We start from the raw sequence: 144,179 nt of genomic DNA, 5'->3' as shown, positions 1-144,179 counted from the left end.
ACAAGAGGAACTGACGACCCTACCTGCTGATTTACAAAACATTCAGGGTAGCACACAAGCAGGCAGCATTCAAACATAATGAAAAACCTGAGGCCATTTTTGTGAAGCAACACTCAAGAAATCAAGGCATGGAAATCAATGAAAAGACCACTAAGTTTCATGGGGATTTTCATGTACACGAATGAAATGGCATTAAATTCCTACAGCTTTATTCTCCTTACATCTCTATCAGCAAAAATTCCTTGTGTTAAGAATACTGATGATAGGATGGCAAAACATGTGTCTGTACAGTTACATACAATGCTAGCAAAGTAAATTATCTAACAAGTCCATAAATCAATGTTCAAACATTTCAGATAATCAGGTAGTGTGGCTTATGGAAATAAGCATTGTTTTAACATGTCCCAGATATTTAATTTAAAAAAAAAAAAAAAAAAATCAAACCTGCCTTTTTCCCATTTTATTTGTGTAGAATTAAATTTCCAGAATTTTTTTTCCAAACCAATAGTTATTGCAGAAAAATATAAAGCAAATGTGCCGTCACTGACAGCAACCACCTACTGATTTTACAGCATGGAAAAGTTTCAGATTACAGTTACTTAAGAACTCCATGGGTGGGTATGTTTGTTTAGGTGTGAGAGCAAGCTTAATTAATCAGCTAAAAGTTTATCAGCAAACACACCTAGCGCTATTAAATTCTGCTACAAATTTAAAATTGTAGTAAAGGCAGGAAGATTTCCCTTTCATCAGTTCCACCTATTTCAGTTATTATAGTACAATAATGGTCAGAAATCAAATTTTAAAGTATAACTGTGACACATTAAATCAATGCCTTGTGTCCCAGGTGGTTCCACAGCTCAGAAGGTGGGAAATGGAAGTAGACCTAGTGTCATCTTTTATTTATTAGATCTATATCCTTCTCTTGTCATCTTGTACAGTAAGAAGTATTTCTTCTAAATGGAAAATAAACAACTTTGTTTTCAAATTATGAAATAGGATTTTTAAAAAGGAAAAGGACTTAACTGAAGTGAGCACAATAATGTACTTTTTAGAATAAATCTAAGCTGATTCAGCAAAACATAATAAAATTTACTGTCTTTCGGCCTTTCACATCTGAAACGACTACATGAATAATTCTTTAAGACAGCCCAGCTTGTGCACCTTAGCAAGGGAGTAACGTGAACGAAGAAACTCCATTTCTTTCCAACGCTTTTCAACTGATCACAATGTCTACCCGTTTTCTAAACTGTTGGTCAGGAATAAAGAAAATACACACCAAAGGGTGTGCTTGAAGAAAGCATCAACCACTAACGCTGCCAGAAGAAACCGCTGCGCATATCCCCTACCCCAGCCGCATCTTGCCACGCAAATATCTTCTGCCTAGCACAGATGCTCTCGAGCTACAAGGTGAAGCAGAATGGGAAACGATTCAAGCGAAACCTAAGGTGTGCCGGGCTAGCAGAGCCTCTCGCCCCCGTAAAAACGCGACCACACAAGCGCTTGGCGTCCCCCTAAGAGCGGGCAGGGGGGCCAGGCCGCCTCCTTCAGCAACAGTAAGGCTCGTAGGTCTGCAGAAGCACAGCGTTACTGGGCTGGAAGCAGAGCCAACGGAAAGCACCCTCCTCCGGGGCACGAGAGGAGCCAGGCTTGCTCCTCACGGGGACGCAACGGGCTGAGCGGAAAAGATATCAAAGCTGCCCCTGAGCCAGCACGGCTCGGCGCCCAGCGGCAATTCCCATGTGGACGAACGAGCTGTGCATCGCCAGCCTCCTCGCTGCTGCGCCTTGGCTCTGGCTCTCTAGGCTCAGAAGCAGACAATCCCGACACGACAGAAACAATCAATCCTCTTGTCTCTTCATAGACCCTTGGATAGATTTATTGGTCTTGGTAACATACTTCCAAGAAGTCAAATAGTGTCAGTGGTTTCGTACCGGTGGGATATTCTCAAAAAAGAAAGCAACACCCACCCCACCCAAACAAAGAAATAAAGCCCTAATGGAGTGAAATGGTCCAGGAACTGTTTTGGAATTAAACCAGTGAAGGTATTGGGCAAAATAATACAGGCTGCCCATACAGAAATAAAAACTGATGGAACAGTAAAACGCCATCTCAGAAAGTATATCTAAAACGTTCATCTAGTCTCTCTCTCTCAAGAAGCCCGATTCTAAGCTGGTGTAACTTGTCATAGCTCCGCGGCAATTCTGTATTAGCTCAAAATTCAGTTCTTGAATCCTAGAAATTCACATCTAAGAAGAGATAAGAGAATGGAATTCAATACATGCCTGAGAACACCGGCATTTTGGCTAGTAACAGACCTGGTTTCTAATGCTGCATTTCATTAGTAAAGCTAAGGGAAAAAATAAAAACCAATGACTGGCCCATGAAAAATTAGGAGAGAAGTATTTTATAAACCTTTGTTAGTTTAGCTGTTATGAGGCTATTGCATAAGTACCCCATACTAATTTTATTGGCTCATAGCACATATAATTTGAAAGTATTATGTTACCTGCATAAACCATACATATGGTTCAGAATGTCAGCGTAATCTGTCTGTGGGAACGGTAACGTATGGTTCTGGAATCGAGATGGGGTACATAAATTATGCAAGATATTTTCTAATCCCCACAATATTTCAAGGAATGGGACAGCCGTTATGTAACAAGAAATGTCTCCTACACCTTTCTGACAGATGGGGGACAAACATTATTGCTTTTCCCTGTTCCTTCAGGGCAGGTCACTCTCTCAGTTCACTACAGTAATGTGCCACTAATTCTAAAGGCTTCATCATTCATTCAGATTTCAGCATTTCATTGTGGTGGAAAAGCTACCATTTTCCATTTGCTTCATATGAATTTAATTACTTTTTACCATAGCAGTGCTAAAGGAATAAGAAAGTCACCTAGATGAAGCTTACAACAGTGCATGTGATGAACAATTTTTTTGGCAATATCAAATGGCTATTTGCTTTTTCTTAAAAGTTACCTTAGAACTGCTGTAACATTCAAAACATCTTAGTCTCATAATTAAACAAGGACGGATTTGCGACAAGACACGGCAATATAAATAGGTGCATCAAGTGGCCAACTGCCACAAACTCCCTGTATCACTCTGTACAAGTCATTTGATTTCTCTACTTCAAGTTCTCCCTTCACTTGACAGACTGACAACGCCGTTATTTACTTTCTTTAGAACTTAATTCAATTAAAAGATGTAGCATTTAGTTGATAACTTTAAAGTAAGTGTATTTGACATTTAAAGTATTAATTTCACAATCCAGAAAGATGATTCAGCAGTAAAAATACTTACACTGTTATTTCTCCTTAAAAAAAATTGGTATGTCCAGATGTACAGGCAGGCCTATAGATGGAGATTTTTAAAAAAAAAGTATTCAAAATAAGTATATTAAACAGCATGGCAATTCATATAAGAATATGAAAATCCTATTTTTACCATTACATTTCAAGAACTCTCTTCTTAAGACCAGTTGCTTTAGTCGGACCAAACCATTTTAGTTATGCTGTACTACTGCATACAGCAGGCTCAAAAGGGGAGACTAAAAGAACCAACATTTCCAACCTTTGCAGTGACAATTCACACTACAAAATATGAAGCTAAATACGGAGAGAAATGAAAACCAAAGGTCTCTTCTAATCTTGTTGGAAAAAAGTTCCCTCCAGAGCTTAATCAGTAGCTGAACTTTTTACCTCAAGTACATGTGCAACATTCACCAAACACTGAAGTCACGATCTTCAGCATAAAGAGCAAAATGCCACTGTGCCTGAAGTTTTTGTACTGACAAGGATTCATCAGGTGTGTTACGATTGTGTGTCACAGCTGCCAAGATGATGAAATACCTTCGCATTTTAGAGGCTCTGTATTTTAGGTTTATGTGGATACGCCTTCATGAAGACTGAAGGAGGAAAAAAACCAACATCTGGGTTATTTTCCTGTAACTAGAAGACAGCAAAAATCTTCCTCTAACCTTTTGTGGTTTTTATCTATTATTTTTGATTGCCATTGGAAGAAAATGGAAAGAATAACATAAGGACATCATCCTCATCAACACACACTAATTCTAATTAGCTTCTTAGGATCAGGATACTTTTAAAGCTGCCTCTTTTGCTAACCGTACACTGTTTTAAAATAATGATTTCTGGTTCAGCTAACCCATTTCGTGGGCCAACTGCATGGGATATAGGTTTTTTGTCCTCACTTCAGATATGTTCTAAAGGGAGTAATAATTTTTTGACCTCTGCTCATCATACTTGAACAGCGACAGAGAGATAATACTCATGCTGTCATTTCTTCCAATTTATAATGCAAAAGGCAAAATATGCATTCTATAAATCACTGTCTTGATTTGCCATTGCTTATAATTTGTTGAGTCTTCTCAATCACTGCAAACTAGCAATAACCATGGTAATGTACTTATGCCGTGTATTTCTGGTATCACACCTTTGCAAAGCAAATGTAAAAAAGCACTGAACAAAGCATATGGCAAAAGGTGATTGGATTCTATGAGCTCAAAGAGTTTAGAAGATCATCATATCAGTTAAATCGTGGTAGAACAAAACCACATGCAAGTGTTTAGACACTGTGCTCTAATACAATGCACACATACCCAGAGAAGAGGTCCAGTTCACTGAAGCATTACAAATCAAAATGCAATCACTTTCTTGTGCTTAAAGTGCCCTATAAGGAACTGAAAGGTTAATGAGCAAGGCGGCTTTAATTGCTTTTTTTTTTTTTCTAAATACCTGGCCTATAAACTAAACAGAACTGCCTCTAAAAGCTCCATATTCCAAAATTTCTATAGTAAACGTTCTTCTGTTGGAATTTTCTATTCATGGAACTGGACTATAAATAGGGATATAATATCTTTAATAGGTTGCAGACACCATACTCTTTTCAAATATCCTGACTTTGCTAGAGGCTATAATGACAACAGCGAAATAGCTTAGACACCACTGGGAGCAATTTGTCAGTGCAGTGCACAGGGTCCAGTGTTTTCCTGTTGTAATTAGTGGCTAGTGCATGCTCACTATTACCTGAAGTTACTGTAGTAATTCCAGATTCGACCATATGTCCACTGACTAGTGGAGTATGCACGTGCCTATGTTTGGATAACGCACCTTCTGCAAATTGTTCCTGTTAGTCCTTTGCAATTTATTTCACGTTTCCAACAATTCTTGAACTGGCAGTGTCAGCAACACATGTTTTTGACATTACTGAGAACACAGACAAGAATGATTTATGCCATTTTTCCCCTTCTCAGATTGAACAGGTATAACAATTGTTGTATGTAGAAAGTCATAGGACAAAGAGAAAGTTTTAGAAAACTTGACTTAGATGGAAGGTGCAAAGATGAGAGTTTTATGTTACCAGAGTTAACACCTTAGGAATCATTCCTCAGTTACTTAAAAGAAACAATTATTGTTTCACATTATAAATTCCTTACATAGGAACTCCTACGCTACACGTTTGTCCGATCTTCCAAATACAAGTACAACATTTCTTCCTGCTTCGGTGGCGATATTGTCCGTTGCATTTCACACCAAAATTCATGCTCTATCTTCCTCAATTACAGTCAGTGACAAAAATCCAATTACATTCAAAAGGAAGCAGTATTAAGCTTGATCCAGATAAAACGTATTTTCTCACTTTTACTGGATAGACTCCAATAGTCTTCAACAATGACTGCTTCAAAATGTTACAAGTGCAGCTTTCATCATTGAGCCACGTGCTCTACCCTGTGCTCACCACTTACAGAAGATCGGGGTCATGAGGTGTGACAAACAGCAAAACGCAGAATTTCACAGTGCGAAAGGGCATACACTGGCACAATGCCTGACCACTATTTGGGTGAAATGTTCTGCTGTGCAGATAAAGCAGGTTTTTTGTCAAATCAGAAATAGCAAAAGTGGGACAACAGTGGGAGAAGGCAAGATGATAGCAGCTCGCACTCAATGGTACTGTCGCAGCACTATGAACTCAATGCAAAACTCGCACAGTGACTTCATACTTGGCAAGCCAGTATCCCCTCCCAGCCCATGCTTGCTACCCCACACCTCAACATTTCCATTGACTCTGAAACAAAGAACAATATGTTGGCTCTAGCAATAGTGGCAGAAGTCTTCTAGCAGTATAAACCATTTCTCTAGCTGTATCTGTCTCCTTGGGCCTTAAATTATATCCATGCATTTGCAGTAAATATGATTTGCAAGATGAATGATGACACATGCCCAGTTTAATACTGGCCCACTGTGCCACCTCTGGAGCTCACAGGCCTGCTACCAGTAACAGTGCCCGGTGCTTTGGCTCACACAGCAAGAACTTGTACCTAAAAAACACAAACAATACCTGCCACAACGCTATCAGTACTAACAGCAGGATTGTATTCCTGCTTGTCTTGCAGGTCTGCACTGCATCATGGTCTCGTGCTCCATCCAGGGTGTTGTATGCATCACCCAGGAACACGTGGCCTTGAAAACAGCCACACATCTTTGCAAACCTTACATCAGGAAGATCCAGAGTCCCCGGATTTGTACCAACAACCAATGTATTAAATTGTTGCTTCTTTGCTTATTTTTCTTTTTTTTTTTTTTTTTTTTTTAATCCTCACTTTTCCCTCTAAAAGGCCATAGGATTTCACTTGCTTGGTCCTACTTTTAGCTGAGAAACTTTTGCTCGAAATAAAAAAAATGCATATTTGGGGAAGACACCTAGTCTCTGCAAAGGATTGCAAGGAAGCAATGAAAATCACAAAAAGTGTTGATAAATTATTCCGTTAAGTTGATAATCTTACCATTACAGAAAAGTGAATCTTTCTTTTAACTGTTTCAAGCTTTCACTTCCTGCTGCTGGATCTTATCTGTGCTTTTTAGGCTAACTGACAGTTTGGCATACCATTTGAAGGTGAGGGGTTTTTTGCTGCCTTGTTGACTTTTGACTCATGCAGTAACTTGTTAAAAAAATCCATTTAAAAATAGCGGAAAGTATTTCCTTGACTACTCCAGTAGTAGTAAGAAATTCTAGTTTCATATGACAGAAATTATTTTCTGCACTATGGTCATCGTGGCGTTCCCTTAACATATATTATCTTTCAACTTCAACAGGGTTTTGTGCACATTTATGAGGAATAAAAAGGAAGGTGCTTGTTGGATTTGGGGGAAAGCAAACCTGTAAACAAAAAAGCAAAAGACTTGGGCAAACTGGAGGTGAATTCAGTGCTGAAACAAACTTGAAGCATATAAACAGACAATGGGTCAGATTATTTCACTGGTAGAATCCAGCAAAAAGCATCTTCTTACCCAAGAGTGAGTAAAAAAAAAAGATCTAGACATAAACTGAATTATGATATTTTCTTGCTTATCATTTCCAATGCCTGAAGATCCCAGCATAGCTGTCAAGAGCCCTAGTTTCAGATAGGAAGTGTTCCTCTAACCCAACAAAAACTTCCAACTAGGAAGAATGCTAAGCATGTCCTCACAAGCACCATCAACCCTTCTAGGATACAAACAGAACTGCTTTGGTAGGACACAAACCCTGGTGGTGTTCCTGTAGGCAGGAAGAGAACCCCATGTGTTTTCCTAAACTTTTGGGCCAGACCAAGCAGCTGACTGTCACTCTTAGTATACTGTTAAATTTAGCTTTCCTTACACCTTACGTAAAAGAAATTTAAGCTTGAAAAGAGATACCGTTTACAAGGCAAATTATAAAACACCTGAACTCAGCAACTTTCACCTCAGCATTAACGTATAGGCTGTGAGAGACGACAGTACACCATTTTCTGTCAATAGCATAATGATTTAAAAGCCTTTTCCCCAGGGCATGGCATCCTTTCCTAGCTGAAAGGGCAAGCTTAGATATTGCAACATTAAGCAGCTGATGAATGACCTTGTTGTCACACTTGTTTTAGGGATTGATCATGTCCAATTAATTCCTAGAAGAAATCAATTGTTCTTACCTAGCTCATTTACATTAATAAGAAAATATTAATGACTTCACTGTCCGTAAGTATTGGAAATAGAGGTTGCATTTACATTTCGGCTTGATGGTGTTTCAAGAGGATTCATTATCTCCTCCTACGAGGGGAAAACAAATAAACCCACACAATTTTCCCCAGCTAATCAGGATTAAAATCAAGCATTTCTGTATGCATTTAACTGACAATTGGATCATATAACAATTAGTCTTGTATTGCTGGCTTATTTTTATGGGAGTAATTTTTATCATACACAATAGAAAGCACGTAATCATTTTCTTCCATTGCTAACTTTACGTTGAGAGAAGCACTACGTACAGAAACTCAAGACCACAATTACCATTTCCTGTTCAGATAGTCATAAAGTCTAACACACCATAGGAGGAAGAGGGATACAAGTGTGCAGGTAAAGTAGTTCATATCATTTCATTCCTGGAAGCGATCCTTAGGAAAACATGCATACTGGATCTTTGTGGTGGGATTTAAAACTCACGACGACTGCCAAAAACTTAAATAAAGCTTTATCAGATGCTGGGATTAGCCTCTTTGTGAGCTACACACTATGAATAGCCCATGTCCAAGCATTCATCCTGGACTTTCTTCCCAGAGGGAGAAATATAATAGGAAGGTGCATTTCAAGACAAAATTCAGAATTTGATTGCTATATTCTCTGTTCAGTGCATACTGCTATCATTTCTGGTAAAATGTCCTAGTTAAGGGTTACAGTAAATTGATCACCTAATACTACAGGAATTTATCATGTAATAGAAAAGGAATTTAAGAGCCGAATACCTAATATTATTAATAAAACAGGTCTGTGGATAGAGAGAGTTAGGGGATACAGTTTATATTATTACCTGATCCTACATTAAATTAAAGAGCCGGTAAAATCAGAATTGCAAGGACAAAATAGACCCTCAATGGGATTTTTCAGTTGGAAACTTCTAAGTGGGTAGCACAACAGTGGGTATTTACCCCCTGCATCTCTTCTGCCTCTAGAAACCGCCCATGAGCTTGGATTCTCCCCTTGGATCAGAAGCCCAAGCCCATCTGTGCAGAGAGACTCTGCTGCCACCCTCTGTGGTATCTGAGATGATTCAAACACTAACTGTAAATAAAATGCCAACCACTCTAATTAAACGTTTAGGGACAAAGATCTCTAGTGGTGAAAGAACTGACACAATGAATAACTATTAGGATATAAATACATATGGAAAGTAACATCAGTAAGTCTAAGGTATTGGCACACAAGGAATTAAAGTGGTGTTGGTACATGAATGACTTCGATATTGAAATAGTAGCTATGTTAAGCGGCTTAACATCTTCTGGGGCTACATTTGAAAAATGATAAAAGAGAATGCATCTTAACTATGTGTTTATCTCTCCTCTAGTTCATTGCTATGGACATCTTTTTCTCTGAGACATTTAAAAAAGTATATAGGTAAGGGAGAACAAACGTGTAATTGTTTCCAGGTTGTCTATCGTCTCTTAATCCAAAACTCAGTACAGGCACATAACTGATTAATACAGAATGATGTGTTTGGTCAAAATAACATTTAATCCCTCATGAGACAGATACAATACCGAGAGCAAACAGCTTGTGAGAAGGATTTATGTTAATTATTAACAGATAAAAGGCTATTTTTCCTGACCGTACTTGTGATTGTTCAAGTCTATTTTATACCAGGGCAGACAGGATATTGTTCTTTTGCTCTCATCTCTGCAAGAGCCACATCTACTTAAATAAGCAGAGTTTCCTACTCTGCACACACAGCTACATTTCTCATTCACTACCTTAATATTCTCACATGTTAAACCATTGATCCAAGCGGTCATTAGGGAACAGAGAGGCTGAGTGCTTTAGCAGAGCAGCCAAGATCAAATCCAAAGTCTCTTGGTTTTATTTTTTTTTTAATCGCAACATTCATAGATCCAATGCTGACCCCAGCAATAGCAAAGGCACTCAGTTTTGGTGAAGGGGAACTGTAGCCATTCTCCAGGGCCATCAGAAGAGAGCAGTTGTCTCCCTTTTCTCCTCACCATCTCCACTTGCATTTATTTATTTTTCTGTACTCTGCCCATCAAACTGAACAAGCTTCTCAAGCAGATGATCCCTGCACCACTGCTCTTTGCTGTAGTCTGCGTAGCAATGGTGTGGGGCCTTCACTAGCAGTCTGCAACAGGTCATTCATCTAAACTGTTCACAACAAATAAAATTTAGCTTTAAATCTTTCATTTTTCAGAAACAGCAGAACTAGAATTAGCCATACAACTTTAACTTAGCTTTCTAGTTAAACACTACCTGAAACTACTACTGCCATATGATCAAAATATTAGTCTGTCTTCATGACCTAAAAAAAGATTCTCTTACACACAAAGGGGAAAAAAAAACCCCTACTACTGCCATATGATCAAAATATTAGTCTGTCTTCATGACCTAAAAAAAGATTCTCTTACACACAAAGGGGAAGGAAAAAAAAAAAAAAAAAAAAAAAAATCACTCATCATTGTCACTGTAGAGCAAGAACATTAGATCCTTATTCACCTGAGGGGTGGGGGAAAGAAACCTTGCATGCAAAACAAGAATTCATTTTAATGGATTGTTGGACTTGAAATTCAGAATGTGCAGTTGAAATGTAACACGTGTTCTTTCCGTCACAATCAGGCTCATATATTCATTTGGATGGTACCAATCTGCTTGTATTTTTTTCCTAAATGAACAATTTATTCTACACCATTTGTCCTTGTGCTAGTATCTGGATACATACCACAAATTACTAGAATACAATTTGTTTTCTTCTAGATTTTGCTTAGTACAGTTATTACAAGGTAACAGACACGTCACAAGAAAAATAAGAAAAGCAACTTAATATCCAGACATCTCCTACTATGTCACTTGTGGAGAGTTACAGTACTGTTTGATAAAAAGCAAAATGTTTTCCCTTTACTAAAAAAACAAACAAACAAAAATATCAGTGGTAGCAAAAGCTATCCATCTTAGCTATTTAATGGGCAAGTAAAATCCTGATTCACTTCACAATCCTTACCAATCTTCTGAAACAGGAATATATCAGTTTTTTCAATTATCATTTTAATAGAGAACACAGCAGAGATCTGTTTCTCTTCATCAGTAAAAAAAGGGAAGAAGTTGGTAAGGGAAGAGGCTGTAGTCTGTCATTTCTAATATCTTACACCTCCCATGACAGTTGAGATCGTTTAGGTCAAGAGTTTGCAAATTTGGGCTGCAAACCTCAGCATACAATACGAGCTCCAAATACATAGAGGGAGGAGGTTACAGACATCACACTTGTTCCTTTCCTGTTTACACTTTTATTAAAAAACGAGTTCCAAAAAATTTTAATCAAGTGACATTTGCACGGCTACCTGGCAAACTCAATGAGCATGCTGAAATAATAGGGGATGTGGACTGGTGCATTTATTTCAATAAATGCCATATGGATTTTGGAATTCCGTAATCATGGATCTGGCACTTCTTTATAACGTATTTGGGACAGATTAGAACATTTTTGCAAAATTGCTATAACCAGGTGCTTCTGCCTCACTGAGGCTAAACCACCTTTTACTATTCAGGTTTGCTATAAAGAGGACAGAATTGGAAATCAAGTACATATGGTCTACACTGGCACATCTCTTGCCTGTCCCTTCCCGATTATTACTTTACGTTCTTAATAAAGTCACACTGAAGGGCCTATTACTTCCTAGCTACTCCAGTAGAAGATTCTGTAGCTGCACTTTGCTAGTAAAAGACGTAATGATACATTACTTGGAAAGAAGACATCTGTCTTTGTGAAGTGAATTTTATAAGAGAAAGCTTAAGTTTATCAAAAAGCAAGACTTGAAATAGTGCAAGTACCAACTCCCTACAAGCATCAGATTTATTCTAGAAATAGTTAAAAACTGCTAAGAGACTTAACTCATGGTCAAGATGCTGAGTACATTAGGAAACACATCCACCCTGACAAGCAAAACCAAGACTTAACCCTCATTGAAATTTGTCACAGACACTCAGGTACCTGGGAATAGTAAGTTTTTAAATAGTTGAGATCAATTATCCCTCACTAAGAAAGGGAATGCCAGCAGCTTCTACCAAACTTTTCCCATTAGATCTCCATGCAGAAGAAGGAGCACTGATAAGGATTGTTTTGTTACTATAACATTTGTAACATTACTGCAACATTTGATATTTACCCTCAACATAGAGCCAGGGAGAAAAGAATGACTTCGACTAGTATCTTTGGGTATATCATTCATCAAGAACCTCTGATAGCAAAAAGTATTCTAACAGACAAAAAACTTTATGCCTGTTAAAAGCGTTAAGAGCAAGTTCAAGTGCAGAGTTTCCATACCAAATGCCAAAACTACATAACACAAGGAACTGTGGCTAGACAACATAAGTTCAAACTTCATGCTTTATACTTCTAGCAGCTTTAAACGCTTATAGACAGTGTTCATATTTCTTTCAATACCACAGAAATACTGACTCAGTCCTGAGGTCCACTGACATGGTGCAGTCTTTTAAGACTAACCACTACCACAAGTTCCATGGTGGAGGGGGGGGAACGGGACAGGACACACAACCTCTTTTAAGAAAGAGCAAGACAACTGCCACAGCTGTAGCTTTTAGAATATGTTAATCTGCAGATCTCCGTAACTTCATCACCTCACTGACATGATGTAGCAAGAAATCCAAAGAAAACAGTCATATCTTTGGTAGGAGATTAGCAGCATGTCCTTCTAACTACTTAAAGCATGCTGCCCTCGAGTATCTCTCTTGTTTTAAAAGAGGGGGAAGAACACAAACTTACGTATGTCTACAATTATTTCCATGCAAGTTAAAATAGGCATTATTTCTTTTCCCCCTTGTACTTGCCCCAATGAAATTGTTTCCATTTCAAAATCACAGGATCCTTCCCACTCTAGTTTTGTGGTACAGAAATATCTACCACAGGTGTATCACTATTTTATGTTGTAATACAGACTATTATTCTAATTAGCTTCAACCCAGTTTACACTTTTTTTAAGATCATTTGCTTTTTTAAGCTTATAAGCAGAAGCAAAGCACCTTCTAACCCTTCCTAAAGGGACTTCAGCAACAGAAGAGAGAGACAGACATGTCTCAACTGATCTTGAAACTGTAAGACTATGGGGCTATAGAAACTCCTTGACAGGTACTCCACACAAAAGATTAATGACGACCTCTTTTTGTGGTATTCACATACATTTCCCCCATCTTTCTCAACTACTGAGTTTATCATACTGCTCGTTTTTGCTAATACGAGCTTACAGAGCTAAATACACATGAACATGTTAGCTCTGCATTACAATACTCATTTTAAATGACAGTGTTAAGGCAAGATAGAAACCACCCTGATCAAGTTTTGTTCATGTAAACCGATTAAACATACAATGAAGAAAAAAACCCTGACATTTAATAAAAAAGTTTGTTGTCCACTCACTTTTCTGTTCCACAAAACAAAAATAAAAATCATGTAACAGACTATGGAAAAGGGAAGAAAACCACATAGAACACCCTACATTTTACTGCTGTTTTCTTAGGAAATACTTGCATATTATCATATAATACAGCAACTAATTAAGCCTTCCAATTCTAGAACTTTTCAATAAGCTTTCCAGTTGGCTTTCTCTCACCTTCGCTTGGACCTAGGGGCTAAGTGGTATGCAAGCGCTATAGAAGCATGCAAGCGGCCACCAGAACAGACACCCCAATGGAGACAACCACTACTAAATGAACCCTGAATTTGGGGGGTTTGTGTTTGAAACTCCACCTTCCCTTTGAGCTTTTGGTCAGCCTCCAGCAGTTAGAGACACAACTACCATGACCATATCCAAACTGTAACATTTTCTAAACAGAACACTACTCTATATTTGAAACAGAAAGCATTTTCTTAATTTTATTAGGTGAGCAGCAAGTACTGAAAAGAGAGACATCTCCTGCAGTGACCAGAATTGACAGCGCAATTACAAGAAGGCACCAGGCCTCCCTAAAAGACTTCACATGCAGTCAGAAACAGTGTGATCTGCAGTCACAACAATGCTTGGGTTTCAATCTCAAGCGAGATATGGTTTTCTTGCCTTTCATATCAAATAGATTTAAACAGATTTGCTGGATTTCAGAAGTTTTCATGTTGCTTTTGGGTTCATGCAGTGGCGCTTTGCTTCTTTCCTCAGATATTCCTCTACTTCCATCAGTAAGTCAGTCCACACACTCAGGCCACAGACTGTAAAGTCTCCATCCCGTGCCTTCAGGAGTTTCAGAGCAGCTTGGGTCTGTCCCCTGAGCAGTGCAGATCCCTGACAGAGGCAGGTAAAGCGCTCCCTCAGCTCCTCCCAGGACAGTTCAGCTTTGTCAAGACAACTTTTAACCCACCGTCCCTGCAAGGGGTCATAGAGCAAGTGGCTTCCCCAGCCAGTTAAGAGGTCCAAATAAGGTCTGCTGAACTGGGAATAGTGACCAGCTAGGGAGGCAAGAAGGGAGCCTGGGAGAAAAAGGCAGAAGGCAGAAAACCGCTCCAAATTCCCCACCAGCCAGGAAAGCAGGAGCCCGGCAACGCCTTCATCTCCCGTTTCACTCGCCTGGTTTCCGTCTAGGCTCTTCCCATCCCGACCCCCGTCTCCGGCCTGCTCAGCATCACTCCCCGGCCTCAGCAGCAGCAGCAGCAGAGCCGCCGCCACCACCTCGAAGGCCCGGGGCTGGGGGAGCTCCTCCAGGACACCGGACAGCCAGCGCAGCCGCCCCGCGGCCTCCCCCGCCGGCTCGGCCTCCCGCACCTCCTCCCGGAGCCGGCTCAGCAGCAGCTGCGCCTCCGTTCGCGGCTGCGGCCCCATCTCCTCCGGGGCCCGCGGCGGGCCGCCGGGCAGCGCCAGCAGGCGGGAGGCGGCCTTCCGACGGGCGAGGAGCGCCAGGCTGCAGGGCTCGGGGCCGGCCTCCGCGCCGGCGGGCTGCAGCAGGCTGTGGATGAGGCGGCGGCAGGCGGCGGGAGGCAGAGCGCGGTTCTCCAGCAGCGCCAGGCCCAGCAGCTGCGGGCAGCGTCCCAGGTGGGGGAAGCCGAGCAGAGGGCTCGGCTGACCCCGCCGCAGCCGCCGCCCGAGGGCCTCCCGGAGCCGAGGCCGGGTGCGGAAGCGATCGTGGAGGTGCTGGAAGTACCGGCCCCACTCTAGCGCCCTGTCCAGGGTGAGGGCGTCCCAGTCCCGCACCAGCGCGGAGCGGGAGACGGCCAGGAGCGCGGGCAGCTGCTCCACCTGCTCCAGCACGGCCTCCATGGCGGGCCGCCCCGGCCTTGGCGCCACCGGTTTGAGAAGAAGTCCCGCCTCCCGCCGGGAACGGGAGCCAATCCGAACCGGGGAGGGAGGGGATTTGTAACTCTACTGGCTGACTCTGACGTCAATCCGATGGCGGATTGATTTGTCGTTAAAGGAGACTTGAACCGCATTCCCGCCTCAGTCGTTTGTGTCTAATCCCTCAGCGAAGGGCGGGGGGAAATTGAGCCGAATTAACGTGTTTAAAAACCGAGAAGGATTAAGAAGTTAAAGAAACCCAACCCAAAACCCACACAAACCCTAAGAGGCTTAGAATACGCCTCAGAATAATGTTCCTAAATACCCCTTAAAAAATTGAAACTCTTCAGCAGCGAACATCCCCTGCCCCGAATTTGGGGGTATTTTCCGATTTCTGGGGTACGCCCCGTCCCTGGAGGGTGGCTATGGCCGAGCCTTAGAATACGCCTTAGAATAATGTTCCTAAATACCACTTAAAAAAATGAAACTCTTCAGCAGCGAACATCCCCTTAGAATACGCCTTAGAATAATGTTCCTAAATACCACTTAAAAAAATGAAACTCTTCAGCAGCGAACATCCCCTTAGAATACGCCTTAGAATAATGTTCCTAAATACCACTTAAAAAAATGAAACTCTTCAGCAGCGAACATCCCCTGCCCCGAATTTGGGGGTATTTCCCGATTTCTGGGGTACGCCCCGTCCCTGGAGGGCGGCCATGGCCGAGCTCAGCACCTTGCTAGGGCCGAACCCTGCTCTGCCCACACGGCTGGGCTCCCCCTACTGACCCACTGATTAATGGCTTCGTAGCTCATTAGCAGTTCCCCAGGGTACGTGGCTTTCCCCGGGTACCCACGCCAGGCCTCTGGCTGCCTGCAGAGGTAACGGCTTACGCCTACCTTGGCCTTCTGGGCGCTGCCACAGCCAGGGTTTCCCACACGGACCAACCGCCCAGACAGCATGGTGGAAATGTGCTGTAATCGCTCCTCTCTGTAGCGAGGAGAGGCGACCCCTTCTCCCTTTCCCGCCTCGGCCAGCTGAAGGACAGTTTTAGATGGCAGGCTGAGGCTCTTGGGCGTCGCTTGCAGGATGGAGCCTGCCTGCTGGTTGCGACTGTTCCCGGCTGCTTCCCTCACGCCCGCTGCCTCAAGCGCTCCGCTGGGAGATGGGTCTTTTCCCTCCATCCTCATCCCCATGACAGACCTGTCACGCTCAGCGTTCCCTCGGGTTGGGGAAGGCAGCAGGCCGACCCGGATTCTGGCAGCTTGCGCAGGTGCCCCCTGCGCCTGAGGGGGTGAAGCAGTGTCGGGATGGCGGCAGGGCGCCGGAGCTGGTAGGTTTGGGAACTTCTGGGTTCTCTGCTTCTCAGGGAGTTCGCGAGCCCCGTGGCATGATCCTGGCCACTGAGCCGGCACGGAGGCAGCGGGGAGTCCTGGCGAGAGCCCGGTGCCGTCGGCTGGGCCCGTGAGGAGGCCTTCCCTCCTCACCCACGCCTGGCAGGACGTGGCCCCACGGCCCACCCCCTGGGTGACAGGAGTGAGGGGCCACACAAATCCCGCTGCCAGCCTGCCCGAGCAGCTACTTTGGTAGGGGATTTCTGAAAGGCAAGAGCAACACCGGGCAGAGTAAATGGGGTTTGACTGGAATTTATTGCAGGAACCGGCAACAGAAACCAAACCGTAATGCTGTCAGCTACAATACTGTACGGCAAACCGCAATGCTCTTCCTCTTATGCGGAACTCGTGTTTTCTTCCATACATCTAAGTGCTGGAAATGGTTTCCCCCGGGTTTGTTATCTAAATGGATTGCATTTTGGGGTGATGGGGTAAGCGTGCATAGACTCTCGACAGCAAATATTCTTTAGCTCAAATAGTAAGGGGGACAACTGTTATAGCCACTGAGTTACACCAGACTTCAAATTAATGTGGGTGAAAGACAAGGAAGAGGCCCACAACTTGCTTCTACTGCTTTTTCTTTTCCACTGAGGAAAACTGCAGAGGGTGAACAGGGCCACTGAATGCATTAGAGTCCCGTGCCTCGCTAGGAACGTGCTCAGACCTTGTCCCCTGACCACAGACCCGTGCCCTAAAGGTAACTGCTAGCTGTTGGTGACTGGCTTCTCTAAGTCACATCATACTTCCAAAATAAAACAAAAGAGAAAATAAGGAAATTCTAAGTGAGGGTTTAGATACTAGTGTCCCCTCTTCAAACGCTCTCCTGGATTGCCCTGGATGGTTGTTTAGGAAAGATCTTTCTCAAGTACTCTCAAGAAAACAGAGCTGTCATCTGAGATCTGACTCTATTTTCATATTTCAGTCACCTATGTAAAAGAACATGGAGTTATAGACTTGATGGTCTAGGTCACCTGTAGGTTAAGGGCCTAATACAGGAATTAGAGTGAAATTCTATGATCCTTCTGGTTGAAGGAGCTCATAACAATCCCTCAATACCTATGAATATACTGTATTCTAAGGTATCATTCTAAAATAGCTTTCTGTTAACTGTTTCTGGAGTAATAAACATAAAATTGGATACAGGTGGCTAGAGATTTGTTGCATCGTTAACAATGAAATTGCTTTTGTTATTAATAAATTCATACTTATCTATCATCTGCCATGCGTATATACTCCAAAGCATATTATAAACTAATGTACATTAAAGAGAAGATGGAACGTGCAAACTTTGCAGGTACATACAATTGAGTGCAACACTTTGGGAGATTTTACTTAATGCTTTTCTTAAATGGAAAAGTGATAGAAACCTGAAGTGGTTGGAGTATGATTACATGTTATGTACTTTGGCCTCTCAGTTGGGTTTAATAGAGCATCTCTTGAATTAAGTGCTGCAGCATACGGGAAGAAAACAGTTTCAGTGAGTTCCAGACCCACGTTCTATTTTAGTGAGGTGTGTATGCTCCATGTCATGAAGAAGAGATATTTCCCTTTACGTCAGAAAACTTTTCACGAGAAATCTTTCACATTATTGTTCTTTTTTGGATAACATATAGGGGTTTATATCCTGTGAATGTCTCTGTATGTTTCAGTTGAAAGAAATCAAATAATCACATTTGCAGCACCAGGAAACTAACAAAAACAGGTTGTGAAAATCTAACCAGACTGGAAAAAACACTGAGTAATATGGTAACTGGAACACTCTTGCATGTGAAGAGAGATGGCCTGTGTGTTCTAATGAGTCTCTGTAGAGCTGACTGAAAAATGGAATTTCCGTTTTACAAAAAACTCTGAATATTTCAGCACTTGGTTTTGTCTCAAATTAGGATGAAAAGTCTAAATATCAGCATTTTTCATCGAGGGGATACAGTCTGACAACTCTGTAATGAAATGCTTCATGAAAAAAAGATATTTATGTATTTCTAGGTATTGCAGCTGCATTTGGAGTCTCCAGTCATTACGGGGCACAGTTGATGCATGTAATGAAAAATAGAGCCCGATCCGAAGAACTAGTGGATTGGTACATAAGATAGCATTAGAAGATGAATTCAAGGAACAAACGAAAGAAACAAGGTAACACTGAGACAGTTATGATTCATGTAATAATTTATTACACTACAATAGCCCTTAAAAATAGTAATTCTTTTTCCACACTCACCATTGAAGGAACTCCTTTCTACTCCAAGTTTTGTGTTGTTATTTGAGAGCCTGGACACTCTCAAAATGTGTTTTGGGATCTTCCACTGTAAGACTTGAATCTATTTATCTGTTGATTGATCTGCTGATGCTGGTGCCACATAGTAATCAAATGAAATTGAACAGGTGTGGTTCTTTCTCACAGGCAAATTGTTTTCTTATAACTTTTAAGTGCTAGCGCTGTCTCTTCTATGATCAGTCTTAGTTCTAGCTTGAGTAGCTCTAGGGTTTCTCCTACCAACAGCAAAATTACTGAACATGAAGGTTTGCATTTTGTAGTTACTGCCTATCAACTTATGCTAAGTCTGTTGCTACCTGATAGTATTACTGAATCATGCAGACATTGTTTAAAAGTATCTGTCTGCACAGTGCTGAGTTATTTTTCTACCTGGGGAACATCTATGGGATAGTGGGGAGATACTAAGAAGGTAAGCACTGCAAGACTGAGGAGGTGAGGTAGAGAGTTAACGTTGGGGAAGGGGATGGAAAGGGGATGGGAAAGGTCGGGTCAGGATGTCAGGAGATGTGGTAAGAACACACCTATGGAGGGGGATAGAATGGTGAATGGATTTTCAGATTGCTCTGGGTGTGTGGGGGGCAGTGCTTTCCTACTTAGCTTGCTTACTTTTTAAGAAAAAACCTAAAAGTCCACTTCTGGGCCTCACACTTGTCTTTGGTTGTTTAATATCAGTCTTCTTCCCCTATTAATGGCTCTTGTAGTAGTCTCTCATACCGTTTTAGGCTGTGTTTGAATGTGTATTTCATGCCATGTAAACTATGCAGTCTCTTTATTTTTTCCTGACAACAAATGGAACCCACAAAGATATCTTAAAGAAAATCATGCGGACGATATGTATGAGTGCATGAGGCTTCCTCCTATGGAGGATGGGGAAATATGTTAAAGTAGCATTTTTCAACTATTTAAAAGAATTATTACTGCATTACACAGTCTGAAAACTAACCTCTTTGTTTTGTCTGATTTAAAAGCAAAGAGGAAAATAGGCAGAAGAGAGAACAGACCATATTTTGTATGATAGGCTAGAGCACAGATTTACAATTGCAACATATCGGATTGTTTCAGCTCTCTCCTATATGCTTCTTGCCAGTAGCTATGATACTGTTAACAGGGATAGCCGGTGTTTGTTGGGGTTTTTTCCCCCCCAATAAAGTCTATCTTTTATTTTTACCTCTAAAATGAGCATTAAAATAAGAAAAGGGTCTTTGAGAGTATTCATCTACTGTTGTGTTAAGCTGTTTAAATGTTTCTCCATTACAGCTTTTGATTGATAAGATACATGGCAAAGGAAGTTGTTGAGCAAGGAAGTCATTTCCACAGCTCCCTGAAAACAAGCCCACTTTTCAGTGAAGCACTGCAAAACAGTTTCACAAGCCCTGCATTCTGTGTGAGTTACTGTACTGTTTTATCTAAGCTGGGAACTCAAGTAAAAGATTCATATGAAGTTTTATGAAACTAGTGGGTTTCTTCATGCTGGTTATGGAGCCAGTAAAATTTGCCCTGGCAGGGAATATCACTTCTGAAGCAAAATTCGTCAAAGTAGTGAGAAGTCTGGATTCCATTGTCGTATTTTCCTTCCTCTCAGAAGTCATATTGGCTGTAACATGGTTATACTATTTGTCCTGAATAGAAATTTAGGACACTGTTTACTCAGTATACCTAGCATTACAAAACTCCAAAATGGTCTTCCCTTAGGTAAGAGGTGTTATTTCAAATTTCAAAAATTAATACATTGAGAGAGATGTATGATCCTCTTCTATATTTCTGGCACTAATATTAACTTTTTAACTGTGAGGAGGTTTGTTTAGCTGCCTCAGATTGCATGCTAGGCGTAAGGTTGCTACACTCATTAAATAGTGACTTACATGTATTGAAGACCTGAACTTGTGGACAATCCTTGTAGAATTTCTTCCAATTTCTGCAACAAACTTTGTGGAAAACGGAGGCTGTTAGTCAAGCCAGTACCTGGCAGACTATGTCACCCCTTCCGTAACTTCTGGCTAGGTCCTTAGAATTTTTTTGTCAATGTAATCTCTTGTATCTCAAAAACTAGCAAGGCTGTGGTGAGCTTTTGAAATGAGAACAGATCAAATTGCGTAATAAAGGTATAGAACCTATGAATTTGTACATCAGCGTGAGCCTCAGACCTCTTGGTGCTGTGCTTCAGTTAGGATAGCATGGTAAGTCCTGCAGTTGCTGATTGTAGTGCATTAGTGGACAGCAATGTCCATCTATGATAAGTTAGACCTGTGATTTCAGTAACTGATGTCAATGACCAAGCAGCAGTTTTGTAATGCACTAGAGTGAAAATTGATTGAAAATCAGTGTGTTGAAAGAGTGCTATATGTAACATGTCATTACTGAGATAACTGAAAAAACACTTAATTAGGAATTTTGCCTACGTCTGGCTTACCAAAACCAAATTTTTAGGAAATTGATATAAACAGACAGACTTTGCTGCCTAGCCCCATTTCTAATTTTGATACTATGAGTCAGGACTGTACTAGCAAAGCTACTAAGCCAGGGTATAGCTCTTCAGTATTACAGACATAAACATAAGTAAAACTGAGTGGCAAATCATGCCACCTTTTTCTAACTGAATAGTCAATTAGAAGTGGTGAAGTTACACACTTAAAAAGCTCCCTCTCACTACATGAGCCACGTTAAATGATCATTTGGAGTGTGCACTCCAAAACCGGTTGCGGTTTTTAAGTGTGTAGTACCTACAAGTAGTTTTGCCTTAAGGTTGTTTGAGCTAATGCATTTTAGCTTACATTTGCTGTGGGACAAGAGCATGCATGCGGACAGTTAATGTTGCTCAGCTGATGAATGGCAAGGTATTAAGCTGTGTGCTTTGATCACTTTCCATTGTTTGTGATACCTTTTAGAGAGGTTTCATGTGCTGTCTGTTGTGGTGGTGGGTTTGATAGATCACAGCATGTACTGATTGGAGTATATGTCTACATGCCTTTTTCCAGGCTTCTTTTCCTTCAAGCCAAGAAAACTCTTAGTTACTTATGTTAAATACTTTTATTATAGGATCAGGTGCACAAATTCAGCCTTCTGAGGCAGTTTGAAACCCACCCCCACCCCCCTTTTTAGGGTACCTGTTAAGAAGTGTCTTAAAGAGCTATCCGTTTCAGAGACCATCTTATCGGAATTCTCTGAAAATAAGATTCCATAAAGCTTGAGTCATAAAACACTGGCTATGGCTAAAGGTATGTAATTGAGAATTGTGATATATAATGTTGTAGTACTTGTATAAAGTCAAGCATCCTAGGACTAAGCTTAGTCTAGCATCACGGGGTTAGTATTTAACATTGAAGTGTCTTTAAGAGTATTGAGGGAAAAAAAAATCTGTAATTTAAGAATAGCATCTAAAAATTCTTTCCTACTCATAGATTCTCTGTGTTTCCATGACAGTTAAATTGCTATCATTCACAAGAGTACAGGGAGATCTTATAAACACACTTTCATGTTGGAATTGGTTATATTTTTCACTTACATAAAAAGATATATAAAACTCAATGCAAGACAACTATGTATAGAGCTATTTATACGTATGTCTGGGTTCTAATAACATAAGTCACTTGGATTTTTCACTTTCATTGCCCTAATATCCTGAGAACATCTTAAATTATCAGACACACTAATATTGCTCCTTCATAGCTCTGTACAGTGTCTTTATGAATAATACATGTCTGTGTATACAGAGATAGCTACATGAAAACACACACATGCACATGCCAGATAGACATTTCTTTTTTTGAGCAATAAGGCTTTTAAGTATCTGTTGTTTCCATTTTCATGTCTCCAAAGCTTTTATGTGAATTCTTCCAGCACATTTCTCATCATTCTCTCAACCTTTCCTCTGCTGAATGGCTGGGGCTTCTAGACATATAACCTGAAATGTCCTGGGAGAATTTACATAAAAACAATAAAGCCAAGGAAATGGAAACCACAGAATATATACATAAATTTTTTTCAGTCTTTGCTAAGAAGCTCATTGGTTAATATTTACAAAGGAATTCAATTTTCCATATTAACATCCTTTTTACTGTGAAGCAAATGTGGGAGAGTGGGATGGTAAGAATCATTACTTAAGTGAATGGAGGGGGTTATATGTTAATCTCATTAATGATTAAAAGATTTTACTTTCTTCATCCTAGTATATCAAGAAGAACATCCCATGGAAAAAAAAAAGTCATATAAATGTCTGAATCAAGCAAATGTTAATGCAAAACTTTGAAGGGATTTTTCTTCCTCTTTAAGAAAATTTTAAGTGGTTTTTTTGTTTGTCTACTTATCTAAATACATATAAAGCAATACTGGTTTCTGTTATCTATACCAATAGCATCCTCTGAAAGCAAATCATTAAAACTGATACAGCTGCTTATAGGATCAATAGCACAGTAAAACAATTTCAGCCTCTATTGAGGGCTGCTTGTTAATAATGAGGTGTGTACCTGTTTCTGGGAAATGCCTCTGGCAGGTTTTGTCAAGACCTTCCTGATGGTAAGCTGCTCATATCACAGAAACCACTACTATAACTGTCATATTGTCTTGATATTGATATTTTCTGAAGAAAGGGCAGGCCAAATAACCACAGACTTAGACTTTTTTCCTAGCTGCAGAGTTTTTAACTTAATGGTGTTCTTTAACAAGAAGTTTTTTCCCCACATTTTACAGAAAACAAAGGCATTTAATTAGTAAAAAGGCCCAGAAACCAAAATATTTTGATCTGGTGTTACAGTTTTCCACAGCAGTTAGGATTTGTGTATTTCATATTAATTCCATATTAATTCCATATTATTTTGGTTGTCTGACTTGGTCCCTGGTCCAGTCCTGAACACACTTAAGGATTTGTATGACGGTGAAGGTTGGAGCCTTTCTGTATATCCAAAAAGCATCATAATACAGGTAGTACGTGTGTTAGAATATACTAGTTCATAGCTGAACCTGAGACGTTGCCATTAACTTTCTCAACAAGACAGGAAATTAGCGGTGGTAAAACAATGAATTGTACTTGCAGAAAAGAATAACAATGAGTTTAAAAAAAAAAAAAAAAAAAAAAAAAAAAAGGCACCAGAGATGAGATGTTAGCGCATAGGATATTTGCATAAACCTAAAAGCCAGCAGAAAAAAATTGATGCGTAGTTCATACCCGTGGATGGGATGAAGGTGATGGGTGAAGATGAATTCCGAGAATTAAGGGAAAAGTCTAAAAGAGAGGTCTGCTTTATTAAAGGTCCCATATTTTTGGTAAGAAAAAGGTAGCAATCACCCAGCATTAAACATGAAAATAATAAAATTCATATTAATTCAATTTGTTCTAATGAAAACAGCAAAACCACTATTCTTAGTTGAAACTACTGCTGCAAGTGTCCTCGTATTTCTTGAGATTACAATAGCTTCCCTTAGTTTGAGAGAAATACGTTTGTAGCTGCATCAAGGAATAATCTCTAATGAATGTATTGGAGTTTTATACTCTGTGTGGAGAAAATAACACTCATGAAACAATGAAAAATGATTGATTATGTCTGTTTTTCTTTCTGTAAAATGCTGATGCTCATCAGCATTAGAAAGAGTGTGAAGTTCTGTTAACTGATAACTTACGATCCTTGATGTCTGGAATTGGTTCCCTTGCTTTTTGTGAGAAGAGTTGGATCTAATAGTTCTTAGAAAAGGGACAATATGGATCAAGTCTTCCAGACAAAGCTTGCCTATGACTGACTGTTCAAAAACACCTAAGGGAGTTAGGCATCTTGCCACAATAGCAAGTCAATGGGAACCAGATGCTTAAGGGTCTTAAGAGCTCTTGAAAATTTGTGTATTAAGAGATGCTTGTGTCCAAGTTAGGGATCCTCATTCATCTAGTGAAAGCATCCTGTGCATCTGGCAATAGTCATGATTGAAGCTTTACGCAGGAAACTTAACAGTTTATAATCTGGGTGTAACTCGCCTAAGTACTGCAGTCCTAGTCGATAGATGCTACTAACTATAGTATAGTAATGATTTATCCAAGAGAATAGTCCAAAGCATTTCCATGGAAATAACCTGAGTAATTATTTAATCTCAAAATTAAATTTGCTTGTCTTTTCTTTGGTGGTCTTTGCTATCAAACAGTGATTTCACTATGAATGAGTGGTTAGAATTTTCTACTGAATGAGGTCATCAAATAAAATGACTTGGGATAAATAAAAATGTTAGTTTAGATAAAATCAGTATGTTTTATTTAATATTTTTGACTTAACTTTTAAATGAACATTTTAAAATGGAATTATTTTAAGGATTTAAAAAAGAAAACATTTGTTCAAAAAGATTTTCGAAAAGTATTCTAATTCTGTAGTAAAATTGAGGAAGAAGGGTTACTTTTACCTCGACAACTTGTTACGCTTAGCAGAGAATTTGTTTGAGAGGTTTGACTTCAAGTAAGGCACTTTCCAGCCTTCCACTGAAATATTTTGAACCTCCTCTTGTTAGTTTGAATTGATGTTCACCGGTTTGAACTGCTTTTCCCTGACTCGATCTATTCAAAGGACTTGGAAAAGAAGAAGGGGTCTTGTCAGTCCCTGTCCTGTTGACAAGATCGAGATACGTGGCCTGGTTCAAAATTACCCTTTCTCTTGCTGGTGTGGGAAGAACTGCAGAAGACAAAGAATTGGAAATGTACAGACTGCCTGGTAGGATGCAGTGGTTCCTCAGACAGTAGGCTTAGCATGGGTCAATATCCAAATGGAAAATGTTTGCTTCTCCTTTTGCTTATCTTACATTGTTTTGCTGGTTTTTTCTCTGAATATATAACTGTTTCTAATAGCAGTTTGTTCTTCCTGGTCCTTTTCTTTTACAGGCTTCATACTAAACATGTAAGGTTCAAGTTATACCCAGCACATTGCTTCTAGGTAATTTGTCCTGCAAATAGACACCTTCTGCATAGCTTGCTACTACGGCTAATACATCGCTATATCAAGTACTTTGAATTAGCTAGATCGCTGGGAAGTACTGACAAAAATATTGGTCAAAAATAACAATATGGATGCTATTTCAATTTTTTTTTTTTTACATGTTGTTTTAATTAGTAAATTGCAAACAGTTACTTCAGTCCTGTTCCAAGTATTCCTCCAGTTATAATATTAATGGACATAAACAGAAGTTTAATCCATCTGATTTGGTCATGGATTTCCCATTAAATTTGTGCCCAAAGTGATTCAGCATCCCAGTTCTTAACAGCTCACTGAACATACCTAGTCAGTTGTAACTGGTCTGTATACAAATTACTGCCATGTTCAGCAAAATCCGTGGAATGGTTCCGAATCCCTGGGGAGCGTTTTGTTGAACTTTGCAAAACTGGTAGTCTTTGTTAGATTTTGTTTTCTTTTTCAGTGTCTTTTCAAGGAGAGATGTTCCAGAGTCTTTTTTTTCTAAAATTTACACATTGTGGGCCTGGCATTCTTTCTACTCGCTCCGCTTTCACAGTAGTGTAAACCTCTTGGCTTCATTAGCATTTCTCCTGATTTCTGTCTTTTATAGCATTTCATGAAGAAGCGGCCAGTAAACTCAGTTTATTTGTAGGATATGAAATATGATTATCTGTTCTACTTAGGCTACCATATTTATTATTAGGTTCATAATCTAGTTTTTATTATTAGAGCAATAAAAATTAATGTTACCCTAAGAAAGTTACAATTTTTATCTATGTCCAGTAAGACTTAATATATGTTACAGTAGAAGATGTGGATCGCCAGTTATGCCTTGGTAGATCGCTGCATATTTTTGTTTACTTTTTTTTTTTTTTTTTTTAATACAGATCAAAATTTCACATGCATAACTACTGGGATGGAAATGAAGAGGTCCTTATGATGGATTTAGACCCTAGCACTTGCATATATTAAGACTGAATGATTTTAAATTACTGCCTTTCCCATCTTGTTTTTTGTTGAATGAAGCCTGAGGACCACAGATACCCAGTACAGTATTTGGTTGCAAATTCCATATGGAATTACTAGCATCCAAGTATCTCATGCTATCATATCATTCAGATAACCGATCTGAATATTCGGTCTTATTTGGTCAGTCTGCTTTGTTCCTGATTCTTCTCACTTATCAGGCCTACAATATTTTGCACAAGTGTTTTTTCACATTTGTTGAATTATTTCGTGATTTAATTATTTTGTGGGCACTTTGCCTGGAATTGTGACAGATGAAGAAAAAGCAACATACTAAATTAAAAGATCACATAGAATGGTTTTTAATACTGGAATTCTGACCCTGGTCTTATTTGCAAGCATGGCTATAATGTTCACAAGGTAAAAAAACTAGCTGTCTATCTATAGCTTTCTCTCCTCGTTATTGGTTTTGGGCATCTGGTTTCAAGGTTGGTCTGAAATTTGATCTTACTCAAATTCTCTCAATGTGTTTCAGTAACATATGTCATTAATGAAGGGAGCTGGGCAACCGGTCTCACCATTGTTTGTAATTCAGCCTATGACAGGCAGCAGGAAAGCAGAACGGTTTTGGCCAGCCCCAATTAGGAAAACATGCCCAAGGCAGGGGCTATAGTCAGGCTCCTCCCTAGAAGAAAACCAAAAGTGTGTACTTGGCAATGATGCTTTGCTTTTATTCTGAACAAGAAACCTGCCGAACAAAACAAGCTCCTTATTTTGACATTGGTATGGTTAACGGGAAGGACAAAGACACACTCCCAGTGAAGAGAAAGATAAACTGGAAAAGGACGATCTGTGGATTGCAGGTGCTGAAGTAACATTTATGCAAAATAATAACCTCCTAAATTAAAAATGTACAGAATTACAAAAGCATATTTGTCTCTAAAAGAAACACACTAAAATGATAAATGCTAGTCTTTTGGCAGCAATTAGATATTCCCTTATCACGTTTCAGATCGTAATGCTGTGAACTGGGAAGATTCTTCTGAAGGAAACTGCCATTCCACAACATGCCCTTACATGAAGAATAATGTCACAGAGACAGTTCTGGAATTGAGCAAATTCTTCATAGCAAGAAGAATGCTTGCAAGAGGTAATACATTAAAAAAGTAATAGTTATCATTTCTGTTGAATCCTCAGTATGTGACATCAAAATGTTTAACAGGTGTCTCTTACCTTACAACCCTCATGAGATATACTTAATAATCATCTTATAGATTGGAAGTCTGAAGCATCTGGAAGATTAAGTAACTTTCCCAAGATCACACACAGATTTCTTGTTTTGTTATGACAGCAAGTGATAACCAGAGCCAAGATTATTCCCAAACCACCTTACTTCCCTTCTCTAATAGCATATTACCAGATACATGGTTTGCAGGATAAGGAAGAAGGAAAGACAGAGAAGGGAAATATGTGCAGGACTCTCCTGTAAATTGAATTAATAAATCAAGCCCATCTTTTTATAATTCTCGCTGTCCACTAACGTCAGATTACTTTACAAGAGAAAGTTTTTATGAATATGCCGATTTGGCAGATGGGAAAACTGAAATAAAAAGTGATTTGACGAAACTCATACAACAGATAAATTTGCAGGGCTGGGAAAAGGAACTGAGTCTCCCAACCCCCACGAGACAGGAATAACTTATACTCATTAAATGACCTGGCATTCGCCCTGTTTCATTTGGCAATGTAATACAGTGCAGAGGGAATGGTGTTCTTTCCATTAGGAATGCTTCGATGATGCCACTTTAATAGAAGAATGAAAAGGAATGCTGGACTTGAAGCATTGCCTAAGGTATAAGATTGGCTGTTTGAACTGAGCAGTTGGACAAAAAAACCTGGAAAAGAATAGCAATAGAAGTAGTATTTGAACAATAGCTTCTGAGGAAAATTAATTGGAAATGTTGATGGAGAAAGTGTAGAGTTGAGGGACAAATGCTGAAAAACGGTGTCAGAAACACCAGGGCAAAGGCTAGGAGAACTATGAAGATAGTGCGGAAAGGAAATCAAACTTACAGAAACATAAGCGAGCACCTAATTTTTGGCTGTAAGGACCAGCTTGTCTCTCTTCCTTTACCTTGCTGGCCAGGCAATAAAACTGTTGAATTTTGTTGTTACAAAGGCAGGTTTATTACAAATTACATATTTTGTGAGCGTGCATCACTTCAAATGGGGTAGAATTAATTATCTGCCATTTTTTTACTTCACGGACAGAACAATGTGAGAAAAGCAGAACTGAACCTGTGAGATAGCCAAAGAATCTGCTGCTTTATGGGGTTTTCATATAGAAACAGGATCCTAAATTGGGCTGCAGAAGTTGTTCCAGTGACTAGGCTAGAGTAGCTCTATGAAACTGTTGTATTTTCACTAGGTAGCCAGTAGGGAAGGAATACATATTTGTCTCACGTAGGCCTGTACAGAGATACCTCTGTATGCCGCATATTTGCTTCTAGGTTGAGCTTAGCATATTCATTTAGAGGTATCAGATCACTAGCTACCTATTGAAATACATTTTTCCCCATTCAGTAAAATATTATAGTGTGTCTAAGAAGTATGGACTGGAGTGCTGTGGGAAAGTATCAATGAGGATTTGATGAAGTTACGAAGACTTTGAGATGAGTCTGCTAGAAGAGATTTAAAGCTATATCTGTAGTTATCTACAGTTCTCTCAGATTTAGAATAACTGCTGATAATTTAGTTCTTATAAACTAGTTACAAAAAAAGCCTCATCTGATTTCATTAACGTTAAAGGGAGTTTCACCATGGGTGACATTAGGATCAGAATTGGGCCCTGGTTTAAATAGAAACTCAACAAAATATTTTCATACAAAGTCCAATAATGAAGGGAATAAGTTAATGGGCAGGGAAATTGAAGCAAAGAATATTAATGATTTTAAAGGAAACCTAGGTGTTTGTCAGGAGAAGGAAGACATTGAAAAGGAAAGAGAAAAAGGGGGAAGGCAGGATTTTGACCAGCCAAGTGGGGAGCAGGTGGACAGAGGTTACTACTTTGTTAGAACATTTTCTGTTTGAAAGAATTTTTTAGTTCTTGAATAACGCATTAGTCTTCTGGTATTCTTGGTCTGGAAAATCTGTTACTTTCAAGAAACTGTGACGTGTGCGTCTGGACTGTTTGTAAATGGCCTCCCAAAGCACAGCATCTCTTTGTTAACTCCTATGAAAATTAGTTTGTGTATTTTGAGTCAGCTACTCTACAAGAAGCAGCTGGTAAAATGATTCCAGAACACTTCTGAGACAAGAAGACGATGTTGCTGTGGTAGCTGTTGGCATTCTTAGATCCATTTTTTCTCATTGCTGTTCTTGTGGTGTTGGTAGTTAGTCTAATGCTTCTATGTGACCCTAGATAGCATCTTATTTTAATGACTTGTCCATCCGAATTAGAAACCAACCACAAAATCTGGGGCTCTTGTAAAATATAATGAACAGGAACAGAGATCATATATGCATTTTCCCATGACTTCATTTACATTTGGGCTAGTTCTGACAGGTATTTGAGTTAGTTGCAGTTGCTATATTGTCTCCTGAGTCACTTTCAATTGCTACATTGGCGGAGAAGGCAGTGCCCTATGAGGTATACTTAGACAACTTTCAGTTCTGTATGTGAGTATCATCCATTTCACTTCAAGAAGGACATAAGGTGTCATGAGGCCTATCTAATCTACCTAGGCATTTAAATGATCTTTATCAATGTAATATCTGAGAGCCTCATATTTAGGAAAAAAACCACCCAAACAATCATCTGCCTTGTTAATGTTCAAGGCACTGGTTTGTTTAGAGACAGATCATTGCCCTTCAGTTGTCAAACAGAACATAGACTTTGGCTTGCTAATCATTGTGTCAACCCCAGTGTTTTTCTTGGCATGTCAACTGAATGCTCCATATTAATGAATAAACTATTATGACACTTGGCCAAAAAATAGCTTTCTGTATAAAACAGAGTTGTGAGCACTTCATGCCAGTGGTGCATATACCATAATGTATGTCACAGTGATGCACGTACTATACAGCTGTAGCTTCTGAGCGGTCTATATATGCTGATGCACAGTACATCAGTTCAAGCATGTGTACTCCATGATGACAGAAAACTGTTCTTGGGTCAAATTTCATCCAGGTGTCTTCCCTGACACGGATGAAGATTACTGCAAAAGATTAGAAGTTGCTATGTTTTAGTAAATAAGATGCAGAGGAAACAGTTAACTTGTATTTAGGCTTACAATGATGAAAACTTGTTTTTCTCGGATTACCGCAGTCAGTTTCACATTTAAGATTTAAACCAAAAAAGTTTCATGAAAATTGTAGTTATTGTAAGTCACGTATAATTATATGAATAGAAAGTACATTTCTTGCACGGTAAGTTTACAAGATGGAAGGACAAAACATACTACTTTCACGGTGAAGGAATTGTTTGCAGTTTATTCGTAGACCTTTAAAATGGGTATTTCACCGCAGGTTTGATAAAGGTTCAGTTTGATTACAAAGTTGATTACAGTGTCATTGTGTGCGTTGAACTGAATTATCAGATGATAGACTGAGCTTACAGCATGCCTTATTTTCATGATAATTCAAATGGAAAATCATGCATAATTGAATTAATTTTAAGTTTTACCCATTCATGGTTTTCCCACATATTCTTCAACTTGCCAAACACAGGACACATTAGGATGTATACATTATATTCCAACTGTTTTTGAAAAAAACGTAAAATTAAGAGGTATCTGGCACCAGTTAGTGCAATATATTTCAGTGAGTTCCACAATGATATACTTGTTGATCACAGGCCTGCAAGGCTACTGACTACTCTGCCTTTTTGGAAAGTCGAGGAAGACATGGAAATTTTTTTGCAAACTGATTACTATAATATTGGGACAATGCTAGGTCATTTATGAAACATGTTCTGCTCTCATTGTGGCTGCTCATATTCTAGCAAGCTGACTCAAGTATCAGCAGTTTTTATTCACCTCTGACTCCACATGTTTTGAATTTTAACTTCTATGGCATATTCTGAAAGAAAGAAGACAACAGAGTAAATGTCTTTCTGCATTCTGGACTTGTTTAATTTTCAGTTAAATAGTTTAATTGTATAGTCCCTGTAGTGGCAAAAAGCCAGAAAACCAACAAGTATGACATTCTTTACTCAATATACACTTTATTCATCTTTTCTGCTACTCACCTCTGTTGCTCTCCCATCTTGGTTCTCCTAGCTGACCAAGATATGTCCTGTTTAATGGCTGTATGTGCTTTAAGAGTAGATATAGAATTGGGATGCTAGTCATAAATTACATTGTATCCATTCTATTTGACTGATATTATACTGGTCAGTTGTGACACTTGTTACATACTGAAAAAGGAGTATTTGGGAAATTTGGAAAATCGCCAGGAAAGTGTGATGTAGAGATGTGCCAAACCAGATGCTTGTGTCTCTTCTCTGCCTGCTGAGAACTTCAGCCTCCTCTCCACGTTCTCCCTCTCCTGCTCCCTTTTCTTCCTCCCATTTAGCGACTGCTGCTTCAGCTGTATTGATAACCCTGTGATCTAGGTAATTTTCTCTCCCTATTTGTAAGTGACCTGCAAGGTACCTTCTTAAGAAAATCCTGATAATGCCACAGAATGATATAGCATCTGCAGGTCACCAGAGATGGTGATTGTAAGACAGTTTTAGAAAATGGCCGACAGTCTAATGGATTAAAATGGACCACTGTGATCATCCTTGCTGACCTCATGCTCCAGAATTTCATCTCTAATTAGCTATGTATCCAGATTTATAATGTGCAACTAAGAGTAAATCTTTCAGAATCTTTAATCCTGAATTTTTGTCTTAAATCATAGAAAGTTTATGGCCACTTTAGATAGAATTTGTTGCATCCGAGCCAACTACACTCATCTTCTACCTCTTTTGAGAGTTAATATTCCCTTCCTACTGTTAAAACTATCTAAATGACAATGTGTAGAACCATTTTGTCCTAGTCACGGTAATATTATTCAGGCTTTCTGCACGCGCGTATGGCTTCCAAACAAGCTTTACCTTCCTCAATCACTGTAAGTCGTCTCTCTCTCTCAGTTCTCTTTCCTATGTCTGTCTTCAGATCATCATTTATTCATATGCCCAGTCACCCTCTTATCTGTTTGGAAGTTGACCGTGTCAAAAATATTATCAGAACATGTGGACACTGGAAGTTGAAAGTGTGGGGAGCCAAGAATGATAGCATTTCACAAGGGAACTTTTGTGTATTTCCTCTGCAAAGGTTAGCAAGGATGTTACTGAAATAACCTTACGTAGCAAATGTATTTGTGCTGCGGCTCCAAAGTAACTGTGTCAAATCTGAAAACCAAGTTTTAGTGCTTAAGTGTGAAACAGAAAAGTTGTAGTCCTGCTTGAAGTGTAAATCTCAGTGCATTCATAACTGTGGTGTCACTGCTGAAACTGCTATAGCATTTATATAATGTACATTTCAGATGCAGACTTAGCACTGTGTTCCCCTCAGTCTTGCTTGTATAAGATTTGATCTAACCTTCAGTTTTTTGCTTTTCTTACCCATTGTACTGGGTGTTGCATATTACTCGTCTACTATCAATTCTTTATGAAGTGATGGTAAGAAACTAATGACTGAAATAATAAAAGGTAGAAAAAGATCCATAGCTAGTGTATCTATGAATGCATGCTATTTCACTAACACCTGATGTTAGATTATTCTTTGGTACAAACTGACCATATCAAGGAATGCACAACCAAGTTTGGCTTCAAAATCTTACAATTGCTTTTTCAGCCCTTCCCACTGGTACATATGCAAATGCACATACGAGATTTATTGTGTGATGCCTGGAAAAGCCTCAGCTTAACTCCCTGTGTAGAATTGCTCCCAAACTTAGTAGGAATCTTGTACTTCAAGAGCACACGTGAACCTTGCAAAGCGTTTACTGGAGACATAACTGCTGCTTAGGGGAATGTTGCCCAACTTCACTATATAGTGGCAGGACTTCTAAGCATAGAGGACACCTTAAACAGAATTGGCCTTCTCATCTCAAGCTGTTTTTTATTTCAAGGTGACACATAAATTGGATTTAAATTGCTGCTCATTGGTTAAAAAAATTTTTTTAAAACATCTTTCTGAAGGTCAGATAAAACCTCTGTAAGATAATTAAGTGCATACAGGAGTCGGTTCATCAGCTCACCATCCGCTCCACCCCTGTGCATTTTTAGGAAGTCTGAGGGCTTTTTTCTCCCTTTTTTCCTTCTTTCTTTCTTTTTTTTTTTTTTTTTTTTTTTCCTGATCAAGAAATTAGATGAGCCAAAGGAAACCGTCATACCCGGGGCATCTAAATTTTGCTAACCAGAACAAAACTAGGAGTTGATTTAATTCTGTACTGTTACTCACATAGAACATGCCTCCAGCTCATCATAGTTAAATACATCACCATGCTGATGAAATGCTCTCATTTAAGTAGCACTCATCACAGCAGTTAATAGTCCATCAGAACAGCATAATATGAGTATAGGAATACAATAAATAACGAAAGATGTGTGTATTCTGATTGGCTAGAAATGAACATCTGCTACTCAGAGAACAGGAATTTGCTTACAGTGCAATTATTGAGAAATAGCCCAGCATTAATTGTGCAAATCAAGTTTTCCCAGCAGATGAGAGTACGAAGAAATGAATGTAAATAAAAAATAAGGGTCAGCTTGATGTGCTTTTCAGCAATCAGGTTAAACAATTATTTCAGTATAATTGTACATAATGTGCTTTGGCTAGAACAATTTAATTAAGTAGATATACACTGTGAAAGAAAAAAAAAACAAGTGTGCTGTTTGACTGGAGCACTCTTATGGGAAGTGATAACATGATACCATTAGGAAACTCAACAAGACAATCTACATCCATGCATTAAGAGAAGCAGAAGTCTGAACATCTGTTTCCCGCTATTGAATTCACAAAAGGGGCTTCTCTGTGCAGGGAATAAGTGAATAAGCAACAGTTGGAGAAGAGTTGGAGAAGGTTATCTCTGACATTTAACAAAATGTTGAAATGTCATGAGAATGACATAAAGTGAGAATGAAATGGCTGAAATAAAGGTGTGCTAAGAGTTAGCTTGGCAAAGGAAGCACAGACATACAAGAACAAGGAAAACCTCTACCCACCACTCTTCTAAAAGTGTAATAGAATGATTCATCTATGAACAGCATACGTTTTTTGTTCAAAATAGACTACAAGGTGGCACGGAATGTTTTGGAGAAGTATGCGATAAAGCAGAATTCCCCAAGATCTTCCTTTAGCCAAGAGAAAAGAAAGTGGCAATTAAAAGAGGTGCTATTAAGTGTAAAAATATTCCAGAGACAACTAGTCAAATTAAAGAAAAAGAGAGTTTTATCTTGGATGTGAAATTTTCCCTTCTCCCTTTTTTTTTTTTTTTTTTTTCTTTTTCCACAATCAAGAGGCTTGGAAAGGGAGTAATAATAATAATAAAAGTGAAATGGACCCAAGCACCAACTTGCTGCCAAGGGCTGTAATACAATATCTCAGCATTTCAAGGGTAAATCAGTGTGAACTGCCTTTGCCGTCCCTCTGAAAAAAAGTAAGTATTTAACTTCCGTTCAGCCTGTGCGGACTGCTGAAATATAGGAAATCGGTTTCGGAGAGAGGGGGAGAGAGAGGAGGAAAAAAAAAAAAAAAAAAAAAAAAAAAAAAAAAAAGGTTTCCCAAAGAGAGCACCGAGCGGAGCGGACAGAAGTATGAAGAGCAGCAGCGCGGCTGCTGCCGGTCTGCTCAGCTCCGCTCGGGGGGACGGCGGCGGCTGCCGGAGGCGGGGGGCTCAGCGGCGCGCCGGGCGGCCGGGGAGTGCGGCCCCGGGAGCCGAGCCCTGCTTTGCCTGCCTGCCTGCCTGCCTGCCTGCCTGCCTGCCTGCCTGCCTGCCGACCCCACGGCGTGAGCCCGCAGCCCGGGTGCCTTTAAATTGAAGGCGTTTTCGCGTGGCTCGCCGGCTGCCTTCGAGTTTAAAGGGGGCCGGGGAGCGAAGCGGGAAGGTGAGCTTTGCCCCGCGTGTTCGTCGCTGTGGAGTAGGTGCTTTTGTTTCTTTCTCTCCCTCCTCCGTGTCCCCGGGTGGCCGTGGGGGGGTGGGGGGGAAGCGGCAAGGCTCGGTGGCGGGTACCGGGCTGCGGGGCGGGGGCGGCTGCCTGCGGGCTGGGTTTTGTTGGGTCTTTTTTGGTTTGTTTGGGTTTTTTTTTTTTTATTTTTTCTCTCTTTTCTCCCGCGCTCTGGCTCTCCGGAGTTTGAAAGTATCGCGGAGGCGGAATGAGAGCGTGCGTGGGTGTGCGGTGGAGCTGGACGAGCGGTTCCAGCCGGGGCTCGCCGCGGCTTCACCCGGGCATTGCTCCCGAGATGGCCCCCGGGCATCCCGCGGAGGGTCGGGGGCCACGGCGGGGTTTGTTTGGTCCTTGCCCCCCCCCCCCCCCCCCCCCCCCGAGGGGCAGACCTGGGAGCGGTGCTTCCAGCGCTCATGGCAAAGCCATTAGCTCAGCCTTGCTGCGGAGGGGCCCCGAGGAGGACGAACGCATCCCGGGGCAGCGCAGAGCCGGGCTCCGCGGTGGGTGAGAGCGGGGCGGCCGCCGGGTGCTGGGAGCGGTGCGGGCACCGCACGGACGGAGCGGGGGCGGATTCCCCGTGCGGGGCCGTGTGCGCTTTTCCAGCCCGTCTTTCGGGTAGTTCCTACTCGCTGTGCGCTCCCCCGTCCTTCCAGGTTCTTGCTTTCCTCTCCAGGCTCTAGATTGGAAACTGAGGAGGGCAGAGTTTGACTTGAAGAGGGCTCTCTTTCTTCCCTGGTGCTTTACGTGGAAGAAAGGAAGGTTGCCGTCTTCCTTATCTAGGATTGCTGTCAGCATCCTGCTGCAGTGGTGTGTGTCAGCTGAGCCCGCTGGCTGGACGGGCTTTGCGTGCTCCCAAGGGAGAAAGGCTCTCGGGGCGCCCGAAAGGATGCGTTGCAGGCTCCCCGGTGCAGTTCCAGCACGCTTCTGACATTACGTTGAAATGAAAAAGGCACAAAAAAAGTATTCTTTGGTTTCCATCTACATTAAGTTATGAATGGTTTCTTCACCGTGGAGTAGATGCTGTGCCAAGTGTAATGGGTTTATGATGGGTTTGCGATGTGGATTGTGATTTAATAGGAAATTAGCTGACATCCCTAAATTCATATCATATGGTACCATAGGCCATCTGATCAGCATTATACCCTGGCACCCTAGTTGGAACCACAGCCAAATCTAGATGGAGGAGGTGAGGTGAGGAAGAGTCGGTACTATCCTCAAGTTTCTAGCTCTTACTGACTTCAGGCTACTCACTTATTTGGTCGCTTTATTTATTTTACCCACAGTCTTATTTAAATTGGCACACTTACTATCCAAAGTACTTCTTCAACTCCACTTTACACCTCTAAGTTAAGCTTCACGCTAATTTCAAGACAGGATTTAGAAATGGAACTTCATAATTAAAAGCAAAGCTGATGATTGGGAGTCAGCTTGTAATACTGTCTGGATAGTGTCCTTGCAGCAAGAGACACGCTTATACACCTTGTAAGATGCGATAGGTCAGTTTTAATATGTATTTCCTTTTCTAGTTGGTGGCGGTTGAAACTTCTTTTTGTACTAATTTTTAATGGCTCTTTTGCTTAGACAAGCAGAAAAACATACAGTAAGAGCCAGGCAAAGAGAAGTCAACTTGAAAGTTTTTGGGCTGTGTTAGGAATTGGGCTTAGTTTCCAGAAGTTATAATTTTATGAGCAAGTAGATATTGAACATTCCTAAAGTTTTGTTTTGGTCTATGTGAGGAGGACTTTTTGCTTTCCTTTTGGTAGAGGAGACGTTATCAAGGCAACAAAATTGTTTCTCTTAGGCATAGTCCTGAAAGTGTCTAGGCTTCCAATGATTAGCTCAGATTTTTAAGTGCGGTTAACTTGGGTTTGGTCTGGCCTCAGACCAAGGGCCTTGCAGGTCTAAAGTATCGCTAAGCTGTTGTGCCAGGTTCTCTATCCTCCGCTCAAAGTACTGCACACATTTGTAACATGTATATTCATAACGTAAAGGACAAAGGCTTCTTGTGATTAAAGTTTACTTTATCAGTGTAGATCACATTTTGATGTAAGCCCTTAAAAATTCTAATTGATTAATGAGTTTCAGATGGTGGTTCCCCTCCAGTGCCCCTCCCCCAGCTCCTGACATGTACAGTACGCTCCAAGTTAATCTGGGAAAGCTCCAGAAACCTTGGGCTAAATTGGTTGTGGTATAGTTTATAAGGATAATAAAATAACTAGAAAAATTGAATTTCCTTACAAAAATATGCTTGCTGCATTTGTGAGCTTATGTTTTATCTGCTTGTTTATGGTAGTGAGAAAACTAAGATTACAGATACATGTATTTAGGATGATGCAGACAAGAACGACCTGTTGTTTCTTACAGAAGGGAAAGCTCTGCAATAGCTCTTGAAGAGGAGCTATGCAATGTAGTAGCAGAATCACTTTAAAAGTGATTGTGTTTGGCTTTACATATAGAAAAGGGCAAAATGAGAGTGATTAGTGTTCTGGAGTAAACTGGAAATTGCAGGTGGTAAAGATTGACTGAGTAACATCTACCGGTGAGTGACAGGTCTCTCTGGTTTTTCCTACTGCTTCTTTTAATCCATTTTAAGGATTTCAAGTAGGGGAACTTTCACGGTTTCACTTGGGGAAATTATTCCACTGTCTAGCAGATCTCACCATAGGGAACAGTTTCCTGACATTAAAAATATCAGTTACAGAAATTGTTAGTTACCTCTGTGGCTCTCAAAGGAAGACATTCATATATCACCCACCCCCCCCCCCATCCCCCCCATTTCTGCATATATATGTGTGTATACACATATGTATGTATATGGGTGAGGGGGCAGAAAAACAAGAGCAGCCTTTAGTCTGTGGACTCATGATATACTCTCCAAATCTGAAAAATGTGCCAACACTGAGACAGGAAAACTGAAATCGGTTTTCAGATGTGAATGTATTTATGCTTGGATGTGCTATGTGTGTAAAATTGCGTATGTGAAAGTGGTGATTGCAAGTATGGGTCCCAAAGTGTGGGAAGCCTCATTTCTGCTCGCACAAATGTGCGTTTTGTTGCTGCGACTTAATCTGTTTATGAGCATTGAATCTTTTATTTAAGCCTCTTTTGCACCCAACTTGCAGTTACAGCAAGTGAATGCTTCACACTGTCCACTTCAACTCCAGTAAAGTTTCAAAAGTTCTGTTCTTTTCCATCTGCTTGAGGTGATTAGAACTAGCAGGGAGATCCAGCAGAGACCCTTGCCAGATACTCATGAGCTCTGTTCTGGCTTTTGATCCTCTGTCTCCTCTCTTTCCAGGATGGCTGCTTTCCAATAGCATTACCTTCTCTCTGAGACAGCAGGAGATTGTCTGCAGTTATAGCCGATACCCCTCTGTCAAAGCCAATGTGCAGTCTAGTGCTCAAGTTCCAGTTCCTTCACAGAAAACTGTTGCTGCTCTTGTCTAAGTTGCTGTCTGCTCTCTCTACCACTGACAGTAAAACTCTTGCACAGTTGCGTGCATGATGTTTTGTTTCTCCTACAGCTGATAGCTAATGTGTTTCTTCAATCATATTACAAGAGACCTCATTTCACAAGCATAAAGCCTGCTTATTTAATTCTGTGAAGATTCTATGAAATAGAGTCTTTGAACCCAGCGTCCAAGGCAGAGTTACGCCATCTTCCGTTCCAGTTGTTCCAACTTTGTAGAACAGCTAGGCCACTGAATTGGCGTACGCGCACATCTTCAGTCCTGGATAACTCTGGTTTGGCTGCCAACTGAACAGAGCCAGTCAATTAGCTTGCCTGCTAGGCGATAGTACCTGGGGGGCCCAAAACAGATGTCTGTTGCGCGGTGTCACGGTCAAGTTGGTGTGGCGCAAAGGGACATCATGTAGGACCTTTGCATCGGAGAGGATTTGCTTGATCTCTGTATAGAGTTCTGCATTTGCTTTATGACTTATTTTTTTTTCCCTCGAGAGACAAATTTAACATATTTTTATTCTTTTCTAACTGAATACAAATACAAAGAAGAATGCTTGTTTCACTGGATACTTAATGTCTATCCTAATTCTTAAACCAAGTCATAAAGAGCAGGTGACTCGGTACGACTTCTTCATCCCTGACCTGGAAGGATTGTATCTAGGAACAAGTTAAAAGGAGTGGCTCAAGCCTCCTTTTGTTTGAGAACTAATGCACATGTAATTAGGAGCCAGGCTGAAGCGACAATGAAACTCATGTAGCACAGAGAGCGCTGCATAGCCAGCAGCTACTCAGTATAAGCCATTATATGTATATGCTGGAACTGGATGGGTAACCTGGAGTAAGAATCTACTGTTTTGTATGATTAGCTCACAGGGTGGAGCATGTATATTTTCTGTGTATGCATATCTATGCATACATGCACGCTTTTACAGATATATATATATATATATTTACTATATAGAATATTTCTTTCCCTCCAGATTATACTATTATTGCAATTTTACAGGTTATGAAAGTGGTTGGAATAGGAAATGGAATCGAATCTAGGCATCTGCAACTGTGTGCCTAACTGTGCAGCCAGTTTTACTGTTTGGATTAACAGTCTTTGCCTCCTGTGTGTTTTGAGTACAGAGTGTATCATTCTTGAATCCTTCTGTTCTACCAGTTAACCCCAACAAAAGCCAGTGGAATTACAGAAGATTACTTGTTTGATTCTCATTGCTTTCACCTTATGATCATTGACAACAATCAGCAGATAGCGTAAGTTACCCTGCTGGCAAAATACAAGTGGTGAGCTACAATACACAGAAAACTAAATGTACTACTGTAAAGCAAAATAAAAACTTCACTGTTTGGTAGAAGCAAGCAGAGAGAAATATAACCTTTTACTGTGTTGAATCTGTTACATGTCACTGGGTGTACTGTAAACTATCCCACACTGAATTCTTCAGCTAGACAATAAGTCTAAGAATTTGAGATGTCGTCCTCTTATTGAGAGAGGTGGAAAAAAAGGCTGTGCTGCATAAATATGACCTGTAACAAAACAGAATGAAAAGTAGTTAAAGACCTTTCCTTGTCTGCATTCAGAATAGTAGGGGGAAGAAGTTGCTTTTTGAGGAACAAAGCATTTAGAGGTAAGTTTTGAAAATGCTTCTGCATATCACATCAGCCTCAAAAGTTTATAGAGAAGCGTAACATTCTACAAAAATATTTGATGTGTTTGTGTTGGCTAGTTTGAAAGAGCTGCATATATGATGATTTGATGTTGCTGTTAGAAAGTAGTGAGGTTAGGAAAACCAATATTTTTTGGCTACTTTGTTCATACCTCAAGTCTGCCAAAAGGAAAGGATGAAATAGTTGTTGGAGCCAAAGAGGCTTGCCTGAGCTGTGGTGAAGTATCCTTGAACGCTGCTGGCTCCTTCTGTGGCAAGTGAATCCATTTCTTTGACCAAATTTCCTCGCTGCTAAATTGTCAATAAACTTTTCTCCAGCTCACCGGAAAATAAGTATGTTAAGGCACTTTAAGGAGGTGAGTTGATGGTATCTGAGAGAAGAATCAAGACCCTGGCCTTTACTACAGGTAGAATCTTCAGAAGGGTCTTGAAGGAGCTCAGGACCCAGGTGCTGTTACCTTCACCTAACTAACTCAGTTCAGCTTCTTCACAGATCCCAGCTAGTACGTGCTGAAGTCTTCATAGTTTATGTATGGGCTATTACAATTGATGAACTTTAATGAAGCTTAGGTACTTCAGCACTGAAGTGTCGTGGAGGCTTAAGTTAAACTTAGAAGTTCAGCAGCAGTCAGTGTTTGCGTAAAGAATAATTAAGATTTTGATAGCTTCTGATACTTGCATTTTGATAACTGACCCACAATATCACTTACAGAATTTGTGACAGGAGCTACAGGTAAAAAATTGTGCTCTGCTTTTTGAGGACTGATTTTTTTTAAATTTTTTTTTTTAATGTTAAAAATCCAAAGTAGGAATTTTGTTGCTTTGAGCCTGATAAAGTATTTTACTGAAATGTAGGGCAGGTTTTCAGAGAAGTAGCAGGGAAGGGGAAAATGAATTTCTTTCAGAAACAAAAGTAAAGAAAACTTACACAAAGGTAAGGTTGGATTGTATGGGATTCTTCAGGGTTCTTCTCAGTGGAGACTCTTCATCAGTATTAACTTTCTCATTCCACAGTCCTCACTTTGCATGCCCGCTTCACAAATTAACCCATAAATTATTGTTAATTCAGGGCTACTATTTCAAGCAGACCTAGTCCCAGTATAGAGATGCCCGAATCATTTTTAGCTTCTAGAGATTTTTTTGTCACCTGTCTATCTGCCTTTCCTCATCTTTCCCAGTTTCCCATTCTGAGAACCTGTGTCCTGTTGAAACTACCTTAAACTCAGAATACCCTTCTTGTCTCTGGATCTTCTCTCTTCTTACTACCACAGTTAGTATGAAACTGAAGCACCCATGCATCCTCCAAAAGCAGAGCTCTTTGTTCTCCCGCTTTTCTTCCTTCACTGAGTCTCAAAAGTTCCCCGAGACCTTTACTCAGCCTAGTTGCTGAGTTTTGTGAAACAAGGGGTAGGTCAGTATGAAGTATACTTAAAGACAGACCTGTATTTTAGAGACAAACTGAAGTAACATCTCAAATCCCCGAATTCTCTGCTCTGCATCTCCACAGAGATCAGGCTGAAGCATAAACAGCCTGCTGTGCTTGTTTCACAGGCTGATGGGGAAACCCAAACTGCCTCCATGTCGCTGCTCCAGAAGTCTTCCCTCTCTTTTGTCTAGTCTTAAAGAAGTGCAACTTTCAGACCTTAGAATTACTTCAGCCCCACCAGTGGCAGCAGCCTGTATCCTATCTGGCTGGCTGTCAGGCATATTATTATGCTCTTGATTATTAATTAGCTCCAGGTTTCATAGGGCACTTAATAAGCATGGTCTTGGAAGTCACAAGGTAGGTGGACCCCTCCTGAGGTGACGGATGAGGATGTTGTCTCTGTCGTTTTCCTCTGAACGCAACCCAGCTCAGTGTGTGTGCCGTGAGCTGTACTCCGAACAGGGCAGACCCTGCTTAGGGTCCCATGATGAATATTGCTGTGCACATCCTTGAAATATAAAATTACAGAATAATTAAAGTTGGAAGGGACCTCCAGGGGTCATCTAATCTAACCCAGTCCTTAAAGCATGTAAGAACTGTGAAATTATTTCTGGTGAAGAGGTGCAGTGTCTAACTGGTTCCTTTAGTATAATTGTGCTTCTTTTTTCAGGTATATTTTTCCAATCTGTATGTCAAAAGAAGCAAACTGCAGGATCTTGTTTCCTAAACATTTAGATATATAGGTGTTAATAAACTGAAAAATTGATGCCAAAAATGGTGTATTTTTACTTTGCTTTATTTGTGTACTGTATATGAAGTGAACATTCAGGAATGAGACTTTTTTTAATTACTTTTTACCGATATCATTTCAGAAGTGGTTCAAGAGGATAAACTAGTTTCAGTTCTGGTTCTCACCATATCAATGGGATTTATAGACTCCAGAAATCGGTAAAAAAAAAAAAAAAAAAAAAAAAAAAAAAAAATTATATATATATATAAAGGCTTTTTTTCTGGAAGGAAAGTATATGACAAAGGTATTTATACTCGACTTTTCCCATATAGTCTTCGAAGACAAGGGGGTATCAGTTACCCATCTTGCCTCTGCTTCCATCCAAAATGAAGTGGTGATTTGCAGAACTAAATTGCATGGTTCTGAGTGACTTAGAGCAACTTAAAATATACTGTCATTGTAATTCCTTAGCTGTTAGTATCATCTAGTCCAAAGGAATCTATTTTGAGAGTGACATTCCAGACTGATTTTTGCAGAGTTAACAGCCGAATTCTTCTCCCTCCACTCCCTCGCGCCCCGCCCCAAATGAACAGGTATGATTTGGATTTAATCAACCAGGAAACCATAAATCCAAGCTGACGTTTTTACAAAGTCAGTTTTCAGAACAGAGCTGTGCTTAAATTACATCCTTCAGTCTGCCTTAAACTCCTCTGCTTTCAAAGGAACTTTGATACATAAGGATTTTTGTTGTTGTTGTTGTTAGGTAAAAGTAAAATTTACTTATAATTCAGAAATGTGCAAGGGAATAAAGTCTTTTTTTATGTTTATTTTCCCACCTCCCCAACTGAAAAAATTGTCTAATTCCAGTAAGGAGTATATTTGTAGTGAGAGCTACAGTATCTATCTCAAGGGCAAACCAGACTTCAGGATTTGGGGTGAGGTACTCTCAACAAGAGCTTAAGCAGATGTTTTTGCGAACAAGGAGTTTAGTTACTCAGGGTATGGTTAAAATACGCCATCTTGTTTTAATGTAAGCATTAAAATATCCCAAACAGCATTTAATATCTTTGGAAATGTCAGTTACAGCACAATTTTATGGAAAGGCAATTGCTTTTTACATTCAGTAGACATTTTCCTTTTTTTGGCAAAGGAATTGTTTTCAGTATTCTTGTTATTCCAGGCCACAGTGGAATAGTATAACAAATTGTTCTTTCGTGTTGTTGTTTTTAAAGCCACAACTACCTCTTACCTGACTTGAAAGGTATGCAAAGGACAGAAAGGAGCAGTGTTTGCGGACTATCATAAGCTGAAGCCAGTTGGCTCGTGCAACCGCAGTTGGTGTGGATCACCCAGTTGACAATAGGCAAAGAACTGTTCCTTACGGACCTCCCACCTCCAGTTAACGTCTGTCTAGTGCCGCCTGCGTAAGACCCCGTGACTGCTAGTTGGCGTGACTGGGCTTTCAGCAGGCTACAGCCTACCAGGCAAGAAAGTATCTCGGCTCCTTGCTGCGAGCATTAGGGTCCAGGTCTGAGTTTCTTTTCAGAGAGAAAAATAACCTTGTTTCCTTAGCATGCTTCTGCCACAGATGGGGGAATTAGTCCTTCAGGAGCAGAGATATAGGTCCGGTGGGCCTAACGTCTCTGGCTGCTGCAAGACTTGCAACACTTCACTAATATTTAACACATGACGTATGGTCTTACCTGCAACTAAAGTTTCAGCGTGTTGTCACTGAAGCAGAGGAGTATTTGTAGAAAAGGTGGAAGTGGGAAGTGTGGGTGACCAGCACTAGCTGTTGTGCTGCTCTCTGCAGAAATAACACTATTCCGTAAATATATTTGGTGGCGGTTTTTCTCTTTAATTATTCTGAAGCTGTAGAATAGACTGATTCCTTTTGGTAACAGCATTTGTTAATTGTTAGTACGTTTGCTGTAGTAGCGTAACTCAGTTGTTCCTGTGCTTTTCTTGGGCCTGATCCAAAAATCTCTGAAGCTTTCCATTTATTTTGAATGGGTATTGGATCAGGCACCGTAGTGAGTTGTTAGCTTTGTGTAAAATGTTTATTTTGATTTGATTTTAATCATTCCTTGCAGAATATTTGGTTATGTGTTGGCAACATGTGTAGCTTGGTGAGTACAAATGAGGTTGACATTTATCTGTATGATTTAATCACTTGCAATGTGATCCATTAACAAAACAAACCTTCAGTCATTGATGATGTATTGATGTGTTGGATCCACACCTGTTTGTCTGACATCTGATTTCTTAGAATCATAGTTACTATCTTCTACAATTCTAAAAAGAGAACCTGTGAAACTAGATTTGGTATAATGAAGTAATTTTTTTTATTTTTTTTTTTTATGTATATAATAAAACAGGTACAACAAGTGGATAAGCAATGTGCACTGCTCTGAGCCCGAAGGCACGTGGCCCTGGCCTCTCTGATATGCATCAATACAGTCAGTGGCTTGCAAGTAGACATGAGGCCAACTTGTTGCCGATGAAAGAGGATTTGGCCCTGTGGCTCACAAACCTACTGGGTAAGATACAATAAGATGGAATGCAGATACTGGGCGGTAAAAGAACTCTATAAGCTGTTAGCTGGGAATTCGGTCCTTCAGGCTTCTTTGCGTTTCAGAAATAAAGGTGGTTATGATTAGGTAGCTACCGCCACACACAGTGCAACTGTTAGCAAAGTCAGAAAAGCTAATAAGTAATTTGCCTCCACAGTGTTTCTGTGAGTAGCATAATTGAACTTTATTATTCGTTTCATGTTTATTTTTCCTCACATTTTCTTTTAAATGTTCTTTTGCTTGTGTTTTCTGTATTAATACCGTTAAGCTGAATGGTGCTAATTACTGCCATCGCCTATGTTTTCCATTTTTATTGGTAGGCCCCCTAAAGAGTGTGGGTGTACTGTCTTGAATGGAAGGAGCCATTAAATAGTTCTTTGCTGACGAAGCAGTCCAGTGATTGAGAACTGGCACCCAAGGCAATGCACGCTAAGAGTTGTGGAAGCTTGCGCGTAGAGGGCTCCGAGCTAGTGGCTGCAGCTGGCACCTGGGGATTTACTGGTTGCAGCTGTATGTCTCGGTGTGTGGAGCCAAAACGTGTTGTTGAGGCAAGAGGATGCATACCAAAAGCCAAGAGAAAAATCAGGTACCCGTGAAGAGGAGCAAATGAGAGTATGTCCCTGGCAGGAAGGGGAGAGACAGTTCATTGGGGTATACGACTCATTCAAGAAGGTGGAATTTAGAAACTATGAGTCAAGAAATAGTATGTTGTTTGTTGAGAACATTCGGGGAAAATGGCTTTTGTGTGATCTCTGTAAGTCCAAAGGATTCTATCAAAGACGTACATGACTTAGGCAGTACCTCATCCTAAGGGAAACATGTCAGCCGTTCCTCTCATTAAACAAAAAGGAGAAAATATTTCAGAGGAGGTGATGTTTACATGAAACTTTCGTTGATGTTTTTTTGGAGGAAAATTTGGATAAGCGTTTTTACATTTGGTGTGTGTGTGGTTTGGGGGGTTTTGGGGCTTTTTTTCTGGAAGCCTGTTCTGGTGAGACATAGGCAGTGTCTTACCTTGGCAAATGCTGTAGCTGAACCAACTCAGTGATATCACACAATAATAGAGTATAGCTAGTGCCTTTCATCTGCATATTCTAGCTTGCTGTATTTCCTCGCTTTTCAAGACGAAGGGAAGTATCGCTGTGTTATGAGAGGTGTAGTCAATAAGTACAATGTCAGTAGAATGCAAGAACTCAGTATTTTGCAGGTAGACGGTAACCATTTTAGAGTTGGAATAGTTGTGAATCCACAACTGCACAAGTGGCACTTGTTTTAAATTACATCTTTGTGTGGTACTTCCATTTAAATTAATGAGTTTTGAATATAAAATTGTTCAGGCGATGCCAGAACAAAATCCAGAAATCCTGACTTCTCGTTCCAATTACCACGAGATAGCAATCCAAAAGACTGTTTTTTGAATTAGAAGCAGCATATTCCATTAAGGATTTAATATATTGTTTAAATGTTTTAAACAATGAAGTTTTAGTGAGCCACTCTAAAACAAATAGAAGCTTGTTTGCAGTTCATAACAGAGTTCTCACAGTGACAAGTTTAGGAATGAGGTCAGTTTTTTAGCAAGAAAGTAGCAACCAGCAGGAGGTTCTGAAATGCCAACTATAATTAAAAATCTGATTTTTCATATGGACACCAAATTCTGCACTGCAGAACTAAATGGGCGCAACCTTCTTTTAATTAAGCAGGATACACAGTTCACTTGCTTAATGTGTTCCCCCACACCTTCTCACACCAACCTCTTATTTTCTCAGAGTTTGTCCTCAAGAATTGAAATTATAGTGACTTGTTAAACTGCTTTGAATTCCTGTGTAGACATTGTTATTCAAATTAATAATTCAATTAAGTTAAAATTTGCATTCAAAATAAATTAAGTGTAACTGAATTAAAGTAATTAATATTCATATAAATATATTAACTCAGAATTCATATTTGGTTTAATTACTGTGTAATTTAGGTTAAATTTAATGAGAGGAAGGATGCATGAGCATGTTACTGTAAGATAAAATAGGTATGAATTTATAGCATGCTGTTACCTTGTAAAAACCTGTTTGTACTCTCACATTTCAGCATTCAAAAGGGTAAAAGGATATGCAAGACTCTTTTGTTTGTTTTGTTGTGGGTTTTTTTTCCCTTCGTGGGAGAAATAATGTACTTTGCATTAATGGTTAGTAGATTTTCATGTGCATGGATGTGCAGATAACACAGAGCAGATAATACTCTGTGTGTATTCACACCCTAGTTTGCTCTGTGCTGTAACCTGTGTGGCCTCATTGTAAGTGTCTTTGTGCCAGTTTTAATGTAATAGGCTTTCTGAATTTATAAAGAAAATTAATATGCATTTCAATTTTTGCCATGTTGATTCATGTTTTGTTTTATCTCTATTTTGTTCATTTGTACTATGATTCAACAAGGACACGTAATCTTTTCAACTAAATGTAGATTTATAAAAAAAATAGAAAATATTTTAGGCAAGAATAGTTTGATCAACTATTTGATCAACTGATGGTGTTTTTTGGAAATTTTTGTGGAGAGGCAAATATGTCCTACGTACTTGTGTTACTGGAAGTTAAAATGGTGACAGTTTTGCAGCAGCAAAGCCTGGTATGGGTTTGAAGTTACAAACTGGAAAACATTAGAAGGATATTGCACTTCATAATATGAATGAAGGGGTTTGATATTAGATGGAAATTAGGCATAGCTAGAATTTGACCTTACCCAAGTGATAAATAGGAAGACTGACACAGGTGGTGCAGCTGGAGAATGCTGCTGTAAGAAATTTTAACCCTGACACTTTGGACATTTTATTCCAATTTAGCATGGACATTGTTGTGGGGGCTCTTTTAGTAATCACTAGTACTTTTGTACGCATTTTGCTAATTATTTTTGGAACCATGTCAGAGAAACTCAGAGCTTCTGAGAGGACAGTTTGTCATTACAGCTCCATTGCTGAATAGATTTTAGCTGCCTGTATTCTGGGGGCTGGAAAAAGGACATTGCAGATAAAATCGATGTGTCGGATGGGATGAACTCATACAGTATTGTACGTTATAGCATTCTCAAAGTGGGACGTGTCAGCATTGCAGGGCTTGGTGTTTGCACGCTGGAGAGGAAGATTGGAGCTATGGATGTTGTGTCTCTTACCCTCGCTTCCCTCTGCTGAGCTGTGGTGGCTCAGTCCAGAGATCCTTGCAGTAACAAAGTTAAGGAGATGTGCTGACCCAACTGTCTTTCAAATAATGGTCATCTCTCAGCCTTGTTTTTATTATGTATGGAGCCAATGAAGTATTCGACAACGCTTTCACTGCTGACACACTCCAAATTTGGTAGATTATGTATATACTTACTTTAATGGAATGCTCTTGTGGATACTGAAAACTTCTGTTCCACCTCGAGCAAGCTTCGCATGGGAATTGGCACAGTTGGGCCATGGTAATCTTATAGCAGAGGCAAAATAGCAACTTGAAAGCAAATAGGGTTTGCTTGGCTGCTGTACTCTCCAATGCTGTCTGGTTTTCTCTTGTGTGTCTGCAGAAGCAAAAGGGCTGACATCAGGAGGACTGGGCCTCGTCACCAACCTGTAGTTTAGGGCAGGTACAGAGGGATGGCTCCTCTGTTTCCCTTTTGGCTATTGTGTAGAGCTCTGATGTTTTTTTTCCATTCCCAGAGCCCAGTTACCAGCTGCAGAGGGTTATATTGTCGCTTATTCCATCCAGCTTCATTTAGCACGTGGGACCACGGAATAGACCTGTGAGATGTGCCTTGGGCATGTGGCTGGGGTCCAAGGTTTCAGTGCTGAGGCCTCTTCCTAACAGAGGGCTTCAGAAGCTCCTAGATAAGGAGTTGGAGAAGGTAAGGTGGTGAGGAATTGGACACGTAAATGTTGAATGTTGTATGAGGCGTGTAAAAGTGGCTTGGGTGCAGAAGTGAAGTAGGCTTGGAGAAAAGGAACAGAGAGTTGAGGATGTTAGAACAGGCATTGAGTTGAAGACCAGGCTTGGAATTTAAAGGCGTGTTGAAGGAGGTGTAAAATTTGGGGGATGAAGGATAGGAAGTCTTCTACAAGAAAATGGTCTTTCTTTGATTCTGAATTAAAGCAAAACCTGTTTCAGCTCAGTGTTCTGGCTCACCTTGCTGTCTAAGAAGATTCTGTAGCAGTACCTTTATTTTTAACATCGGTGTGTTCAGCTCAAGCCAGTGGGAAACGCAGGTTTTAAATACCTGAATATGAAGACATTCATGATACCGATACTTCTAGTGATTCTGCTGGCACTGATGTCGTTTCTTACTTAGTTGAGTGGCTTTTGAATTTTCTTTAGTATCAACATGCCTTTGGGATTGTCTATAGGTCCCATTTCAAGTAAGTGATAATGTCTCAATGCTATCAAAGCTATTTTTCTTGCTGTTAGCTGTTGTCGGAAACAGAGTAGCCTTGTCAGAAAAGAGCCAGTTTTGCATGTGCATGAAGTCGTTGGCCTTCGTTTTCTTTATTTTTATTGCATTTTGTTATCTTGGGTTTAAATGTCACACAATTTGAGAGGGACAGGAGGAGTTGTTCCACTGGTGCCTCAGTATTGTAGAAGCTCATCCTCCTACTGACATGTTTCGGAGATTCACCCGAGTGAAATGTTTCTATTTGTAAACTAGTAGTTTTGTGTTACCACAGAAGCGTACAATTACAATAGCCGATCAGCTAGTTGTGAGCCTGGAGTTGGTGTCTTGCGTTGTAGTTATTGAACTAAGTGTGGAAGAACTCGGTGCAATAATAGAGGAACCAACTAGATTTTGGTACTTGTTCTAGTCTTTGAGTCCCTCTGCCTTCTTCGGAAGGTTCTGGTTGTCTGAGATGGCCCGTAGGGAATGCTTCATCTTCAACCTCTTGGGCACACACCCTGGGCATGGGCTTTTTTTAGTTATTCTTTCATAGACCTCCCAGTCTGGTTGCATTAGGACTCCCAGGACTGGGTGGCCTCAGAGATAGCAGCCCACAGTTTCCAAGTGGTTGGTGTTCAGGTATAACAGTTTGTCTTTTTAAGGGGCATCTGGTGATTGCGGTAAAAGAGAGGGTAAGCAATGCTTGTGAGGTTTGAGAAAGCCTTCATATTCCTGGTTTGGTGGGTTTTTTTTTTTGTTTTCATACTCTTAGTGTTGGTTTTTTTATTATGCTTAATGTTATTTCCATTCTATAAAAACATTGCAACTGCTTTCTTGTAATTATAGGGGGAGTTATACATTTTTAATAGAGTATAATGTTTTTTCCATACAAATATACAGAGCCATTTTTTTCCTCAGGCTATGAACATTACTCTCATTTGAATCAATACATTTCAACTGTTAAATATGTCAGAGTGTCTGTTTTAGCAAAGAAATGCCACCTTTTGGAGCCATAAAATACAGTGAATTGAAAGCTGACACCTAATATATTTTTCATTGGATACAGATGTTCAATGCAAAACTCATTCTTTCAGCTTTCATAAAAGGGAACAGAACTAAAATACTTCAGTTTAGTGTACAATGTGCAGTGACCAAACTGCTAATGCAGTTCAGCATTTAAAATAATATAAACATATTGTTAAATAGCAGAAGATAGAAGAATTTTTCCATGCCTGTGTGAAGAGAAAATACCTCTAAAGAGGTTCTAGCTTTTTTAATGCTTGGCCAGTGAAGTAATAAATCTAGAAATCACAGGACAGAATAGATATGTAGAATAGGATTTTTCTTCCACCTGTGTGAAAAATTATGCTTTCCAAAATAAAAAAAATAATCTTGAGTAGCTTAAACGTATTTGAAATAATTTTTTAAAAGAAAATAATTCTACTGTAAAATGCAATACTCTATTAAAAATAAAGCAGTTCCTATAACATTGTCATTCTTAAAATTTAGCTCTCTAATGGCTTTACACTTCTTGCAAAAATGCTGATGGGGGCAAATGGGAAATTATGTAGGCTAGAATGGTGATGAAGGCTTCTGAGGTGCTGAGATGTTCAATTTTTGTATCTGTGGGCTATTATAGTTTCAGTCCTGGCTTCAGCTGAGCTGGAGGCACTGCTAAAATGTTGTCCGTTACGCACAAGCTACCACTGAATGTCTGCGGTGCTGCTACTGCTCTTTTGCCTGGAGAAGTCATTTAGGTATACAGGAGCTATAAAGTGGGCTATGTGGCAGAGAGAATTAAGGGGGGGATAAAAAGGGGAAAAAAACCCTTCACATTAAACAGATATTTCTGAAGTAGAAATGTGTTAGAAAAACCAAGTTTAAGTTCAAACAAAAATACAAGTCTGCTGTTGTATCTGAAGATGGTTTGCTGCAAAAATCTTTATCATAGTCATTGATTTTTAACTGATCAAACTGAAGAGATTCACGATTTTTTGCCCAAAGGATGCTTAAGTATCTAACAATTTTCAGGCAAGGGCCTAGAGAAATCAACTTTCCTTTAGCATTTGTGTAATCATATTGCTTTATAATAACTGCTGTCTTCAGTGTTATAGGTGACCTTGACTGTCAGATGACAATGTACCAGCAATATATTACAGAAGTACAATATTAATTTTTTTATTATCTACTTCATTTTTGTTACTTTTGAGTGTTAGTTTCCCGCTCTCTTCTGAGTGAAAAGGTATAAAAAGGCTTTACTTGTTTTTTCTACATCTACTTTTCCTAGTTTTTTTTTTTTTTTTTTGATGAAAAATGTTTTGAACCTGTTCTAAACAGATTAATGTTTTCAGTTTCCAGACATCTCATGGAGAATACAATTCCCCAAACTAACTAGAAAAACAAAACAAAAGAAGTGGTTTAGTCAGGCAGCTGCTTGTTGGTCAAAAATCTGTGGCAAAACCCCCGACCAGCAGTGGGCAGACCTGTACCTGTTGGTCTGCTTGCAAACAAGCTGGTTTTGAGTAGCAGGAGTGAATCTGGATGGGCTGAGGGATCACTCTCACTTCAGTTCTTAATTTTTTTTTTCCCCCCTCTCTTCCCCCCCCCTCCCCCAGGGTAGCCTATAGCTACTGATGATTGCTGTGTAGCAGCCTATAGAGAATGAGTTGATAGCGTTATTCCTGTTTCCAAATTCCCGTATGTAAATATCACCAAAAATAAATAAATCCTGTCTTAATAGGAAGAGCAAGAATTAGTCCTTGATGCTTTCCTGGTATTAGTAGAAGTGAAGAGAGCTGTAAAATAAAGCTGCTGGTCAAAAAAGTGTCCAAAGAGAAAGCAAATTTTCCAGTAGAAATGTGAAATGGAAAACCTTCAATAAGAAATAGGAATATTTTTACCTGGAAATGATGTTAAGATCCTGGAAGATTAGTCTAGGGTGTAAGTGATTCCCTTCTCATCTGACCTGTCCAGCCTGGTCAGAATGCACATCTCATCATGGGACTCGTCATCTCCTCTGCCCGGGGGATGCAATTACTGTGTAATGGAAGGTCGTCTGGTCTGCCGTAGCCAGGGAGGACGATCTCTGGCAGCTGAAGTACAGTGTCATCTAACATGATAAAAATTGGCATGTTTTGAAATGTTTTGAGTATTTTGGCTTTGTTCTTTGGGTGAAAATTTTAATCTGTGGCAGGTAGATACATAACCTGAAATTTCACGCTCTCCCTTTTCTTTTTTTTTTAATGTACCTAACTTTACTTCGAAAAAGCTCTTTCAAAGGACCGTTGTAGTCACTGTACTATCTTGTCAACTTCTCGCAGGATCAAGTCTTAAAGTCTTTTTTAAAAAATACAGTCCGTCCTTTCTTGACATGGTTTTCTACTTCTGTTACAAGCTGCAGTAGTGTTAGCAACTCTTACGCTATAGCTACCCATGCACACTGGTGTAAACCATTTGCCTGCTGTACTCTGTCTTTTAAAACACTATGTAAAAAGCACTGGAATTTCATAAGTAAAATGAGATACGTGAAGTCTGATATGCTAGAATTATTTTTTCAAATAGCACGTGACTTCACAAAGCAAGCATATTATCTTTGAATAATTTGCTGTATGTCTACCAGTAAAGTAGTAGTGAGGTTATTCACTAGGTATTCAAAGTAATGCAAGTTTTTCAGTGAAAGCATATTTCAAATTGTTGTCAAGATTTCTATTGATTTCTCTTTTTACACAGATGCAGTCTATACTATTGCATACTTTCTGCCATGTTAACTTTCTGTTTGCTGTTCAGGTAGAGAAATAACAGCAGAAACCTTTATGGAGAAATTGGATAATGGTGCCTTGCTTTGTCGGTTAGCTGAGACCCTGCAGGAGAAATTTAAAGAAAACAGCTTTGATGCAAACAAGCCTGCCAAAGTAAGTGTCGGTCAATGTTCTAGCATGTATTGTCAGTATCTGAGGTATCTGACTGTTTTGGTACTGAACTTTTTTTGTGCAGTTAAGAGACTTCATTTGTGGAGGCTCTGTAAATGGGCAGGGAGGTAATTGTTCCGTGTAGAAAAATTACAATATAAAATTAGGGGAATTGGTACTACTTGGGTAATTATTAAGGTAACTATGAGAGGCAGTTAATAAAACAATGACTTCTAATATGTGGAGGATAAGACATAGAACATGCAAGGATAAGATCTTGCAGTGTGATGTGGTAGCTAATAGAGAAAATCTGATCCTTGTATTTATTTGCAAGGGGAATATTAAGTAGCTGTGGGAGGTGCCTTTTCCTCCATAAACAGCTCTAGGGAGGCCAATAATAAAATTCTATAGCTAGTTTTGGTGCCTTGAGTTTAAAGGTCCTTTTGGTGTGCTGGAAGGGGTTCAGTAAAGAGTTGCAGGAATGATGTGGAAAATGTGAACCCTTAGAATATACTGAAGAGCTTTGCAAAGATCAGGTTAAGATCTTGCTTGACTGCAACTTCCCTTTAAGTTATTTTCATAGGACGGTCTTATTGGGAGAAATTCAAGAGTGCAGCAAGTTTCTTTCTGGGAGAAGTTAAATTAAGTGGTTGACACATTGATGCGTTTACTGTGAAACTGTTTTTATTTTTTGTATTGAATTCAGATACTTCTTCCTTGAAAGCTGAAACGGGCAAATACACAGTGGGTAAAAAAGAGCCTAAGAGCAGAAATCACATAATGCATCTTCTATTCTTGATGTTTTCATAACTAGTCTATAGCAGAAATTACGGCCCGGCATAAATCTTATCGGCAGTTCTGAGAACTGACAGCCTTGTGTCAGCTGCAGCTGCATAAGTTGTTTTTCTTGGTTTCAAGCTCGTAACTGTTGTTGCAGAAGAAATTGTCTGGACTGAGGCAGGCTTTATGTATTTAATTAATTATTTTTAACCTTCCGTGGGTTGAGGCAGGGCAGGGGCTTATGCAGGGAGGTGGTGTTTTCTTGCTTTGCGTTTTTGTTTGTTTGTTGGGGTTTTTTTTCCTAAAGAAAAAGGAAGAGATAGCTGGGAAGGAAGATAAATAAAGTAGAGAAAGAAGGAATCCTACCTCCACATAGGAGGAAAAGACAGCTGGAACTCATATTTCATATTTCAAATTATAATCGGGGTTTGGTTAGTGGAAGCACTGGATGACTTCTGAGTTCCAGCTTGTCTTCACCTAAGGGGTGGCCTGTTAGTGTCATGGTAGCTCCCAAGTTGAGAAAACACTTACGGCAGTCTTTTTCGATTGAGCCTAGGAACTAGCTAAGCAGAAAGAAGGGTTACTTGTTGTTTTGGGTTTTTTCCCCTTAACAAACAAACAAACAAATCAACAAAAGGTACCGTTATTGACCAAAAAACTACTAAAAGGTTCAGTGAATAACCTCAAGGTAGACTTGGCTACACAGTTCTAAAACATTCCCTTTTCATATCTTGCCTGGCTGGCATACTAGAAAATCAAATCACAAAGTGTAAAAGCATTTTTTTACAGACTGACATCTTAGAAAGCCATGTCTGTTTAATATAAGATTATCAGGAAAAATAATAGTCATAAATTCTACGACAACTTTGTAGTGAATATTCAAAAATTCAAATAATACGTTTTTCTTAGATATCTAACTACTGCTTTGGGGGGGTTTGGTTGGTTTGTTTTGTTGGTTTGGGGTTTTTGTTTTGTTTTGTTTGGGTTTTTTTGTATCGTCAGACTTTTGCCTGATGGCGGCTCATTTGGAGAAAGCTACCGTTTGGAAAGATAACCCAGAAATGTACCAATGTTTGGTGCTTCTGTGCTTTGCCACTGAAAAGAGGAAGACCTCCTTTCTTGTATTGACTTCCTCAGCTGAGAATATGGCCTTCCTTCTTTCAGTTAGCTGATCCCCTTTTTTTGAACCGAAGTTACATTAGAAGCCAATTAGACAGTTGTAATCCCATATGTTGTAATTACTTAGCTTTCTTGGTCTTTTATTTGTCAAACTGGTATAACAGACAATGCAATTAAAGTGAAAAAATTCTGCTTCACTGCTATTTTCTTAATGTATGTTATTTCATACTTGGTATAGTAAGAATCCAAAGAAATGGCAGAGTAATAGATTTGTGTCATTGTAGACTGCTAGGGAGCTATTAATCCTTTCAGATTTTAATTCTCTGTGTAGCAGTCCTAGGCAATAGGACTAGTCTATACGTTGGAAAATCTGAGTTGTGGTTCCAAGGAATTTTATAAGAAGATTATACTGTATGAAATTTAGCATAGTAAGAATTCCACAGTCCTCCCCTGAATCATTATTATGCACTCTGTTAATAATACATGTGGAATTTTGAAGCCACTTGGCCATTTCTCTGTGTGCAGGAAAACAGAAACATTATGGTCTTTCACCCAGGTGCCCTGGTGACTTCACTGGCAGCTGGAAGAAGCTGCCGACTTCTGTAGAGTTCAGCCTCTATCAAAATAGATAACATACTTTTCTATCCATATAAGTAGTTTGTAATTTTTTTGGATAGAAGCAGACTGATATAAAATGAGCGGCGGCCAGAAGGATCAGCTTGCAGGGAGCACCAGGTTGCAGCTGAGCGAGGGAGACAGGATAAGGCTATAGACAATAGGGAGCGTGCGTGTGTGTGTAATCTTACGAAGTCCCTCCACAAGCTTGAAGATTTGGTCTGTTTTCGTAAGTGAAGTTTTACCTTGTATGTGAACTACTTCCTGGATGGCTAAACTCCGTAAAATATTTTGGTCTTAGAGGAAGATGATAATCCTGCTCTGCTTGATATTTACTACTGATCACGAATTGACTCGTACAGCTCTTTGGGGCTGTCTGGCCAGTTTAGCAGCCATAGCAACACATGTGGGAAGACATTAAAAACTAATATTGCATACACTGACTCATCAGTTGTTTGATGTAATTCCTTAAGTTCATATTGCAATACTGTACAGAATGGCAGAGGTTAAATCCTATTGCTTCTGGGTTAACTGCTTCTGCAATATGTTTCTAGTTGCTGTCAGTTTTGCAGTTTGCTTCTTAACAGAACTGTATCATTCCCTTTCTTATTAGGGAGGACTGAACTTTATTCAGCTTTCAAGGACCCCCTAGGTCAACATCAGCCTTTTTGAGTGTGGAATAAATCAGGAAAGCATAAACCAAAGAAATTGTGCATCCCCGAATACCGTGTTTTCCAAATCCGGAAGGAAGACGGTGGTCTTGATAGAAACACTTACTTTTTGTGTCATGTGGAGACACTTGTGGATGCTGGGGACATTTTCAAAAGGTTGAGGAAACTACTGGTAATATGACTTGGGAATACAGCTTTAAGAAACTGAAAAGGAGATTAAAAGGTGTGTGGTGCAAAAGTGAAGTCTTCTTTCCTTGAGAGTCAGAGGAAGGCAATGAAGGAGTATCTTTTTGTGAGTGAAGGAGATGAGTGCAGTAGCTTTTTATGAGTGACTGAGAAGGTTAGGATTCTTCAGCGTTGAAGGACATAGCATGAGGGCACGTGATGGAACCTGCAAAATCAGGAATGGCACAGTAGATGTTAATTCTTTTCTAGACAAAAAACTATGGGATGTCGAATGAAACTAGTAGGAGCCAAACAAAAGGGGGTCCTTGTTTACGAACCGTTTGGAAATTTCTTGCCAATGAGTGTTCAAGTTTACCTGGGTTCAGGAAAACACTGAATAAGGTAATGGAAGAGAAGGCTGAATACACAGGAACCCCATCTAGAATCACAGAATCATTTAGGTTGGAAAAGACCTTCGAGATCATTGAGTCCAACCATCATCCATGCCCGCTAAACCACGTTATGGAGTACCTCGTCTATGCGCTTTTTGAATAGCTCCAGGGATGGTGACTCAACCGCTTCCCTGGGCAGCCCGTTCCAATGTCTGACAACCCTCTCAGTAAAGAAATTTTTCCTAATGTCCAGCCTATCTAGATGTGAAAGTCCCTGTAGCGGAAAGTGGTTGGACCTTGAGAAGGCGTTGGGAGGTGTAACACGTTTGCTGTGGTCTTAGTCTTCCCTAGATACTTACTGGTTAGATGAACCTTTAGCTGACCCAGTAGGGTCACTCTTACATTCTATGCGTTTTTACTTCTTGGGGCTGAATACTTTGCTGGTTGTGCAGGTGGACATGGGCAAATGTATCCTTTCACAAGGGTCAAGCTTCAAAGAAATTGTTTTAAATTAAATTTGTACTTTTTGTTTCTGTATAAAGGTGCCTCTTTAGGATTGAATCCCTGCAGCTAAAAATAGCACCTGAGTCACACTCTGCTTTGGTATCTGTTATCCAGGGGAGTAATGGGTGATTGAGAACACTGGAGTTTGGCAGCCTCTGGCGCCATTTACGCAGTCTCTGCTCATTGCCCTCCTGAGCTTAATGCCATAACAAGCACTTTTGGATATCATAATAGATACTCGGAATGTGTCCTGCACAAGTCTAGCTCCCTAACATTGTGGTGTTTGATTTCTTAATCATTCAGTAATAAGTTATTAAAAGCATTTCAGTTCCTAAAGATGAAGCATTTAACAGTTGTTCATTTGCAAACCCCAGAAGACAGTGTTCTTCAGTGTTAAGCATCTAAACGGTGCTTTAAAATCTGTTGATTCTGAAAACATTGATGTTGTGCCTTATCCTTTGCTTCAGACAGACAAAACGTTGAGTTTAAATGAAAATGGAAATTTTAAACAGGGAGGGCAGTATTAGACTGGTGTGACTGTATGATATATTTTTAAATAAGTAATTTTTTCCCCTTTTTTTGGAGATTTTGCAGTCATAAATAAGTCTAATAATGTACACTTTTGTAAATGACAAGGAGATGACTGATATTGATCTTAATAAATGTTCAAGATTTGTATGGTAGTAAGTTGTTGGAACTACCTGTGCTGCTGCTGCTAATGATCTACTGTCTAGAAACTACAGACTTATTATTATAGCAGGAGTTATTCCGCAAAAGTGATTCATGTCACAGGATGCCATTTTGTAATTTTCTCCCATTGGCTTGGATTTCATCTCCATGCTCTCCTGGCAGTATTTTACTTTTCCTGTCAGATAGTTAATTTGAGAATTTCACAGCTGTACAAACAAATTCAGAGCATCAAGGCGTGTGCAGTATGCCCATAGCCTACATTTGCTTGGGCTTAGTTTAGTAAGCCCATTAATTAAGATTTTAAAATAAACATAAGTAAATTGTGTTAATAGTTATCACCATTTTAATAGGCAGGGCATAGTAATCTGCCCACCATCCTTGAAGCTGCCTATGAACATTCCACTGGAAACAATGTTTTCATGGCAAATGAATGAAAACAGGTCGAAGCTGAATAATCCTTTTTCTCCGAGGTTCTCAGAGGTTAATCAGATAAATCTCAACTCAAATCTCTCCTAGAAATACTTTTGAATAATGAATTGGAATCTAAAATTCAACGTCATTTTCAGGAAGCCAGGATCTAGATTAGATTTGGCCTATAAAAGAAATAGAAGTACAAAATAAATCCAGATGCAAATATTTCTTAAGTCGTAGAATGTTTAATTCAAATATGCATTTAATTTTATTCTTCCAATGGGAGCTGATTTAATAAGACTAAACTGAAGGTGCGCTGAAATAAAGCTGTTGTGTAGAAAACAGCAAGTAAACTTTGTCCTTGGATGTGCACGTGCACTTCCGTTGAAACTGTCCATGAAACAGTAAGTTCTGCACACACGCATTTGTGTATTTCCTAACATTAAGAGATTCCGTCCGTGTCTCACCCATAGTCCTAGTATCTGAAGTGTATTTTGCAGTTGTTCCATCTCCAAAGGTTTCGCTTGCCCCTGGGAAATGTACTTAACGGATCTGATACTTGGTGGGTATAGATCAGTCTGTGACAGCATTGGCTTCTCAGAGTCATGTGGGTTTGTGTAGGGTAAGATTTTTGGCCTAGTGAGAGCCCTATGAGAGTCAGATGCATTTTGAGAGTTACAATTAAGAGATCTAAATTTCTATTTGGGATGGAAGTGTTTTGACCTTAATTACGTTCTAATATTGAAGTTGGATCTCGGAGGCGAAACAATTCAGCAGTTTCACAACTGAAAACTCACAGTTTGTTTCAAATTTCAGGATGTTTATGTTTCTAAAGAGAATTACATATATCTGTGGAAGTAGAGGCAGGATCCTGTAAACTAAAGGACTTGAAAAGCCAGGGAATTGATCTGAATTCTGTCAATATTGAAAGAAGGGGCTGGTGGCAAAAGAACAAGATTATAAACTGGAGGCCAAGTTAATTTCCCATCTCACCTGTAAGCTTATTGTTTGCTTTTGGGACAATACATCTCTCTACTTTCATTTTCTGCATTTGTAACCTGGGAATACTGTTCACTGTACAATAGTGGCTTGATTTGTGAACATTGTAAAGTGCTTTGAGCACTTTGAGTATTGCTGCCCCGTTTGGTGAGCCCCGATTAGTATTAGGTAGTTGCCATTATGAAAACAAGTTGATATTTGACTCTGCTCATTTACAGGAAACGTGGAAACTCGTGGTTCTCTAAATATAGATAGGAGACAGATCTTTGCTTGTGAATCTACTGCTTCATAGAGCTTTGTTTCTGCTCTGCAATGGAGCCGCAAGCAAATGTAGGGAACCTAGTCCCTAGTCCTCCTAAAGTAGAGAATCTGGACCAATGGTTTAGGATTTGACCAGTCTCCTGAACCGGTGAGAGTTGGGGTTAATTAACAGCTCTGGGATTGCTCTAAAAATTTATAAGGAAAAAAAGATATTTTTATGCTTGTTCTATCTTGTCAGTCATTCCTTTGCATAAAGGGAATTATGCGAATGGAGAAATTATCAGAGTCCTGGAGGTTCATGAGGAGTGACAAATGCCTCTTGAGTCTCCAAGGCATGCATCATCGAAGAAAGCAAAATGGCAGCAGTTTAGAAATGAGGAAATTTGTTTTTAGAAAATCTTATGTATCCTCACATTAATATATTATCACGTAGGTTAAATGACAAATTAATATGCTACTGTAACCCTCATTTGTAAGTAATCCAGGAAGATCCATTCAAGTCTTGGACAAGGTGAGACACTTGTACAGATACTGTAACATTAAATTGTTATTTTTGTTTACAGAAGACCATACACATCTGGCGAATTGTAGAAGGCGTAATAGGTCATGTTAGTATATTTTCACTTAAACTGGTCAAATATCAAATCAGGAAGAGAACTAGGAAAATATTTAATAATTTCCCGAGGCAGCTGGCTTGGCTGGTGGACAGGAGGCAGGCTGTGCTTGGCATAATTCAAAGACTCAGTAGTTGGTTTAAGATCTAACTAAACCTGACAACAATAGTAAAGACCACGGTATTTTTGAAGGGCTCTTAAAAATGAGGAGGCTAGTAAAAAATTCTTTGGGCTAGATATTATAGTTTATAAAATCAACACTGAAGCTCTTTGAGCTTCCCGTACTGGAGTTGTCAAAAAGCGGGTGTGCATTAAAATTATTCAGGATATTAAAATGCAAAAATAGGCCAAACCAGATAACTTTATTTTTCTTCTTCAAGTAGGAAAGGTCCCTAAGGTTCCCTAAGGAAATCTTCCCTCAAGCAGAAAAGGCTTCCTAAGGAAATATTCCTCTCGACAAATGATTGAGGTGCTGTGCAATGAAAATCAGTAAATTTATAATTTCCTGTCATTTGGTCTTTCTGAAACATATGATACTTTTTGAACATACTGCATCAAATTATTCTCAATTAAGAATAAGACGAACAGATTCCTCAACAGAATCAGGTATGTGTGATTGCTATGAGAGCATCCATAGGTACAATAGAGAGAATTGCTTCAATGTTTTAAAGTCTGGCAAGGGTATAAATTTTCATGCCTGAAGGTGTAATTCCAGTTCAAATGGAAAAGGCTAAGAATAAATTTTCTCTTTGGACAGTCTCTTCTATTTTTTTTTATCTGCTTTGAAGTATCTTCCTTTGAAGTACGTGGATCTTGCTCTTCTTAGACCCTGGATGGCCAAGCTGAAAGTCAGATCTAATCAACATGGTGCTTTTATTTTTATTGTAGGCTTCAGTTTCTCGAGGTTACCTGTAGATGGGATGGATTCCCAGCAAATACAGTATTCTGTAAGCTTGGTGCCTTGAGCCTGTCTGCCCGGTGTAAAGAATCCTCAGCTGTAGCAGAGCCATGTTCAGGTGGTCCCTGTAAGTTATAAATCTGACTCTCCACTTGAGAAATGCGTGAATGTGGTTAGGCTATGAACAGATTCTTTGTGGTCTGGGGCAGCAATTTGCTTGTCTGCACACTTGTACTTTCTGGAGACTTTTGTTTTGCAGTAAAAGCTTGTGGAGCCAATTTCTAATCATATACAATATAGATATGGCCCTCGGTTACTAGGGAGGAAAAAAAAAAAAGTACAGCATTGTCTTTTTGTGTATTAGTCTTCATAGCGGCAGACTGATGTGGATATGAGAGGAAAAGAATAATCTTGCAGAATGACTCACGAGTGCTAATCCATCTGGAAGGAATCATTTCCACAAGACTGTAAAGCTGTTTGTTAGAGAATTCCTTGTACCTTTCTCAGACATGTCAATAGCTTGCTGAGCTTATGTTCAGCTGGATTGCTACCAGGTTTCTTGCAGATACCGCAAGATTTGCCTGCAACAGGTCATGTGGACAAACCCGATGTGCCTCAGCAGATAACTCTTACAACTACAGCTTTTCTGCTTGCAGGAGGGTTGCACGGTAGGATAGAGTTCTGTTTCCCCCCAGACCATAAAAAGAGATGTCTGAACAAATGTAGGATATTATGCGGATGTCTGCTTGGCACCTTCCACGTGAATACATTGAAGAACGTCTTAGAAGCTTTTAGGTGCACTTTAAGCCATGTGTTGTGTTGTGGGCAGAGCTGCACAATCTTGGAAGGAGCACCGAGGCATCGTGTCGTTCCAGATCATTCTTCCCACTGGTACTTCATGTCCTTGGGAAAGCATGGTTTGTTCCTGTGTTTGGCTGGAGCATGATTAAACTCTGTGTGAGCTGGCCTTGCTCTTGTCAGTGATCCTGAGGTAGGGATTTCCCTGCATATCCCTCGCTCCGCTCCTATTTGACATTGCAGAAAATGAGAATCTGCATATCAAGGTAATTGTCATGGAAAAAGCGGTGCAGATTTAAGCAGTTAACTGCGTGTTAACTTCTGCTTTGGAAAATATCATAATGATTCAGACTGCAAATCAGGTCAAGAGGAGAACCAAACTTTGATTTCTAATGATAGCATTTAACTAGAAGACGTGTCAAGTTTTTTCTAGAGATATTTGATAAACGTTGTTTTTGTATGGAATACTAGTGCATCTAAGTATTCATAAAATTTCATTCACTTCGTAAAATCTGTAGTAAAACTGGAAGTTTTCATAATACTTTTACCATTATTTTGGTCCAGGTATTGCAAATAGGGATGGCGTATTTTCTGAGAGAAATGTATAAACAGCCATATTTAGATTTGCTAGATTTTGCCTCTTATGTGAAATGCATTGTAACATTCCTATTATTTTTTTCGTTAAGTCTTTAAAGAAAACTAAAAATCTTTGTAATAGATCTTTCTATGGGACTTTTGTATGTAGAGTATTAGGAATAGTCTGGAACAGAAACATAAGATTAGGGATTTGAATGGAAATTAGCATATATTTTTAAAAGCTTGAAAAAAATATAATTTAAACCAACTAGCCTCAGCTTCATTGTGCGATTCTTAGGTCAAACTTAGTAGTTTTTAGGGCATGATGAAAAAGGAAGAACTACAGAATTTGGTCCATTTACGAATAGTGAGTCTTGAACCTAAAATAATGAGGCAAAATTTCTGAAGGAGTGGGAATAGCGAATATACAGCCCTAAGTCGATGACTGCAATGCAGAAGGAGAAAACAGAAGTCACTTTGAGGCATAGGCACCGATTTATAGATATCCTAATTATGTCTAATTTGTTTATTTAAATAAAAACGTATTCCCATTTGGACTTGTATATGTAAATTGGCCCCAAATGCTTCAAGTATACAGTAAAGCTTTGTTTGCGACTTTAGAGGCTGATTTAAGTCTGGTTTGGAAATTTGGCTGTATAGATTAACATTCCAACATGTTTTTCAAATCACGGACATTTTTAAATTCTACGCCAGTTTAGAATTCCCAGGGGTCTAGCAGTTTCCTTGTGGTTTCTAATTGGAAAACTCACAGAAAATCAGCTTCTTTATCATGAAGGCAAAGATGCATTTATTTTTTTCTTAAAGATGAATGTACAGGGCTTTGGAGAATCGGATTTACCTGCGGTGATCTACATGTGAAATTCTTTCTGAATGTTTTCGGTATCTGCATAAAAATTGTATCTTTGTTAAGCATCTGGAAATTGAAAAAGCGAACAGATAAAGCATCTGAAAAATTCCGTCTTCCTTTAGACTGCTTAGATCTTTATCACAGTCTTCCTTGACACTTGGCTCGTGTTAGGTAAAGCACCATTTGGAACTAATCTTACAGAAAGGCTTGGGAAGCCCCCACCCCGCCTCGCACATCGAAAGGTCGCAAAGTGTGAGATTGATTATTGAGAGAAAAACAGGAGGAAAAAGAAGAAGAGGCGTGACTGTAATACAGCAGTATACCCAGTTATAATTGTTACATCAAGGAATTTGCATGGCTTCTGACACTTGTTATTCAGACTGCTAGTGAAAGGTTATCCACTATAATTCCATAGATCAAAGAAATATGTTGGTTATTTGAACTGTATTACACCACACTGTAAGTGAAAGTATGGAAACATCTTTCGATATGAAATTTTAGAACCTATAATGTGTTTTGATGGACTTCAGCATTCAGACTGAAATTTTCTAAGCATTGTCCTTAGCTTGGCTTCTTCTGGAATGATTAAGGGGAAAAAGTGATTTTGAAATTTCTGAGACTAAAATGAGTTGGTTTTGCCAAAATTTAATATTTTTCATATTTAACTTCGAGAGAATCATATCCCCTTCAAGAATATTGTGTTTGATAAGACATCATTGTGGGTTAATAAGAAGCTTCTTGAAACGTGACCTATGAAAATCCACTCAGACTTGACCAGTTTATATCTCATGGAAAAATTGCTACTTACGTGTGTAGTTGCCACGTTCATTCACATGTCATGCTGTATGACAATGAAGTAGCCACAGAAAAGCTTACTCAGAAGCAATTCTCCTGTTTCTTTTTTTCTCATTAAATTATAAAATAAATGAGGGAAATTCAGAAACTAGGATTCTTCAGCTTCTTCGAGTAATGCTATGTTAATTCAGCTCTGGCTTCTGTGGTTGTGATGGGGGAAAAGCTCATGATCATGTATCAAAGATAAGGTGTAATTGTCCTCGGAAAGAGGAACTATGAGAATTGCCCTATTCTCTTCTAATCTGATATTATCTAAGAAGCCTATTACGAAAAGCCAATTTAAAAAATCCCCATCTAAAAGTAAGTTCTGAAAACCAGAGGTCTAAAGGCAAACAAAGTACAGAGCATTTATTGAATGGGAATGAACTACTGAATCCCAGGCTTTGCCCCTTGCATTTGTTTTCAGGAACACTGCAAGGAGGTCTTTGCCGTGACTTACCTTAGTGTCTCTGTCTTAATTTATCTGTTTATAAAATTTTAATAAACTACTTTTATTTTTTGTATTTTGATTGCAGTTTCTCTCTTTAATGCTATTTAATGGTAGTCTCTCTCTAATGCTATTATAGCATTAGAAAAGACCCAAGCCACCTTTGATTTTTGCGTTTGGCCCGCTAGTGTTTTCAGATTGTAGATAAGTAGAAGTAATGGATTTTAATTTGTGGTGCATACGTACCTGGAGATGGTCCATTACTTCTACAAGGTCTTTCAAAGGCTATTAATAAAAGTGAACTTGTCAGTAGTCATAGATACGTTAGAGTTTACATCTGGAAGTTTTGAAAGTCAATTTATAGACCTACTCAAGACTTTGGAGGATAGTGACTTAATCCCATCCTCATTTACACAAATTAAGTGGGCAGGAACAAGGTCTGACATCTGTTCAAATGGGCTCTTTGTTACCAGCTTCCATTAGTTGTGCCTCACTTGCTCTCCAATGGAAGGTTCCTGGTCGTTGGTCTCTGTGTTATCCAGCTGCCCAATAGCCAGCCTCTCATAGGTGACCTTCTGATTATGGCAGATGTCATGATTTTGCCACCATACGTTGAAATGGACATATCCCTTGGCTACATTTAAATTAGTTATTAGTCAAATAATCAAATGTGCTTAAGCTGATGAATGAAGCTTCTGCTTTGCCCATTTTTGACATTATTTACTTCTGGGTATCCCAGTTGTCTGGTGCATTATATGTGAGTTGAATCACCTCTTGTATTCCTTGACTTGCTAATACACTGCTAGAAGTAGGAGTTCTAGTGTTTCTGTTAAATTAGTTTTTCATAACTATTTATTAACGCCATCTTTTTGGAAATGATAACCAATATTTTCTTCTTTTGCTGTGTGACCTGTAAGCTGTGTCAGAACGCTTAGAAGAACAAAGCCATGAACAACATCTTAACTTTTAAAACTCTACTGTTCTTAAATTAATCTTATTCTCCACCTGTGCTTACTCTTAAGAGGTTAAAACTAATGCTACGTGGAAGAAGTGGGAGAATGTGTTCTACTTTGATACTAATAGCGTGGCTAAACCATTCACTTAGATCTGTATTTATTTTAACGTTGTAGTCTGTATGTTGATGTAAAGCCTTGATGATGTTAATTATTTTTATTGGCATATCATAAATCCCTTGGGTATTCCAAAGTGATCACAAATGCTTTCTTAGAATCTAGGAAGTTGATAATGAGTGATTTTTGGCTTTTGATGATCTCTTCAGTGAATTACATAGGGTAAAAATCTGGTCAACACATGATCTTCAAACTTGAAATCCAACCTGCTATTCCATTAAAATGACATCTCTCTGCAGTACTTAATATGACAGTGCAAAGACTGTATTTCACCGAAGGACGATGTTGCGCCAGTTGTTAAGTGAATTGCTTAGGGATGCTTTCTTTGTTGTAAGTGCAATGTCATTCTTCATTAATCTGGAAGCTGTTCCTGGTTCCGTGTCTGCTGAAAAGTTGGGCAATTTTTATTGACGTCTCCTAAGCCTTCAAAATTTGCATGTTGATTTTTTTGTTTTGGTTTGGTTTTTAAATTTTCCTGGATTTTAACTTTTATTGAGGCTTTGGGAGGGCTGGGGGGGATTATATTTTATTTTTTTCCTTAGGTTTTATTTTTTGCAGTGGGAAGAGCTTCATTTCAAATTCTACGTATGTATTTCCATAGTTAGAGTTCCTTCTGTCCATTTTGCATATGCATTTAGCACATTCTTTTGATTGTTGGTCCAGTTGTTATATTTGGAAAGTGTTCTCGCCCACAGTAAATGGGGTAGGGTGAAAACAAAACTGGGCCCGCCTTGCCAAGGAGTAGTTATTTTACCTTGTATATATTACAGTTTCATTTATTTAATGTCTAGTTCATACTTGCCTCTACATTATGGCTATTCACTAAACCTGAATTTTGGCACTGCAGAGCAGTCTTAGGTAAACTTAATTTTCCTTTGCTGAAATGAGCGTCTGGGACACCACTTCTGTGATTTATAAATGGAATCTGAAATATTTTAGGTTTGAGCTCCTGAAGAATTAAGAATAGCAACTGAATAAGTGATGGTTGGCTAGGGGTATTGTCACTCTGTGGTAAGGCGAATTGTAACAGCTTAGTAAGAGTAAGTTTTTGTAGCCCTGAGCTTCAGTTCATGTATGTTTAACAAATTGATAAAAGACAAGGAGCGCAGTCATGTTGACAGAGGAGATTGTGGCAGAACTTCTTTTTTGTGTTCCCTATCCTAATGAACAAGTCGAGATTTTATAAGGGGGAGGGAGGCTTTTCTACGAACACCCGAGCAAAGCAAGGGAAGAATTTAAGAAGGAAAGAATAATTTGGTGGCTAGTAGCAAAGTTAAAGGCAAAATTGTAAAAAGTTCTGAAACAGATACGTGTTCTGCCTAGCTGATATACTCACATTCAGTGTGAATTTATGCTTACGTAACACTAAAGAACCACACGAGAAACACTGCTGCAGTCAGATACTGAAGTCTTCACAGTGTAACTTCTCCTCTTATTTTGGTTAATGTAGGTCATCAGGCGATAAAAGCAAATTTTTCCTATGAGTGCCCAGCTGACTGTAATCCTCTTCCATAACAAACAAAATTGCTAATCTTTTTCCTTTTTTTCACGTGCGAGTGACGGTTCAAAAAGTTGTGAAATCACCTATTCAAAGAAGGAAGTACGATTAGGAATCTTCAAAATATGGCTTAAGTCTGCTATTAAAAAAATGGTGGTTTGAACATGTATTTGTGGACCCTCGTTTTGGAAAAAACAGTACGAGAAATACATTTTTCCATGTGATTTCAGAGCATCGGTGTAAGACAGTCCCTTTTGGGTTTAGAAGTGAACCTGACAGCATTTTTCCAGGATTGCATCATATGTTTCACTCACACTTTCACATCCTGCATTAAACCACATGCATGCACATCAACAAGACAAGATTGTAAAAGGAGTGTAACTGGGGAATTGTTTTCATGATATTTGATAGGAGTAATTGCGGCCACTGCTGTTTCAAAGCAACTGCGGTTATACTATACTATGTCAACAAAAGTCACTTTTGCCATATGGAAACCTAATTACTTCAGAATGATCTGTTAGAAAGCACTTTTGAGATAGTCAGGCCATTTATACAAATCAGTAAAAAATATTTGTGTGTGAAACCTTTCTTAAATAAGAGCTTTCATGCGTTTTAGGTTGAACATTACAGTGACAGTTTTGGAAATATTTAAAAAGTAGACTTCTGCTTAAAAGGTGGTAGGGAGATTTATTAGGTGATAAGAAAATAAGAGTATTTCCCTATGACTTCTGTGATAAACCTGATCGTGCTATTGTTGAATGGAGAGGAGATTTTTTTTTGCTGTTCTCTTCAGCAAGACCCTAATATTGTGGGAAATGGGATGAAATATAGAATGCTACTTCTTAGTGAGATCATGCGATGCCAGGGATATTTATCTGCGTAGTATTTGTTCCATAAAATGACGTAAAGCTTTTTTTTCTCTTTTTCCTTCAATAATGTAGGGTTTTTTTCCTTCTGTAGTCCAGGACATGCCTTGTTTTTACATTTGGGTGTTTGTCACTTCTGAGTTGTTTAGGGCACCCATTAATCAGACATCTTTTCTGTCACTATGAAACTAGAAAATATCACAAGTTTGATTAGTTAAGTGGCATAGTTCTATGCCTAGGCTCTTATTGTTTGCCGTTGGTAGCTTTTACTACCAAAATGTACTTCTAAAAGATGCTGTAATCTTTATAATTATAAAATAAATATTGCAAGCTCCATGAATGTCTAAGCTTCGCAGTGAAGCTAGGTTGACTGATGTATTTAAAGGTCTGTCTCAGTTGTCAAGGTATAGAAGCGTAATTTATGGATATTCCGTTACGTACGTGGAGTTTTAGGTGGTTTATTTGCTGACTCTTGACTGCATGGATTTCTGACACATAAATTTCTTGAAAGCAATTCTATATTCAGTCATTACGATCTACCTAAATCAGAAGACATAAAATCTTTAGAACCAGATTTATTCGCGTGTTGTTAGTACTGGGGAGCAGCAGTGACCCAGGCGAAAACTAGAGTTTTCTGCATTCCTGCCAGGCATTGCAATGCCTTCCTGATAGCCCCTTAAAAGAAAGGCAGTGCAGGTTCTTCTGGCTATCTCCTCACTTCTAGCTGCTTTTGTACTGCCGAGGGCATCCGTGCCGAGGGCATCCGTGCCGAGGAGCAGCTTCTGGTCTCCAGGACCAGTGCTGCAGAGTTGCTCCTGCCCCGTGGGCTCAGGGCTGAGTAGAGCAGATTGGTTGTGCCCACACTTGGGCCCAAGTCTCATCTGATTGCCAGATGCCAGCCACCAGCCGTATAGCACAATTTTTTTTTTTTTTTTTTTTTTTTTTTTGTGGTTTCTTCCTCAATTTCCTGAGATAATATGAGGCTTTTATCACAGAATTCCAGAACAGTGTTTAATACCCTTAGCACGACATGAAAGAGTATAGGCTGGTTATCAGGGGAAGCGGCAGGACAAAGTAGTTTAAAGGCACAGAATCCCCCGGGTTGGAATTGGAGAACTGAGTGGAAGGAAACAAACCTAGTATGATTTCACCTGTAATTCCTTTCTGAGCTGTTTGTGGGGTTATAAACAATTTTTTGTCTTGGAGAAGACTTGCTTGTTTTCTGCAAAGGAGAGCCTGAGAGCAAAGTAACGTATAGGCTCTGTGGAAAATCCAGATACGAGAACCGAAGAGTGAACTGGGAGGTGACAAGATTTGACACTGCAGGTCTGCTTTCAGGCGAAAAGTGACTGTAGCTTTGTCTCCTTTCCATGCTCTCTGAAGTAGCTTACGCACAAGTCTGCGAGTGCCAGGAATACTGGAGCTGGCTTCTTGTCCTCTTGTTCCTGTCACAGTGCTGCTAATCCATTATAAGGTCATTCACGATTTGTGCTCTAAATTGGATGCGATCATTCAAAAATTCCAAAGAGTGTAGTTTAGTTGTGTCAGATACAATTTTCTGGTCTCCTTACGTTGACCTGTTAACTCGGTTGGTTCCAACATCCATGTATCACTAGCAGAGGTCTTATGGGAAAAGAATTTCATTCTGTTTGATTTGAATGGTGTTAAACCAATTTGTAGCTGCTGGTAATTTGGTTCTGTGAGAATGTGATCCAGTACGTTGCATGTACAGTGGATGCTTGATGTAATTAGATTAAGATACAGTGTCATGAAATGGCACCTCTCTGAATCTACTGACAAGACAGAGTTGATTATAAACCAGCTATGTATTCCCGAAGGGACTGTTTCCACTGAAACGCTCAAAACCACGGAATAGTTGCTGTCAGGACCTGAGGGAACCAAAATACCGTAACAGTCATGACCAGCCTCACCTGGGACCCCAACCTGCTCTCTCCGCCCATGGCCCAGGAGGTCCCGTTGACCTCAGGTCCGCTTCTTGCCTGAGCCGTGCTGCGGACAGACCATCTCCAGCCTTGCTTCGTGCTGCCTGGGCTTCATGGCTGGAGCCTCAGCTTCTGCCGTAGCCTCGCGTCCAGCCTCGTCTTCTGCTGTTTTCTGACTTGTCTTCCTGGACAGACGCTAGACCTGCCTTATCACCTCATCTTGTCGCAGGCCAGATGGTTCTGTCACCGGCACTGCCTTAGTTGGCTGCTGTGGGATTGCACCGTTGCCAGTGAGAGCTGCCGCTGCCTGTGCGGGGGTCATCCTTGGCTTTTGGCTTATCTTCCCTGATGGAGCAGCCCAATTCTTGCTGCTCCCCGCCTGTTTCCCGTCTCGCTTCATGCTGCCGTTAGCCAGTCGAACATCCCTGCCCACGCTGCTTGTTCCTCTTCTGCACTGGAGGAAGTAAGGTCAGGTTAGACCTTCGCTGTGGAGATTACTTTGAAGAAGAAACCTCTCTAAGGTTTTTGCAATGTTTTGTGTAAGATTTTAGTAGAAAATCATGAAACAAAAGGCTTGTTTTGACAGCTTTTCTCCAAATGCAGACTGGACTAGTTGACCTTCCTCCAGCAGGCTGCCAGAGAATTTTGTGTGACTCCTTTTAACAGAAGTGGGTGCTCTTTTAAGACTATTGGACTTGCCCAATTAAAATCTCCTCAGAAAGGAGTGGGGGGCAGAGATGAACAAATGCTGCATTGCTTCTTTCTTAAGGCTGTAAGTCACAAGGGGAAATTCAACGTGTGAAGCAGTGTGTAGAGTATAATGAGTATTTGCCTCAGGGTACAGATACTCATTGTTTCTTTGAAGAAATCAGTGTGATGTGAAAAGGGTGCTAGTCTAGAAATGTGTCTAGGGCTAACAGCTTTTTTTTCTTTCTTTTTTTTTTTTTTTTTAATTAAAAAAAAAAAAAAGACAAGAAAAAGCAGCCTTGGTCTGTGAGGAACTGAGCACAGCCTGCTCCCCCCTCCCCCAGGCCGATGAATGGAAAGGAATTTAAAATAATGGTTAACAACTTCCTCATGCTCTGATCTGTAAGGTTGTTCCATATCTAGAGCCTCTTGGAAGAATTCAGGTTTCACTGATTTTTATTTATACTGAATTTAGCGAATAGCTGTCCTACTTTCTTCCTCCTTCCTGTCCCTTGTTCAGGATGGTCCAGGAGGTGATGTGGTATCTGTGACACAAGGTTTACTTGGATTTTTCTTTAAAATGTCGTGTAAAACTGGTCAGTGTTTACTGCTAATACAATATAGAAAAGTGAAAATATCTCCTCGTAAATATTTTGAAACGTAAACATAATTTTTGGAAAACAAGGGAATGTGAAATAGTGCAATTGGAATAAGAATCACGGAGGAATGAGAGCTAGATGGTGATCTGAAGAAGAGGTCTAAACATTTATAAGGCACGTGTGTATGTCTAATACAATTTGTAAGCTCCCACTGACGTATTGATGAAATAAGTAGAATGGTGTTTATTCCTGTAGCCGTTCCATTAGCAGTTTATTTGGTTGATCAGGTATATAGATGTGAGTAGTTCTGTGCATGTAGATGTATTCTGCAATTACACTGCTGCTATCACATGTCTAATGTGAGGGTGGCGAGGCGCTGGAACAGGTTGCCCGGAGAAGCTGTGGCTGCCCCATCCCTGGCAGTGTTCGAGGCCAGGCTGGATGGGGCTTGGAGCAACCTGGTCTGGTGGCAGGTGTCCCTGCTCCCGGCTGGGGGTTTGGAGTTGGGTGATGTTTAAGGTCGCTTCCAACCCAAACTGCTCTATGATATAGAAACTCTTTCTAAACTGTCTTTAAATACTGACATTAGTATACTACCGGCAGCTGTTGTAAGGGGAAGCCTACTCCTGTGTCTTTTTTTTTTCCCTCTCCACATTTCCAAGAATTATTTTGGACTGTTAAAATCAGAATTTTGGACATAGATCTAGGAACTAGTAGAGACACCGCTTTCAGTTTTCTACCTCTTAGCTCACGTGCCATTAACTACAGGCTCCAGAACAGAAGCAAATATTTCATAAATCAGCATTAGAAAAGCAGTATGTCCAGACCGACAGGGTGTCTGAATTCCTCCATGGTTTAGATTTCTAAAGGTACATAGCAACAATATTTCATTCTTTCTTCATTTTGCCATAAATGACGGCTACTTTTCATCTGAGGAAAGGAAACCTTAAACGACCACTAAATGCTAAAGTATTCTTTGTACGTGTCTCAGTAAGTGTACCAATACAAGCAAAAAGCTTGCTGTGGTAATTACTTTGTTGGGTTCAGATACTGATACACGGTATCAGTAGCATCTCCTCTGATACCCAAATCGTGTAAATGGAACTACTCTGGTACAATGAGAGCCTGGCTCTGTTAGACCTTGATCTTGTAGCTACTAGATTATACTTCTGTGTTGTGGATAGGGGGTTTCCATGTGTTGTTAAGTGGGAGACAGTGGCCTTTCTCAAGTGTTTATGGTCTTTAGGTCTCAAGACCTATTGCTTTACACTATGATTCCTGCCTAACGTAGATCTGAAACTAATTCACCGTTAATTTGGGGAAAGTTCAGTTCCAAGTTTAAAGTCTCTCTTTACAATTTTTACTTTTTTATTTTATTTTATTTTTTAATTCAGTGAACTGGAACAAACGTTAAATCCCCAAACTCCTAGTTGCTACTATTTCTAAGAAGTTGCTAATACTGATTCAGCTCTGAACTTCCCATTGTGTAGCCTACAGTGATGCTTCTGAAGAGACTTTTCAAAAGTGACAAAGGGTGACAACTTCATGCTGCTAAACTCCCTTCTCATTCTTGTTTGCTTGGAATTCTTCAATGGACAAGGCAATATGTTGGTGGCAGTCACCCATCTATGCAAAACCCGCATATTGATTTCGCAATACTTAGGTATTATGCTAGCATGTATCACTTATTTCAATAGAGAACTTCTGTTTTTCAGACCTTACCAGTACGGAAGATTCCATGCAAAGCCAATGCTCCTTCAGGGTCTTTTTTTGCACGGGACAACACAGCAAATTTCCTATCCTGGTGCAGAGATGTAGGGGTGGATGATACCTGCCTGTTTGAGTCAGAAGGTTTGGGTATGTATTTATTTATATAGTAGTGGGTAATTTTAAATAACTTTTCTCTTGTGTTTTGCCTTGAAAGACAGAATTGCTCTCTTAATAGGTCCTGGCTTCAAATTTGACCGGTGTCTGACTGTCTTAATTCTGCCCCTTATCCGAAGCATGAACAAATAAAGTACACATCTTTTAAAATTAATTTAAGTCATTTTTAAGAGGAGCTTAAATGAGACAAGAATCTTGCTATGATTTCTTGCACACAGATGATTTTTCACCTTACACATGCTTTTTTAATCGTGGAATGCTTTTCCGTAGTTTGATGTATAAGGTGGTGCTTTTCTGTTTTGGGAGAGCAGGATACAAGTGCATGCTCAGTTTTGGCTGCAGACATTTAGCTATTCGTGCAAATGCAATGGTTTGTGCAGGAGGCAAGAGAATAGAAAATTTTTCTCTGTGTCCTATACCGACCTTTTTTTCCAGCTGATTCCATTGTGCAGCTCTAGACAAAAATCATCCAACACTACTGCTTCAGGGTTCTCCACCAAAAGAATTGGACTACTTAGGAAATCACTGTTCTGATACTACATATTCTTCATTATTTTAACTCTTCTCTCTTCAAAGGTAAACTTAGGAATCTTACCTCAAGAGTTTTTGAGCCAAATATCATGAAATGAAGAGAACCAAATGTTTGTTTGTTATCTGAACTCAGATAAAAGTGTAAAGCAGTTGTGATGACAGACAGCTCAGTTTCTCTGGAAGACAAATGAACACACTGTACTGAATCAAGAGGCTTCTTTGTTCTGCTGCTCAAAAGACCTTGACTACCCAGCTGAAGTTCTTATCTGTGTTGCAACTGATCTATTCCCCTTTTACAGCCTTGCTCTTCTAGCACAACTATTTCTGAAGCGAGGTTGTTTTTTTTTTTCATTTGTCTGTTCTGTTATCCTGTGAGATTATTTTTTTTTAAATAAATTGTTTTATATCTCCAGGAGAAAATGTGTGGCAGAGAAGAAATTAGTATCACAAAGGTGAAAAATAGTAAGGCGGATATATGTATTGTCTCTGTTCTATTAATTCAATCTTAAAGACGAATTTTTTAGAGGACGTGGTAAATCACGTGAAAGGTAAATTGCCTGCGACAAAGAAACTTGCAAACGCAAGAAGGAAGGAGGCACAGCCCTCCAATGTCTGAGATAAACAGAAGAACCTGTGGTTAATCCAACACTTAAATGAATTTAGACTTTGTACTGCTATGGTAAGCCCAGCGGTTTACCGTTGTTCCAATAATAGGTTAATTGGATAATAGGTTAATTGGATAATATAAGGAATTTTCTCTTGCATTGTTAAGAAACCAGATCTTGTTTGGAGATGGAATTGGCATAGCCGAAATGCCAACATTCCCTGGATAAGTTAATTTTTACACATATGCAGTGCTTCGCCTGCCACAGTATAACACTGAGTGCAAATGCACTTGGAAAGCTGATGTTCAAGATGACTTTCTCTCTCGGAAAATTGAAGTGAAATATGCCCAAATACACAGTGTGCAAACCTGTGCTGTATTAGATTTGTTTGATTAGTGACTGGTTTTCTTCACTGATGGAAAACTAGGTTCTGTTGTTTTCCTTCTCTGAGTGTTAGTGTTTATAGTATATACTTGGTGCTGGAAATAGGATTAGGAATTGATAATATTTTGACCTATTCTTCTGAACTTGAGAAGGGGATAGTGACCGTGCTCTTTCTAAAAAAGATTAAAATAGAAGCTACTGTTCTCCCTCAGTTTGAGCTAGAACTCTTAAAAGTTTTGATTTCAGTTGAGGTTTTTCTAATGCATTAGAAATAATGATGAATCGTTAAAATATACCAATCTAAAGCTTTTATGTTCCTCTCTCTCCCACAAATCACTTCTCCACTGCACGGGAAATAAAAAAATCAGCAAAGGTGAGTGATATCAAAGGTTCTATTCAAAGAGGTGAGAAACGTATGTGACTGACATCTACGTGTTTGCACTGCATCATGGAATTCTGCTGTATTTTTGATAACAAATAGTTGTGGTGAAATTATGGTTAAAGAGTTTTTTGTGTTTTCTTGTGTTTTTTCCCCCATGGCTAGTGATAAAGCAACTGTTTTCAGTCTATATTGAGGAACCTTACTGTGTTAATGGTCTCAATTGACTTGATTTTTATCCTCCTTTTTAATCTATTCTGCCTGCCTTATGGTATGCAAATACAGTATTATTTAATGACATGCACATAGTGATATTTTCTTCATATAAAACATTCCTGCGGCCTTTTTCTGCCAAATTTGTATTCTAACATTATAAGAGTAATTTTGAAGATTTATTGCACTGAAACGTTTGAATGATGGATTTATGTCATTACTGATTGTTTTTTTTTAAAGTTCCAAGTCTATTCAGAGATCAGCAAACTCAGATATATCCTAGCTAAGAAATTATTAAATGCTATTATTTCTCATGACTTCAAAATATATTTTCATCCTGATGAGTTCTGAAGTCTTTGAAATCATGCAAGTTTAACTGCACACAGACGCATGCAACACTCCCGCTTTCTTAGCACTCAGATTGCAGTCCCATGAAGGTATTCCTCACTGCAATGGAACTGTGTCAAGCAGGCACTGTAGCAGATAGGTGCAGTCCATGCCTGAGGAGCTTGCAGGCAAGTGATGTTAATGGGAATTTTGAGTGTTCCTAGAGGCTTGGTTCTGCGAAGTGTTACCATTCTAGGGTTGAACCAGACAAGCAGGTGAGTAGACCTACTTGTCTCACTTTGCGTCCTTGTCCATCACTTGTGGACCGATTTAGTAATTTATTTAATTATTTACAGTTAACCATGGGTTCAAATGCTTTGTTGGATTTGAGCTATTAAGCCGAGTTAAACAAGGAGACAGAATCCAAGTTTTTCTTTGAAATAAATAGAAGTTAAAAAAAAAAGTGGTGTTTGTTACGCTGGTAGATACGATTATGCCTTCTAATCAGTAGAGTTACTTTATAGATCCTTGAAAGAGAACAGTACAGAGCTCACAGGTTTGAAAACAATGCACTTGCACTACTGACTTGTAGTTAGTAGTCTATAATATGATGTATTTTGTCTTGTATTTTAGACGCTTAAACATAGTTTAAAATACAAATTGGAAATGCAGTTTTCTGTAAAGATTTATAATACAGCCAGGGTTGACAGCTGCTGATCTGTATGTATTTTGCCCTTTGAACTTATCTTAACGCAGAGGCACGGCAGGGAAGTCTCAGAGTTAATGCCTTTGCAAAGAAAAGGTGGATGGTGTACCTGTTGTATGAGCTGCAGGAAAGATGTTAGCGTCTGTAACAAATATAGCAACACAGCGTGTAGGGATAATCTTGAATGCTGCAAAATAGAGGGAGACTCTGCATGCTCCCTGCGCTCATTGACCAATTTAGTGTGCTTTTCATAATTGTTATTTTTATAGTTAGCGTATTTAAGGAAGAAGGAATTAGCTTTGTTGATACCAAAAATTATGATCCAAAGTCCAAACTTTCATCATCTGGGCAAATCTTGAGATATTCTGTCTTTGGATGGGGTTCTTGGATGTATCGGAGATCAAAATTTGCCCCATATCTAGGGCTTGGAACATGATGCACTAATTCTTTGCAGTCTGAGAAGAGTAATACTGTCTGTAACTCCTCTGTTCCCATGATATGTATATTTTCGAAGTTCCTCGCTGTAGGTTTTAGGGCGGCAGATCCACACAGCTGTGGTAATTCAATTTAAGGAAGCATTCTAGATGGAAATATTTGTAATCATGGTGCTCAAGCCTGAAGAGTGTAATACTTGAAGAAAACTCTTCTTGGCCAAATAGTAAGAATGGTAAGATTTTCTACGATTGCTTTAGTTAAGTGAACTTAAAGTATAAGTTATGAACTCTTTGTCGGTAACATAGTGTTGTTGCATGATTATAGGATTTGGAACCAATGAATATTCTGCATCTCTTCTATGATAAAGAGTCTACCCGGCAAGAAAAGGGTTTGCCACCAAGTGTGCCAGCATGCTAATGTGTGTCGTTTGTTTTGGGAGCTGTTGGATGATACTGTTGTATTAATGTTTTGTGCTTGTATATTCTGTAACTGTGCGTACGTACACACAATATATGACACGGACTTCTTCTGATGCAACTTATTGGTTAGGGTTTAATGGACAGGTTCCCTAAATAAAAGCTTTTAGTGTTTTTGTGGAAATAATAGACTTAAACACAAACACCTCTGATCCCTATTCTAATGTTGTTGGTTTTAAGTTGTTTTTAAAAAAAACACTAAAATGTTGATTCCTTCAAAAGTTTTTATGCATAGGGGCAAATGATTTTTTTTTTAAATGAGTACTCCAGTTTTATCTAATTTGATATTACAAGATGGAAGTATTTTGACCATTCTTTCACAGTGACACATTTATAGCTTGTAACAGCATGTTAAATTTTACAAGTAGTTGCATCAGAATAAGACTTTGTCCTGTCTTTCACAACATTTTACTAAACAACTCATAATATTGTTGAATATGTCTCATTTTGAGGACTATAGAAGCATCCTGGACACGTGTGTTTTTACCATTGGATTAGCATCTTAAGTTAATGAATTCCAGTAAATTATTAGTGTTTAGATAATCTGCATATTCATTTTAGATTAATTCTTTACTATCCATATATCTACTGTGTTTGAAACCTTAATTGTTTTCGGACTTCCATAAGTGATAGTGCTGAAATGGGGTGTGGGAAAACACAACTCCTTGATTTGAGTGTGTCATAGTGTAACTCTGACGCAGAAGCAAAGATATGTTTGGGATTAATTGAACAGAGTAAGTGTTGTGAAAGCAATGTGGGAAAAAAAAAAAAGAGTACTTGAGGATCAGAAGAAAAAGTATTAAAGGAGAAAGTGAAAGACAATAAGAAGAAGGATCAAAGGATCAACCTTTTGAAAAACTTTCCTTACACGTGTGAATTCTGATGGCAATTGGAAGCCTATGATAATAAATACTAAATCCCTTTGGAAAATTTCTTTGCTTCTAGTGAGCTAAAAATCCTTTAGAAGCAGGAATCATGTTCAACTTTTTTGATTCAGCTATGCCTGAGATCTTTTTTTTTAAAAAAAAAAAAAAAAAAAAAAAGGATGTTTATAAGAAAAACTGACTCCACTAGAAATGGTTTATAAAAGTGTTTGGAGCCAAGACTTGAAACTTGGCAGGGAGGTGTAAGAAGCTTGTTCCTGTATCACGGTTGGGCATTCTGCTAATTTAAAACAAACAAACAAACAAACAAATAACCCCGCACCACAAACAAAACAAACCCCTCACATTTGTTATTGTGAACACTCTCGGTTTAAATGTGCTCAGCAAACACATGGTCTCCATGTGCAGGGTGTGTTCCGTCTCCTCACAGCCCCAGGTCTGGTCAGCACTGAAACCAGAGGCTGTTCTTCCTCGGCTCTCTCTGCTTCTCCTGGGAGCATCCAGGCACTGGGGAAGGAAGCAGCGAAGGATGCCGACTTGTGACGAACAGCGGGTAGGAAAGAAATGAAGTCTAAGGAAGGAGAACAAGGGGTGAGCGATCAGGAGAGGAGGACCTGTAAAAGGAGCAAGGGGCAGCAACAAGATGGAATCGGCGCGCAGACAGAAGTTATAGCCGGGGAGGAGCAGACATAAAAGCTTGCTAGGTGTTGAAAAGGAAGTATTGTTAAAAAAAAGTGGCTTCAAGTAGCTTGAAAAGATGTAGGCAATGACGACAGCAGATAAGAAGGATTTGACATTAATGAGATGAAAAGCCAAAGGGTCTGTAACTGTCAGGATGCCTAAAATAAGCTGGACTTGTATGTAGTCTTTCTAAATCTTCACACTGCTTTCTTGTCAAGCAGATATCATCAGCGAGATTCTCTGGCAAGGTGGATATTTCCATTCATCTTATGCGGTAGATCTGTGTAGCATATGTCTTCTACATTTACAAATTGCTACTTGCTTATAGTCACCTGCTCGGACGATTCACCTTGCTAATGTTTGATAGGGGAGGACTGGCCAACGATTCTCCAGGAATATCATTTTCTTCCCTATATGAAAGCTTGAAAAATTACAGGAAATTGTATTAATCGTGCAAAGTGAAGTACTTGGGCTATAATTAAGGCTGGCTGTTCTACATTAGTTAAACTATTTAACAGTTACGGTACACCTACTGACTCTTCAGGTGGTCATGGGCTATTTTTTCCTTAAAAGAGCTGTGTTCTCTTTAGGACGGACCTTGCTCTGCCAACGTCTTGGTATGGTAAGGTTCATGACATGAAAGAAACTCTTATCGGTATGTTATTTTCTTCTCACATGCCTCATTTGTTGCAAAAATCTGAAGATGTTTGGAGAATGATGCAAGATGCTGAAGGATAGTGTTTTGATGTTTCTATTGAATGGCGTCAGAAGAAGTGACTGTGGCTCTATCACGTAGCTCCCACATGCAGCGGGAGGATCCGTATCAGACGTTGTAGTGGGATCGCTAGTTGTGTTGGCTTTGATTTCATACAAAATGTAGGATTAGGAAACTCAGCAGTACCCTGGAGATCAGGCAGTAAGTATTTTAGAATAGCACCTCGATAAGTGTGCTTGGTGGTTTTTTTGGTTTTTTTTTTTGTTTGTTTGTTTTGTTTTTGCTTTTTATCTAATACCTATACCTTAATTCCATGTATAAGATAGGGATAATAATAGTACTTACCTCATAGAAGTGTTAGAGAAATCTTCATTTTTGCTTTTTCTTTGAATTCCTCACAGCATACAGTAGCACTGTTGTGGAATTGAATTGTTTACTGTAGACTTTAAATGATGTGCAGCGAATTGAGTATGTGGCTGTAGACAGAATGAAGATGGTATCCCAAAATCATTTTTTTGCTTCCAGTACTTACCGTGTCTAACTGCATATAAATTGCTAGAGTTACAGAAAATGTGTTGCTTTGCAAATGTCTGCTTGCCATATAGGATATCTGGGATTAAGTAATTGGTCAGGTCAAAAAGTTGAGGGGGTGCCTATTACTGAAATGCAACTCAATATATATTTATAGTAATTCAGAAAGTGGTAGATTTAGTTCCCACAGGTACAGCAGAATACCATGGGTACAGGTGTTAAATTTCAACCTGAGCTAGTAACCAGTCGCTTCAAAATGAATTACCTCTAGTCCTCAAATGATATTATTTATTACCAGATATGTGTAAGTATAATTACCTGTTTATAAAACTAGTATTTTGTATGTAATGTAGTTAGCCATGAACTGCAGTACAGTTAGAATTTAAATGGGAATTTAAATTACAGTCCAATGAGAATTTAAACATGAATTATGAGGATTTGTACCAATTTTCTTTTTTAGTGGCACACTTATTTTAAATAATGAAATAAGTGATTTTGATGCTGTGTAATGCCTCTGAAATAGTTCTTGCCATCTCTTCTATCAGATGTCTTGAAGTGCTTCGAAAATGCTGATTACCTCAACTTCTATAAGTAAAAGTAAGAATGGAAGTGTAAGAATTGTTTCTCTTTCTGTTCTCTAGATGGAAAAAAAGTATGAGGGTAGCTGTTTTCAAAAAGCTTAGGAGACAGCCTTTTGAAAGTGACTGTAAATACTGAGTTTTTTCATTTATTGTAGAATCGCACCAGACAAAAAGTATCTCAAAATAAGTACTTTGAAATGAAGGCACTGGAAAGTGCCACTTGTTCCAAAAGACGATGCTCTTATTTGTTTGCCCAAGGTTATACTGAACATTTGGGACCAAGATAGCTGGGGAAACGCAGTCTTGTGTCTCTCTGGCTTTTGCTGTAACTCCTGACCAGTCTCTTGCAAAGGTGGTAGCCCGTGAAACAGCTGTGCTTTTGGAAAAAAATGAAAATTTTGGTTTGAGAATCTAAATTATTTCCAGTGGGTTTTGCAGTATACAAAATAACATTTGTTTGTCTCTGAAGTTCCCAAATACGTATGCTGGTATAGTCCTCAGGAATGCTAACATTTTCTTGCTAGAAATGCTGTGTCACTGTCTTCTGATCAGATGACCAGATGTTTGTTTTTGTGGTTGGTTATTGCCTGCACAGCTCTTCATCCTCTAACAATGATTTCACTGTGTCACGTTGTTTGATGTGAAATGCATGAAATGTATCTAGATTATGTTGAGTCAGATTTGCTAAAGAACATTGAATTTTGTTTGGGTAGAAGAGCTTTAAGTATTGACAGGAAAACTTTTTGCCTTTCTTAATCAAATCCTCTTTCAGTTCTATTTATGGATCATTTTGCAAATAATATTACTTGAGCCTCTCTTTTTCTCCTCCTTTCCAAAGTCATTCAGATGTGCGTATGTGTGAATTGCAATTCAGAAATATTGGACTCCCTTTGACTATTCCAAAACCGGTTTATTCCATTTATATTTTGGGGGAATGCCTTATTTCTTAAAATCAAGTTTTATTTTGGAGCAGTCCCAACTGGTTTCAAACCAAAGCAGCAGAATAGATTTCTAGGGTCATGAATGTAACACTTTAAAAATACTGACTACTAGTAAAGGTAAACGTTTCATCAAATTACTGTGTTGTGGCAAGGAAGAATATTGAGAATAGCTGAATGTCCAAGTCTGCATCTTTCATAATCTTAATAACAGATGGCTGAAGGATAAAAATACTTTTCCTAGTGCAGTGCCATTTAAGTTTTCATGCTCTGCAGTTTTGCTTCTGGAAATCTATTTGGATGAGATTAGAGAGGAAGAATGCATACATCTCGAAGTGCTACATGTACGCTAGTAAAAGATGCTGGGATAAGCATTCAACTCGCTCAACTTACCGTACATTTATTCAAGTCACTGGAGTTGGAAGTTGAAGTTGCAGAAGCTGAAGATCTGCCCCAGGGCGTTAGTTATTTAGAGATGTTTAAGTCTGTGGATTCCCATTCTGGGCCTCATACATACAGTATAGGACAAACTAATGACTTTCAGAGCTTTAACTAGACATTGAAATATCTTTTGCAGGTATGGTATTTTTTTTTCTTCATGCATTTGAGTTAGGTGAGTCTTTAGATAACCAAAATGTTTATACAGCAGATGTTTTGACCTTAACTCACTAAAACCACATCAATTTTGTTGTTGTTTCTTTCCTTCTGATTTATACAAATATTCACACGAATTTGTGTGTGTGTGTGTCAATTCAATCTGACGAATAAGGTATAGATCTTTCGATTATTGTGGAAATTTCTAAAACCTGAATTCTATCCAAAACATGAGGCTTTTACTGCAATAGGTATTTCTGGAGAGAAGATGACAATGTACTCGTAATTCCTTTTTGCTTTTTTCTGCTTTTTTTCCCTTTCTTTGTTTTGGACTTAAAGGGAGTTGATTACGCAAACAGCCATATGAGGCCTTTCCTCATTTATTGTTTTTTGATTTTGCTTATGTATTTTGCTGGACTTCTCTACAGAACATTACCTGTTTGAATTGGGGGGGGGGGGGGGGGGAGGAGGGAAGAATTGTCTTGGATTATGGTGGTATTTCTTAATGACAAGTTCATGCTGTGTTACAGCTGCTTCTGAAAGTTAAAAACTACAGGTCTTGTGTGGAATCCAGGCATGAAAACTTGCATGTATGTGTATATATATATACAGAATGGAAAGGTTTTTGGTTGGTTTTTTTTTTCTATGCTGAGCTCAATTCATAAAGTATTCTAGATTCATATTTGCTTTAAGACTATATGTAAAACAAATTCAGGACCAAATTTATAATGAGACATATATTTGCTAATGCAATTTTGTTATTTGGGGGATTTAAATAGGCTAAGAGAAATAGTGATCTAAAGGTTAGGAATTCTCTTAGTTTGTAGAAAGAAAAGTATCACTTTAATGGTGTTATTTTTGACATTCTACTAATTTTAGTGTTCTGCCAGAGCTCTTGATTATTTTTATGTAGTCATGAACTGCTTGCAGGTTATCAAATAGCCCAAATAATTACTCAGTGATTTAGATTTAGAGTGGTATTTTCAAAAGAACTAAAGGATAACTAAATGGAAACTTGCTAAATCGTCTGCACTTCAAGAACCACTCCTCAATCCCATCCTTTTATTCCAGTAAAACTCCACTGCAAGCCAAAGAAAACCAAGTTTTATCTGAGTCAAGAGTTACAGATGTTGATGATTAGGTTCCATTCATCACTAAGATCTTTAAAATAGCTTTTATTTATAAATGCTTTCCATCTTCATTTTGCTTTTCCAGTTCTCCACAAGCAGCCAAGAGAAGTGTGCCTTTGTTTGCTGGAACTTGGAAGGATTGCAGCAAGGTAGGTGAAAATATTTAAAGAATGAAGAAATATTTACATTCTTGACAGCACTGGCTATTGAGAGGCTGGCTGAATCAGCACATCTCAGGCGAACTTTTATGCTCATTAGGTTGAAGGAGAATGCTTGTCTTGATGTCACTCAAGAATATCTTGTGGGCAGTTGTTAACAAATACAATGAAATCTCTGTACCATCACCTCAATGAAGGTATTTGTTGGCTATCCTCGCATTAGGAGGGGAAAGAGTTGAGAATTTTTTTCTAAAGCTTTGAGCTGTTTTTCTTTCTAACAGTCAGATCTCTCTATAAACAACTGAGATTTCATTAACTTTACTGATAATAAATTGATCTTCACATGACCTAAATCTGATCTGAGCAACACTGACTCCGATTTATTTAAATAGACCTAGCTCTGATTTTCACCAACAGAAGCAATACGAGAATTGAGTTAACAGTCTGTGTTCTCTCTCTCTCAGATGATTCTAGCCAGGCTGGACCTTCAATACATTGTAGCATTATCTTTGATGTCAAGACAACAGTGACTTTTACTAGACAATCAAAATGACAGTAATTAGAATGTGATTTTTCCCTTTTTGCAGATGCAGATTTAACCAGCGTAGCACATAAGATTTGCTACAAAATGCATGAACAGCAATGCTGCTTCCCAGTCTTGCATGTAAATTGTAGTCGCATTCATCCATATGTATCAAATTGGAGTGCCTTGCTATTCAGATAGTTTCATTAATTTCAGAACACTTCTTTGTGGTTACAGTCAATGCGAAGGAGACCCCTGTTTATTCATAGCTTAAGAACTAGTATTTTCATGTTGTAATTGCATTATAGGTATTCCTATTTTGTGAATGCAACTCACTTGGGAAGGTGCTTAACTAGAAATTTGTCTCTTGGTCAAGTTTCAGAAAAGCCCTCGCTGTCAGTGGAATCTCGCATAGGAATAGTGTTGGCCAGAAAAAGAGTTTATTTCCAGTTTGCAGAAATTTTCTTACCTGTAAAACTTGGATTCAGTCCAACATAGTGGAAAAAAAAAAAACCAACCCAACAAAAACCCCAAACTTTCCATGAATAAGAAAGTATTCTGATCTGTAGGTGCTCAATAAAATTGATTTTCAGGGCTCTTAATTTACCTGAGCAAACAAACTGTGGTTTTAAGAACCCCAGCTTGGAGATAGACCTTCTAGCAGCCAAAGACCCTACGCCCAGGGCATAGCTGTCAGAAATGTCTGCCTCGGGTTGATTACTTGATAGTATCCAGCTTCCTCGGAGAATGCAGGTCAGTGGTTAGGCAGCGTTGGATTCTGCTAAAGTTGTTTGAGTTAGATTCATCTCATTTTGCAACAAGATTTGGTTTCTCAACAAATCTACAAGGGCATTAAGATAGAATCTTATCCTTCGTGTTTGTCTTTTGTCCTAAGCTTCCATGTCTCAGACGTTCTCTGTTCCAGGCATGAAAATAAATACTGAACCAATAAAGGAATGATGTATTCATTTATTATGCATATCTATCCCTTTGCCTTTAAAATACTTTTAATTTATTTATATTACATGTATATTACCATATATCATTAATGTATTTTCTATATTATATTTATGTTACTGTGTTTTATTTTTGTTTATAGCTTAGGGGTCAAATAACATATGTCTGTCTACTTGTTCCTGCTCTAATATCTCTTTGAAAACCAACCAAACCCCATTTATAACCTTGTAAGTTTCCAAGGTGCACAAAAAACCGTTGGAGGGGAACATCTGGTTAAAATAATTGAAAAGCAAATAAGTGATGCCACTTTTGCCTGAGCTGTGGTAAAATAGAACTATGTGGAAAAAGGAGAATAGACAGTTGCCTCCATAAAGCATAGGAAAGAGCACATTGAACTGACATTGTTGTTGCGCTGCTTTATATAGGAGGGAAGTCAGATGAACGCTTGCGTTGTAAAGCAAGCTGGGTCTGTTGACAATCTTAGGGGTCTGCTTTCCAGAACAGGAACTGCAGAGACCTTTGAAAAGTTGCCTGATTATGTTTTTAAAAGAATGAAAAGAGTAAGAGACACTGAATAACTTCTTTTTTGCTTCCTTTCCTGTTTTAGAAGGACAAAGATGTGTTCAAAGTAGCTTATTCATCATGAGGACCCAGCTCTTAGCACACTTTGCCCAGCTAGATTACTGTTAGTCTTAGGGTCTATAACTCCTAGAAATCAACCTAGGCCTGCCTTCTTAATGAAAATAGGCTTGGGGTTGAGACACAAGTGAGCAGGAATGGGGATTGTTTGAGGAGGAGATAGAACTGAGCTCTGTTCAGCTGAACTTGAACCCATTCAGCTGATACTCTGTGGATGAGGGGAGATAGATGATGATTTACGTATGCTTTAGCAATGCGTTTAGCGTATTCTCTCATAGTGTCCTTTTACCAAATTAGAGAGAGATGGACTGGATGGATGGACTCACAGTGAGTGGAAAACTGGTGTGACCACTTGGCTCAAAGAGTGGCAGCTCAAAGCCCAGGTACTATTAAAAATAGGATTGCCTGATAAACTACCCTGGGTTTCAGTTTATGAAAACAAAATTCTGAGGTAGTCTGTGAAATTTCAATAGCTAAAATGGGCCATTGTGTGCACCGGCAGATATCACGTGGGTCGAGTGAGAACGTTTACGAGAGGGAAGTGTCCTACAGGATGAAACGGAGCATTGACTATACACAGGGCTATTGCAGTGGGGTGCACAGGTCCAGCATTCTCCCCAGGTATTTTAAAGTGAGAGATTATACAATGGAAACAGCTAAATTATCTTTTCTGTAGAAAGAATGAAGTTCTTGGGTAACTATTAAACTCGGGGGGGCGGGGGGGGGGGTTAAACAAAACCCAGAGGTCTTTGGAAATTACTGTTGAGCAATTTCAAGATCTTTCTGCTATTGTATTCAACTTTTCCTTGGTAAAAATGGGAAGTGGTCTAAGAAGTCTATTGGAGATCATGTTACAGTCCAATGCTGCTTCATTTGTAGTTACGAGAAGGAAGGCTAGAAAAGAGCAGAAGAGGAAATTCTCAGCATACCTTCCAGAAGAGAATTTGTACCTCTACCCCTCCCAGAAAAGATGTGGGTTTTACCATTTCAGCTTTCCAGCAACTTTGCTTCAGGTTGATACAATATGTGGAAAAAATATGAGTGTATGTTTGTTTGTTCGTTGGTTTTATTTTTCAACTCATCACCGGAGGAATTCAGAATACTGGAAGTACAGGGAACTTTAAAAATCTGTCACAATGACAAAAACTGGAGATTATGAAAAGCGGTCGAAGCCAAGAAGCAGCATTGCTTAGAGTGGAAGAGTTTTATTTGATGAGTAAGGCTGCATGCAGGTGTAGGCTTAGAGCCCAGTGGGAATTTAATGATTTACAGCCTGTCGGCATCTGCAGACAGACAGGAAGTAAATGGATTGTATGTAAGTGCTTGCTTCAATGTTGGCTGACTTTTCATTAGGCAGACTGCACCAGTCAAAAGCCAATACAAGCCCAGATTTGGTTCTTTGTTTTCTTCATGTTAATTTACTAGGCAGCAGAGTGACTAAATGAGAAGTTATCAGAAACCCACAAAAGATTGTAGATGCGCTTATGCCCTTTCTCTGTGCACTTTTAACGTTATGACGGTATTTAGCTTAGATGTTCGTAATATATTTATTACTGTTCAATATTTTAGCGTTCAGATCTTTACCTAGGTAAGTCAGCGTAGTTCTGCATTTGGACTATGGACTTTTCTACTACAGAAGAAAATATGTTTTCGTTTCTGCAAGTAGTTTGCCATGAGAAGCCTACCTGGCATGGTAACTTTTCCAAGCTGAAGTCCTTCTCTGAAAAAGGAAATCTTTCTATTTTTCTGGGTTTTGTTCAGTGTTGGCAAAGAAAAAAAAAAACAGAGGGGGATTATTGGTGATTAGGAAAATGGGATGGGCTTTTTGACTTCTGACATGTCTCCAAGCTCTGCTGCTTGCTGTGAGATACTGACTTAATCACTTGCCATAAAGCTTTCAAAAGCAGGCATCATTTTAAAGAGCCTTGCTCTCCAAGTGCTATGTTTGAGATGCTGCATGCCAAAGTTGCATGTATTTTGTTTTAGTTGGAGCTACAAGTGTTTTGCCACTGTAAACAGAAGATCTGCTGTCAAAAATCAGTTAGAAAAAGCTTTAGCCACTTCTGAAAAATATTGGCCGTGTCTCAGTTTGTTTATCTGTAAATTCAGTGCAGTGGTTGAGACCAGGATAACCTTTAATCCCTTTTCATCTGGATTTCTTTGAAAAATACTAACAGAAAATGTAGGTTGGCCTGTAATTTGAAAGGATGTTGTGTGGAGGGAAAAAAAAAAAAAAAAAAAAAAAAAGGAGGAAAAAAAAAAAAGGCAAATGCACTGAGCTTGAATCTGTCTTACATGGTATAGCATTTTTTGAGGCCTAGTGTTGTTCATAAGTTAGTCATTCACCAACATACGTTATCAGACAGAGAAGTTGAAAAAACCTGTATTTCCTGTAAATTTGATCAACTGAGACATTACATCTAAACAAAATTTTTGTATTAATTTGGAATGATGGCATAAATGATTGATATATTTTATACATGTTTGCTAATGTATGTAGCATTCTATTATTGCACAATAGTGCAATACAGAAAGTATGAATTCTTTCCACCGCTTTGTTTTAACATATGTAATGCTTTATAAGGACTAGTAACTTGTTTGCATGTTTCCAAAAGGTTTGGGGTGGAGCCTCCTGGATTAATAAAGTTGGAAAAAGAGATTGAACAAGAGGAGACACTTTCAGCCCCCCTTCCATCTCCTTCACCGTCACCAACAAAGTCTCCTGGGAAAAAGAGCACAGGGAAACTCTTGGATGATGCTGTAAGTTGTGGGAGGAAGCTTCTTCCTATCTGACCCATTCTGGTCTGCACTTGCAAAGCACACAGAAGCCCGAGTTTAACATCTCGCTGTATTTTAAAGATTAGCAGACTGATAGAGTTAGTTTATTTTTGACCACAGTTATTTATGCCTGAAGTTTGGAAAAAATGTCACACTGTGTAGGAGATCTGCAGTTTAGTCTAGCTTTGTGCTTAGGGCCAAGTTCCCTTCTTATTACTCCGATTTCTTTTTCTGTTCACTTCTTATTCATCAACTCCCACTTGGTGTGTTGTCTGAGAAAGGACTGAGTCAGGACTAGGAGAATTGGCCCATAATGACTTGTACAGAATGTTAACGAACGCTTCTAAGTTATCTTGGCCTAATTTTTATGCTGCTGTTCTGCATGTTTCTCACGTGGTTAAAAAAAAAAAAAAAAGGGCATTTTTTTCCTCATTGTTAGAAAGAAAGTATCTTTCCTTGAATTTTATTAAACTCTTTGCACTACACTGTAGTGTTTGTTTCTCTGTTGCAAACCCCAGAGGGGTTCATTTGAAACAGCTGGAATCAGATTAAAAGGACGCATTCTGAGACCATGAAGAGGTTAAACTTGAAAAGTACAAATATATTCTATAAAAAGAAGCAGTTGCTATAGTAACTGCTGTATTACAAGGTAGATGTGCCACCTGGGAGTTACAAAGCACTTCTTGAAAAATCCATGTGCCACTTTTTTGTTACACAGAGCAGATGGAATATAATATTCGTTCATTTTATTGAAATACTTTGTTCTATTTGATGCAAATAATTACATTTAACATTTTTCACATTTTGTATTTCTTCCTTAACTTTGCAAAAGCACTCGCTTAAGTTTCAACAGAATTGAGGAAGAACAGTTGTGTATAGAAGGAGGGTGGTGACTGCGTATCTTGTAGGAACAGAACAGAGAGTATGAAGGTTGTCTCCGACCACCTCCTTTAATTTAGAAAGCAGTAGGGATAGAAACAGAATGGAATTCATCCAGCTAGATTCCTGACCCGCACTGCCCCAGACACTCACACCATAAAATAGCAGCAGTGCTCATATAGTCCAGACACAAAATAAAATAGGATATAATTCTTCCCTCTGCTTCCTTATTTGATTTCCAAATTCCACTCAATAATACTTCTGTGTCCTTTGGGATAGTAAGGTAATGGAGGCCTCAACAGCAGGATCAGCAGTGAAGGTCTCATTATCCTCTGCTTTGCACCAGTGTAAATCTGTTGGCTTTCATTCTCCACAGGCCAAAGATGGCTCTGTTTTGCTTACACAGTTCAAAACAACCTTGAACCCGTGGCTACTCTGGGTTTCTGCTTGATTAGATGAACCCCGGTAGACGCAGCTATTAAGGCATTGTTCACGCTATCCGTTGTCAGCTTCGAATTTCACGAGTGTCTCCAGAGGTGATGAATGCCATAGGGTATTATGTCAGAAATCGCTGATTATCGGGCAGCTTTCAGAGTGCCGTTGCCAAATAGTCCTCTAAGCACAATTCCAGTCTAGGTACCACATTGCAAGAGATACGGGAATGCACTTTTTGCATCCTCAGCAACCTGAACTTGGATTTAAGTCGTCAACCACTGACTGCATATAAGTTATTCCTATTGTACACTGACTTTTCAGAAATGGAGGCTAATGCTCACCCATGTTGATAAAAATCACTGGAATAATTAATCTTAAAATAATTCAGTGATAGTACATTCAAACTGAGGACAACTCATCTGATACCCGAGAAGCACTCTGTGTGTGTAAAATACAAGTAGATTTCCTCTGCCAAGTGTTATTTTAAAATGAAATTTTTCACAAAGATGTCATGCCCTGATTAAAAAAAAAAAAGAAAAAAGAGCTAAGCTAACAATAATTATAAAAAAAAAAAAATTCCACAAAGTAATAAAGTTACTCGGGCAACAACATTGAACAATTTCAGAAATAATTGGAAAGCCTTTAAATAGGTCAACAGGGCTACTTTCAAAAGCATTTTTTCTCCCTACTCTAATGTAGAAACAATAATTCATTAACTTTTAATTTCCTTCTGGTTTATTTAACATACCATAACTTTATTCTAAAAGCACATCTGAAGAGCATTTGTTGTACTTCAGAAGCCTTTCCTGTTCATTTATGCAAGATAACCACAACACCTATGAAAGTGCCATAGCTTTGCCCTGATTTTTTTTTTTTTCTGAAACAGTTTAAGACTTTAATTTGTTAGCTATTCTAAAAATATCCTTTCCCAGACCTCAGACCTTTTTTACAGGCCTTGGTTTACTAACTGTAGTTGAAAAGGTCTTTGGAATATTATTTGAAGTGGACAAAACCTCTAGGAAGTTTCCCTGGCATCTTGTATTGTTTGACACTGACATACTATGTCAGCATTCATCCCAGAAAACCGCAGTATATGAAAATGCTGCACTTGTCATTGCTGTTCCCGTGCAGCAGTGTGATTTGAATGTCAAATAAGAGTTTTGCAACCAGATTTGCTCTTTTGGCATTGTTACTTTCAGATCACTGAAGAGTACAAAATATACTTTTACTAAGCATTAATGCCTTTGGTAGCACATGCAAGGCCAAGTTTTCACAAGAGGCTGAAGTCAAGCTGATGCAGCTGATAAAAAGCAGGAAAGTAGTTTTCATCTGTATTTTCTCAGCCTTTGGTGTTAGAGTAGAGTACTCTTGAGGCCACTTTCAATTCCTGTTGATTGCACTAATGCCCTCGGATGGAGATCATCAAAGGGTAGTTAGCAATACTGGGAAGCATCTTGGCATGGATTTGTGATTATGTCACAGTATTCTCTGTACACTTTTCTTAAGACGTTAGTGCACTATTTGAAAGTGTCAAGTAAAGGTATTGGGCAGGGCCTTTCATCGATAAGCAAGATGCTTCTGGATTTATTATATTTGTTTAGAAGGGAAAATACATCGTTATGACATCTTCATTTTGCCCGTCAGCTATATTTGCACTTTGACAGTTGTGCTGATTCACCATAAAATAACCGAGAAGACATCTACCAAAGTCTGATGCTAAACTCAAATTAACAAACTGTTTCACTTCAGTTAAACAGTGCAAATTTTATGCTGAACTGTGTGACACTTGTCTCTATTGTTACCTCATCACAGCTGTAAAATCGTTCTTGATATTGGAAGCACCATAGTCTGGGACTACAGAAATATTAAGAAAATTAAGAAAAACTAAGAAAATACCATCAATGAAGATTAGGTTAGGGATATCACGTTATGGCAAATGTCGCCTTGAATGTTTTGCTACACATGCCATTTTAAACAGTTTCTATTAATAACTTCTGTGTTTTTCAGGTTAAACACATTTCTGAAGATCCTCCTTGTAAATGCCCTAATAAGTTCTGTGTGGAGCGTCTTTCACAAGGAAGATACAGAGTTGGAGAGAAGATCCTCTTTATTAGGGTAAAGATTTTGGTTTTTATTTTGTAGTGAATTGTTAGTATCTGCTACCTTCCACTTTGCAAATGATATCACTGATTAACAGGAGAAAATATTTTCTTATTAATCAGCACGGACTCATTTTTGTGACGTTGTCAGGGAATAAATAAACTACAGTGGGTTAACTGACCCAAGGAATTGTTAGTGTGTGGTAGATCCTTCTAAATTTGGGCCATTGAATTTTCTCTGTCTTTGATCAATGGCAACCAAAAGTCTTCACAAATGGAGATGCTGACTGCCTCTCAGTTTGGTCTGAAAGAACATTCACTGCATTAAAGCAGCCTTTCTCCCGCTTTGTTTTGACTGATACTATTTGACGGGTCAGGAAACAGATGGAAGACCTCATGGTCGTTGAATTGCCAAGTCATGACTAAGACATATTGCTTAAGTAGGGTGAGTAAAGCATTAATGTACATAGTACTTCATTTGATTAACAGATATTTCCAAACCCGGTGTTCTATTTCAGACTTTGTATGTAGTATATTAACTCCCATAGCACAAAGTTAATTGTTAATATAAATATTTGCTAGCATTAGTATCTGGCTGAATTTAGCACCAATATACTATCCAAACTTAATTTTGATCCTCTTAATCTTCTCTATATATGCTTATGGTAATAATAATGAAAATACACTAATCGTGTTATTCTGTAGCAGTAGGTTAAGAATCTGATTCACGCTGTGCTTCTTTCCATTTTCCATTTTCCTCTCCACATGTATTATCCTTGAGTAATGACTTGACAAAATGATAGCTCTTGCTCTCAGATAACTGTTATCCATATTTTGCTAAAGGCACACAACAGTGACCTGATGGAAGCGAGGATTTAGCACTTGCGAGAGCAAAAGAAATCAGAGGGACTTTTTCCCATCTGTAGAAATCAAGTTCCTAGTTCAACAAAACACTAGAGTGCTTGTTCTGTCATAAGCTTATGCTTAACTTACAATGAAGTCAAATTTAGATAAGGATTTAGGTTTTCTCATGTGTATAAAGTTGAGAACATGTTTAAGTACTGTGCTGAATAGGGATTGAGAACTCCCAATTAACTCAGTAATAGTTCAGAAGGAAGAAGAAATACAGGATTTGTCACAGATAGTTTGAGGATTAATAGCTTTTTTCTGTTTTGTAGCCAGCGAGACTTTTTCTTTTCAAATTCTGCAGTATTTTTAGGTACTAGTTTTGTTACTAGCTTGAAACAGCTTTGAAGAAGGTAGTGATCAATAACCAAAGATCCCAGTAATCTGGCAGAGTTTAACACTTAGGTTTTCTTCCTTTTGATTTTAATTTCAAATAACAATATCAAAGTATTTTTAGTCTTCTACTTTTGAGAAATTTAAGGTTTTCTGCCAGAATGGTGAGTGTCAAATTCCCTTTTGCTGGCTTCTTTATTGTGCAGTCTAGTCCAAGTCAGATTTCATTCCAAGTTTGCAAACAAAACACCCTTTTCATATCACGCTACCACATTCCAAGTTGAACTGTGCCAAAAAATAACAGTAATATAGATTAGACATTAAACTGCAGTATTAGAGATCATTCCTACAAAAGTGATATCAATGGAAACTTGCCATGAACTTCAGTGGGAGCAAGTCCATATTCCTAGACTTTAAAAGTCAGTTGGCTTTTGGTTTTGGTTGGTGTGAACCTCATTTTGGAACATTCACTGGATCGCAGTAAGTTTTTACTCTTCATTCTATGTTCTACATTCTTCATGTGTACATAAGTAGATTTATTAGCCTTCCTTTGGAATCCTTTGGACACTTGTGAGAAAACACATTTGAGATGTGTAGCTGACTTAGAATTTTGTTGGTATTTGGCACCCTATTTGATGCTGCTGAGGTAGTTCCTCCTACGTTCTTTACACAGCGTGACACAGCCAGATACATGCCATTTGTTTATAACCCAGTGCGTTCCAGTCAAGATCAAAACTTTCATTGTTTTAAGTAAGTTGGCCATTACTGTCTCTGTTAGCTTTCTCTAGGAACGTATATAGGACTTAAAACCTGTATAGTTTCAGTGATGCTGCAAGCATGCCATGTGATAAAACATTGCAAGAGCTAAGTTTAAAGTGGAGTTAACACCTATTAATTGAGGGTTATTTTTTTTTTTTTTCCCCCCCCAGAAATGATTTCATAATCTAGATCCATAACAAATTTGTTTTATTCTGCTTCTACAAGTTCTGTTTAGGAGAGAAGAAATAATGTCCAAGTCCCTCTTGTTGTTAATTTATATCTGGATATGAAACAAGTGGAAAAAGAACAGCAAAGAAAAATAAAACCTGGCAGAACATAGAATTCATGCAAAAATCACACAAAAAATTACATGTGTCAATCTAAAATAGTTTTAAGGAAAAAAACCCCTTTGGAATATGTGACAAAATGCAGCGGGGGCAGTCCTTCAGAATTTCTCTTGTGTGGTAGTAACTTCTTAAGGTTATGGTCCCGTTAAAACTACTTGAATAAGGATACTTTATTTTTTTAACATGGAAAAATGTTTAAATTTGAGATGAAAATAAACCATGGAAATCCATAAAGCAATGGAAATTATGAAAATCCACGAAAACATTAAGAGACTTAATTCTGATGATAAAATGCATGTCACAAAAGTAGTTCTTTATGCATGAAGTAGTTCCATAATGCCTAAACTGAACGTGATTACCAGAATGCTGTGTGGGTTAGATGCTAAAAATTTATTTTCAATAAAATTTACTTACTCGTGATTTCTTTTTCCTTCCTGCCATATAGGAATGAAAGAGTCTAAATTCCACTTACACAAAAATGATGAAGACATGTTTTACAATAACAGATTATATTAATAACTTGAAGTAAATGAAATGACTAGCTTATTTAAAACTGAAACATTGGTTTAGAATTAGTGGGACCTCTATAAGTGTGCTATATAGAATCAATTATTTTCCAATTCACTCTTAGATCCTACCATTATGTCATGAGTGCTTTATGGAACAAGCCTTAATCTTTCAAAACAGAACTGAATTAATAAGCCTACTTTTAAAAATAAAGAATAACAAGTCATGAAAACCTACCTTGCACAAATGCATGTTTTATAACTTGGAAAAAAGAGTCACAGAGCTTGAAGTGCATGCTGCTTGCAGAAGGCGGCAAAGGACTTATTTAGATTAATAGAGGGTTTTATAGTAAGAAATGACAGTCAGGCCTTAAAAAAAAGTAATTTTTAATAACAATTTCAGGGGCAAATATTCTTATTTCAAGTTATCTTGACATCAGTTTTCTTCTTTACCCTGCCATTAATCTGTTGAGTGACATTAGGCAGACCCCTGCCTTCCCCCATCTTAAGTTACAGCTTGTTTGTTCTTATAGTTGCACTTTGTCTCCTGTGTCGTCCCCCCCTCCCTTTTTTTTTTTCCTCCCCCCCCCCCCCCCTTTCTTCCTTGAGCCTTTCTCACTTAGGCCTAGCAGCCTTCCTGGAGCCAGAAGCACATGGACATCTCTGTTTGCTTTGTACTTGGTGATGCTGTGTTTGTGCTGAACACGAGAGCACCTGTGGTTCCACTATCTGCTTCTGTCAAGACCTGACATTTCTAGTTAAATGGTTGACAGACTTTCACTGAGGGTTAGCCAAACCCATAAAGTGCTAGAAATTATTATTATTTTTTTTCCCTCTTGATTTCATTTCCTATATTTTTTTTCTTGACATGCTTCTTTTGCGTGGCCATTCAAGTGAATTTAGTGTCTAGAACTTGTGTGTGTTGGGGATAGCTTGGAATGCATACTGTGAGCAAAAACGCTTTGAAAAGATTCATTGTAAACTTTACAAAAAGAAGCTGTATAAGTCAAATTCTTAGCTGCTGATTTAATGGAAAAGCGATGGAGTTACTCCTTTTTACTTTCACACAAATAGTGTTCTTGTTAGTCTTGGTTGAAAATGTTTTGACAGAATGTATCTCTGATGCAATATTCTGATTCGGTGGAACTGACAGGCTACGCAATAGCTCAGCAGTTTTTCTCACTAGCTTAGACCGGTTTGCCTTAGTGACCTCCTTCTGTGGATGATTAAATATTGTGTTGTCTTTAATTCCCAGTATCTTCCTCTGTGCAATATTGCACAAGGAGAAGTCCACTTGGATGTTTGCAAAATCTTTAGGAAATCATATTGTGCTTTTTCTACGATGTAATGCATCTTCAAGAAGTGTCACATTCTAGTTCTTGAAATGACTAATACACCTGCAGTAATTTCCTGCTGAGGTATTTACAATTTAGGCTCCTAGAGGTGAAGTTAGAACCATATTAGGTTCCCTGTGTTCAGTGGAAAGAGAAATCTCCCTTGGGAGGTAGCTCGGAACGGGAGGCCAGGGTAGGGTATTCTGAAGCTATATATGTAATATCTTTAAAAACACTACCCAAAAATTCAGCCGACTTCCTCAGCGATGTGATTCAGGTTTGGGAAGCCTTTGGTGTGCTCTTAAGGCCGCCGGTGCCTGCAAGAGCTGAAGACTGCAAAGCGAGACCTCCCTGGGTGCCGCAGTTTCCTCTCCGGCAGGAATGTGCCAGGGTGAAATTACCCACACCCCAGTACCAGCAGTGTTTGCTGTGTGGTTACTAATTATACAAAAAATTTCTCAGTACTTTAAAGGTAAATAAAGGTAAGTAACAAAGCTAGATAAATCTCATTATTTCGGGCTTTGTTTGTTTTTTTTTTCTCTCTAGGAAGCTGACAATACAAAAATAGACCAAATTATATAAGCACCCTCCTGATTTCCCCCCCCCCCCCCCCCCCCCTTTTTTTTTTCCTGCTCCTCTGACTCCTTTCGTATGAAAGGTACTGGATCAGCATCTTCATATCTAAAAGCACGGATAGTGCACCATTACTCTACAGACAAGAATTTGCAAATTGAAAAAGCCTTTACAGTTTATTGTTGAGAACCACAGGTTGGGTCCCATAAGTTTATACTGAAAATGTTATAAGGGAAAAGTATTTCCTTTCTGTTCAGGTGTTTTTTTGTTGTGATTCTGTTTAACAGATTAATCATTTTGTAAGAATCCATTTAACACTTACTAGACATCAATACATTTTACATTAGCGATGAGACAGCAGTTGATGCTCGCAGTTTGGGACTAGTAACCTTGGTGCATTAGAACTGGAGATGCAGCTATTTGTGGTGTTGCTCTTTAAGAAGGATAGCGCTGAGCTTTACATTTTCTTATTTAAACCTCTTTCTTGATGAGGTGAAAATGTCTTGTATGACAGTAATGTGCATATATTTAACACAGTCAAGGTAAGCACATCTATCTTTTACAGCATGGTGCTGCAATATTTTATGGGGGGAATTAATATTCTTCACTGTAGCTTTAAATAATTAGTATACAATGCTAATTAAAAAGAAAAAACCCACCTGATTCTTTGTTATGATATACTTTGTGTACAGTATACTTTTACACTATAAGCATAACTCATGCTACCATCTAGAGAAATGACAATAAATGAGGTTTATGTGGTGGCATCAGTAAACCGAAGTTTCTGCACTGTTCGACCGAGGTTCTCATTGGACACTTAGGATTCAGGCATAGAAGTATATTGAATATCTGTCGCAGTATTCCTTAGCTTTAGGGTAGTATTCTTAAAGAACTCATAGCTTACATGGGAATTTCCAACTGGCCTTTATATCTTGACTCAGGAATGATGGTTCTACATAGAACTGAACTGGCCATGATTTAACAGAAGTGGTATGTGGGCTTTTTAAATATTTAATGCAATGTGGTTTGGCCTTTCCATTCCTGAAATAACAGGAAAAAGTTAAAGCGTGTTTAAAAAGTGTTTTCTTTGTCATTCTCTTATCAGCGCGAAAGCAATGGTTTTTCCTCCTGTTGCATCCAGTTACGCTTTGTATGCATTCCCGTTGTTCAGTAAAAACTGTTTATATCTACTGTTTTTTATTTTGAAGCTTCATCGCACCTCTGTGGCAACATGCAAGATGCATGTAAAGTACTTTTTACCATAAATAAAGGCAGCAGGTTTTTATCTTGTGTGTTTACTGATGAGTTTGTCCTCTGTGCTGCCTTCTAATTCTGACCAGTAGAAAAGTAGTAAATGCTCTATTTCCAAATCCTCTTTATCATGTGGAAATACAGAACATTGTATTTTAATGAGAGAATTGATGATTTGCATACCAATGAATTTATCAACCAGTCTGTTCTACTAGGATGTCTTTTTTTCTAGCAGAAGTTGTGAGATGCCCACTCTTCCTAAAAAGACAGGGGGGAGTTGAGTTTTTATTTTTGTGTTTGTTCTCATAAAATAAACAAGATTCATTTTTTAAAATCTCAGGGCTGCATTCATTTTGCCTAGGTTTGAATGCCTACAGGGTTCTTGAAGTAGAGAGGAGCAAGCAATTCCTCTCTATTTCTATTATGTTGATTAACTGGATGGTTAATCACCTTAAAGAACTACATGGCATTTTATATTACTTATCTCTTAGCTTAAAAACTGAAAAAGTAAACTGTCAATTTGAGATAGCCTTTGTTCTAAATTATGGGGAACTTTTTTTTTTTACATTGATTTCTTAAGATTTTGTCTTGAGACGTTATGTTCCAACTTTAAAAGAAAAAAAAAAAACAACAAAACAAAACTTCAGCTGCATCTGTGTGAGTCCATAGGAATTGATTTCTCTTTCAAAAAACAAAAAAGTATTTATCAAGAATAAACTCTTATGGTAGGGAATGGATAAAACAGTGACACATTTATCCGTAACAGTTATGTCCTTGAATGATTTATTAATCTGTCTAGGAGGCAAAGACTATGAAACAGTCATGATAAATTCAGTGTATGTATCTTATATATGCAGTAGCATAGAAATAAGACTTTTGGGCTACATTGAACAATGCTTTTAAGTGCAGATTTTTAGATTTTATGTAACTACAATGTAATAAAATTTTCCTTTGAAATTTAATTTGCAGTTAATAATTTCACACAGTATTAATAGTTATTTTTACTTCATATTTTAAATTGCATTTGCTAATTTAAATTCATCATTCAAAAAACTGGTTGGCAAATGTTCTTGCTTACAGTAAGAGAAAATGAAGGGAAGAGGTTTTAAGGTTACGTGCACTCAAATTTGATCGTATATTTTGTTCTCATATAATGATAACTTGCCTGTTCAAGTTGTTTGTGCTGAACATAGGTAAAATTTAGTTTATGATCAAAATACATGAGCAGGTTAAAATATAGGTTTTACTAGTTCTCCACAGGTAACTGTCAAACCCTAGACTAGACTGTATCAGTAACTGCCTCTGCTTCTTGAACGTGTGACCTCTTTGTGTGTCACAAATGGAAACAGTTACAGCAAATGACTACTCCAGTTGACAGGGGACCAAAATTATGCTTCCAGGGCTCTTCCATCAACAGAAATTGCAAATGCTCAACCAAGGTCAACATTTGAGCCTGACTTTATTTTCCGTGGTTTTGTTTAATTTCTTCTAGGCATTAGAAGTAGCATTTTTTGAGTCCAAGTCCACTTACATGCTTTGTGCTTCAAATAATGAATTTTCACAGAAGTTATTTTCTACATAGTTTTACTCCTTTAGCAATGGAACATTAAAAAGGCTATAATGACCACTTTTTTGCCCTGATGAAAAGTTATTAATTATCACATGAAAGCTACAGAATAAGTGCCAAGTTAGAGACAGATGTAAGTTGGTAGACAAACGCTGAAGTCAGTAGTAGCCCACAAAAGACAAGGGATAAAACTTTTAGCTTCTCCATGTGTGGAATTTGGAGTTAAAACTGGATATGATGTTCTCTTAAAATATGTGCCCAATGCCATTATTTATCCTTTTCTGAAAACAACATTGTTTTCTTTACATCAGTCCAGAAGTGATTTCTTGTGATTGTCTTGTAGTAGTGAACTATTTCATTGAGAGGTAGCTGTACATGAAAACAAATTTTCCCACATACGTTGACTTTAAAAATGGCGAATGCACAAATTTCTAAAACTTTCTTTAAAGCTTTTTTTTTTTTTTTTTTTTTAACATCAGCTTGTTTTGCAAATCTCATTGGGACCTAATATGTGTAAAACTGATCTAACTTTTAAAATAACATTATGCGTGTTCTAATGGAGGTTTAGGAGCGTCTCTTCCGCTCTCTTTTTTGTCATTGATTTTTGAAACTCAGAGCAAAATGAGAAGAATGTGTTGCTGTAAGGAAGTAATAAATACAGCAAAAAAATTTCTTTGGCAAAGATGAGTAAACTCTGGAGATCCCAGACTCAGCTATTTATCTGAAGGATATTTTCTAAAAAAACAGCAACTATTAAACTGAAGACCAGATACAGATTGTTCCTCAAGTCATAAATCAGCATCAGTTGATTCAGATTGCTTTGTGGTGTGCTATCATGCCTTGTTTTCAACTTGCCGGAAATGGATTTATCTTAAGGTTTAAAAAAACAACCCAAAACCAATCCCCACCCCCCACCCCTCTCCCGCCATTACCAGATCATTAAAACTGTATTATGTCATTAATTTAGCATTTCAATCATGGCAACAGATGCCAAAATGCTTTAGTTGTTATAAACACTCTCTTTAGATAAATACATGCTGAAACCAGAACTGATTAGATCATTTAAGATTTTGCAGTCAAAAATATGCCTTTTGTCTACCCAACTACATGCGATCCTATTTGCGCTTTTTAAAAGTCAAGAGAGACCCAGAACCATTGCCCTAAACATGCCATACGCTGTTAGTTATTCAGTTGTGAGTGCTTTTGTAAACAAGGCTGAAATAACATTAAGTAAATTTTGAATTTGCATTAAGATCTTCTTTCGAACTCTATCACAATATAGCATAGGGAAAAGGAGCTGCTTCCTCTGCCTAAAGCCTTCAACAGTCTGTTTTTTCTCATATAATCTTAAATGTGTGTCTTAACTTCACATGAACATTATTTAAGAAGAATTGTTTATTCATAAGGAGATGTGTTTATAACTATTTGGCAAATGCGTAGCCATAATAAATTTCTCTCTCATTTGAAGGAAGATTTACCGATCTCAAACAATTTCAGACTATCAAGGAAGTGGGTTTGTGTCTTAGTCTCAAAGTTTTACACCTGTTAGACTACCTGTGCTTCATGTAAAGGAACTGGTTTCTACCTCTTCTGTGTTCTGCCCCAGCAGCCCCCAATCTGAAACCTTTCCTCTCCCTGAATTTTTGAATTTTCTTTTTTCCTTTGAACGAGACAAAGGTATAATATTTGATCTCTACACATCTGAATTTCAGCCTTGATCCCAAACACAATTTGGAATCTTTCCATTAGAGCAACGATGTATTTAAATAAGCGTGCTTGCTGCAAATGGTTCTGGGGCGGCAGGGAGGCCCAAAAACATGAGATGCGGCCAGGGCCTTTCGGCTCAGCAACCGACAGCTTCCTGGTCCCCTTCTACTAGTGTTATTTTATGTGAAGCGTATTAATAGATCACTTAAAGATGACCCAGCTAAGTCACAAAATAAGTGTCTGTTAGAAATTCATTTTAAAAAAAAAAAAAACCCTGATACAGATATTTTTAACACTTTGATACCATTTTGCTCTAACATATTGCTTTCCATGGAAGACATTTGAGCTCAACTTAACTGATACGGTATACGGTATCACTTCAGGTTGCAAAATCTCTCCTTGTTTCTTTCAAGGGAACACATTCAGAAAATTTAAGTTGTAGTAGTTATTCTTCTTACAGCTCAGGTTTCTCTTTTGGTATTGGACCTGAGCAACATTTTGCCATTAGTTGGCCTATTAGCCAACCAGTTAAACTAATATAGCTCACTCTAGTTTCAAACACTGTTGTTGATCATAATATTTGAATATTGTTTTGCAAAGTAAACTGAATTCTTTTAACTATGTGATGGGATTTTAAAATTTCTAACCTAAAAAGTTTCCCAGGCAAAAATTTCCTAAGTTTATATTGCTGCCACGTCTTTTTATTATCCGATCATCAGGACAATGATCTGCATTGTTTCATTTCTTCATCTATCTTCACTGTATTGGACAAGTTTGGTTTCTGGGGGTCTTTTGGTGTTTGGGTTTTTTTTTCTAAACACCAAACAAAAGAAGCCAGTATTTCTGTGGAACCTGACTGACTTGCTGAGGACCTGATTCATAATGCTTCTAACTGTATGACTCTTTTTAGACAGTCTTCCAAAACTACTGATGTTTTCGTATTCTGTTTCCTGGCTTTGGTTTGGGTCCCATTCTCCATGTATTTAAACCTTGTTTTAAATCCCAGGAAGGAGTATCTTAGTGAAACAGTCGTGAAGAGTAGTGCTTGGATGAAGCTGACCCTTTGTAAGGTTGCACGTACAAGTGAAAGGAATCACTTGGTTCCCTGGATATTCAAAAGTAAGGTGGAGAATAAGCTGGCCAGAGTCCGCAACAAAGTCTTTCACAATTACTTTTATTGCTGTTTCCTTGTCATTCTAGGTTAGTAAGCGCTTTCCAACACATTAAGATGGATGTTGCTGAGATCCCGCAGTGTTATGATGTAAGGACCAGCAGGCAGTTAAACTGAAATTAGAAGAAAGGAATAACACATTTACAAGTTTTACAACTTCAGCATAGATCAGTAAAATTCAATGTTGAAAGCATGGAAAAAGTGAGTCTACAAAAGATTCTTACATGGGGGAGAAAGTAAAATCCAGCATAAATCCATCAGGATTATCAGTATTCCTGGTCTGATACTCTGCTAGCTGGCTGGGATTTATCAAAGAGGTAGCAAAGGTCGTATACAATGGGAATGTTTTAGTTAGGCAAATGTAAATATAAAGTGAACAAAAGCAACTCCCATTTTCCCTTTTTGTTAGTATCAAATTTTCAAATGCTTTTGTTTAGCTTTTTAGCATAGTTCTTTTTCTGTCCTCGGAAAAATTTTCAACGTGGAAACCAAAACAGATATTCACTAAACTTTTTGCAAAACTCTATTATGTCAGTGGATTTTCTAACCAAACATTGGCAAGACCGTCTTTAATTGCCTAATCTAATTTTGCTGTACATGGGAAAGCGTAGCAAAAAATAAAAGGTGCAACACGTTGACTCTGGGCTGCCTGTGTTCCTGGCTGGTACAGCAGTCTGTTAAATGGCAACAGGTTGTAATTTCCGCTTGTAAATAAGGTCAGTTTCTTGCTTTTGGCATGATTAGAATCGTGTCCATTTTTCTGTGTTCCATCAAATATATTTCCAGGCTGTTCCTTGTTCAAACGCTCAAAAAATGTAGTGAAAGCCAGTGGGGTCTGCGAGTGGGAAGTAAAATTAATGCCTAAAAGTAAACTCCAAGCCAGTTTACAGCTTGAGTTATAAAAACCAAACCCACACCCCCCTATACCGCCTGATGTCAGGGCATAGTTACTATTATTATTTCTTTTCTGTATACATGTGAAACACAGGCATCTGTTATAAAGAACATAAGGATAATCCTGGCTGGCCTAAGAAACCTTCTTGGCAAAAGGTATGCATTTTAAATATCAATATTCCGTTGTGTCTAAGGTGTAGAACCACAGTGGCATTCAGAATCTATGTAAAACCTTCTAACCAGAGTCACATAAATCAGGTAAAATGACAGGCTGGCGTTTTAGTTAAACCAGGTTTTCAGAAATGACTATGCTGTTTGTGCTAATTTCTTGGTTCGTGTTACTTAACTACTTCTCTGTGATTTACTGAGGGACAAGAGGGAGAAGGAGTCATTTGGCATTTCATAATGGCACAAAGAACCCTGTTTCTGTTTCCTTCCCTCCTCCAGTCTCTCAAAGTATATATATTAGCAAGCCAAAGAATGATATCATGGCACTTACATGCTGAAAGTGTACATTGTTCTCAAGTCTCCCTCCTTCTCTTTAGTCTGCTTTGGGGGAGCGCAGGGTGTGTGTGTGTGTGTGTGTGTTTAAATTAAATATAGCGTTTGCAAGAAATGCTATGTAAAGTCCTACATAAGACAACTCTTGAGCATAAGCCCTGATTTTGAAGGAGTCAATGAAAGCCTGGTCTGCATGTATTGATAATTGTGTTTCATTCTCTTACAGGTTAAGGAATAATGTAGCTAATTTGCCTAGGGTTACTGTCTTAGTGCCCTAATTTTAGAACACATTTTCCAAATAAGCAAATGTAATAGCAAAATGTGAGGGGATTGTTTGGGTCTTTTGGATATTTTTTGGGTTTTTTTAATCAGATATTATAACCTTGTCTTGACCTAGCCCTGATACCCTTGCAAGCAGTGCGAAAAAAAAAAAAAAAAAAATTGTCTCCATGGAATTAAGTTGGTTCTCAGTAGTTCTGCAAATCCCTTCAGTACAAAAAAAAGCTAGTAAGGATAAGTAAGCTGCCAGTGGGTTAGGAGTACCTGAGTATGTAGGGGAAAGACCTTTTGTTAAAAGTGCTAAGCATCCAGATCCCTTCTTTCAGCATTGCAAAATGTCCTTAACGTACTGAGTAGGCTTGTGATACTGCTTTTTTAACTCCTCTGTCTTTTCTCTACTGTGCTTTCAATTTTGTCCAAAAAGCTGGCCTGAGGGTTAAGCCAGATGAGATGCCTTCAAGCTCAAAGCTTTATACTGTGTAATACGGTGTCTGTGGTATGAAATCTTTGCTGTAGGAAATGTGGAGATCAAGTGTTTGATCCAGGTCTGGCAATGTATCTATTTCTGTATAAAAGGTTGGTCAGTGAGCTCTTCAGTGAAGCCAAGAGTCTGGCTGTATTTGGCTCAGAGCCATCAAGTAATTTTTTGCAGATTCTAGTGAATATTAATGTATTGACATTTAATACTTCGGGAATTATTACATAATATCCCCATTTTGCTAATACTGAAGTAAAGAGTCCAATACAAAAATAAGACTATACTGATGATGAAAGAGGATGTTGATGTGAAAATAGAAATGACTACATTTTGACACTGTCACATTTTTACACGAGAGGCATTAATTCATGTTTCTTAGCTGTTAAAAATTCATAATACCTGCTTAGGAGATGTTTTGAGCAGAAGATAATATGTTAAGCATTTCTCAGAACTGGTGCTTAGCATTAGCAGTGGTAGTCTAAGGGGAAGCTCTCCGTAGCTTTGTTTCTGCCTAGAGCTACTGCTTGAGGTTATCTGTGACCAGGAAAGAAGTTAAAACTAACAGTCTTATTCTAACGATTAGTTTCCACTTTCAAGATTAACATAATAACAAAAACTGTTTTAAAAGCAGAGTCTTTTTAGAATGAAGGCTAAAACTAGCTTAGTAGGTTCTCCAGCGTAAAGGAGCTTTGTTTTACAACTGTAAATCCAAAACAGCACGATACCAGCTACTCGGAAGAAAATTAACTTTATTCCAGCCAAAACCAAGACAACACCATAGGATTCTTTGGCCTTAGTCATAATACAGAAGTGGAAAGAAATTTTATGAAAATATTTTATGAACCAGTTGACCTACCACCTAAATACATATGTTTGCATTTAGGAGCTCTCGTCTGCCTTACACACCACGTTACCTGGCCGCAGCGTACCTCGCATATCTTATGCGAGGGCGTACGTGCGTACCCACCTACACATCGGTGCGTACAAACACACACATGCCGCACTTTTATCAGTGAAACCATAGTCCTCTGACTATAATTTATAGGATGTCGGCTCAAAATACATCAAAGAGCGGTAGTATCGAGCTGATAACTTGATTTGCTGAACAGTGACTGCAGTTCAGATCAAAGCATAAGGCAGACACTGCTCTGGAATTGCATGCATGTCAGACTGCAGCTTCGCTTACCATGTGCACACTTCTGCGTGCTCCCCGGTATAATTCCTGTGTCAGCTGGGTGATTCTGTGTTTGCATTCTGTGCTGTACTTTGGTGGTAGCAAAGTCTGGTAGGGCCAGTTGTGAACCTTGTAAGATACAGGATGAGAGGATAAATCAGTTCAAATCTAGAAATACCCTCCTGCCTTGGTGCTTGAATTTCAGCACTCCTTCTCCAATGTTTACCACTGATTTTTAGTTATTCCCCAATCTCCCAAGCTTAGATGTTTTCCTTCCGAGCAGTAGCTCTTGACCTATCGTAAAGGCATGCTTACTGCCCTAACTGCTCCACAAAATGCCTGTGGCTTCAAGCCAGTTCAGGCTAGCTGACCTACTTCTACGCGTAAGGTGGTCACCCAAAGCCCTGACTGACCCGAGTGTAGTCCCTTCCTCTTGGTTTCATCTGACCCTGCCAAATGCCCACCTTAAAGAGCAATCTGTGAAATGGCATGTTTTGATTTTTATTTTTTTTTCTCTCCTTCACTTCAGTATGCCTTTTAAAATATTTTACAATATTCAAGGACAGTGACAATCAATCTGCTTTTCTTGCCATTTTGGGATATATATTATCTGGGTGTTCGTTAGACACCCAGGGTGAATTAAAAGGGGGAACTGTGCCCTTAAAATATTGTAAATGTAAGAAGGGAATGTTGATTAAATCTTCTGTATTTTGGCCCTGGGTTGGAAATTTTTATGTCTATATGCTGCTTTCTAATCTGGTCAAACTGTTTGGCAGAACATATACACTATAGTGAAAAGAATCAATTAAAACAGCATATGATGAGAGACGCTTTGAAGACCAAGATCAGCGCACAAGGATTCAGTAGAAATTAATCTCCCCAGTGCCAGTTGGGAAACTGATTTCTCAAACAGTACCCTTGAAGTAAGACCTGGCTGTTTGCAGAGGATACATGCCATCAGGATCTGCTTTCAAGCAGATATGGCTTAATAACTCTATCTAACTTGTCATGCAGTTGCAGTGGATTTCTTTGCAGGACTCTGGGCGTGAAGGCTTTGGCCTTTAGCATCGTTTGAAAGGATGCACTCATTCACTTTTGCTGTGCAAGTTTTGTAGAATTTCAATATGTGATTTCAAGAAGTCAAGAATTTTCACGCTTCGTGCTTAGATTATGTATATTTTTTCTAATAATTTATTCACTATTGCAGGACTAAGGAATCACAATAAGGCTTTAGGAATTTAACAGGCCTGTAGATTCAACTAAGATTTTTAGGAACTGCAACAGTAGTTCCTTCTAAGTCAGCTCTGACTGTGTTTAGATTATGAAGTAGATGTACTTTCAGACACCCGGGGTTTCTTGAATGTCCAGATTGATTATGCAGCTAGAGCTGTTGTGGCTTCTCTTCTATGGAAACCTGTAAGTAAGAGTAGAGAGAAGGTTAGAAAAAAAGTCTTGCTTTCTCATGGATTAAGCTGTGGCCAGGGCACACCGTACAGACGTGGAACGTAGAAGTGCTTTCTACCCCACAGTTCAGATGTAGCAGCAGTGAATGAGACAGAGTATTTGAGAAGGCGTTTCAGCCAAGAATGTTTCCATAGCTTTTTCAGGCTTTGCTGGAGCATCACCTGATCACCTTAACAGAAAAAAAGAAAAAGAACCCAAACCCCAAAACCCACCCCAAAACTCCCCGCCCCCAGTCATACAAACAAATGTCATCATTGTGCAAGGTCATCTTGTAAACATTCATTAAATTCTCTATTGGAGCATTATCAAAGGAAAATCTGTTATGCTGACAGTAAGCAAAAGGCGCTTCTCTGAAGGAAGTGAAATCTAAGGATGAAGTACTGAAGTATACAAGTATCCTTGCATACTGGGTTTCTCTAAAAGTAGTTCTTCCTTTTGTTAGAAAGACATTTTTTAAAATTTTTTCCATAGTTCCTGCTATTGAAATCATGGTTAAAAAGCAGGCATGCAATAAAAGTACTGTTTATTTCCCTATCGTGTGTACCCGCTCTGTCTCCTACGATGCAGGACTAAATGGTATAAAATTTATTTGTGCTTCCGAGTAAGAGAAAACCGATTCGTATACTCTAAGACACCAGTCACATATAGTCTAGCTGTACACAAACTAGCACTGAGGAAAACACCTTTGCCAGACGAGTCGGTTCTAAATCAGAAACAAGTTTACATATTAAAAAGGAAAGGATAGAAACTCCAGGCTACTCTGTTACAGTAATCAGCGCCTTTTTGGCAACTAGCACATTTTCCCATTCCAAGATCTTTGCCAGAACCTAAAAAGATCTTTCTTCTGGTATTTGCGGAAAGATATAAAACTGATGAGTGCAAAGAGATCCAACATACTAGAATATATACAACAGGGGATTTCCATGTGACTGAATCTAAGTGCTGTCGGGTTACAGCTGGCAGCTATCAAAACTAACCTAAATTACTAATACTAACTTTAAATATTTCATTCCTGTGTCAAGAGAGTTATCAGAGTCTTAAAATTATTAAATATCCCAAAGAAAAAGAGCACCACGTGAAAAATCTGTGTGCTGTTTAAGGCTGATTTCTTCTTCCCTTGACCCCATCGGTTCTTTATCTTAACTTCCACACCAAGGAAGTGGGGTTTTTTTGGTAGCACTCACAGCACTTAAATGCATTTCAGGGCTTGGCACCTGGTCAGCCACTCACGAGTGTCATGAAAGTGCAGTATAGTAAACTGTCCTGGAACGCATTCCAAAGATAAACTTTGAATTCTGCAGAACAAAAGTGATAGTATTACCATGATTTTTCCTGGATCTGTCCCATGGAAAAGTGAGGATTAGGCACAAAGTTAGTATCAGATGTGCTGTCAAAGTAGGGCTGAGGAGAAAAAAAACATCAGTATTTTCTCTTTTATCGCCCAAATTTACCAAACTGGTAAATCGTGGCAGTTTCATATCCGTGCAAAATGTGTTGTCTTGGGTCAAAACAACTAAAAAATCAACCTTGCACATCAAACTAGATGAGACTGCGATTTCAGCTGAATTTTACTTTGGGCTAAATGGTTTTAAAAGAAATGCCTGATTAAAAAAAACCAAACCAAACCTTCAGATGATTCATATGGGTACAGTTTAGAACATTAGAAAGATTTGTTAATGTTCCTGAGAACTGAAAGCGCTGTAATTTCTACATTCAGTTACGTTCAGTATTGATGGAGTAATAGTGTAAGACTATATGTGGGGTGCTGGTAAGGAGGTCCAAAAATGGGTGTAATGACTGTGACAGAGTAGTTACGTGAAATGAAATAGTCAACTTCAATATGTAAAATTCATACATTTTGTAAGCTGAAATGCAGACCCTTCATTTCTCTATGGCACTATAATTTCAGAGTAAACCCATTTTAGGTCCAAATGCATTGCAAATTTGATTCAAGATGACTGCGAGTGCTAATCTGATCCCAGAAAGAAAGGAAAATGTGGAGCAGGAAAAGTTGGTAATAGTGAAATATCGTGCAGCCATGTTGTCACATGTTAATTTGTGCTTACGCTACCCTCATCAGTGTATTTAGATCACCTCTGATTTGCATTTGGATGACTGTTTTTAGAAGCTGGGAGAGTGACCAGATGTGGATTTCCTGCTTTCACATTGTATCAGGAGTAAATTTTGTCCATTTAACATGCTAGTTTAAATTCTCCAGCCATTTGGACTCTTTTCCAGTTGTTGTACCTGGTATATAATTTTCAGTATTATTTATACTCTGGCCAAATTTGGCACAAAGACTTCCATGCAAGCTGCAGTCGCTTGAACTGTGGTGGATTTGAATTTAGGTAATATACTACAGATTGCACTTGACTGGATTTGGCTCTATAGCCAAATATATATATATATATATATATATATATATATATATTTGAATCTGTAGTCAAGATTCATGATTGCAGTCTCTGATGAATAAATTCTGGTCTGTAATATCATAATGATATTAAAAGTTGTTTATTCCATTCAGATTGTTTTCACAATTTTTTAACACATTAGTATAGCTTTGGTTCGTTACTTACAATGTTGCTTTCATAGATTTGCAGTGACATAATTTCATTCCAACATTGTAACATCATAGCCCATAGACTCACACTGACATCATTTTGAAAACTTTGAGAGGATGCTTTGTACTATTTCAAGGAAATTAAGCCTAAGTATAAACATTATTGAAATTATGCTACCTTCGTTCTCCCCTCATTACCCCAGTGTAAATTAGAAGACATTTTAGTGCAACCCATGGAGTTAAATCAGTTTATTTCAGGCCTGTTCATTTAATAGAATAATCTCTAGTCCTAACTCAAGCAAGATCTGATAAAATAATCTGTCTCTAGATACTTTCCAAATGTAATTTTCTTGGTTACGCATGTAGCTCTGTTGATTTAAAAAACAGGGGATGGAGGTAAGGGGCAGTTTCCAAATCTCTGCATCTTACTTCAGGACATCTGTGACTGTTTTAATAATTTTGGTGTTGCCCTGAACTGTTCATATGCAAGACTGGAAAACAAATCTTGAGCCTTTTGTGTTCGTTGCCTGTTATGTCTTATCTAAAAGCACATGGACTAAGGTTTCCATCATAACCAAGAATTGCAAAATAGAGGGAATCTCAAGCGCTCTTTAGGCAGCCAACCGGTATCGTGGGCTATTTGTGCTTTGCACAGGTTTTCTGAAGTATCTTGGCGAACAGTGACAGCTCTGGTGAATAAAATCAGTCAGTGATGGTTGCAGGAATGTTATCTGAATATTGCCAGCTCACCAATATTTTTATTATAAGCCTTTTATCTCTGTTATAGGTGCTAGTAACCAAAAGATTCTTCGCAGAGATAATTTTCCCATAAAAGCTATAGCTGTGCCATTTCCAGTGATAGGTCAATGTAGCAGTTATACTGCAGGATAGAGTTGGCAGTGTACTTACTTCTTGGGACCATAGGTTTCTTAGATCATGTTTATTCCCTTATTGTGTTATTTAATTCAAATTTATGAGAAAATAGGAATTGTTTGTATTTAGACTGTACCACATCTGTAAAGGCAAATTGAACTGGAATTTGACAACAGTGAGAACGTAGCGTTGCTCAAAGAGATAAGGGTCACATTTTTTTTGTGAATTGACATTCGAGCGAGGCCATAGGACAATTACACTGCAGAGACTTGCTGGCACTTGGGACTAAGGTGGAGACATAGCGTGAAAAAGAGTGAAATAAAATATACAAATGATGCATTTTTCAAAGAAAGACAACTTCTGTGCAAGTAAAAAAGCCCATATAAACCTGGACTGAAATGAATCAAAAATAGCTGTTAGAATGAGCGTATAATATGCTGACATTCAGTATAGTTAAGTATTGTTAAATGTCAATCGTTAACTACTATCTGTTCCCCAGATACATGACAAATAATAGAGGAGATACAGATGTATCGTGACCTTTAATCTTAAATGTTGGTCAGCTCATGTTTTTTACCTTGCTGTGCTCTACTACCTACAGGGTTTATGAATCTAGGAGGGCATTTTTCAAAGACGAAAAGGACACCTAGTTGAATGGAGCTGTATAGGTGGAACTCTATATTGAGGGGGGGAAGTCTTTTTTCTCTTCTTGACTCTTCTGTCCATTATTTGTCCTTTTGTCCGTGTACCCTTCTTTATATACGTGACATAGCCGGATGAGGCAGGAGTGGCATTGGTCTGGAGCCCGGAGTTCCTTACTGCTTACAATAAGTGGTGAGGGTGTGAGGTGCTTAATGCAACGCGGTGCTCTCCTGCAACTCATCAAGGGAAGGAGGTGGAGTCTGGAGTGGTGGAAACATTCCTACCAGAGAAAGCATGAGTGGGAGGAGATGGGATTACAGCTCCTGCTGCACTACACCATGGGGGGAAGCAGTTGGAGGCCAAGCCTTCAGTCCACGGTCCAGAACTTTCTGGAAGAGAGTCAGGCTACAGTATCTGTTTCAGTATATTGGGAATTAATTTACATCTCTATAGAGCTAGATCATGCTACTTAGATTTTTGGGCAAATTAACCAAGTTGCTTTTAGGGTGTGAGTTAACAGCATGTCAACTACTGCACAACAAGTGTTCACATGCAGTCTTTCACCTTAAATGTTAAGCAATCGTCCCTACTGGACTGGTACTAAAATTATATTGCACCTACCTGAGGAATATTCTGGCCTCAGAATGTCAGACAGCTACGAGACGGGGCCGAGAACAGGTCCCAGTTTTCCCCTCCTTGCCATTTTGGAGTACTGGATTGCCACAGGGCACTTGTAAAGAGAAAGGCTTGCGCCATTCTCCGTTTCTGTGCTTGTTCCTTTGTGCTTCCATTCTTTGGCAGGTTTTAATTTTCTCTCACCTATAAGGCAGAGAGTAGATTTCCCTAAAGCTTGTGGGTTGTGGAAAGTGAAGGAAAAAAAATCCTGTAGAGGAAAGATGGAGGAAAAATAGATCGATTAAATTATTAAAATGTAACCCATCCATAAACGCAACAGATGTACCTCAGCGGTGTTTACTAATTCCTGTTGCTATTAGAAAAGATTTTGTAAGCAATATCCTCAATGTAGCCACATTTTAATGAGTCTTTTTCATAGAGCATAGTATAAAGGAAGAGTTTCCTTCTAACAGACCATATTGTTAGATATATTTAATGATGAGACTAGACAACCGCATGTAACCTTTTGAATTAGTCAGAATAAAGACCCAATGAACTTCTTTACTTCTCTACTCTAGGATCGCTAAGCAACCAAGGACAAATGGGTTGATGGCTGGCTGGTATATTGTATTGCTTTTAAAGGCTTTTTAAAATAACATTAGTTCTTTGGCACAGGAATAAATGGATTGTAAGCATATTACGGCTCCTCTTCAATTATTTCTGGGTTTTGGCAAATGCTCTCCCCAGACCAGTGTAGTCGCATGGCAGTTTTAAATTTCTCAATTTAATTAAACTTCATAACTATCATCATTGCAATGCATCGTGTTGGTGTTGTTCCTTTGTGTTTATTTTGTTGGGTTTTGGTTTTGGTTTTTTGTTGTGGTTTTTTTTTTTTTAATCAACTGGAGTCACAGTGAGCTAGGGGCCTAGTGCATATTGAAATTGTGCGCTGTAGTTGCTGCATCTTCAGGCATATGTAGGCGGCTCGGTAATTATAAGCACAGACCAATTTCATCTGCAAGCATTCAGTGAGGAGTCATGATAAGTGTTAGTCTTAAAAACTGCTTTTAATTTCGACCATAGCTACCCTCTGACTGGTTTACATCAGTTATTGGAAACTGTACTTTCTAATGTTGATGTTTTTCTCCACATATATTCAAAGATCCTGTCTTTGAATAGCCAGCAAGCCAGTACACAGAAGAAATGGAAAAAATAAGTCCTGTTATGCCCAGCCTAGAGACTTGAAGTATAGAATTACAGTATATTTACTTGCTGAAGGTCATGCAAAAAGTATGTCTTAGAGCTTATAATTAAACCTCCATCTCTCCCATAAATTTGAGGAAGTGAACTGGCATTACAGTTGTTGTATACTATTTACTCCTATGGGTTAGATCAGATACCCCAGCGTTCTGCCAGACCTGAATGTAATTCCACGACGAGGTAAAAAGCTTGAGTAGTAAAGGCATTATTGAACTTTTCATCAGAAAAAATTCTAGGCAACATCTGCACCTGAAAGTGTGCAGATTATTCTGAGAATGTCCAGGAAAATACAAGCCTTACTAGCATTCATTTGTTGGGGCCCTCACTGCAGAGAGTTTTGTAGTGTTCTTGTTTGAGTGTTACTGTTGCTTTCCTGGAAAAAGATGTGATGAAATAACTTCCTCTGTAAATTCCAAAAGCAATGTCATCTCAGTATAGCACACATTAAAGGCGATACAGAGGTGCTGCTAGATGCAGCGGCGGACATTATGGTTGTGAGAACTTCCCTTGGTACAGCAGCAAGCTTTTCATGGTGGCTATCTAAGCCCAGACACGCAGCAGGAGCTGTTGTCATCAGCTTCAGGTTCAGTATAACAGTTCTTCTGTTACGGTGATGGTTACTTGTGACGTAATTCAGCTTGTAGAAATCAAATATGTGGCTACAGGAAGAGAGAAATGATCTTTTTCAGAAATCTCTTCAAACTAAAGGTAAGCCTGAATGGAAATTGAAAGTAGGGACGTGCCTACCGTTTCAGGCCTCTGTGCTTGAAACAGTGGGGCTGTGCTCTGGCTTAAATCCAGAGACAAGATTTTCCTTGGTTTCCAATGACCAAAGAGAAATGATATCTTTTGTTCCATCTTAGGAGCATACAGTCTTTGTGGTCTCTGTCTCACAGCTAAGGTAAACAGCATGTTGCTGTTGTGCAGGCCTCCTTTCTCCAGTCTATACAACTGCTCAGACTGTTGTCTTTCCTTTCACTTACTTGATAGTGTCACGACAAATGAGGCAGGTACTAGTACCAAAAGAGCCCACAGACTGCAGAAAATTATCTAAAGTTAGGGTACTGGTTACGCTGATCAGTGCAGAAGACCTCTACAGTGTCAAATATTTTTTTAGTTATTCGCAAAGAACTGACATAAAATACATGGCACTCAGTTCTTTGTAATCTGCTAAGGTGTCTGGAGACTTTCAGTTTCTGTTAGTTTTCATTACAAAAGTAAGTGAAAAAGTTCTAACTACCCTTTGTGAGAGCTTCACTTGTCCTGAACATCCTTTTTCATTCCTTTTTCTCGTGTGGTTAATTGATCGTAGTGTTTGTCTGCCTCCTTGTGATTTTCTTCATAATTGCAATCCTGTTGTGATTGGTGGGTTTGTTTGGGTGTTTTGGTTTGGGGGTTTGGGGTTTTTTTTGTTGTTTTTGTTGGGGTTTTTTTTGTTGTTTTTTTTTTTTTTGCATAGGCCATGGTAAGCAAGTGAGTTGTATTGTGATGACTCCAGACATGCCATTTGTTATGTGTTTCTCAGAAACACATAGGAGTGATGATGCCCTTGAGAGACTCATTAATGAACAGAGGAGTGTGATCCCATACTTTGTCATCATTTTTTCTTCGTGTAAATGATAGCTGATGCTGTCATAGTTTCCTGTTGCTGACTAGTTTTTAAGTCTTATGACTCAGTAAGACATTACACTATCCTAAAAGTGACTTCATTTTGTGCATGGCTTTTTGCTACTCCAGGCAACAACATTTCCTATTTTAAGTAATGTTAATTTGTAGCATCGGATGCACAGCTATGGAAAGTAGCTGTTTCACTAAAAAAGGGATGAAAATAAAAAGGTTGGAACCAGATCCAACTGTAAAAAATCCTGACATTTTGGAATTCTGAATAAATTATTCTGTTATATGTCTGTTTGTTTAAACATTAGGACAGAGCGATGTTTTTGCAAATCTTTAGTTTGCAGGATAAGACAATGGGTAGTTCTCTTTTATGACTTCATTAACATTATAATATGTTCTTGTGTTATTCTTCAGTGAAGTCTGCAGGACCTAACCAAGATCAGGTCTCTCATGTTAGACGTTGTAAAAACTCATACTAAAAGTTGATTCTGTTTAGATTTTCAGATGATCAGATCAGACAAAGTAAGTGGAAGGGTAGTGAAAGAAACAAGAGTGTGTTCGCGGAATTAATTTCTCAAGGCCATGAAGGAGGTGAGTCATGCTAACTGGAATAATGGCCAAGCACGCATCCAGTTCTTGATCCATCCTGTCTCACTGACCTGCTTGGACTTGAGGTCTGTAGAAGCTCAGAAAGTCAGCTAGGAAAAATGTTTAAAAGCACCAGTTGTTGGGGTTATTCTTTAATATTGGGGGTTACGGTTTTGTTTTTATTCTCCCAAAGTATTACGACTTTGGATTTAACACGTGAAACTGAAATACTAACAACCAAGTTGAGCACGTTGCTATACCCATATCAACTGAAATGAATTTTGAATGTTGGGTAAATCAAAATACCTTAAACATGATTTTAAAATTTATGGGTCATGATTTTTACCACTAAGGGAGCTGGCAGCATCTTTATTTCAATAGGAGGCAAAAGATGGGCATGTTATTTTTCAACACGACATGGTTTGAACTGGAAGAAAATCCAGACCTGCAAGCAGGAAAGGAATGAGGGGACCAGAATTATAGGGAGCAGTGTGAACTGCCTTTAGACGCTGGTGGTTCAAAACAGCCGCTAGTGAGTCCAAGTCCATGTGAAATGCAGCTGGAACTCTCACTGTTTGAGGTAAGGTAAGAGATTTCACCTTCTGGCTCTGAGCAATTTGTGTTCATAAACGCTTTATATCAGTATCTCTGTGTGATTAGAAAAATACAATTACAGATACTGAAAGCTTTATGTTAGCAAAAAAATATTTTCAGCTACTTTACTCAAATGTTTTTCGGCTCAAGGACTTTCCAATCTCCACAGCATGCCTGATTGTCATATGCTTTAAGTGAAATGAATGACTTGTAATAATGAAATTTCCCTTCTTTTTCCTCTGCGCTTGTGAGAAACTGCATTTGACTTGGTTGCTTTTCTGTACTTAGGGTAAGCTCCAGCTGCAACACTGCTGAAAGCATCCTTTTAGGTTTACTGTCTATAGAGGTCAGAGCCTGTCTTGTCCACTGAGGAGAATAGTGGTTTGGGGAAGATGGCCTACAGTCACTTTTGTGACAAATATTACAAAGATCACGACTGCAGGAAAGTTATTGCTGAGTCTGCTGTGCTGGTATCCCTGAGGATATGGATGCACAATGAAGGAAGCACATTTAACTCCAGCTTCTGCATTAATCTTGCATACACTTGAAAGTCCTGTTTGAAGCAATGTGGAAGGTTAAAAAGAAAAAATCCAGCCAGAGTTAGGGAAGCGTACAGATTGCTGCAGTTGGATGCATATGATAAATCAATCTGTGCTAGACTTATAACATGTCTGTGTCGCTTATCACATGCCCATCACTTCCATAGGCAGGCAGTGAGAAGAATTTTGTAGATGAAGGTGGATGTTTTGTGGTGGTTTTTTTTTTAATTGGGTTGTGGGAAATATTTTATTTGACTGTTTTGAGGCTGTTGTTCAGGAAATTAGGAGAGACAGAACGAGTCTTGAGAAAATAGCTAGAAAGCAGATGGCACTTTAGGATTCAAAAGAACATTTTCATGTACTTCTGCATTGCTATAACACAAGCATGTTCACATGCAACCCACGCACATTTTCATGGTGAAATCCTAGATTTGCTGCATTCAGTGGCAAACTCTAAATGGATGATCACTCTGCACGGATAGACTCTGTAAATGACTTAATATCCTTACAGGAATGTAAATTAGGAGAATTGTGATGGTCTGGTTAAAATTAATTCCTTTTGTCCCTGTTTCTGTTTTTAAATTTGTGCACTGTTTGTAAGCGGAACTCATTTTTATTTCTTATTAGATTTTGCCTCTCGAACTCATTCTGAGTAGTATCTCGCTGCTCCAATATATAGATTTCAGTGGTATTCCTTGGGGGGTAAAAACTTACTTAACTTTAGAACGTGAGACAGAATTGTCCCCTTAGCTTTTTGGTTTTGAGAGAGACTTTCCAAGGCTCAAAATGCTAGCAGAAACATAAGCCATCTACAATTAAGAAAATTTTTTTTTTTTTCTAAAGGTAAGACTAAAGCTTTTTTCTTTATAAGCGATCACTCATAGATTTATTTTGGCAGCTTCAGGCTTATGTTTTTGAAATGTTTTTTTCTGAAAGACTGTCTTCCCCTCCCCCCATTATTTGATCTTAGTACATCTGGTTTTCCATGTCTCCATCCAGAGACAGCACTTGCCAGTTTACGCTTTCTCTTTCACTTAACCTCATAAACTCTGCCTGATTTCTTTTTCTGTATTTAATCTGTTTGCCATATCATCTCTTCTGCTGAGGGTTGCATAAAATATTTCTTACGAGTCAGTGCTGTAGCTAGAAGGAACCGGATTTCTGTTAAATATCCCACATCTCAGTTGATAGGGAATAGGTCTTTGTGGCTAGCCCACACGTAAATGTCTGGAGGGGATGCAACGAGAAAGCGTCACCCTCATTGACCTCATGTAGCCAACCAGGTGCAGGGTCTCACCCAAAGTGCTTGGGAACGCATGATCTCTTTACCTACAAATGCCATTCTGGACATGACTCCCGCATCTAATTAATTTTCCTTGCCATTATTCCTCCTTGTCCAAGAAATAAAAGCCTCCACTGGTCAGAAATTCACTTGCCTCTTAATGAATAAACAAATGTGTTTACTTCTGTCTGCGTCTGAGTCATTTCTCGCACACGAAGCGCTCGCCTACGCAGGATGCTTTTTTCAAACAGCAGCCGAGGTCTAGTGTTACATGTACTATTCCCAAATTCTATAACATTGTGACAGACAGAAACTAAAAGTAAGGGTTGAGGGAAAGTTTAATCAAGACTGAGAATCCCAAATGTCCAAACTCTCAGGTTATTTATATCAGTACACATCCAAAGACGTATCTTGATTTCAGTTAGATAAGCAGGAATACTTTGAGGAATTCTTTCAATGAGTCTGCTATATTCTGAAAACAGAAGTAAAGACTTTGGTTTCATTAGGTGCAACATTTGTGCTACAGACGATACTTTAATTTTACCTTCCCCGGTGCTTTCCCTTTGTAAAAATGTTTTATGCGACTTCGCCTTTTCCTTAACCTCCGGAGGTCAATAGGCTGTTGACCTTGAGGTGTCTATGCCATGCAGAATTTACGTGGCCGTGCTTTCACCCTCCAAGCCAATTCCTGGCTTCTTCCTGCATATGAGAAGTGGCTAACTAAACTCCTGTTCTGTTCTAGAGCTTTGCAGGGAGGCTGGCTCCCTGCATGTGTATTCAATCCAGAGCTGAACCAGTGGAACAGGCAATCTTCTTCGTTAGTTTCCATCCACGTGCATTCGTGGCTTATGTCATTACACCGAGCATATTCGCTTCATCTCTTGCCAAGAACAAATAGAGGGAGGAGGTTGCATTTTTGCAATGTGAAAGGGGAAAAATTCCAGTTGCCTCGCTTGATTATTTCTTTTGCAGAAGGCAAGATGTTGTTTCATGGGTTCTAAGTATCTTTAATGGTAGAATGACTGTGGAAATGCTACTGCTCAAGGTGGGACCTCCTCGCTAATCAACTGATTGTTCCTCAGTGCCTCAGGCTTAATGAGATCTTTCCATTCACTTCACTGTGCAAGTGGACCTTTCTTCTTTCCTACCCGATTCCCCTAAAATTCTCAGTTCCCCTGACACCACCTTCCATCTATGTCTGCGTATACGCTTCAGGTCCCGATGTCAAGTGTGGTGTGCAATTCTCCTGATCGTTGCTCCATAGTTTCAATCTCTACCGTCTCTTCAGATGCCTGGCTGTCAGCTAAAAGCCATCTCTATGCTAGATCCCGTAATTTATGGGACAGTGGTGTCAGACACGCTTCCAGTTTGTCCTTTGAGTCTTTCAATTGTCTTTCAGTAGTTTTAGTAATTACTGTTAGTTGCCCTGAGATCTCCCTCTCCATCCTTTAATATTCCCTGTCTCACATCAATTCAGGGTTTCAGTGTGCTGCTCGATTCTTGCTTACTGTTCGATGCCTGTCATAAAGAAGCTTTCTGTCCCCTGGCTCTTAAGTACTGCTGCCTCTGATGTTGCAGTGGGTGTTTCTGGGTCACCTGTTTGTTATCGTCTTGCTCATCCCCACATCCTGGGAAATCCTATTTCCTATTTCTCTCCCATTCTGTCACCACCCTGCTGTTGCTTGTACTTCTGATAAAGCCACAACTGCTGATCTTCATGGTTACCGATGTACGCTGTTAGATTAGATTTACAGGAGCATTGTTTTCAGCAATTGCTGTTGCCCGTTTCGGGAGGCTGCGTGCTGTTCTCCTGTGATCTTTTGCTGAAATATCAAATGGAAAAAGCTTCTGGCACGTCATGCCTGGTACCAGCGTAAACATGTGATTTGCCTGTTCTCTGGCTGCTTTAAGTGGAGGTCATGGTCCACAGTTATCCTCCGTTATTTCCCTTGGATTGTATGAGGCTTTAGTCATCTAGCGTCTTATTCACTCTGTTTTCTTAGACACCCTGTGTCTTCAAGCTGAAATCTATGCTTCCTGGCTTCTTTCAGATCTTTATAAACTGCCCGCTTTGAGCAGCTGTTTGTTGTAAACCAGGACATAACTAAGAAGCTATCTCAACTTTTCCACATATGTACCTCAGCTAGGGGAAAGCTCTAGGAACAATTTATAAGCTCTTTCCCCTTGGTATTGGGTTTCTAACCCGATTACATGCTATTTGCTGAGCTGTGACTAAATCTAAATGAATTTAAGTCTTCATTTCATATTGCTGTGATGCATGGTGAGAAGGCTTTGCCTCCTGCATAAACAATAACAGAGGAGCAGGATTTAGCTCTCTGTAAGGGTGAAAGGCAGAGACTTGATATACTTGTTCGCACTGTCCCCAGATTTTTAAAGGTTTTTACGAATTCCACTTGCCTTCCTGTTAGGGGGAATTTACAGTCATGTGTGAATTGTACGTCACTTAAGCAGTCCTAGAGCATTTTAACTTTCTTCAGCAGGTAGCCAGGTAATATAGGTCATACCGACAAGGTATGTTAATATATGAAGCCTCTGTTTTTGAGCTACAGCAGTCTGCTTCCAGTCGAATCACTAGACACTCATTTTTGTGCCTCTGTCTTCAGCAGGGTACAGATGTCTTCAGTTCCCAGTTGCACCATCAGCCCTGTGCTGAAAATGTGACATCTTATAATAGTGTTCCATAAGCATTGTAAAGAAAGAATTTTGACTGATAAGGTAGTTTAACAACTCGGGTCAGTATTGGAAAAATAAATTGAAAAGTTGTGAGGTGGAAATCTCAAATGAGGTCGGTCCACAGATCCTCTAGCGGGAACTTGCAAATGGGATAAAGAAGGTCTGACAAGAAACTGAGTCCCAGGAGAGAGGCAAGGGTGTTCATATTTCAGGTCAGCCTGACTTACCCTTCTTTGGCTTAAGTTTTTCACGGAAAGGAGTGTTTTTGCAAGTGGAAGCAGTTGCTGAATGGGATGAACGGACAGTAATGTCAGTCTAGAAAAAGGACAAATCAACATGGAAGCAAAATGACTGATCAATTAAATAAGGATGAGCTGGGTGAAAACAATTCACTTTGTATTCTAAATGAAGAGAGCTCTCTGCAGTGTGATTCAGTGAAGTAAAAAAGTTGATGATGTTATGCATCTTTTCATAGAAATATCTGTGAGATAAAAAGGAGACTGAGAGGGCTGCTTTGTGAGGGAGATTTAATTAACAAAGGACACAGTGGATATGGTTTTAAAGCCCTTATCCTTGGGGCTTTTTCAGAGAAGAAAAAAAAAGAAAATTACTTACTTGAGCAAAAGGGTCAGGTTCAGATTTCAGAAAAACATGACCCAAAATACATTTTGAAGAATTGGACACATTCCCATTGACTTCAGTAGGAACTGGATCAGTCACTTAATGAAAATACTGTGTAACTGGTCTCATTCAGTTTTATTAGATTTCATTATGTTTCCTCTGAGACCTTTTGGTGCATATGTTAGTTAATCTGCTAGGAGACCAGGAGTTAGCTTCGTACCTCACGTGGATCATTTTAATATCAATGTTGAAGTATTTTCAAGCTTGCAAGCATTATGCTATAAGTATTGTTAGTGAGCCTTCTGCTTTTGTGGCAAAGTAATAATGCTTCATCACGTTTCAAACACCTCACCCGTTGCTACTTAAAGATTGGCATTTTCATGTTGATGCAAAACAGTCTTAAGAAGTCAACTTCTATTGTCATGGAAGAGCCTGGGAGCAAGGCGGGATACCTAAGTAACACAGTCCCATAACTTAATAGCTGAAACAGCCACGTTTACTACACAGTATTGAAGAACAAAAATCAGATACAACTCTGGCTTCTGAAACTTCCTCAGCCACACTGGCAAAGGCCTGAACTGGCAGCATCATTTGGAGAAATAAGAGTGCGGGCTAGCCCAGTCTCTGATCTTTTCATTAACATTTTCAAAAAGATGACATAATTTACAACTGCGCAACGGCTTTCAGCTTTGAGACCACCAGCCATTTTACAAAACCCACAAAGAATTATGTTTCAGGTCAGATTTGAATAAGCAAAGTAGAAGTAAGAAAATATCCATATACTGTCTACCCAAATTCACTACGTTCTGTGCCAAGTTTTCAATTTATTCGTTCCCAGTTTAATCCTCCCTTAAAAAAAAAAAAAAAAAAATTTTAAAAAAATCCCTCAATCAGAGAGGAGCATCAGTCTCACTAATGTTAAACTGTTTTTCTTATTGGAACTCATTTTGTCTTGGCTTTGTTTTCAATGACAAATGGAAACAGATACAAAGTCCTACACTTCTGTCTCCTATTCCTTCTCCCAAATTAGTATCTGTTATTGAGTAGGCTTCCAAAATTTGGAGACTGGTTCTTCACTTTATTTGTATATTTGATCACTTCCATTTCGACTTCATTGCAAATTCTGTTAATAGATTTAAGTGTGAAACAATAGGTAATACCTATTTAATTTAATCCTATACTACAATAATATTACAATAATAAATTCTAGTACATAATATTCTATTGTATAATAATACTATAAGCTGGTATCACTTTACAAATCCTGAAGAATTTCTACATCATTTTTGAGGCTCAACTATGTAATAGAAAACTGACAAAAGTCTGCATAGGGAAGACAATTTAATGAAAACACATTTAATCAAACATTTTGTCCTTCATGGAACAGTGACTGTTAAAGGTGTGTGTTGATTGCCCACTAAACCTTGAGTCTCTCGTTATGTCTTAACTTATTTGAAGATAGGTGCCTTTTTTTTATTTTGCGATTAAGTTGTCTTTGAAGGTACAACAGTATCTGTGATAGAGGACATTATTAATTAATACCAATATCTCATTCTTATCACTGAAAAAAACCAACCCTCACTATTAATGTGAGTCTGATGTGTGTATCTGAAGCGGTTTGGAGTTGAATATGGAAAATGGTACCAAAATATGTCATTGTACCCTAAATTCTTATTTGTTTTGTGACAGTGCCTGTGGGCACCAGGCACAGATCAGGGATCTTGCCATGTGTGTCGTGAAAGATAATGTCTGTCTTGAAGATGTCACTATATATAATATACTGCACCACTAACATTCCTTCTTTTGTGTTTGCTACTCTAATTATAATAACAGTTCTCACCTAGGAGGATTGGAAAAGTAGAAAATTAGCACTCAGCTCAGTTTTGCAGAAAGCCTGACTTAGCAGATTTTAACTTCAGAAGAGAAGGATAAGCTTAAACCCCCTGTCTTTACTGTGGCTGACCTCCTAAATGAAAATCCTGTCACCAGAGAGATAAGTCTGTAGTCCTCTTTGATGAATTTTGTTTGACTGAGTGAAGTGATAGCCAACTTTTGAAAAGCAGAAAAGCAGGTACTTACACCTGCCATTTTCCATTTCATACTTCTCATGTTTAAATTGCCTTTGGGATATCTACATGTGCAAATGATTATTTAGATGCCTTTTGTATTTGCATATGCAAAGTCTGCGTGTTCTTTTGATGTGAAACAAACTTTGAAAAAATGATTCGGTGAATTATAGGAGGCTTCTGATCTATATTTAGTGTAAGGCCTGGTCTGTACATGCTTTGAAGGTTTTATCGGTGCGAGCCTCTCTGGCTGCCTCACCTGGAAAACCTATCAGGATTCAGTGTATCAGCAGCCACTGAAAATCATTTCAGCTGGAACTACACTGATACAATTTTTTTGTATCACCTATTTAAGTTAATACTTCTTTCAGTTCCCCCCACCCTGTATGTCAGTCAATAGACGTGGAGAATGTAAGTGTGGTGGTGTTGCTGAAGCGGTTGGGAACTTTATTAGGTTCTACATGAAAACCGAGCTCCTCGTTCAGTGAGAAATATCACTTGACACAAAGCAATAAAGGTTATTCTGCCCCAAAATGGAAATTTAGGGATTCTGATGAATGCCTCCATTCTATTTTATTTTCCACCATTCATATTTACTATAAAATCAGGAATGCTTGCATTTGATTTGTTTCAGGAATACAGACTTGAACCAATGAAGCTTATAAATCATTTATAAAGAATCATTCCATCCCATTCTTTGTTTATACAGCATAGTGTAAGAGATCGTTTCAATAAACTGAGTGGATGGATACCTGTTAATGTGTTTGCTACGGCCCAAGATATAACATTAAAATAAAATTCTTCATAATTCAGAAAGCGCGTTAATTATAAACCCCAACTCTAGCACGGGTAGAAATATTGTGGCAAGCAATTAGTGTGCACTCTAGACAACTTTTTGTCAAGCTGAGCTTTTTTTATAATGATTTTTCCACCTAAGTGAGATTCATTTAGTGTGATTTACTACATATAAATCCCTGAAAATGAGGAGGAGATGTTGAGCCAGTGAGCTGTCTATTTTCCATGTCATTATCACGGTGTCTGCAGAGAGGGGAAGTGCAGGCTTCTTTATGGGGATTTTAGAATGACAACACAGAGACTCAGTGGAGGTCCCTAAACAAATCCATATGTAAAGACTGGAGTGATACAAGTTGCATCGTTTGGAACTTTTAAAACTAGTAGACATAATCCAAAACAGTTTTGTATAATCCTACATCAAGAGGAGGGCTAGGCACAATGTGACTTAATGAGGGATGACAGGGAAAAATGAGGAGTGCATTTTTCCTGTTTTTCAGGTGGTGAAAGTTTTTTGTTTTTTGGTTTTGGTTGTTGTTTTTTTTTTTTTCTTAATACAGTCAGATCATAGGATAATTCGGTTTGGAAGAGACTAATACACTATTGCCTGCCAAAATACACATTAATATACTTTAAGTAGATTACTTCAGTGTGCATAAATAATTAATATCTAGAATTGGCTACATAATTTGCACTTTTTCAGATTTGCAGGGTTGAGGTTTCATTTGAATTCCTTAGATGTGCACTTAGGCACATAAGTGAGCTCTTAAAAGTCTAAAATAAGCTTTGTTTTATCAGGCTGAAACTTTTCTCTAAGAAGATGACACACAAATTCAATGACAAAAGGAGAATGAAAGCCAAGAAAAAGCATAGTTGGAGGGAAGCTTTCTAGCTTTCCAGCTGGAAGCTGGTTTTCTTCTGTGTCCTCTTGGGAATTGCTCCCACCATCCCTTGTGCCTATAAGGGTGAACTCTATGTACGTAGCAACAGTAATGCCTCTTACAAAATGTATGCTAAAGTGTCTGTAAACTTTTTAAAATAGGAATGTATCTAAATCTAGCCAGACTGGTGTTTAAATGTGATGGTACACCAGGATTTTGCTATAAATTTGACAATGAACGCTGGAGATGAAGTTGCATAATCTCTGCTAACAAGGTATTTTTAACGTCTGTAATAACATGGCTTGCAGCAATTAATCAGGAGTCTATTACACATTCTTGATGGTGTTTTCAGATCACTGAATTCTCAGGGAAGTAGAAAAACTCCATGTAGCAGGTTGCCCACAAATTTCTGAAAATTCACTTCCCCTTTTGAATGTGTTTAGAAGACTTGGTGTAAATGCCTACTACCACCTACTGCATGGCCACGTACTGGAAAGGAGTAAACTGTCAATATGACAACGTCAATGATGATGGAAATATGACGTTGCTAAACATCACTATTAAGTACCGCTAATCCATGATCCACAGGGCAGCACTGCAGCTCTTTTTCTTTCATCCAAGGCCCTTGCACTTGCTCCCGTCAGGTGTCCTCAAAACGTCCGTGGAACAAGTAGGGATCCTAACTCCAATCTGCGACGAGCTTGCCTCATCAGAGGCCAGCCACTCTCAGCACGTGTTGCACATCCGTGTAGTTTCCCTCAATTTCTTTTTTTTTATCAAACCCATTTTCAGACCAATTGTCAGGCCCTTATCAGACCAATGGCCAGGGCCCATTCAGCTCTCCTCCGTGTCCTCTTCTTGGCCAGCCCCCAGTCATGACCCATTTGAATGGAGTATTAGCATTACCTGTTAATGTGAACTTTTGTATGTTTTGGCGACTGTCGGGGATGTTGAACTAATGTTGTCGGAGCTGCTGTGAAGTCATACAACTAGACAGGCTTCTCTGCACATTGCCAGTCTTTCACCGTCTTTCCCAGGGCCCCACCAGGCTAGCCCTGGCTCTACATTAAATGGTAGATGTGAGAATTTTCAGTGACCACCTTCAAGAGGACCTAGGTAACTGCTAAGCATTGGAATTGCCGGGGGGTTTGAGAACTGATTTTGCTGGCTTTAAAGCTTTACCATTAAAAGTTTTTGCCAGGAGAAGGAATAAAATTTTGACATTTGATGACAGAAGCCTTGTTCTCTGAAGCAATAGTGTCTTAAGTCCCCAGATAATATATTTTTTTCCGTATAGATATGTGCACCAAATTCCAGGAAGACTTCACCTTCTGTCAGCCACCCATGCGGCCACAGGCTGCAGGTTCTCTCTTAACATCAGTTCTTTCCGTCACAACTAGGAAGATGCTGAGGGAGACCAGTGTCTTGTATGGAAGAGATGTCCTACTCCATGAAAATGTCTGCATGAGCTATGGTCTATGGAATAATTTGTCATTACTTGACAATACCATATGCTAGATACAGGCCCAGAGACTCGCTGGGGAAGCTGGGTCCCGTTCTTGGTACGAGTTTCGTACCCTGCTCCACCTTTTTTTTTTTTTTGCTAAGAATAGTTAGTGAATAATGCTGAGATTTGAGAAAGACTTTTTTTTTTTTTTTTTTTTTTTTTTTACATAGACGGAAGGGTAGATCATCAACGATCATAAATGGTACAGAGAAGCTGGAGCAAAATGATTCCTAAATAGCATCAGCTGGGGTTGCAGCAAAATCATAAAGTAGAGGCGCCGTGTCTGACCGTACCGTGTGTGTGCGCGTACTCACCTCGGGCATCGAAGCCTGCAGCGACGGCAGCGAGGCCTTCCAACTTCCTATGGGTAGTGGTCTGACACAGTGATGTGGATAAGTCTTAACAACACTGGGATTTCCTTTGTGTTGGCTTGCGATGTCTCTGGGGTCGGTGTGAAAATACATCGCTCTAGAAGCCCATTTCATGATGTAGTTCTGCACATGTCTCAGAGAAGGTCCCCTAAACACTAAGATACGAGAACAAGGGTTATATCTGCTGATGACAATGAGTCGAAGCGGCTCATATTCAGTAAAAATTAATTGAAATGTATTCAGTTCTTCTCTTTCCCCATCTCATTAATGCTTCACTTTTGGAGTGCAAAACTTTTTTTGCACAGCCACTGGTGTGATGCACTGGGTTATTTTGCCAAACACCTTCGGATTTTATAGTCAATATTCTCTCACTACGTAGCCTACATTGTTTCTGAAGTTGGCCTAAAATCACACCAACTAACTCCAGGCTATGATTTGCTTTAGGTTGCTGTGTTTGGCTTCCAGAGCCCAGCCCAAGTTCCTTTCGAGTCCGTAGGATTCTTTCCATTGGCTTTTGCAGTACTTGGATCAGATCCGTAGTGTGTAATTCCTCCTCCCGCTTCCCCTCCCTCCCTGAAATATTCTTGAAGAAAGTTATAATATAATCTGAACAATAACAGTATTGGGCCAGATTTTCAGTTCCTATAAAACCGAATACATTTTTTTCAAGCCAGTAAAACTATGCTCATTTACATGAGCTTAATATCTTTACATACAGCCTAATATCTCTTTAATAAGCCATAAAGCTCTCTAAACTTATTTATGTGAAAACCAGAGCCATTTAGACTATGTTTCACTTTGATGCCAAAGTCCTATGCAATGACAACTTAGTTTACCTAACTTTTATTGACGGTTTCTCATGTTATCTCTTGATACACCCTTAACGCATACCAAAACAATCTCTAGTTTCTCCCTCTGCGATGCTATTGTCTGGTTATCTGGTTTCTCATACGTTTGCTTCACCATAGATTCAAGTTAAACACAGATTCTAGAGAGAACAGCTTTAGTGACAGCCCTGCTTCAGACGCAACTGAAATAACGAAGATTTGTGGCAATCGTAAACATATGTTGGATTTTATTTTACAGAAAGGGTTTTCTCAGTTTCAGTTGGCTGGATGGTGCTGTGAAAATAGACACGTGTCATGAATTTATTTACACTGATAACTAATAACCTCATTATTGTAGAATCCAACTTTTTCTTTCTCAGACGTCTCATGCAATGAAAAGCTGAATTAGGTGGATCATAAAATCTCAAAAGTTTTATCTCCAGCTGAAGTACGTTGAGGAGGAAACTGCTTTTTCAGTTAGAAAGTAGAGCAAGTTATTTTATTCTTTTTCTTTTTTTTTTTTTTCTTGGTGAGAAATCCTTTATACTTCTGTGAACCTGAAGCAATTCTGAAGCTAGCAGAATTATTCTGGATTTGTGCTGGGGTTCCTGACATCAAAATATGGCGGTAGGGGTAAAATGGTCCTTTTGTGGCACAGCACAGCATGAACCATGACTATATTTTAGGATGTAGGAAAACCCAGTCTCTATAGAAAGCAAGCATTCAATGAATTTCAGAGTAGTATAATAATACAAAGGAAAAGAGGGGAAAGACAGAAGATGTACATTTAACCTGAGAATCAGGAAATAACATACCAGCAGTAGTTTTTATTTGTCTGCACAGTAGTCCCTAAGGGAAATTGAACCAAACATACTTTTTGCTAACTTTCCATTCCTAAGTCTTAATCAAAAGTCCAGATACGAAGTGCTCTTAGAACATGAACCCCCCGGTGACAGTACGTGGAAGCTGAAATTCAGCAACAGTTAACTCCCTCCCGCAGCACCATCACGTGTTGTAGTGGACCGAAGTTGGGCTTCAAATGTTTTAACGCGAAAAGTTTTGAGGGCATTTCTCAAATGCTTTTTTAGGCATTCAAAGAGGAGAAAGTTGCTAAATAAATCTGTAGACTGTTGTCTCAAGGCTGTGTCACCATTTGAATTGCAATTTTCAAACTCGATGTAAAAACCATTTGCTTCAGTCGTGATACATTGTTCAGACTAAAGATGTGATTCAAATCTCGTACTGCTGAAGGCTGACCGTAGCATTGTCAGTTCAAAATGAAGTCTTGACACTAAAATACAAAGCTGGAGATGAAAAAGCGTGATTGGTGAAGATGTGACTCTGATTCTACTTGCCTGTCCATGTAAATCTAGAGAAAAACCTCACTCGTGTATAGCTATCACAGAGGCTGATGCTCCTACGACCCGGAGCAACAGTACAGACAGTCTCAGTAGCTGAGAGGTGTTAATTAAACTAAGAGTACTTGAGTGTGCTCTCACTGGGATGGATCAGAAGTAACTTTATTTTTCAGTATCCGTAAAGCTGAATTGACTTCCCACTCTGTTTCACAGAAAAACCAAAATGCAGAAACAAGAATTGCCTTGCATTAAAAAGTTTTAAATGAAAACTTTCAAACAAGATTTCATTCGCAGCTGCTTACTCGGATGAAGAGTTTGATTCCTTATGAACTTACTCTGATTTTCAAACTTCAGAAAGTTGTACAGCTTTCCATGCTTTCTTCACTCCAAGTGAATGTCTCCTCATGTAACAGAAATCAAACAACGTATTTTTAGTCTTGAGGTGGGGTGTTTCTTGGTGGGGGGGGTTAAGAATTACATTTTTGCCTTTTATTACCTGTGATATTGTTTGAGAATTTTTCTTGGTTTGTTGCCTATGCTATGTGTACTGATCTGAATTGTGCTGTTACGAAAGGCTTACGTGCCACTTAAGTCTCAACTGCAAATACTGTCAGCCCTCGAGGGAGTTTTGGACGCGTAGAAGAGCCCATATACTCATCACAGCCATAAATCCAAATGTCGTTACCCAGACTACATTAAACAGCTTCTAGCATGCCTTTTACAGGGCCAATTTTTAATTTCTGGCGCTACGGCTAAATGATGTTTAGCAGTTCATGAGATGTACTAATCAAAGTATTTTTCAGTGCATGATTTATGATGTGGCTTCTATAGAATATGCTGCTTTATGATCCCTCGCTGGTATTTATTTGACTGTTCTGCATGGAGAACTAGAAGAGAGAAATTAGTGAAAGTGCCAACTGAAGTCGCGGGTGCAGACGTGGGAGAAGTTGCGTTGGTGCTTGGTGAAAAACCTCATTTGAGTGTAGGCAGAAAATGAGCGTGGATCTGGAGGATACACATGAGAGAGAGGTACCTAATTTGGCAGTTAGATATCCCTCTCAACCTGAAATTCCGTTGTAGGTCAAGCCCCAGTGTTCCTGGAATAAAGGCAGCAAGCGTAAGCAGTACTGAGCTCTCCTGCTAGTAAGAGCCTGGGGACTTTTCTTGTATTTTCTTTCCCAACTCAGCATAAATTCAGGTATCTCCAAACAGTTCCAGTTACGTTATTTCTGATGTCCCTCATTAGACTAATTTAATTGCAACATTGGACTGTTTTAGTTAAAATGTATGTCAGCAATACGACATTGTTAAACTAAAGGGTACTTCATTTTCTTAAATAACTTCTTTGATATTTTAAGAGATAGAGGAGATGGTTTTGCTTGTTTGCCCTTCACTACTCCTTTTATACAGATCCCTAGCCTATAAAGAAAAGCCAGTTTCAAGACATATAAAATGGTGTCTTTACTAACATATTTTCAAAAAATTAATCTGAAAAATATTTGCGTTCCCTAACGTGTTTGTACTAAAAACATGAAGAACAGGATCACTCGGTGCTACAGGACTAGAAAAACATGTAGCATTGTTTACATAAAATATTAGTTTTAAATATGATCTCATTTTTCTTACCTTTTTTAATTTACGTATTACATTCAAATAAAAACCATTCTACCTTTTCTTTTCCTTTCCTTCTGTTATAAAGCAGACTACTAACATACGTCTGTGACTTTTAATTAAAGTCAGCACAGCTTTTTCCAGTAGAAAAAAATGCGATTTCCCAGTGAATGGTTCCCTCTCAAGAGGTTTTGGTGGTTTTTTTCCCGTCTATGTAATTTCAGATGCTGCACAACAAACATGTGATGGTTCGCGTTGGAGGAGGATGGGAGACTTTTGCAGGTTACTTACTGAAGCATGACCCGTGCCGAATGTTGCAGATCTCCCGAGTGGATGGGAAAACTTCTCCAATCCAGAGCAAGTCTCCAACCCTCAGGGACATGAATCCAGACAATTATCTGGTTGTTTCTGCCCATTACAAAACCAAGAAGGAGATTAAGTGAAATAAGCTTCTCATGTGATTGGGATTCTATGTACGTAGGTCCAAATTATTTTCTCAAGTGTAGTAAATTTAGTTTATGCTTTAAAAGGACTTTGGAAAATTTAAGACAGACTGGAAATGGCAACCCATTTTGAAAATCTTTGAACTGTAGAACTATTTATTTCTAGTACTGTATCTTTTATAGCAAATTACCCTTGATAGGCTAATTACTACAATCAGATAAGAAATAGACATATATTTTTAGCCAAATTATTACTCTTTAATATGTGAATGTATACTTAGAGTTACATAAAGGAGTGGATCCTGTTAATGGAAGAAAATACACGATACAATATATTTGTATGAAATTCTTATTACATTGAATCCTTGACTGTTAGGCTAGCTGAAAAATATATATGCAGGTGGAAAATGAATATTTGTGGAAATTATTTGGTAATGCCTTTTGAAATGAAATAAAAATTGACTATTTTTATGGGTTGCAAGATTTTCTTAACCAGTAGAATATAAAGACTTACTGCATGCCAAACAACTTCCCAAACTGATTACTTTAAAAAAAAAAAAAAAAAAAAAAAAAGCCCAAGGAACCCCCCCCCCCCCCCACCTTCTACTCTTTAAAGCTAAAGACAATGCTCAGTGCTAGATGTGTACGTAGGTCCTTCCTGTTTTTTACAAAGTGGCCCAATATAGAAGCATGGGGAAGTTGAGAGGTTGCCCCTTCCTCTGTCAGACAATACAGATGTACCGGGAGGGTGATGTGCTGCGACCCACGAAGGGAAGCAGGAAAAGATGCACAGCCCTTGGACTCGACGAGCTTCAGAAGATGCTAGTCCCTCCTGAGTCACAAAACACTACGCTCTTCTTGAATCTGAGCTTTTCCTTCCCCTTATTTTTAATTTCGTTGGTCATGCCAAATGTGAAATACTCATTACCCTGTCAGTGGAGTGATTCACATTCTTGTAAATCATTCACACACCTCTAAAATAGCTAAAGGCATATGGGGGCTTAGTTCATTATTTTGGCTACTTTTCTATGTTTATATTTGGTAATTTATGTGCCTTGTAACGTCCTAGAAAAATCATTTTATAGGATTATTTCACTGACTGTATAAATTTGAGCAGAACTCAGTTGTTTCATTACAAATGAAATAAAATTTTTTAAAATACTGATACATTTTGAAAGTCTTATTTATTCTTTGTAATCTGTGTTCCCAAACTTCGCTGCTACTGACTGGATGCCTACAATATACAATACTGCCTGCTAACCTAATAGTGAGCTACACAGTGAATGAGACAAGGATTTCACTTACTACAGATAGCTCGGAAATATCCAGATTTTATTGAAAGTTAATTTTCCTTTGCAGGGGAAAAAAAATGAAATTGAAAGCATTCTTGAAATACTTTTTTAAGTACCAGCTGGTATTTTTCTGTCTTTATTGAAGTCTAATTTTAAAACATATCCTTCCTTATGATCTGTCCCTGCGGTCTTTAAAATTAACAGCAAAGTATCTACTGGCTAGGCAGGATCAAGACCTTCTTCTTTCATGTTCCATGCCTTACTAAAATCGGCACGTTTTATCTCACTTCCGTGGAACCATTCTACCTCACCATCCAAAAATATCTGCTAAATACAGTTTCACAATTGCTTGGTGCACCATACTAAGTAGCGGTCCATAATTCCAGACATGGTTTTAGAAAGAATAATTGCAGCCTTTCATTCTTATTTTGAGACATTTTCTAGGACGATTAAATGCATACTCAAGCAGTAAATCCTTTGAAAAGCCATTGGAAGACCCAGTTCTCATAGAAGCGATGTTCGTAGCCCTTATGGGAGCCGAGAACAGACCGTGAGCAACATTATTTTAAAAGAATGCAGCACAGCTGAAAAAAATCACAATCTTAATATGTGCACCAAGAGATCTGTTTTCAAATGAACAAAGAAGAAAAAAAAAAAGACTTGTGAAAGTGTCAGATGTTTATTCTGAAGTAATGGTTACTCTTTAAAACATAAATAGTTGTATTTCCATCATCCAAGATTAAGTGTGCATTACTATTATGTTTTTTCTTTAAAATATTTGACGGTGTTTACATGTTAATAAATCACGAGCAGACAATTATTAAAAAATTTTTCTTGGGTTTATTTTAACATTAAACTTCAACAACTAACCCTGGTAAATCCAAACCAAGATTTTAAATTAAACATGAACTGCTTTATGTGTTTGGACTGTAGGTATCAAAATAGTCTTTTTTGATTCAGGATACTCAAAACATCTTAAAAAAAAAAAAAAAAAAAAACCACCACATTAAAACACTTCCTGACTTAAAACTTCAACTTGGCCTATTCCAAAATGGGAAACCTATAAGGGACTTGTTAAAGTCTTGCCTCTACCACCTAATCTGTGTAAAAATCTTGCAGGTGGGACTTGGTGCATTTAATGCACCTGGTGTGAGTGTGGATAGCAGAGGAGGAAATTAAAGCAGGAGCATCAATAAAGTGGGGGAAGGGGGAAGGTAGTTAGTTCTGGAGGAAGTGGTTGGGCGTATGTTCTTCAGAAGGTAAGTGTTGCTGCTCTGATAAATGGTATTTTCTTCGTATACTAGCTCCTATCGCAACGTAGGAGTCAGGGAATTTGTTAGGAGCCTAAGGCTCAATTTACAAAGCTGAAGCTGAGCAGCAAAATCTTGCCCGAAGAGGTATGGCCTTTGTTGCAGTGGTGGGGGCAGAACAGGCTTCATGTCGACAGTATTTGGGGAGAAAAACCCCTGTTGTTTGACCAGCTAGCTATAGTGGGTGGTATGACGTTTCTACACTAAAACCCATGGTATTAAGGTTTCTAGTGTAGATTTCTAGAAGGCTGAACTGAATTGTAGAGTACCAAGAGGGAAGACCTGCAGCTCTTCTCTTGTCCCCCCAGGCGAGGGAGGGTCTGCTGAGGCTGGAGTAGTTTCTTGTTAAAAGGGCAGGTGATGAGATGTGGAAATGTCGGAGTAGCCATGGAAGATGATTGTAAGGAAGCGTGCCATGTAGTGATTTTAGCTTACTCTGTCGCCGTACAACTCGGCTGAATGGGAGTGTTGAGGAGGCTCAAAGTCCTCGTTGGGTCATAGAACAAACCTCGTGGGAGCTCCTGCTGGCTGTGAATAAGTGACTGTGCTAAAGATGGCTAAATTATGTTCGAATCCTTACAAAACCTATTATTATTACCAACGTCAAATAAGCATCACCACATTGGAAGCAATTCGGAATTAGTTTAGAAATGTGACGTCTGTTACTGCTCATTATGGGAGGTACCTTCTGTCACCTTGCGGTTCAGATATTACCTGGAGGTTTTCTTCCAAGCAGCGTTATTTACATAAATGATTGAGGATAGGGGTTTTTTTTCCCTCATCTTTATTAGCGATGAGCGCTCCTTCCCTTGCATTACCACCTTTTTTTCCAACAGCAGTTTGGAGATGATACGTAAAATCTCCGGAAGCTAGTTCAAGGGCTGTTGGTGGGGATGAGCGAAGCAGGGAGGTATCAATGTATGTGTGGGGGAAGGTATAGCAAGTTTCTTATAACTTAAGACCCAACACTGAATTCATTACATGTGTTCGTTTTAGGTCAGGGAGATGAGCCGTTTGCCGCACCACAGCGTTACAGAAGCGTCTGCTAGAGACGCTGACGAGGGTTTGGTTCTTTTTGGGCCTATGTGTTGTACTGCCTTGCCTGCTGATACGCAGTACCTGCCAGGGAAGGAGGCAGAGTGCTTTTTCTTTGCTCTGTGTCTCCGACTTTCTTAGCCTGTGGTATGTTAGGAATCTAAAGTAAGGTGAAACAGGCACGTGGGATCGTGTGAACCTTTATGGGGCTGGAGGGGTTTTTCCATCCCAGTCCAACTGCTGGCACCGCTTGTGCCTGATGAGCTGTGTCCCGGTGATTCAGTCTGTCACCGTGCCAAATCCACGTGCTGAAGTCATCTGTTTTCCTAAGGGCCCGCAGCGGCGCTACCCACCCTTGTGGAGACGCGGCTTCTGTGCCCTCCTAAACCTCAAGGAGCTCTGCCCCGAACACTCTCTCCCTGGCACAATCCGTGTAGTTTAACAATACGCAGGAGCAGATGGTTTCATTTTCTGTTACCGCAACAGCGATTATGCCATCGCAGTCACCGAGTCAGCCCCTTCGTTTCAGCTTACGAGCGCTGGTCTTTGACTGCCGGGAGTTTTTTCAAGTGATCTGCAAGAAAATGCTTTCAGAAGGTGGAGGGGAAAAAGGTATATACTGCTGTAAAGCCAACAAAATGTCAACTGCCTAGATAAGCCACGTGAAAGGATGCATTTTAACAGCCTCCAAGGTGAAATAAACGTCTAGGATTGGGGGAAATAAGGACAAAATTCCTATAGTGTTTCATATTTACTTATTGCAGCACTAAGTGATAAGAAAGAGAGGGGAGGTGTCTGTTTCTAAAAGGACAGAGCAGCTTTCATCTACCTAGTTCTCAGCATTACCGTTCAATGGTACGCTTCAGGTAGCGATCAGTTGTATACTACTGAACTGCAGTATTTTCTGTTTTCGTTCTCAACTGCATTTAATGTTACCGAAAAACTTAAACCAACAAGAGGTGTTTTTATTTACCCAAGTAACTTCCCAAATTCAGTTCAGACCGGCCATCTGAACAGTGAGATGGGTGTGGTATAGAAACCTCTATGAAAATAGCTTTATCAGTCAGCGATTTGTAATACAGAACTACACTCCTAAATCCTCTGGAATGTTTCTTAGCTGCAAGAATGAATCTGACATGCAAAACAAGGACTCCTAAGAAGCACAAGATGTATCTGGTTTTTACTTAAAGGATGGAGAGAGAGAAGAGCAGTGTTTTTCTTCTACAGTAATTCTGCATTAAGTACAGTCTCCCCTCGAGCAGAGGTGGTTCAGACCTTTACTCCCACCTCCCAGAGAAGCTGCCAGGCAGACAGCCGCGAGCACGCCAACTGTTTTTGCAGACCTAAGAGCTGGATGAGGAGCAGCGTGGGTGTTCAGACAGGGTGGTAATCTCTTCCTCAAAGGCAAAGCACCTTTACTGGTGACAGCACCTGGAGCAGAACCCAACAGGCTTGCCCTGGACTGCCTAGCAAGGATGGGCAGCACGGCAGCGCGACTGCTTCTACACTGGAAACTCCTCCAATTTTGACAGCATTGAAGGATCAGCAGGTGACCCAGGAACTGTGACTTGTTTCACGGCATTATTTCAATGGTTTTAAATGAAAGTCTTCATGATATTAATCCAAGCTCAGACTCGTGCCTGCTCAGTGTGCTAGCTCTTTCATACAGTAGGGGCTTGGATGAAGAGAGACTGATGGTTATTTCCTCCCCTTATGGTTTTGGGGGAGCAGCGTGATGGAGAATGAAGAGAAGAATACATTTAAGTTTGAAATACCCCAAGTGACCAACTAAGTGTTAAGTGCTGCTTAAGTGCCTTTGTAGGACACCCGCTGTGACAGGTGTTAGATTGAAGTTCACATTTCAAATTAATGTTTAGTATATTTTATTATAACTCAATGCGCTTTCATTAGACTTACTTAAAAAAAAAATCACTATGACCAGTTAATATACCGAAGAGAGCAACTGCCAGCAATCAAAGGAAACTGTAGGTATTCATCTGCCAAGGACACAGCTTTTTAGCCTAAACACCATTATATTAATATTGAAAAGTCTCCCTTTTCAACTCAATTCTGAAGGCTAAGCCAGGAAACTCACTGTGTCAGGACTGTGCTCCTAAGACAGCATAAGACGCTATGGGGGGAGGTAAAAGAAGAAATATTTAGTTCAAGGAAAAAAAAAAAAAAAAGCCTGTATAGCCTAAACTAGGTCAGAAATGGGGCCAGTAAGATACTGAAGCCATACATAGTGCTCTCACAGGGAGGAAATAAGAGCTAGAATCTTCGTGTTGATCATGCTGCAACGAACTTCCCTCCTCTATCAAAGCAGTGGCTCAAGGCCACCAGTTTGAGAATCTAGTTGTAACACCATGGTTTAGGTAGTTCTAATAATCAAAGGCAGCTTCACATTTGGGAAAGTGAATAAAGACATTGCTGAATACAGAATAAAAGCGACAGAGCTTTGGGCATTTAGCAAATGTTACTGCGCTGTAACAAACCCACCTAGACAGTACAGAAACTTTAGGAAATGAACCACCCAAGAGGTGACATAGTCTTTCGCTTTTTGTTCTTTAAAATCCTGAGAAGTGCAGCATTGCCCTCTTGTGGTAATAAAGGAGAACAACTAATAACAGTATCTTTAATTTAATGTTTAACTTCCAGTATTAATTATAAATACTTACAGACTCAAAAGAAATCCACATCAGAAAATGAGAACAATTATTAGACTCATAATAAAACAGCTTTCTTGCTATAAGTATACAGGGTTTATAAAGGTCTCTATTTTTTTACCTAGTGTGACAAAATGCTTCGATTTCTAAGGACCTGCTGTGAATCTGCTTTCTTTTTTGAAAAAGGCACTAAATCCCAAAGCAGTTCAAAAGTCATTAGGAAACCGAAGAGAAATGCTGTCACCCACATACTCAAATATATATATATTTATGAACAACTTTCCACATGAGGACTTAGAGAAAAGTTTAATTGTAGAGCTTGAATTAAGCGTCAAAACCAACACATGGGCACCTGAGCTGTGCCTAAGCCAGTCATACGCAGACATACATACACCAACTGACCGGACAGCATACGCATACTGACTGACTACGTGTAAGGAGGTCACTTCCATGTGAGAAAACCCATCTCACTCCCTTGACAGGGAAGCGATAAAACATGCACATAAAACAAACAAAAAAATTGGCCAAAACTTAGTGTTCAGAGTTAGTTCTTAAGTTTCTTAGTGTACGTTTCCACGTCTTTTCTCCCACGATGGCAAAGTACTGCTGAGTCTTCATATGCAAACAGCAAAAGCCACATGATGAGTAAGTGCCACTCAACTGCAGAAACTGGCAAGTTATTGGCAGTAAACATCAATCATCTTCTCTTCAGAATTCATACTTCTTTATCCAACCTGCCACTAAAGACAAAAACAACAAAACACACTGCAGGTTTGTATGAAGATAGGGGAAAGAAAGGAAAAAAACCAACCAACCAAAAAAACCCCCAACCATCACAAGGTTGCCTGACGACAGTAAATTCCCCATTCTAACGCCTTTTGTGTCCAACAAATTCAGCCCACCAGTGGCAGCTTATACAGACTCCTGCCCCTGGAGTCATATATAGCAATGCACGTAAGAGATGAAGGTTTATGAAGCTTGTGTTTTGACAGCCAGATGCGTCTATTGCCTTGGAAAGATTCTAATTCTTAATCAAATCTCTGCCTGGCCTTCTGAGACAAGGTTTGCGTTAGGAAAGCAGTAGCAGTAAAGTTCATCAGTATCTGTGCCAACACTCTGTATTTCTTTTGTAAAGAGAGAGAGAGAACCTGAAACCCAAAGCCATTACCCTACTTAGTTCAAGCATTTCCTATAAGCTCTGAGGGAAGAGAGATAATCTCAACCAGTACTGAAAATGGACACTGGGATCAGGTCAACTCAGTGAAGAGGTCCCCAGGGCTGAGAGTACTGTCAAACTAATGCATCATAGGTGCAGAAACAAGGGAAGAAGAGCCGGGGGGGGAAACAAGCTCTCTGCCATCCTTGCTGTCCTTGCCCAGAAATGACATCGAGAACACTGCATGATAACGACACATGCTTCCATTTCTATTCCTTTTCCCTTCCTCTTGGTTCTTCCGCAAGTTATTCAATCTTGTAGGCAACAAAACAGGATTTTCTCAGTGCATATATGGACAGTGGCATCATGTTGTTTCTTTTTTAAACTTACCCTCAGCCCTCCTTCTCCTCCAGAACCTGAAGCTGCAATTCTTTTTTCTAGTTCTTCCTGTTTCTTTTTCTTTTGCTCTACAGAGTAAGCGTTCTTAATACCTCGAGAAGAAGCCTGGGAGAAACACATTTGGGTAAGACCAGTTAGCTATTTTTCTGGATAGAAACTGAACTGCAACTCTTGTCAACACCATTTTGTGAACTCTGGTTTGCGTGAAAAGACCGAAGCGTTAAGTAATGCTATTATTACATAAACACAGACCTTTCAGGATACTTCTTTGTGCTGCGAGCTCTTGGTCCCATAGGTATGTGAGGCTGGTTTTGCTCTGTCTCGTTATTACATCCAGGTGAATGCACCTAATGCAATTACACGTACCTCCTTTGCATCCTGAGATGCAGAACCAGAACCTCCCTTCCCAAAATTCCCATAATTTTTCAGTCTAGGGTTCTTTTCCAGCATCAGGGCCTATTCTCGCCCTGACAAACAGAATTAACTGGGAAGAGATGACTTGGGCAGACAAAACTTCCAAGAACTTCAGCTGTTTCGTTATCAGTTCACTTCTTCTATGTCTTTTTATCAGAAGGCTACCTAGAGACAGGACACAGGTGATGGAAATCATAATGACAGCTTCTGTTCTAACACTCGATAAGCAGAGAAAGTCACAAGCTCTGTAGAGCTACTACAGAAATTGATGGGAACTTTACATGCAGGGGAGAAAAAAGGTTGCGTTAGTAGTGCTAGCCCAGGCTGTAGGAAATCCAACTTCTAAATTGTGATCTGTGAGAAATAACCTGTGTGATAGCCTACCCTTCAAACTTCATAGGATGTGTGGATAGCAGTAGTACACAGATGAGAAACTTGTTGTCAACTGTCTGCTGCACAGCCTGGTGATGATGGTCTAATGAGGAATTAAGACTAGATGGCAGGAGTATCAGAACTACAGACAAACAGTTAACACTGTAAACCTAGAAAGAAAATGTTTTAAAAACTGATTCTTATATAAGTTTAGGGTTATGATACTACAGCATAAGATATACAAAAGACGTTAAAATCTACCAAGGGAAAACAGCAACGCTCTCACCTGAAATTCAAGGCCCTGATGACAAGCACAATTCACAATGAGCTACTAAGCCAAATCTTACCAACAAATACTAACGTGCTGAGCCCCTGTGACGACTAGCTTTTAGGCAACTGGCCTTCCAAGCAAGTTAGGGGCCCAGACTGTCTCTACAGCACCCCCAAAAGGAAGAACACCTCACATGACTTCAGGCTGAATATTGAGCAGTTAAGAAGCATGTACAGGAAAAGGCTAAGCAGAGAAGGACATCTGATCTATTCCCTTGTCCCTCACGAGGGGGGGAACTGAATCGGGCTGCTTGCAGGACACCTCCGTAACCTGACATTCAGGGGCTGAAATGCTTTCAAAGGTAGTCCTGAAAAATCCTGGTAGATGTTTTATCCCTTTGTCTGTTAAGAAAACAAAAAGTAACAGAGCGATAGTTCCACTTAGCAGCTTAAGGGCTACCGTAGAACTTCAAAGCCATCCATAACTCAACTCGCTTCTTTTCTCCTTCCTCCCAGAAAAGCTTTTTAGCAATTTAAGAGCTAGATGGGGATGTTCCCCTTTCACGTGCTTCTCAAAAGTGTACTTCCTACAGTTATGCTGAAAATAACCTTTACAATTTAAGATTATGTGTAGATTGCTTTTAGTATGTAGTGTGACACAAAATCAAGAGTTTTTAAAGACGGACTCCGAAGCATCACTCGGCTGTTGCTCCACTTATTCACCAAACTCCCTTAAAACCAGGTCAACGTGGTCCTCATCAAAAACGGTTGACTTTTAATTCAGTACGTAATGTCACTAACACTCATACAAACAATACATTCCTTTCTCTTCGTAGTTCAGCTGTGGTCTCTAAGATACACTTGGTAGATTTGCTATGGTGTGTTATAAGCTTTTTTTGAGAGGTATGGAAAGGAAGAAATAGGCTAGCTAGTTTTACATTGTGCTCGAACACTTGTATCCTACCTCTTCTAACTTTAAGGGTATTGCAGTAGTTAAAGCTTAGCAACCTTAAAAAGATAGAATAAATTAATACTTCTTTGCTGGAATTTGAGCTGAGGTTTCAAACGTGCTCAATTGTTGCCACGCTGAAAAACTGAACTTGCAAGTCCCCATAACCTGCGTCTTTGTAAGACAAGTGCAGTACCACTTGAAATTGCTGCCACAATTGTTTGACAACTCTGGTTTGAAATACTTCTCAATCTCTTGTTTTCAAGCCTTATCATGAGGAAAAAAAGATAACGTCAAATTTGCTCTTCCAGTTCTTGGGCTGTTTTTTTAACTACTGCAAAACTTCTCCCATCCAAACAAGACCAGTTATCTTGCAGTGGTCCTTGAGCGCCTACCTAGCTGTGAAACTCTACTGTAAATATATAGAAAAAATGGCATAAAGGTAAAACATTAATGATACTAAGAAAATATTTAATGACAATTCCCACAATCAGGCATGATATCCAGTGTTCCCCCAGGGGCCCTAGCCGTTTCCCCCATTAACCAGTTACCTAAATATATGTTGAATAAATGGTATTTTATCAGCCGTTACCTCCATCTGCCTCTTTTCAGCAGCTTCTGCTAGCTGTCTTCTTTTTATTTCCTAAATAAAATGTGAAAGACAGTGAAATTCCATTCCAATACAGGCTGTGTACATTCTTTTGAAAGTCTCAAGTCTGTAACGCAAACTGCCACGAAATGCCAACCTGAAGTCAATTAGCATCATCCTTCCCTCCACCGCCAGTCTGCAAGAACAAAGTGTTTTCACTGACTAATCTGCTAGAAGAGCAGCTGCTGACATATCTACAGTCCAATCCCGCCAGAAATCTGTATTCAGCTTGTCTGCATCACGCCTTCGCTCCAGAAAAATTCAGACCGGAGCGGGAAATGTCCTTTTGGACTCTGAAAAGGGGAACGTTCGCTCTTCCAGGCCTGAGGGGCTCCTGTCCCGCTCCCCTCAGCCCCCTGAGGGGAGGGGTACCAGAGCACCGAGGTGGGCTCCTGCCCGCCCAGCAGCAATGTCACCCTAGGAAGGTGAGAGCGAGCATCGCTGTGCACTAGGGAGACGAGCGCGATTTTCCCCGTTTCTCGTTAAAATGAGGGTCGCCTCGGCCTCCAGCACGGCGTGAAACCCCCGGTCCCCACACCAGCGCCCAGCAGCCAGACGTGGGCCAAGAACCGAGGGAAGGAGGCTGCGGGCTGCCCCGGCAAGCTCCCCTGCCCAGGCCAGGCGGCCGAGCCCCGGAGGAGGAGCACAGCCGCTGCCGGGGACACACTCGCTCCCCCCGGGGCGCTGCGGCGGCCAGGAGGCCTTTCCCCGAGGCCCTGCCGCGGAGCCCCGGCGGCAGCGCGGGGAGGCCCGGCCTCCATTTTGAGGAAGGCGGCCCCTTCCCGCCACCGCTCCGCCGGCCCGGCGGGCAGGGCCGCTGCTTCCCCGGGCTCGTTCCCGGTGCCTCTGGGCGTCACCGCCCGCTTACAAACAACCGGGCGGAAAGCCAAAGAAGTGGGGGGGGGGAGAAGGGAGGGAGGGGAAGCCGCCCCCGGCTCCGCACTCACCGGGTCGGGCGTTTCCACCACGTCCTTGACGGCACCCCCCATGCAGGGCAGGCACAGCCCCATGGCAGGCCCCACCACCGGCAGGGCCGGCGATCCGTGAGGGGGAGGCGGCGGTTGGGGCGGAGGAGGCGGCGGCGGCGACAACGGCTCCGCCCGCGGCCCTCGCCAAGCGCCGCGTTCCGGCAGGGCCCGCCCCGTCATGGGGCCGGCGGCGGGGCGGGCATGGCCGCCTCAGGGCCGCCGCGGTGGCGGTGGATGTGGCGGGCTAGTGCCGTAGGAACCGCCGCTGCGCGTTTTCAGGGTGTTCTTCCCGAGGCAACGCAGACGAATTCGGCCTAAAAAGCACAGGGCAGGGCTGTGTTTTACTAGTGCTGTCACACAACAGCCCCAGGGAATCGGCTGCCCCAGGGCAGCAGGCCAGAGAGCTCCCTATCAGTCCTCACCCGGCTCTCGGAATACAGCCAGGCTAACTCCTCGCTCATGCAGAGCCCAAATTACCCCCCCAGATCTGAATCCGTGCCTCATTTTCAAGCTGTCGCTGCCTGTCGCTGTATCTGAACACACAGAGATCCCGTTGAATTAATTTCAAATTAGACACCCTGAGCGTTTCCTTAAGCTCCGTGTCCCGGTCCCGCCGCGGGCGAGGGTCTCTCTCAGGCCGGGTGTCACCCTCCCAGTTCGAAGCTCCCCCATCCTTCTGGTGGGGTCCCGAACGTTCTTTGGGAAAGCTTAGTGCTGGC

At 39.2% G+C, this 144,179-nt stretch overlaps 3 protein-coding genes across 5 annotated transcripts; 1 reads left to right on the top strand and 2 right to left on the bottom strand.

The window, feature by feature from the left end:
* Window positions 1-13,890: 13,890 nt before the first annotated feature.
* Window positions 13,891-15,301, bottom strand: FANCF (FA complementation group F). The gene has a single exon (XM_049820239.1). The coding sequence runs from the start codon at window positions 15,284-15,286 to the stop codon at window positions 14,147-14,149; it is 1,140 nt and encodes a 379-aa protein (XP_049676196.1). The 5' UTR covers window positions 15,287-15,301; the 3' UTR covers window positions 13,891-14,146.
* A 20,352-nt stretch (window positions 15,302-35,653) lies between these two features.
* Window positions 35,654-133,096, top strand: GAS2 (growth arrest specific 2). Of its 3 annotated transcripts, none has more exons than XM_049820236.1 (8): window positions 35,654-35,945; window positions 45,676-45,837; window positions 54,043-54,167; window positions 74,246-74,387; window positions 84,610-84,673; window positions 89,417-89,561; window positions 92,901-93,008; window positions 131,762-133,096. In XM_049820236.1, the coding sequence occupies exons 2-8, from the start codon at window positions 45,696-45,698 to the stop codon at window positions 131,978-131,980; spliced, it is 945 nt and encodes a 314-aa protein (XP_049676193.1). In that variant the 5' UTR covers window positions 35,654-35,945; window positions 45,676-45,695; the 3' UTR covers window positions 131,981-133,096. The 3 variants fall into 3 exon arrangements, with proteins under 3 accessions (XP_049676193.1, XP_049676195.1, XP_049676194.1); XM_049820238.1 differs by lacking the exon at window positions 35,654-35,945 and adding an exon at window positions 36,455-36,505; XM_049820237.1 differs by lacking the exon at window positions 35,654-35,945 and adding an exon at window positions 41,039-41,102.
* Window positions 133,097-138,574: 5,478 nt separating this feature from the next.
* On the bottom strand, window positions 138,575-143,640 carry SVIP (small VCP interacting protein). The gene is made up of 4 exons (XM_049820240.1): window positions 143,440-143,640; window positions 142,436-142,486; window positions 139,830-139,943; window positions 138,575-139,023 (listed from the first exon to the last, which is right to left on the bottom strand). The coding sequence occupies exons 1-4, from the start codon at window positions 143,638-143,640 to the stop codon at window positions 139,009-139,011; spliced, it is 381 nt and encodes a 126-aa protein (XP_049676197.1). The 3' UTR covers window positions 138,575-139,008.
* Window positions 143,641-144,179: the final 539 nt, after the last annotated feature.

The sequence above is a fragment of the Accipiter gentilis genome, chromosome 17 (genome assembly GCF_929443795.1).
Source record: "Accipiter gentilis chromosome 17, bAccGen1.1, whole genome shotgun sequence".
Classification (NCBI taxonomy): Eukaryota; Metazoa; Chordata; class Aves; order Accipitriformes; family Accipitridae; genus Astur; species Astur gentilis.
The sequence above is the reverse complement of the archived record's forward strand: the minus strand, read 5'-3'. Positions and strand labels throughout refer to the sequence as shown.

Bases quoted from the DNA above. Each gene is read 5' to 3' on its own strand.
- SVIP (XM_049820240.1), bottom strand. From the start codon at position 143,640: ATGACGGGGCGGGCCCTGCCGGAACGCGGCGCTTGGCGAGGGCCGCGG. The intron at 142,487-143,439 runs GTGAGTGCGGAG...CATTTTATTTAG, and splicing joins TGGTGGAAACGCCCGACCCG to GAAATAAAAAGAAGACAGCT. The intron at 139,944-142,435 runs GTAACGGCTGAT...TGTTTCTCCCAG, and splicing joins CTGAAAAGAGGCAGATGGAG to GCTTCTTCTCGAGGTATTAA.
- FANCF (XM_049820239.1), bottom strand. From the start codon at position 15,286: ATGGAGGCCGTGCTGGAGCAGGTGGAGCAGCTGCCCGCGCTCCTGGCC.
- GAS2 (XM_049820236.1), top strand. From the start codon at position 45,696: ATGTGCACTGCTCTGAGCCCGAAGGCACGTGGCCCTGGCCTCTCTGAT. The intron at 74,388-84,609 runs GTATGTATTTAT...TTGCTTTTCCAG, and splicing joins GTTTGAGTCAGAAGGTTTGG to TTCTCCACAAGCAGCCAAGA. The intron at 84,674-89,416 runs GTAGGTGAAAAT...TGTTTCCAAAAG, and splicing joins CTTGGAAGGATTGCAGCAAG to GTTTGGGGTGGAGCCTCCTG.